At 59.1% G+C, this 121,896-nt stretch overlaps 2 protein-coding genes across 5 annotated transcripts; both read left to right on the forward strand.

Moving 5' to 3' along the window:
- Positions 1 to 7,948: 7,948 nt before the first annotated feature.
- Positions 7,949 to 28,608, forward strand: GPR20 (G protein-coupled receptor 20). Of its 4 annotated transcripts, XR_009689503.1 has the most exons (3): positions 15,541 to 15,732; positions 16,523 to 19,057; positions 28,380 to 28,608. XR_009689503.1 is itself a non-coding variant. In XM_061123107.1 (2 exons), the coding sequence occupies exon 2, from the start codon at positions 16,547 to 16,549 to the stop codon at positions 17,630 to 17,632; it is 1,086 nt and encodes a 361-aa protein (XP_060979090.1). In that variant the 5' UTR covers positions 7,949 to 8,028; positions 16,523 to 16,546; the 3' UTR covers positions 17,633 to 20,637. The 4 variants fall into 4 exon arrangements, 3 of the variants coding, with proteins under 3 accessions (XP_060979090.1, XP_060979089.1, XP_060979088.1); XM_061123107.1 differs by lacking the exons at positions 15,541 to 15,732; positions 28,380 to 28,608 and adding an exon at positions 7,949 to 8,028 and having other exon boundaries at positions 16,523 to 20,637; XM_061123106.1 differs by lacking the exons at positions 15,541 to 15,732; positions 28,380 to 28,608 and adding an exon at positions 7,953 to 8,033 and having other exon boundaries at positions 16,523 to 20,637.
- A 28,271-nt stretch (positions 28,609 to 56,879) lies between these two features.
- SLC45A4 (solute carrier family 45 member 4) lies at positions 56,880 to 120,092 on the forward strand. The gene is given in 11 exon segments (XM_061123108.1): positions 56,880 to 56,930; positions 66,339 to 66,485; positions 92,493 to 93,134; positions 112,587 to 112,775; positions 113,986 to 114,165; positions 114,656 to 115,683; positions 116,242 to 116,341; positions 117,368 to 117,579; positions 118,399 to 118,755; positions 119,227 to 119,259; positions 119,261 to 120,092. Coding segments are annotated over 9 exon segments (2,466 nt in total). The 5' UTR covers positions 56,880 to 56,930; positions 66,339 to 66,485; positions 92,493 to 92,890; the 3' UTR covers positions 119,384 to 120,092.
- The last annotated feature ends 1,804 nt before the right edge of the window (positions 120,093 to 121,896 follow it).

Here is a 121,896-nt window from a genome sequence, read left to right on the forward strand (position 1 = left end):
CTGCAGCTCACGGCGTTGGGGGACAGTGGAATTGCATCAACTCCTAGCTCCCTTCTCACCCGGGGTGGCGGTGAGAGCGTCAGTTCTGCCACCCCAGGGCCCTGACACTGCTAGTCTCTGAGACCCTGCCTTCCCAGTGGCCTTCCTGTCCCCAGTCGTCAGAGAAGAGCCCAGGGGCGTGAGTGACTGTGAATCAGGCTGCTTCCCACCCAGCCCTGCCCTGTGGTGACTGGCACTCCCCCTTGCTTGTTTCAGCCATAGGGTGGGCAGGGGGCTTTTAGCTGCTGCAGATGCATTCCTAACTGCTTCACTTTGATTATGGCTCCTTGTGAGAAAGCCCGCCTAGGCCCGGAAGCCGGTCTGGGCTCCGTCCATGCCAGAGATGCTGCCACTGCTGTGGCCACCACCTTGATGGTCATCTTAATGCCATCAGTGGCCACCATCACCACCATCACCGTCAGTGTCATTATCACCGTCATGTCCACTTGCGTCCGAGGCTGTTGACCAAGCTCCCTGCCAGAGCGCGCACTCTCACACGCCCCCAGCAGAGAAGGGCCTGACGCACAGGATCTGCGATGAGTGCCCAGGATGGACACTGACCTCGTGTCCCGAGAGCAGGTCAGGGAGGAGCCAGAGCCCAGAGGCCCCTCGTCGGAAGGAAACCAGGGCGCAGGCCCAGGCATTCAGTTCAACCCTCCTTCCCTCCCCTGACTTGCCCAAGGTCACCCAGGAGGAGATGGGAACCAGATGCTCAGCCATCAGAAAACACCCTTGACCATGGGCAGGCGTCCTGACAGCCTGAAACCAGGCCTTGGCCCCCATCCTGACTCTCTCACTCTTTCCTCAAGCTTCAGCCCACGCCAACCCCTCCTGCCCATCTAAACACCTTCGAGGTCTGGCCTCTGTCCTCCTGACATGCCTTGTAAGCAGGAAGTAGCCAGCAGGTCCTCCCAGGCAGATGCTAGATAACCCTGGCTCCATGGGAAGGAAGGGGAGGGTTTGGGAGGGGCCTCCCTTAGGACCCAGCACCCTCCCCCCATTCCCCATCAGAAAGTGAAACCTCCCTGGGCCGGGCACAGGGAGGCAGGGCACAGAGGTCCCAGGGACAGCTGTGGTGTGTGCTCAGGTGGTGGGTGGCATGTAAGCGGGCTGGGTGCCCTGACCACTGACCCCCGCCAGTGAACGAGCCCTTGTCCCACCCTGAGTCCTGACCCCGGTCACACACGCATGTTGACGCTCTTCGCAGACCGAGACCTCACCTGTCACACAATGAGCCCCAGCCCTGGTCATCACTGAGCCCTGACCCTGGTCCCACCCGAGCCCTGACCCACACAGCCCCGTGAGCTGGCAGCAAGGGGCTCCCAGCTCCTCACCGCAGGCGAGCAGGCTGAGGCTCAGGCCACGGAGCCCCAGCCCTGCCTCCCGCAGCTGGTCAGCCGTGGAGCCTGGATACGAGCCCAGGTCCTGGACTCCGAGTCTGGTACTGTTGTCTCCCACCCACCAGAGCTCCCGAGGGCCTGGCCAGGGCCCTGGGGGCCACACGAGAGACAGGGCAGCCTCTCCTGGGCAAGTGCCCTGAGGCCAGGGGCAGAGAGGGTCTGTGCCCAGCGTTGACAGATGCTAGGGCTGGCGGGGTTGGAGGGCTGAGCTCCCCGGGAGGCCTCTGAGAAGACAGCTCAGGACACAGCGATCTGGGCGGGGGTGGGGCAGGTGCCTTCTTAGTGGGAGATGACTCACTGCATCCCCTCAGCAAGGCCAGGGGTCCTGGTGGGCGGGGAGCAGACACCCCACCCCCAGGGCAGACCCCCACCTGCCCCAGGTCAATTCTCTGCAAAATGCAGGCAGGGGGCTGTCAGATCCACGGCTGCTCGTGTGAACATTTTGGGCCACGTGCTTCTGGCTTCAACTTTAGAAAGACAGTGAACACATACACAGTCTATGACATGACCCCGCCGTGGGGTCTGGGGCTGTCCATGCAAAGCATGCTGAGATCCTCGAGCAGCAGGGTCAGGTTCACTCTGAGCAGGACCTTCGCAGACCCCAGTTCTGTCCAGCCGGTCATGGCTGAGGGGCTCTGAGTTAGACTCACCCGCAAGCTCGCAGTGTCCGAGCAGGTCGGTCTCCAGGCCCTCGAGCGGGGGCTGTGAGGATTGTCCCACCAGCACCTCTGTCCAGCCGCCCGGTGGCCGCTGTCCACCCACACCCTGGTGCCCCACCCCCTGGGCCCTCCCCACTCACCAGCCCAGAGAACTGGCACCAACTTTCCGGAAAGCCACTGTCCTAGCCAAAAGAAACAGCGTCCCTCCTCCCGTTCCCACCCACTGCCTGCTCCTCTGGGCGGTGGGCAGTGGGGGAGGGGCCCCCATGGTCAAGGACCCCGCCATCCTCCCAACACCCTCAGCCGGGTTTTGTCCCTGCTGCCCAGGTGGGCAGACCAGCGTCAGGGAGGAGGCAGGCTGGGACGTGTCCAGGACACCCTCAAGAGGCAGGGGCCAACCCCGGCTCCCACCACCCACCGTACTCCATCAGTGGCAAGGAGGGGCTCAGTGTGGGGAAATGTGGGGTCACCCCCCGCCCCGAGTGCCTGGTTCAAATCCTGGCTCCACCTGCCATTAGCCAGGCGGTCTCAGGCCCCTGCCTTCTCAGAGTCTGTTTCCTTGCCTATAAGAGGGAGGGGCAGTACTGACCGTACATCCCACCCCACCCCAACCCCTTCACTGACCAGAGACGGCCGCCCGGCCCCTGGAGGAGAGGTCAGGGGCAGGGGTGGGGGGGTGGCCAGCAAGAACGAGAGGAAGCTGCAGCAGGAGGGGAGGGGTCGGCCACCAGGAGGAGCACCCTGTTTATAACAGGGATGCAAATCAACCTGGAAGGCCCCCTGAGGAAGCTGGGAAAGGCAAGAAAGGGGGCCAAGCGCGTTGTGATGGAGTCAAGCCATCCTGCCTGCCCATTTTTCAAATGAGTGGGCATTTGCATTTATTGATTTACTGTATACCTTCACATATACTGAGCATCAGAGAGAAAGAAACAAGTAAAATTCTGGCCTCATCTGGGGGAGCTAAACATCCAGATAGAGACCAAGTGGATGCGGGAATCCAGACAAATGACTCAGGCCCCAAGTGCTCTCAGAACCCTGGGGCTGAGGGAAGACAGTCAATGCAGGCTTCACGGAAGAGATGGCCTCAACGCCAGGGAGGATCTGGACCTAGAGAGACGCTGAGAGAACAGTGGGGGCAAAGAGCTTGCCACCCCCCTCCCACAAGATAGTGAGGGGAGGTCCCAGGGTGGCCACTCTCTCAGGGCAGGGGCTGGAGCCCGGGAGGGCCTGGCCTGGAACTTTCAACCCCAGGCTCTTAGATGGGACCACATCTCTGCAGTTCGGAATCAGAATCCTAGGATCAGTGCTGTTTGGGGTCTGGGGTCTCTGCCCCCTCCCCCGCGGCCGTCTGTGCTCCTGCCTGCCCGGCACTGATACTATGCAGCTGCTCCGGAACGTGCCCGCCCAGGCTCTCTTCTGGCCCCTCACAGGGACAGGGAGCTCACTGCCCTCCGTGGGGGACAGTGGACGGGGCTTCTGCAGGGGCCCTCCCCTCGCGGCCCTGCTCCCACTCCAGGGCGGGCGAGCAGAGCGCCTGCAACCAGGGCCAACCTCTAAGTCCTGCGGTGCAGAGACAGACACAGCATGCCGGTCCCACGAGGCCGCCCAGAGGCCGGGAAGGGCCGAAATAGAAAGCAGGTCCCAAGGCCCTGTGGGGGATGTGGCCGACTCTTGACCCAAGGGGGCCGGTCCAGCGCTGCCGCGGGAGCCAGTGCTCAGCCCAGCCCGGGGCGGCCTTGGTGGACAGGGCTGAGGACAGGGCCCTGGGCCTGGGAGAGGCCTGGAGCCCGCCCTCCCCGGCCTGGTCCCGGGATGTAGGGAACTCTCCAGCATGCCCAGAGGATGGTTCTGGAAGCTTCCTCAGAGGACACAGACCCGCTCAGCCGCGCAATTTCAGACCTGGACGGCTGTCTGGGCTCAAGCCCCAGCTCCACCCCTTCCAGCTGCCTGACCTTGGCCATGGACTCCTCTCCATCAGACAAGGATGGTGACAAGGGTGCCTCGAGGAGGGGTTGGGGAACACGAGCGTGCTCCACCATGATGCACGTCGGAAGTTCTAGCCGCTGCTACGGTTGGGCACCATCACCGTTGCTTGAGTGACTGACCCTTAGACCTGTCTTCAAGCCTCAGGTCATGATCCAGCAGTGGGTCAATGCAGTGACCACTGACATGTGTTGTATCACAATGCATGGGACTTAATGGGGGACGGGCAGGGCCCCCCAACATGTCCCCAGGCCGCCACGGACCGGGGCTCACACCTGCGCCTGCAGCAGCCCCACCAGAGCCCCTCCCAGGTGGGGCCAAGTGTCCCGAGGGGGCCGTGGGGGAGGGAGCATGGCTCCAGCCCCAGAGAGACCTCCTCCCACCCTCTCCCCCATCCCCAGTAGCCTCTGCATCGAACAGACCCGTAGCACCTGCCTCTTCCTCCAGCCCAGGCGTCAGCATCCTCTGGGGGTGGGAGCTCCCTGGTCCCCACCCTGCCTCCCTGGGGCCACTGAGTGAACCTGGGGGAGACCAGGGAAGGCTGCCTCTCCCTGCAGGGGTGGGGGGAGGAAATGAGCCGATCCTCCAGGTGCGGGCTGGGAAGGGACACGCAGGGGGCTCCCACGTACAGTGGCACCCCAGCATCATCCCTTGTCCCCCTGCACTCCCCCAGCATGCCCCCAGGGTCCTCTTTCATCCCATCCCTGCCCTCGTGTCTCAGGACTGGCCCAAGAGCTAGGGCTGCAGCGAGTCCAGGCCTGTTGGCGGGGCCAACACCTGCCATGATCCATTCTCTGCGTGCCTTTAAAGAGGTCTCTGTCACTCTCTGGGCCTCAGTTTCTGCACCTGTAAAAGTCGAAAGTGGCCCAAGATGAGCTCCGAGGGGCTCTGGATAACAGCGGGGACTGGAAGAGTAGCTCAGAGAGTCAAGGGGGGCCGGGGGCAGTGGTCCCCACGCCTCAGAGCGCTTTCCCACCCTCACCGTGCCCCAGGCCCTGCTCAGTGCCCTGGACGTGTCCCAGCTCCCTCGTCCAGCCCCAACAGCCCTGCTCCACATAGGACATGGGCTGGGGGAAAGGGGTGCATCTCAGCCACCCCCTCCTCACCCCTGTCACCCCCCTGAGAGCCCGCCCCATTTTCTCCAGCTCCCCACAGGCAGCTGTGGGCCTGGGGCGTCCCCACCCGCGTCCCACATGTGGTGGCAGGACTGGGTGCTTCCTGAGAGGAGAGGGGCCTGGCCTGGGGCCTTTCACAGGCCTTACTGTCCCCAACTAGTTGGGGGACACCAAAGGTCAGAGCCCGAAGTGAGGGGTCCAACCGGGCTTGAAGCCAGGGCTGCCCAAGGGTCCCCAACCCAGACACACACACACACATGCACGCAGCACCCCCAACGCCCCACATGGCCTCCCCTGTGGGTGCTGGGTCCTCCCAGGGAGTCCGGAGCACAGCAGGGAGTGTGTGGCCCTTGACCTCTTAGGAAGGGCCACCCGCCCAGCCCCAGCCGCCCCCCATCTTCTCGGGATCACCCCTGCCCAGCTGGCCTGCCCCCCTCCCCACAGGCGCCCTGGCCCCACCCCCCAGGTCCTCCCATGGGTCTTCCCGCGGGTCCTCCAGAGGCCCGGGCTGAGAGCAGGGATGCGGTCTGGCGCGGCAGGCCCCGGGTGGTGACAGCAGCAGCCTGGCTGTTGCCCTGTGTCCCCCGCCTAACCCTCCGTCCCTGGGCTGCTCAACTGCTTCTGTGACCTCGTCCCTCAGAGCAGCGGGTCCCCGGGGGTCGTGAACCCTAAGACACCATTGCAGAAGCTTACAATCCAGCTGCGAGGGTGAGGGGGCTTCTCCAGGCTTGGGGAGCGTCTCTTCACTAGACTGGGCTTCAAGGGGCAACCACACCTGAAACTGTTCCCGTCCCATCCACCAGAAGATGTCTCGACCCCTGACCCAGCCAACACTTGACCACTGACCCCAGACACAGACAGCCTGGCCTGAGTCAGGAGGTGACAAGGGTAAGATCATCCCTGTGTACTCGTGTCCACTGAAGGCCTCAGGGGGGTCTCCCCAAGCTTCAAGGGCTCCGGCACCCCCACCCCAGAACCCCAGGGTCCTGCAGAGGAGAGCCCCCCGAGGTAAAGGGTGAGCCCCGGCCGCGCACAGTGTCCGCTGAGCTCAGAGACCCTCCCCAAGGTTTCCTGGGGAAGCAGCCTTCCCGGGCCCGGGGGAGCCCCGCGGCCCTTAGCGCGGGCGCAAGCCCTGGCCAGCCCGGCCGGTGACTCAGCGGCAGTCAGCTGTCTCCAGCTCATAAAATCTGCCCCTTGGATGGCTCAGCCCCCCACACCCCCCACAGCCTGGCTGGCTCTGGGGTGCCCCCCCACTTGCTCCCACACAGAAACCACACTGAGTCCACACTGCCCCAGCCAGACCCAGGCTGCCCCTGCCTTGCCAACCAGGAACCAGCGCCAGCCCCTGGGCAAGGGACCAGGATGGGCCGGGGGCTCCTGCCTCCCTCTGGGCCACAGTTTCCCCTTCTGAGACAGACATGACTGCGTTCCAAGGAGACCAGTCTGCTGGCTCAGCCCTGCTTTAGTGGGGAACCTGGTTGAGGGTGGCAGGGAAATTGCTCCAAGGACCACCCTCCCCCAGAATCTTCCATAGCTCCCCGCTGCCCTCGGAGTCAAGTGCCCATTCTGATCCCCAGAGGGGCAGCCGTGACCCAGTGTGGAAGTCCCCTGCTCACCCCCAGCTTCAGGGCTCACCCCGCCCTCCACTCGCAGCCCAAGGGCCTCCCCTGCCTCTGCCCACCCAGGCCGCCCGCCTCCCATCACCCCTGCCTCGGCCGGCGCGGCGCTGCCCTCCTGACCACAGCAGGCCCCCTTCCCGCTGGAGCAGCATGTCCCCCCCAGATGCAGAGCGCGGGGACCAGGGCCAGTCCCAGGCCTGAGCCCAGCGCCCTGCCCACAGCCAGCCCAGTGGATGCTTAGCCAAGGGGTCTGGGTGGATAGGGGACAGAAGACCAGAGGAGGCGCTCAGCCCATCACAGACTTGGCCCTGAGCCCTTCCTGACCTTGACCCTGAAAGCCTGACCCCAGCCTGGCCCCCAGCCTCCTCCCTGCCCAGGGCATCTGTCCAGGGGGTGGGGGTGGCCCCTCCCAGAGCAGGCCGCCCCGCCCTCCCAGCCCTCCGCACACGCGGGTCTTTCCCACACCCCGACCCTGCGTCCCTGCAGCACCCACAGAGGTCGTGCCAAGGCACACACGGCCCCAGGCTGGTGCCAGCCACACGGACACACCCAGGCATGCCTGTGCCCCCGCAAAGCCACGTCCGCCCCCGGAACACACGCGCGTGGACACACACAGACCCGGACAGCGAGTGCTGGAGCCCTGGGTCACGGTCACAGGCGCCGCGGGGTCAGAAGGGCAGACAGCACTGGGGAGGGTGAGGAAGTAGACGGCGCAGGGCAGCCGGGATGGCCGGAGGCACGGCTCTGCCTCTGTGCCCCCAGACAGAAAGGCCCATCTGTGTGAGCCCCCGCCACAGCACACGCGGTACCCAGCTGTGCTCCCCAGGACCCAGGCGGGCTCCCCAGACCAGACGCCGGGGCGCAGAGAGCCAGGGTGCCGCTGCCCTGGCTGCCCTTCCCGGGTGCTGCAGCCGCCATGCTGCCCTCTGCCTTGGTTTCCCCCCCTGTCTGGTCCCGCCACTGCACTCTCCTGGCCCGAGGCTCCCTCCCCCAAGGCCCTTGGACCAGGCTCCTCAGGGGGCTGGCGGGGGCGGGGAAGCGTGCCGTCTGGCCTCACCCCGCCCCACCCCGCCCCCACCGCCGCCTTGCCCAAAAGGAGCCCCGAGCAGGCCTGACGTCAGGCCCCAGGAAGGCACGGTCGGTCTGCACAGCCCGGGAGTTAGTGGCCCGCGGAGCTGCGGCGAGAGGCCAGCTCCTCTCCCAGCCAGAGACGGTGCGGTGAGTCCCCCTCGGGGCAGGCGGGGCCTCCCCTCCCTGAAATGAGGTGGTCAGTGCAGGGTCTTCTCACCCCAGGCAGGCAGGCAGATGGGCAGGCAGGAGGGGGGCAGCGGCGGAGAAAGAATGGGAAGGAGAGAGCTCAGAGCTGGCAAGGGGCTTTGAGGTCCTGCCCCGCAGGGAGCCATTGTATAGACGGGAAAACTGAGGGCGAAGGTAAAGTTGCTGCAGCTGACCAGGCTGGGTGAGTGTTGGGGAGGGGGAATTCCCCAGAGCTTGAGGGGCGGCCCTGCTGCCCTAAGCCCCTCCGAGCTGCGGGGTTCAACGCCCTCCTCTGTACTTCCTTCCTTCCTTCCTTCCTTGCTTCAGCACTCTCGTTGTCATCTACCAGGTGCCTTGATTTCCCCATCTGGGCGGCCCCAGGAGCAGGGCCAAGGAAGGGGTCAGGGGACCCCAGAGGCACTGGACGAGCCCTGGGACCGTGGCTGCCATGGTCCCCGTGCTGGGGCAGGGCTGGGGTTGAGGGATCTGTGGGGACAGGCTCCACACAGGGCACGTCCCCCGCCACCCCGCAGCGCAGGCCCTTGGAGGGCCGGAGAAACTGAGGCCCGGGGCGCGCCCAGCCACCAGCGCGGACCTTGCAGCTGGCATTGCCCCCGCTTGGCTCGCCAGCGGTGCCTGCCCTGAGAAGGCAGCAGGAACAGGGTCCCCAGGGGGGAGGGCCGGTTGGGAACTGGCCGGTGGCCAGGGCGCTGGGCAGGGCGGACGAGGAGCAGCTGTGCGTCCCGGGGCGGCACTGGGAACGGAAGGGACTGGGCTGGTGGCAGCGTGCATGGCCCTCGGACGGGCGGCTGGGGCTGCCCAGCAGCCCTCATATTCTTCCGCCAACATATGTTCACTCTCAGCCAGAGGGTCACCAGGACACCCCGTCCCCTTACAGCTGCATGGCCGTGGACAAGTGGCCACCCCTCTCTGAGCCTCGGGAACATCAGAGGCTGCCGTTTCCAAGGCCTGGCATGTGGGGGAGGAACCCGACGTGTCTTGAGCACCTGCTGGGAGCCTGTCCGCGGGTGACCTGATGCGATGAGGTCATGCCCATTTTACAGATGAGGACACTAAGGCTTGAAGAGCCCAGCAGGGCTCTCAAATCATCCATTGCTTCCTTTAGCCACAGCCCAGGCCCTGACCCTCATGGCGCTGCCAGTCCAGTAGGGGAAAAGCAAGAAACAAATAAATGTGAAGCTGTCGGGTGACAAGAGGGCTGCAAGGGAAAGAAAGCAGGTGGAAGGTGAAGGTGTGCGGGTGGCTGGGTGGTCTGGGAGGGCCTTCTGGAGGAGGCGGCGCTGGGGCCTGAAGCACACCCGGGGAGGCTGAGCCTGCTCTGCCTGCCGGCTCTCAGCCCCCCCTCTGTGGTGCTCCGTGCACAGGAGCCTGCTCCCACCTCAGGGCCTTTGCACCTGCTGTTCTCATCCCACCACCCTGAACGCTGTCTCCCAGATTCTCCTGAGGCCCCTCCTGCTCCTGACCAGCCAAAGTGGTCTCCCCAGCCACTGTCTAGCCACCTCCCCCCACCCCGCCCCTGGCTGTAAGCGCCACAAGCTGGAACCAGATCTGCCTGAGGCCCTCCAGGCCCCTGGCACCAGGTTCAAGGCCAGGTCTGATGCCTCTGAGACGTGTTTCTCACAGTTCCCCTGACCTTGCCACTGAGCTGTGTGGCCTGGGGCAAGCTGGCAGAGCCCTGGACCTCTGAGCCCCCTGCACAGTGGGCCCTGGGGAACCTCCAGTGGCATGCGGCAGGCAGAGGGCAGGGCTCAAATCCCAGCTGCTCCACGCCCAGCTGGGTGGCCCCAGATGGGCCACTTAAACTCTCTGTGCCTCAGTTCCCGAACAGGCAAAATGAGGCCAGCAACACCAACGTGGGGCATCTTGGCAGGAGTCGTGAGGCCCTGGAAAGGGTCATCTCAGAGACAGCCCGTGAACCGTGGGGTTACGGCTCTGCCCCAGTAGAGGGGTGTCCAGGAGCCCAGGAGGGCGGCTGTGGGTGCCAGGAGCCTTCAGCAGTGATGCAGACACAGGTGGCATGCCAGGCAGAGGCCAGGCGGGTGCAGCCACGGATCCTGTCCCACCGCGCCAGGGAGGCTGGGCTGGGGGAGACAGGCGGGTGCTACACCTGTTTCAGCATCAGGATGAAGTGAGGGGTGAACCAGGGTGGCAGGGAGGGCTGAATGACACGCAGCAGGACCCACACGTGTGGCGATGCCTGGGGCCGCCCCTCCCTGAGAAACTTGCGTTTCCATTAGAGCCAAGACCTCGGCCAAGGGCTCTCGGACGGTGCGGCATGGGGCTGAGTCAGGCATGCTGGAGCCAGGCGCCCAGCACCCAGCCCACACCCAGGTGACCCTGTCCCTGAGCTGGGCGGAGGGAGCCCTGACCGGGATGGGGACCTTGATTCCAGCTGGTGCCCCGTGGGGCCTTCTAGATGACCCAGAGCTAGTCTGGCCCCCTTGGGGCCTCGGTAAGGGCCCAGCCGTCCCTGGATGGAAGAAGCAGAGGCTCAGACTAGCCAAAAACAGCAGGCCATGTTCTCAAGCAGATGCCATGAAACCAAGAAGAATCAGCAAAATAAACAGGCAGGTGGTTTCTTCAGTAAGGGCTATTTTGGCCTTGGGAGGTTGTGAGGGTCACCCCGTTGGGGGCACAGGCATGTCCAGGTACTCCGTGTACCCAGAATCCAATTGCACACGGACCCCAGGTGCAGAGACGCCCACCCCACTCTCATCCCACTCCTGCTGGGCCGGGAGCCGGTGGACCTGGCTTTGATTTCCCGCTCCATCAGTTTCACGCTGTGTGTCTTAGGGCGTGACACTCACCTCTCTGGGCCCCCACGTCCTTGTCTATAAAACCCAGGACTGCCATGTGGGTGCAGAGTGTCTGATGGTGACTGGCCCACAGTGGATGTTCCGGGGACCTTGGTGGGGAAAGTGGGCCTGTTCTGCACACTGGCCCTCCTGGCTGCAGGTGTGGGAGCTACAGGAAGGACACGGGATCCTGGATCACACGCCCAGGCATCTACCTATTTCCCAGGGCCGAGGTCAGGGCCCCTGGCTGCCCTGGTCCCGTATGCGGCAGGACGGGAGGCAGCCAGTCTGTGGGCTTGGCATCCGCTAGGCAGCTGGGCAGCTAGAGGACACACAGGCACAGCAGCATGGTTCCAAGAAAGACCGAGACGAGGTCAGGATGGACCCCGCCCTGGGATGCTGGCGAGAGGTCAGAGTGGCCCGGGCCACCCCACAGTTTCTGGGCAGTTACTGGCGCCCTGAGCCTCTGGGTCTCAGCCTGTGTTTCTGGATACACAGCAAAGACGCAAAAGCCGTGAGACACGGCAGCGGGCACGACCCCCCGTCAGTGCCCTGGGTGTGGGGCCTTGGGATGACGGTCAGGCTGGATAGAAAGAGAGCCCCAGGAGAGGACAGGGTCAGGTAACTTAGGAAAAGATGCTTATTCCCTGGGAATTCCCTGGGAGCGCCACAAAGGCTCTGAGGATCTGTGCACTGAGCACCCGGGCATCTCCCCAGAATGGGCAGGCAGGCCCAGGGGCACCGCCGTCCGGGTGGGAGACCGGGGGCCTCCAGCAGGACCGCTGTTGTAATCACGCACCTTCCCTGCAGGGGCCCTGCAGGTGTGTGTCCATCCAGCACCCCCAGCTGTCCTCACGATGTCACTTGTTGGCTTGCTCACTTGTCCACTTAGAACACCAATCCCAGACTCACAGGTGAAGGCGCTGAGGCTCTGAGACTTTAACCAAATACCACTGACAAGCGCCAAGGGCCGGGGGCGGCGGCGGGGAGAGGACGGGGACCCACGGACCCAACGGTCAGGGGGCGGGGTGGGCTTCCTGGAAGAGGTGTTAACCCTGCTCAGCTGGGAAGCCTGATGAGTAGTGAAGGTGGAGCTGAGGGCAGAAGCCAGTTCAGGCGCTGGGACTCCAAAGGGGTTTGGCCAGGCTGGGAGGGCCCCGAACGCCTGGGTGAGAAAGGGGCCTCATCCTGCTGGCCCTGCGGACTCCCGCAGGGGTTCACTCAGCCGGAGAGAAAGATGGGTGCAGGTCTGTGCCCAGCCGTCCTGGGCGCTGGAGGAGCCGGCCCACCTGAACTGCTTGCAGTCAGGACAGTGGGGCAGTCCTGGGCCGGAGGGAACCAGGGGAAGAGCCCCCGGGAGAGCTGGCGAGGAGGAGAGAGGCTTCCTGAGGAGCTGGGGCTGGAGGAGGCCCTGGAAGTCAGGAAAACTGCAGGGGTGGGAGACGGGGCGGCGTGGGAAAGGCACGGAGGTTGGGGGGTGCCTGAGGCGTCCTCCTTTGGTTGAAGTGCAGGGAGACGGGGGACAGGGTTACCCCAGCTTTACTCGGAACCTCAGGCGTTTCCCAGGGAAGACCCCTGCCCCCGCAGCCGCATCTCTGAAGGCTAGTTGTGGCCAGATGCCTGGGGGTAAGGGCGTCTCAGGGGGGAGCAGACCTTCACCCCCTCCCCGCCCGTGCATGCCCAGAGGGTCTCCCAGGGTTGGGGGGAGCAGAGCACCCCACCTGCCCCCTGCCCCACCTCTCCACACCTACACCGAGAGCTCGGTCTCAGCAAAGGCCCACAACAGCCCCGAGGGCAGCGTAATGCAGCCGTTTCTGTCCCCACGTCACAAGAGAAGAGACTGAGGCTCAGAGAGAACCCCTGCAGGGCCAGACCCTCACCCAAGGCCCCGTGGGGCCATGAGGGGTGTGGGGGCCCGTGAGGGAGGCCCGCAAGGTCACCTCTGGCCAGAAGCCTGCCTCCCGCCGAGCTGTATCTCAGCACCCAGGCTCTTGGCAGTGTTCAGCCTCGGTCTCCTCTGCGTGAATGGAGGAGGCCAGGAGCCAGTGGGTGAGGAGCTACCACCACCAGCACCCACTCTGTCCAGGAACAGATGCCACGCACCCACTTGGAAGCTGCAGAAAGAAAGTGCTGCAGCTACATCACTGTGGGCAGGGAGGCGGAGGCTCAGAGAGGTTAATCAGTACTGGGGCGACCGGTGGTGAGTGGGGACCGGCCCCCAGCCCATAGCTCCTCCGCTGGTTACTCTTCTTGTTGTTCAGCTGCTCAGCCGTGCCCGACTCTTTGCGACCTCGTGAACTATAGCACGCCAGGCTTCCCTTTCCTTCACTGTCTCCTGGAGTTTGCTCAAACTCCATTTTTGTCCATTGAGTCAGTGATGCCATGCAACCGCCTCATCCTCTGTCACCCCCTTCCCCTCCTGCCCTCCTGCTGGGTATCGTTACTGTTCATATATTCCCTGCAGTGCCCACCCTCCCGCCCATCCCCAGCTGTCTGTCACCAGCTGTGACATCGCATGCCAGGTGTGGACAGAGGGGTGAGGGGCCGCGGTGGAGAGAGTGAGAAGACCCGAGCCTGGAGGGCTGGCAGGCGCGTGGGGTGGGGTGTGGCAGCGCTGATGTTGAGCCTGTGGGGGTGCAGGGGGCGCTCGGCTCAGGCCTCAGGGGGTCCGCCGGAAGGACTCGCACTTGACCAAAGTGGATTCAGAGGGTGGGGAACCCATCCTGTGGAGCCTCAAGGAGGACGGGGAGCTGAGAGAGTGGAGACTAGGGACCCAGAGACGGAGTGTCCTCCCTGAGACCGTGTGGGGCGGGGGCTGCTTAGCCCAGACACTCCCAGCCCAGTCCCTTCCCAGCCCCAGACCGGGGAGGGCCCCAGGTTGTGGGTTCATGGGGCCGCAGCCGGGCCACCACCACAGGGTCCAGGGTCTCACCATTCGAGTTCCTCAGCTTGCAAAGCAGAAGCCATGGTGAGTAGGTGCCCCAGAGAGTGGTCACTGTGTGTTCTTACCGTGAGAGGTGCGTGCCAGAGGTGGGTGAGTGGGCCGGCACAGTGGGGGTCTGATCACACAGAGACAGCCAGACTCAGCAGCGGGCAAAGAGGAGGAGCTGAGGGTGTAGGAAGCCAGGGCCGAGGGCCCAGGCTACGGCCGTGACCCAGGCTCCACGGGACAGATGCGCAGGTTCCTGGCATTCCGGGATGGAGCTCAGTGTGTGAGCAGGGTCTGCGCCCGGCGTGGGGCCCAAATGCTGCTCAGACTCTCGCACCTACGCATCAGTGTGTGCATGACGGACGCCCTCCGTCCTCACCTGCCCGCCTCTGCAGCCCTGGGCCCGCCGCCCCGGCCCACAGCCTTCAGCGAGCTGCTGGCCCATGTGTGAGGCTGTCCCTGGGGACTGTCCCGGGAGGGCAGGCTCCCGGGGGCCGGCGTCATCCTGCGACTGTCTCCCAGAGGAAACGTCCTGTGATGTTTATCTGCCTCAGACCATGACACGGATGCAGACTCCGAACAGACACATCGGAGAACTGAAAGCACGTGGAAGGGAAGTCAAAAACCGGTCTGCCGCGTGTCCGGGCCAGCTCCGCACTCCCCGGGTCTTGGCAGGGCTTCAGGTTTTTCACAGGAGAGGAGGGACACATTGGAGGCACCGCTCTTCTTCCTGAGGTCCTGGCACCCCTGGGCCTGGGGATGAGGCCCACAGCCCCACGGCCCAGACTCATGACCTCCCCTCACTGCCCACTCGTGCCTATAGAGTCTCTCCCTGCCCTGGACGTCCTTCTCACTCCCCAACTCCCCGAGCTGCCTGCCAATGGGCCAACACATCCAAGGGCCCTGTGTGTCGGGGGCTGGGGACCCCAGGCAGAGGACAGACCTCCCAGAGCACCCTGTGAGTAGAAGCCTGGGCCCACTCGTGCCGGAGGGGACGCGAAGGGCCGGCCACGGTCCTGGGCAGCATCAGACTCTTCCCAGCCGCCTCCAAGGGTCAGCAGATGCCCAGGGCCAGGGTCCCAGACACAGAGGCTTAGCTGGTGCCACCTTCTCTGAGTGGAGGATGAAGGTGGCCTGCCCCGCTAGGGCCTCCCTCCAGGCTGGGACCTGAGCCTTGGCTAGCAAGCGCTTCCGTGCCCTGCCCACCCACTCCGGTCTGGGCTTTCGATCCCCGGTCCCCCAGCAGGCCAGACTTCTGCTGGGTGGAAGCTGCCAGAAGGAGCCTGTGCCCAAGGAGGGGCAGTAGCCAGCCAGGGGAGTGGATAGCGGGCAGCCTGTTCATGCAGACATCTCACTTCCCTTGGTCACCAGGATTGGGGATGTCTTCCCTTCCCCTACAGCTGGGGAGGCACACTCTACCGGGGACCTCCCCCGTGCCCCCCTCTCCTCCCTGTTTCTCCCCAAAGCCTTCTCCTTTCTCCTGAAAAAGCCAGAAATGTCCTTATTTGGAGGATCAGCCCAGTCCAGGGTGGGGGTGAGAGCCTGTTAACCCTTCATTTATAAACAAAGGGATAAATCTCAGCAAGTTAAACAGCTCAGCAGGAACATAAACAGAGTGGGCGGCTGCAGCCCCCCACCCACCCCCAAGCCCTAGTCTAGGCCAGCAGGCCGGGATTGCAGCGTTTATTTAACTCACGCCCTGCTGCTGCTGCTGGGACCTGGCTCCAGGCTCCAGCCGCAGCGAGCCACCCCATGTGAGCCTCCGAGACAGCAAAGGTGGCCGTCTCTCCGGGCTGGGAAGAAACCGGGGCGGCCAGGGGCTGACTCTCAGCAACCCCAGTCCCAGGCCCTTGGGCAAAAGACCCACATGAGGACCCTCACCCAGGGCACTGATCTGGTGCCAGCCGTGGAGGAGGTGAGAACGGTTGGGTGGCCTGGAGGACAGCGGCCGGGGTGCACGGGTGTGGGGACTGGGGGCTGGGCAGGCCGTGGGCACAGCTCTCGCCGAGCAGAACTTGGCTTTATTTGGTACCTACTAGTGTGATGCTCTGCTTCCATGGTGGCTCAGACGGTGAAGAATCCGCCTGCAATTCGGGAGACCTGGCTCCAATCCTGGGCTGGGAAGATCCACTGGAGAAGGGAACGGCAACCCACTCCACTATTCTTGCCTGGAGAATCCCATGGACGGAGGAGCCTGGTGGGCTGCAGCCCATTGGATCCCAAAGAGCCGGACACAACTGACCGACTTTCACTCACTCACTCAGTGATGCACTGAGCACTGCTCAGTTAATCTTCCCAGCAGCTCTGCAGTCCCAGTGATACAGATTGGGACTCATCGTGAGGCACAGAGAGGTTAAGTGACTTAGTTAAAGTTGCGCAGCAAGTGAGGGAGGAACTGGTCTGGAGACAAGGCTCGCACAGCACACACTTGGCCTCATCTTGCCTGTCGCCACACTACTCTCCTCTGTCTTGTCTCAGTCCTGGTGACATTCTTGCAAGGCTTTTCACCTCCTGCAACAGTGAGGAGCAGGTTCCGAGCATTAGCACGCGGCTAAAGCTCCACGCTGGCAAGTGCCAGGGCCGGGCCAGGCAGAGGTATGACGATGGAACTGTCAGGGTGCTGGGTGGGCAGCCAAGCCAGGTGGGGTCCAGCCTCCGGGCAGGGCTCCAATAACCCCAGGGTAACCCGTTCTGCTTCCTTCCAGGCCAGGGGAGCGCTGGCCACTGTCATGGCCTCCGTGTCTCCCCCGGGGCCCTCGGCCGGGGCGGCCCCCAATGCCACGGCGGCGGCGGCGGCGGCGTGGACCAACGTCAGCCTGCCGGAGATGCCCCTGTTCCACCGGTTTGCCCAGCTGGACGAGCAGCTGCACGCCGCCTTCCCGGGCCTGTGGTTGGCGCTGATGGCGGTGCACGGCGTCATCTTCCTGGCAGGGCTGGTGCTCAACGGGCTGGCGCTCTATGTCTTCGGCTGCCGCACGCGGGCCAAGACGCCATCGGTCGTCTACACCATCAACCTGGTGGTGACCGACCTGCTGGTGGGCCTGTCCCTGCCGGCACGCTTCGCCGTCTTCTACGGCGCCCCCGGCTGCCTGCGCTGCGCCCTGCCACACGTCTTCGGCTACTTCCTCAACATGCACTGCTCCATCCTCTTCCTCACCTGCATCTGCGTGGACCGCTACCTGGCCATCGTGCGGCCCGACGGCTCCCGCCGCTGGCGCCAGCCGGCCTGCGCCAGGGCCGTGTGCGCCTTCGTGTGGCTGGCCGCCGGCGCCGTGACCCTGTCCGTGCTGGGCGTGACGACCGCTGGCGGCCCCTGCTGCCGCATCTTCGCGCTGACCATCCTGGAGTTCCTGCTGCCGCTGCTGGTCATCAGCGTGTTCACGGGCCGCATCGTGTGCGCGCTGTCGCGGCCTGGCCTGCTGCGCCAGGGCCGCCAGCGCCGCGTGCGGGCCATGCAGCTGCTGCTCACCGTGTTGGTCATCTTCCTCGTCTGCTTCACGCCCTTCCACGCCCGCCAGGTGGCCGTGGCTCTGTGGCCCGACGTGCCACGCCGCGCCAGCCTCGTGGTCTACCACGTGGCCGTGACCCTCAGCAGCCTCAACAGCTGCATGGACCCCATCGTCTACTGCTTCGTCACCAGCAGCTTTCAGACCACCGTCCGCGGCCTCTTTGGCCGGCAAGGAGCAGAGTGCGAGCCCAACGGCTGCGACGTGGTCAGCGTGCACAAGAGCTCCAAGGGCTCAGCCCACCATCACATCCTCGGGGCCAGACCGCGAGCCGTCACGCAGGCCCTGGCTAACGGGCCTGAGGCTTAGTCGGCAGGACTCTGCAAGGCAGCCAAAGGTTGGGGCCGGGCTGGGCAGGCCAGGCCGGGGACAGCGCAGATATCCGCTCTACTCGAGTGGCAGATTGGGTTCCCCTTGGTCGATTGGTGATGGTTGCCCAGTGCCCTGCCTGGAGATGAAGTCAAAGGCCACTGTGCTGTGATTGACTGACAATGTCTGCCAGGGGCTCTAGATAGGATGTGGTGGACTGAATGTTGGTTATTTGCCACCCCTGGGGTATATTGTGTCCACTGAAGACCCAGAGGGGTAGCCAGGAGCTACTTCCCACTTGGATCATTCTACCCCCAGAAAGGGTTCCTGCGAAACAGGGACAGAGACTTTTAAGGTACTAGGAATTTCAAAGAGGGTTTAAAAAGTGAACTGAAGAGGTCCCCTCCCCACCTCTCCCCCCTCATCTCCCTGCCCCCAAGAGACAGAAGAGCTAGAACAGAAGGGAAGAGGCCACAAGTGTTATGTGAGCAGATGAGAGGGGTTCACACCTGCAGGGCCCACACTTGAGGCACCTGTGACTCACCCAGAAAGACAGGCTGACCCCGTGGGGCACTCCGCTGTGACAACTGTGCTGTCTGGGCTGACACTTGCACCCCACAAAGGAGACGCTGTTTTCTACCCGCTCCGAGCGAGGAGCTGAGTGGCACACGCAGGAGCCCTGGCTGGGCAATAGGCAAGTCAGAATCAAAACCCAGCCCCACCTCCTCCAATGCCCCCGCGCCTGCCCCATGGACACAGCTCACATCTTCCCAAAGCGCCCCCAACTCCTGGAACCGTCTCGGAAGACCCTGCCTGCTGGCCCAGGAGGGCAGTAGACTCCCGGCCCCATCCTGTGGATGCGAAAGCAAGGGCAAAGACAGACTTGAACCCAGGCCTGCTGGCCTAAGGCCACGTCTGGCCACGCACAGAGCCCTTGTTCTCCCTCTCGCCTGGCTCACCGTGCCTCCCTGCCTTTCCTGCACGTATGTGTGCTGAGTCGCCTCAGTCATGTCCAATTGTTTGGAACTCCATGGACTGTAGCCCGCCAGGCCCAGGCTCTTCTGTCCAAGGGATTCTCCAGGCAAGAATACTGGCGTGGCCATGCCCTCCTCCAGGGGATCTTCCTGACCCGGGGATCGAACCAGCATCTCTTAAGACTCCTGCGTTGCCAGGAGGGTTCTTTGCCACTAATGCCACCTTTCCTGAGAAGGGAGCATTTCTCTGACTTGGTCCACTGGCCGCCTCCTCTGAGCTGGACTCCAGGATCACCTCCATGTACTTTCTGTTGAATGTTCAAGCTCCCAGGAGCCCTTTCTAAAGACTGCTGTTTCGGGGAGGACGCCTGTTTTGAGAGAGGAGCTCTGGGCTTCCCAGGCACCTCTAGTCACCAGGCTCCACCCTCACACATGGCCACTACTGAAACAGGTGAGATGGAACTTGGCCTCAGATTTGCCCCCTTGTCTGCAACGTCCCATGGGATAAGTGGTTCCAGGCAGAGTCCCTCATCCCCCAAGATCAGGGCCCTGGTGCGAGGCCTGGATGGGAGGCAGGAGGACCATTTATATCCCCATATATCAGATGGGGAAACTGAGGCTCGTGGAGGGAAAGGACCTTTCCAGGGTTACAGAGCGAGTACTCAGGCCAGACTGTGCAGCCAGTACGATCAGCTGGAGTCCCACGGGGTCAGCGCCTGTGGCCCCAAGGCCTCATGGGAAGGCCAGGGTGGGGGTGCTGGAGCCTGGGGGAGTCCAGGGCTTGCTCAGTAGGGTGGTAGGGGTGCTGGGCGCAGGTGCTCGAGAAGCAAAGGGCCGTGGTTGTCAGCATTAGCACCAACATCCTTGGTCCTTCCTGGGTGCCAGGCACAGTGTGGAGCCTCCCCCCACCTCCCAGCTCAGAGCAGGCCCATGACTCCCCAGGGACCCAGAGCTGCCCGGGGCACAGGAGGGGCCTGGCTCTCGGGAAAGGAGCACACAGGAGTGGGCTGTCTGTTCCACGAAGCCCGTGGTGACAGCGATGCTGACCCCGGGGGGTGGCGCTAATGGTGGGCTCGGGCAGGGAGGCTCTGACAGCTTTGTCTCTCCCAGGCCTGCGAGCCTGAGCTGGGCAGTCACACAGCAGAGGAGGGAAGGTCAGTGCCCGGTGTTTGCCACAGCCCAGCAGCACCTGTGGCCTTTCCTCCAGGGTCAGCAGCCCTGATTCGATGCCAGGTTCTCACTTTAATTCATACTAGAGAGTAAATGGCTGACACTAGCTGACTTGTGCTTGGGGGTGGAGGAGTTGCAATTCCTCTGGGACACCCCTCACCTCTAGGAGGAGGGGGGCTCTCGGCAAACACTGATTGGGCACCTGCTGGGTCCCAGGTCTGTCCCGCCCCGCTTCACACCCACTGTCTCGCTAATCCCCGCCACGTATGGAGGTAAGAGTCCAGGGCAGAACTGGGATCCAGATCGGGGGTGGCCAAGCCCCCTCTCCTTGTCCCACATGTGAAATCCCACCGTCCGGCCTGGGCTCCTCGGGGACTGAAAGACCGTGGGGACGCAGGAGGCCAGGGCCCCGGGTGAGCCTTCCACCGCCCTGCGAGTAGTCTGATGGCCTCGTGCAGAACCCTGGCTCACTGGGCCTCAGTTTCCCCCACTGTCCACTTCTCCCCCTCCCCTCCTTGGCCTTGCAGCTGGCGGGCAGGGGGCTGGAGGTGAGAGGTTCACCGCACATGACTTCATCTGAGCCCCCACCACTTCCTCAGACACTTGCTCCCTCCTCCTGACGGCCAGCTCTCTCCCGCTCCAGCGTCCTCGACAGGGACACAAGCCCCGGGCGCCTCCAGAGGCCAGACTTGTTCCCACGGGGGCCGGGGTGTGAAGCCTCCGCACCGTCTACATGGCCTCCCTTCCCAGATTTCTGAGAAGCCCAAGTGACGTGAGGTGGCCTGTGTATTTATATCTGATGTAAACAGTCTCCTCGACAAGGCTTCCTCATCCTGAATTAAAACTGTTTATTCAAATCCATGCCCTTGACTCAGCGCTCTGGCTGGCAGGCAGGGGTCGCCGAGAGGCACTGAGGCAGGTGGGGGCCCCCGCGTCCCCCCAGCATTGCTCACTATCCTGTGGCTGGGTGGGGGGGGTCGTGGCTTTGCCATCGCTGCTGGGGCAGGTGCCAGGGCCTCTCTGAAGGGTGGGGGCCGGGGGGGGATACAGGTGGCACAGTGTGGGCATTCTGTGGGGCAGTAGCTGGGTGCCACCCTGGCACACACAGACCAGCAGGGTGAGTGTCCTCACTCTACCTCGGTCCCCGCTCTGCCTGCCCAGGGAGAGAGCACGGACCCGGGCAGGGTAGCCAGACTGTCCGCAGCATCCGACCAGATCCCTGGAGGTGAAGGGAGGGCGCGGGAGGGGAGGGGTCGGCGGGTCAACAATGAGAGAGGGACTGTGGTACCGCTCCCAGAGCAGGTTTACAGAGCAAGCGCCTCCGAACCTCCCCCGAAGCCTGGGTGTTCAACCCCATCTCCCAGAGAGGAAAACTGAGGCTCCGGGCATCCAGGAGGGGGCTCAAACATGAGCTCCAGGCCCCCAGTCCCTGCCTCACGCACAGCCAGGAAGCAAGGGTGAGGAGGGCGCTGCCTGGGTGGGGGTCATCACTCTCGCTGTCTGGCACCCTCGGAGGCCGGAGGCGTCTAGAGGTAAATATTAGGGCCTGTTTAGATTAAGCTCCATTAATAGCAGGAAATGTCCCTGGGCGCCCGCCCCGGCTTCCTGGAGGCCTCTGATGCTTGAGCAGAGGCGGGGGCCTGCACAAATGGGTGTCCCACCGATGTCCTGGCTTACACCCTGTCCTCGCCGCCCCCGCCCCCACCCCCCTCAGTCCCTCAGGAGGCTCAGTGTCAACCCAGCCCCGCTGCCCTCCCCTCCTCAAGCCCCGGGCAGGGGAGCACAGGCGGCCATGGGTGTGAGGCGGACCCCTGAATGAACTGAAGACACCCATGGGGCTGATCACCCCCCAATATCCTCCCACCCACTGGGGCAGGCCGCATGCCCAGGGGTCTGCGTTCCCAGTTCTCAGAGGAGAAAGCTGAGGCTGGGTGATGGAGTGGGGGCAATCCACGGCTCCCCAATGCCACCTTAAAAACAGAGCTAGAACTCCCCACCCGGACCTGTGTGACCCCAGGGCCAGGCCCCCCCTCACCTCCTGAACCCCGAGAGGAGCCAGGAAAGCTGTGGGCCAGGGAGGCGGGCCCAGTCCGCGGAGTGTCAGCAAACAGGAGGCTGCCCCCGGTGCTGGGGGGAGGGGGCTCCCTGTGCTCAGGGGCTGGGCAAGTCTGAGGAAATGCACCCCCTTCCCTGCCACCAGCCTCGGGCCCTGCTGTCTCCCTGGCTTGCCCATCACCCCCGCCCCCGCCGACTCCACGGGCAGGAGGACACAGGGCTCACCCACAGCCTCCCTGGGGCACCTGTTCTCTCCCGGGTCTCAGTCTCCGCAGGCCCATCGCCCTGCCGGTCTGCCCAGGACCAACCCCGACTGTCCTCCTTGTGAGTCCCTTCCCCAGGCCCCCAGGACCAGCACCCACCCCTCTTCAGGACAGACCACAGGGCCCAGCTGTGCCCTCCAGAGTGGTCGCCTGCCCACCGGCACCCTTAGCCCCTCGCTGAGCCCTCGGGAACTGAACTCCACCACCCCCGTTTCGTCCTGGTTCCCCAGATGATGCCAACGCTCTGCACTTCACAGGGCCTGAGGGAGCCTGCAACCTGGGGGCACAGCTGGGTGGTGGGAGCTCAGAGCACCCTACCACACCACATGGGACCAGCCAAGTAGATGCAACCCAGAGGGCTTCATGGAGGAAGAGATGCCCAAGGCTCTTTCCTCCTGGTCCTCACCTGGCTGGCCTGGCTCCCAGCTCTCCGAGGTGGGCCTCTGCTGAGGTTGGGGTATTGGGAAACTTCTCAAGCATCAGGTGCCTGACAGGTTGGCAGGGCCAGGGCCTTTCAGCCCCATGCCACAGATGAAGAAACTGAGGCTCAGTGGGTGTGTGGACAGAAGCCCATGCACCAGAACCGCACTCACTCATCCCAGCCCAGTTCACCCGCGGGTCTCTGGGACTCCTCCAAGCCTCGGCTCTGCCCCCTGTAATAGGAGCCTGCTCCCCAGACCACAGGTGCCCCCTGAACTGAGACTGGAGACAGCTCTCACAGGGCCTGAGACAAAGCCTAGGAGTCCCTCCACATACCCTTGCTCCCTCTGGGCCCCAGTTTCCTCGTCTGTCATCTGGAGCTCAGAACGAACGGCGCCCAGGGTGTTAGACCCTCAGCTCCCAGGTCAGCGAGGACTGAAGTGGGAGATACTCTGTGTCTCTGAACCAGCCTGAGGCCCTGCTCCCCCTGCCCTGCAGCCCCTCAGCTTCTTGGGACCCAGTCTTGGGCAGAGAGGTGACCTCATAAGGCCTGGGATCCCCAGTCACCCCCAGGGGCACCCCATGGCAGAGTGGGGGCTCCTGATGGGGGTCCAGATGGAAGTAGGGGTGAAGCATGACCGCAGTGCACTGAACCTTCACATCTAGCGGCTCTGGGGGTGAAAGGCACCCATGTACCCCAGGGCCAGGGGACCAGTGGCCTGGGGACCCACTTCATGGAGGAGTTCTGGGGCCTGCGAGGGTCTTCCTGTCCCACCCACCCCCATGGGCACCGCTCCCAGTTGCCTGCCAGGGATTGAGGGTCAGGCTCTAGTGCACGGGGTGAGGTCCAGGGCTCTGAACCCTACTCCACCCTTTCTCTCCAGAGCAAAGCTGTGGGGGGCAGCTTCTGGGACCTTAAGGCTGAAGGCTGATGGAGTGGGTGCCACAGCCCAGCCCCGGGGCAGGGGTAACATGGCATCCCACTGCATCAGGCCCCTTGGCCATACCAGCTTCTCCAGCCATGGGCAAGACAACAGTATCCACGAGCCTCAGTTTCCTTCCCTCTGTCAAAGGGTGTGTGCATGTATGTGTAATATGTATGTGTGCATTATCATGTGCCTATGTGTGTCTGTATGTGTGTATCTGTGTGAATGCACGTTGTGTCCATCTGTTTTGTCTATGTGTACTTATGTATGTGTGTGTAATATGTGTGTGCTGTTGGGTGTCTGTGTGTGTGTACCTGTGTAAATGTATATGTGTGTTATGTCCATATGTTTTGCCTATGTATACATGTGTACTTGTGTATGTGTGTGCATTGTTGTGTGTCTGTGTGAATATGTACATGTGTGTGCATTGTTGTGTGTCTGTGTGCATGTATATGTGTATCTGTGTGAATGTATACATGTGTTCTGTCCATATTTTTGTCTATATATTCATATGGATGTGTGAACGTGCATTGTGTGTATGTAATATGTGTGTGTGTCTTCCCACAGTACTCACAGTCAATAATTAGTGATTAAACTGAGCTAGGTCTTCCCTTCTGGCTCAGCTGGTAAAGAATCCACCTGCAATGCAGGAGACCTGGGTTTGATTCCTGGGTTGGGAAGATATCCTGGAGAAGGGAAAGGCTACCCACTCCAGTATTCTGGCCTCAAGAATTCTATGGACAGTACAGTGCGTGGGGTTGCAAAGAGTCAGACCTATGACTGAGCGACTTTCACTTTCATGGGAAAAGAAATAATGAAGACCTTTTTGGGCTTCCCTGGTGACTCAGGCAGTAAAGAATCTGCCTGCAATGTGGAAGACCTGGGTTCGATCCCTGGGTTGGGAAGGTCCCCTGGAGGAAGGCATGGAAACCCACTCCAATTTTCTTGCCTGGAGAATCCCCCTGGACAGAGGAGGCTGGCGGGCTACAGTCTGTGGGGTCACAAAGAGTCGGACACGGCAGAGTGACTAAGCGCAGCCCAAACCGAGCTAATGAAGGACGTGGGGCTTCCCTGAGGAAGACCCCAGCACAGCCATTCATTTCTCTGCATTCTTTCGCAGCGCCCCCTACCTTCCTGTGCCAGGAGTGACCTGAGGGCCTGCCTCCCAACAGGACCCCTGCCCTCCCCATCCACGCGTGTGTGTGCACTCACACGCACAAACACACACACAGGCAAATGCACATGCACATCCTTGGCACACGGACTGGGACTCCTCCATCCTCTCTCATCCCTCTGGGTTAAGCCCTGTCTTTGACACTCTGGCCTCAGGCAGGCAGGACGCCTGGGTTCTCGGAGCTGCCAATGATCTCGGCGGAGTGCCTCCCAGGCTGGCCCCAGCCCCTCTGGCAGATTCCCTGGGAGGCCGGCTGGATGGAGGCGTCTGGGGGCTGAGGCCACCAGGTGGCGCTGCTGGCCCAGGAGAGGCACCCAAGGTGTCTGCTGCCTGCTGGGACCCAGGCTGGCTGGGACCTCCCTGTCACCTCCGCCATCTGATCCTTGGAGGGCAACCCTGGAAGGCTGCCTGGAGGAGCTGCAGCTCCCTTATCCTCCGGCGAGAAGGGTGGCACTGCCTCAAGAAGCCCCTGACCCCTTCAAGGCAGCCCCTCTTTCCAGCCGGAGGGGAGGCTGGGTAGGGCAGTCATGGACGGGGAGGAGCAGACAGTGAGCCAGCCCCTCTTGGCAGGCTTGGAACAAGGCCGAGACTCCATGACACACGGGAACGCTGGCATCTGTGGGCAGCTAGGGCTCCCCTGAGACCCTGCCTCCTTCTCCAGCATGCAATTCAGGGAAGCTGAGAGCCCCCCCAGGCCATACGCAGTCCCCAGGTTAAGAACCTCATTCACTGTCTCGTGAGCCCAGAAACGGTCAGACAGCTGCCCCGAGTCACACAGCCTGGCAGTTGAACAGGAGAGGAGAATCGTGACCAGGGCTGGGCTGTCCAGACAAGCGGCACTGGGCGTGTCTAATCACAGTGCTGCCACCAGCCCCAAAGCCAGGCAGGGAGGAAGCAGGAATGGATAGACAGGTGGACTCCAGGGAGCATGCCCTGGGTATGAGTCTCTGCCTGCTCAGGCAGAGGGGACAGGCCCTGTACTGGACGCAGAGGGCAGTGACCCTAGGCCCTGGCCTGACAGCCGGGTTGTGCCGCTGCCCGTGCCCCCACCTGCGGGGCCCCGTCCACGCTGCGGCCCCTTGGGGCAGGCAGCCGCCCCCTCCTAGGCTCCCTGAGGAGGTCAGCCCGACCTCCAGGGGTGGCTCAGGGCCTAGGTTCCTGGAGACAGACGTCAGGTGGACTAGCCTCTCCCGACATGTCCCATCGGGCACCGGAGGAAGCTAGAGTCAGGGTCCCTGGGGCCAAGACCCTTGGCGAGCCTCACGGAACAAGGCCCAGCCTGTCCCTCCCTCATATTCCCTTTTATTCTCCTGCCTCCGGGACCTGTCACCCATTCCCAGAGCCCCTCAGGTTTCCCCGAATACCAGGCCTTTGCTGGGCCGGGGAGATGGAGACGACCCTGGAACCCTGAACCCTAACTCTTTATCCCAGAACCCCCACGTCTTCCCTGCATCCCTCCTCCTTCACTGCCATGGCTCCAGAACCTTCGTCCGCTCCCTCCTCCCTGCTTGTGGCCTCTGCCCACCCCATCCCCTCACGGGAGTAGCCTCAGGCCTCGGTGCTTGCCAAGGACCCCTCGAAGGGGATAAGAAGTGAGGGGCCAGGCAAGGGAGGCGAGAGAGGGAAGTTTGTGGGCCTGAAAGCGGGCTTCTGGCTGGAGCACCAAGCCCTGGGCCTCCCGGGAAAATCCTGCTTGCCTGGTGTCCCTGGTGGCTGCAGGCAACAAACGCAAGATCCCTGCAGTGCTATTAGGACGGCATGTCCCCCACGCCTGGGAGGGGCCCCCCAGAGACAAACTGGACCCTGCAGAGGGGATGCTGGGCATGAGGAATGGCATGCAGAGGCCCCGAGTGAGAGCCAGCCCACAGGATGCAAGGAGAGAGGGGAATGGACAGGTGGGGCGGTCAGGGGCCCTCTCAGCCCTGAGCCAGACACATAGTGAGCTCTCCAGAAAGATCCGTGCTTGGGGGGCCAGGATCAAATCCCAGATCCAACCCTCGGTTGCTGTGTGACCTTTGGGCAGGTGAGCTAGCCTCTCTGAGCCTCACCAGTAAAGTGGTCATACTCACTTGAACTTCTCAGGTTGTTGGGATGAAAATGCAGGGAAGGGGCAAGGGGTTCCACTGATCTCCACTCGCAGGCTGATGGGGACAGTCCACCGATGAGCCACCCAGCGGGCACTCACGGAGCACGCACTGGGCTGCCTGGCGCGGGGTGGAAGAAGCCACAGTTCAGGGAGCCCACTGCCTGCTCCAGGGCGGCGAGGTCCTGGCAGAGACCACAGCTGCCCTCCGGGGAGCTGGGGAGGCCCTGCAGAGAAAAGCACATTTCCCTGGGTTCTGAGGGACGCGTAGGCATTTGGCCCTCAGAGAAGCAGGTGAGGTCAGCAGAGGCTCAGAGGGGTCGGGCAGCCACACCGTCATGGGAAACATGGGGTCAGAGGCCAGCGGCCTGGAAGGAGGCCCTCAGGCAGGTCACCTTCCTCCCCAGCCTCAATTCCCGCATCTGTAAAATGAGGGGAGGAGCGCTGCCTTGAGATAATGGCCATGGAAAGGGGCAGGCAAATGCTGGTGTTCCCTATTTAATTTTCCATGTTCTTTTTTGAGGCCAGGGTTATTTCTGTGCACACTTGGCTATTTCCAGGCCAGAGCTCGCCCTTTCCCACAAATGATCCCCGCTTCCCAGGCTGCGGTAGGAGGGCTTCCAGGCAGGAGGACGAGGGAACTGCAAGGGGCAGAAACGGAATCCACCTTTCAACAGACCCCTCAATGGGCAGGATCCCAGCGTGCCCAGAACCCAGTCTGAGAGCCCCGGGCACTCAGTTCCAGATCCAAGCCCACGCTTTCCAGCTGCAGGGGATCCAAGGCCCACAGGATGTCGGGGGAGGGGACGACAGGAGTGACCAGCACCCCGGTCATCACCACCAACCCCACCCTCCCAGAAACCAGCCCACCATTGGCCGTCCCCCACCCAGAGGACAGGCCCGGGGCGCCGACACCTGGAGGGCAAGGGGGCAAGGAGGGAGTGTGGGGGCCCTCCCTGCCCTCCCGCCAGGCTCTCTGCCTGTGACCAAGGCGCCCGGGCACCCTGGGCAGCCTCCCCCAACCTCTGCAAACCCCCCATCCTCACCGCTTCTCCCCACCTCAGGAACCTGAGGGACCCTCCTGGGGCATCCACCACAGCAGTCCAGAGGCCCTGCCGACACGTGGTGTGGCATAGGATGGGGGGCAGGAAAGACCAGGGCCCCGAGGGAAGGAGGAGGCCGGGAAGGACCTGTGGGCATGAGAAGAGGGTGGGAGGCCAGGGAGGAGGCAAAGGTCAGCTGGAGATGGACAGTCTGCTGGAAGCGGGGACCGAGAGCCCTCATGCCAATTGGGGGGGGTGGTGGTCACCGCCCCAGGCCCTTGCAGGGACCCCAAGGCCCAGCCGGCTCAATTAGTGATGTCTGTCATGGGGCCGGGGGTGGGGACAGGTGTCTGCTCAGAATACTCTGGCTCCTGGACCCTCAGAGGCTTAGTGTTTGAGAGTCTTCAGGTCCAAGAGCTCTGAGTCTGTGGAACTGCAGGATTTGCCAATTCCGAAACCTAGGCAGGAAGGTTATCTGCAGGTCTCTCCTGTGCTCAAAAAGTCTGCTCAAAAGCCTTCCTGCCAACCCCACCCCGGCCCAGCCTGGCCCCGCCCTGGGGATTGGGCAGGCCTGGGGTGGTGAGTGCTGGGGGACAGAGGAGCTCAACCTGCAGCTTTAGCCCGAATGTCTGTCAACAGGTGAGCAGTTAAACAGCCATTTGGTGGAATATTATTCAACCATGAAAAGGAATGAGGCTCTGACGCACACCACTGCACGGATGAACCTGGAAAACATGCTACGTGAAAGCCGCCAGATGCACACAGCAATCACACTGTGTGATTCCATTTATAGGAAATGTCCAGAACAGGCAAATCCACAGAGACAGAAAGAAGATTAGCGGTTGCCAGGGCCTGGGGGCTGGGAACAGGGAGGGACTGCTTAATGGATCCAGGGCTTCCTTGTGGGGTGATGGGGCATTCTGGACCCAGAGGGAGGGGTGGTTGCTCAACATTGTAAATGTACCAGACACCACTGAATTGTACACTTCGACATGGTGATTTTATGTTGTGTGAATTTCACTTCAATTTGAAAAAAAAAAAAAAACACTATTAAAAACTCCTTATCTGAGAAGCAGGGAGAGCAACACCCTATAAGACCGTTGACAGGATTAACCAAAAGTACCATCTGTACCTTGTGTGACCCGCCCAGCACTGCCTGCAGCCAAGCCCAGTGCTCAGAGCAGGCAGCTGGGGTGAGTCAGCACAGGGGAAGTGTAACCTCCCTGCTGCCTCCAGTCTCCAGGGAGACCCCAAAGGACCCCAGAGAGTGGCCAGGGTCCTCACCTGCTTGTGCATCACCCACCATCCCTGCCATTCCCGTCGGGACCCCAACACCACACAGGAAGGGGGCTGGGTATCCCCAGAAGAGTCTGCACGTGACCTGGGGGCCACCCAGGCCCACCTGTCTCCACGGGCCTGCAGGCGAGGGCCAGCTAAGTGCTCCCAGTGCAGGTCCCAGGATTGGCCGACCACCCCGGCCCGATGAAGGTAGCTGGGCAGGCCCCAGGCCTCAGCCAGCCTCTGGCCCTAGAAAAGCCAGTCTGTCTCCTAGAGCTGCCGCACCAAATGATGACACATTTAGTGGCTTAAAACAACTCCATCTATTCTCTCCGGGTTCTGGAGGCCAGGAGTCCCGAGATCAGCGGGGCTGGTTGCCTCTGGAGGCTCCAGGGGGGCAATCCCTTGGCCTTCCAGCCCCTCCTGTCCCTTCTAGCCAGCAGAGCTCCCAGGCCCATGCAGCCTCTCCCCCAACCCTGTCCTTGCCCCGGGCCCCGGGGCCTATTGTTTCCAGGCAGACGTCTCCAGTTGCTCCCCCAGCAGACTGATGCTCCCTGAGGGCGGGTCCACAGGGAAGTGCTCCACCATCCCAGTGCTGGTTTAGGGTGCTCCCACCCCGGTGTCTTCAGCCCAGCCTTGGCAAAGCCTTTGTCTTCCCAGGCCTCGGCCGTGCCAGCCACTCAAGTAAATTAATGTTCCCGTCACCGCTGACTCAGAGATGAGAACACAGAAGACCCTGCCAATGGCTGCCCACCCCCAGCCCGCCCCAGAGCAGCCCTTCCCCTGGTGGGGACAGTGCCATGAGCCCAAGGAGCAGCCAGCCGCCCACAGTGAGGCTGCCTTGCTGTCCTTCCTAATAGAGTTTGGGGGCTTGGCGATCTTGCTCCAGCTCTTTGAGGAGGGCGGGGACCCCCACCTCATCTCACAAAAGAGGAAACCCAGGCTGGCACCCACCCTAGGGAGGGAAGCTTCAGCTCAGACTCCAGGCCTGGGAGGACCTGGAGGACTCGCCATGGCTCCTCATATTAGAACAGCCCAGGGGAACTCAGGGACCCCATGTTCCAGGAGCCTGTCCCCCGAGCCAAGGGGACCTCGGAAACCCTGTGGTCCAGGAGCCAGACCACACAGAGAACTCAAGAGAGCAGCAGACGGAGAATCCTTAGCCCTGGATGGCCCCTGGGTGCCTTGGCCCCTGGGCGGGCCTGGGTCTGCAGCCCTTCTTGATCTAGGCGGTGGTGAGCCAGCCAAGGCGGAGAGCAGACTGCTGAACAGTCTTCCCTGTTCCGGCAGCAGGGAAGGCGGGACAGGGAAAGCAGAGGGCAGGGAGGTGTGGTCGAGGTCAGACATCACTGACAAATAGAGCAGTGGATAAACCGGGAGAGGAGCGGCCTGAAGACAGCAGCGATGCTATCGGGGTTGCTGAAATGTTAATTACAGACCTCTCCACTGCTCCCAGATCAGAGGGTGCCCTTTATCTGCCAGTCGTCTCACCTCTGCTCTTCCCAGGCAAGCCTTGCCAGGAGAGGGTACAGGGTGGGGACTGCTTCCTAGTTCACAGAGAGCAAACAGGCACTAGTATACATGTGGGCTCTCCCCGTAGCTTAGATGGTCAGGAATCTGCCTGCAATGCACGAGACCTGGGTTCGATCCCTGGGTTGTGAAGATCTCCAGGGATGGCACCCCACTCCAGTATTCTTGCCTGGAGAATCCCCCTGGACAGAGGAGCCTGGCAGGCTACAGTCCATGGGGTCACAAAGAGTCAGACAGGACTGAGCTACTAACACTTTCACTGTTCCTCCTGTTTGACAGAGGAAGACTCTGATAGAGAGACTCTGACAGGTGAAGTAACTTGTCTGGGGCACACAGCTCTTTCGTTGCAGAGTTTGAATCCAGGACTGTGGGGACCCCCCCCCCCCCCTGCCAAGAGCAGACTCCCATCCCCTCCATCTCTGCTGCCTGGTTAATCAGCTCCATCAGCCTGGTCTCAGGGGTCTGCTGCTCCCCCCAGGGTTAGGGCGGAGCTTCTAGAGGAAGATCAGAGTGCTCCATCAGCAGAGGCAGGGTCCCATCCTGCGTCTGCCTCCCCAGCAGGATGACCTTGGGCACGCTGCCTAACCTCTCTGAGCTGTTTCCTAGTCTGTAAATGGGCTGTTAAGAGGATTTATTTCCTGAATAAATAAGAGATAATACAAAACAAAAAAAGGAACAAAGCCTGCCTCACAGGACACCCTTAATAAGTGTCAGCTGCTGGCAGCGTCTCATGAGTGTTTGTTTAAGGCTGGAAAATCCAGGAACATTACAGGATCAAATGTGACCCCAATGGGGGGTGTTTCAGGGCTGTGACAGCAGTCGAGGGAAGGGAAAGCTTGCAAAGGTCCGAAGTTCACGTCAAGGCCCCTCACCGGCTGCTCGGTCACCAGAGTGCTGGCTGAGGGGATTATGGGGCCCTCGGGATGGATCTTATCGGATCAAGTGCTGCCCTCCACTCAACGGAATTTAGAATAGTTCTCCTTTCTGCTCGGCCCAGCCTGTCTCCCAGCACAGCGTGACACCCTGCCATTCCCGCAGAACCCTGGCTCTGAGCACCGCCACAGCCCAGCGGCCCCCTCTCCCATCCAGCCCTGATGCTGTGAACAGAAACAGGGGCCAACTCCCCAGCGGCCCCCTCTCCCATCCAGCCCTGATGCTGTGAACAGAAACAGGGGCCAACTCCCCAACGGCCCCCTCTCCCATCCAGCCCTGATGCTGTGAACAGAAACAGGGGCCAACTCCCCAACAGCCCCCTCTCCCATCCAGCCCTGATGCTGTGAACAGAAACAGGGGCCAACTCCCCAGCGGCCCCCTCTCCCACCCAGCCCTGATGCTGTGAACAGAAACAGGGGCCAACTCCCCAGCGGCCCCCTCTCCCATCCAGCCCTGATGCTGTGAACAGAAACAGGGGCCAACTCCCCAACAGCCCCCTCTCCCATCCAGCCCTGATGCTGTGAACAGAAACAGGGGCCAACTCCCCAGCGGCCCCCTCTCCCACCCAGCCCTGATGCTGTGAACAGAAACAGGGGCCAACTCCCCAGCGGCCCCCTCTCCCATCCAGCCCTGATGCTGTGAACAGAAACAGGGGCCAACTCCCCAGCGGCCCCCTCTCCCATCCAGCCCTGATGCTGTGAACAGAAACAGGGGCCAACTCCCCAGCGGCCCCCTCTCCCATCCAGCCCTGATGCTGTGAACAGAAACAGGGGCCAACTCCCCAGCGGCCCCCTCTCCCACCCAGCCCTGATGCTGTGAACAGAAACAGGGGCCAACTCCCCAGCGGCCCCCTCTCCCATCCAGCCCTGATGCTGTGAACAGAAACAGGGGCCAACTCCCCAGCGGCCCCCTCTCCCACCCAGCCCTGATGCTGTGAACAGAAACAGGGGCCAACTCCCCAGCGGCCCCCTCTCCCATCCAGCCCTGATGCTGTGAACAGAAACAGGGGCCAACTCCCCAACAGCCCCCTCTCCCATCCAGCCCTGATGCTGTGAACAGAAACAGGGGCCAACTCCCCAGCGGCCCCCTCTCCCATCCAGCCCTGATGCTGTGAACAGAAACAGGGGCCAACTCCCCAGCGGCCCCCTCTCCCACCCAGCCCTGATGCTGTGAACAGAAACAGGGGCCAACTCCCCAACAGCCCCCTCTCCCACCCAGCCCTGATGCTGTGAACAGAAACAGGGGCCAACTCCCCAGCGGCCCCCTCTCCCATCCAGCCCTGATGCTGTGAACAGAAACAGGGGCCAACTCCCCAGCGGCCCCCTCTCCCATCCAGCCCTGATGCTGTGAACAGAAACAGGGGCCAACTCCCCAACAGCCCCCTCTCCCATCCAGCCCTGATGCTGTGAACAGAAACAGGGGCCAACTCCCCAGCGGCCCCCTCTCCCACCCAGCCCTGATGCTGTGAACAGAAACAGGGGCCAACTCCCCAGCGGCCCCCTCTCCCATCCAGCCCTGATGCTGTGAACAGAAACAGGGGCCAACTCCCCAACAGCCCCCTCTCCCATCCAGCCCTGATGCTGTGAACAGAAACAGGGGCCAACTCCCCAGCGGCCCCCTCTCCCACCCAGCCCTGATGCTGTGAACAGAAACAGGGGCCAACTCCCCAGCGGCCCCCTCTCCCATCCAGCCCTGATGCTGTGAACAGAAACAGGGGCCAACTCCCCAACAGCCCCCTCTCCCATCCAGCCCTGATGCTGTGAACAGAAACAGGGGCCAACTCCCCAGCGGCCCCCTCTCCCACCCAGCCCTGATGCTGTGAACAGAAACAGGGGCCAACTCCCCAGCGGCCCCCTCTCCCATCCAGCCCTGATGCTGTGAACAGAAACAGGGGCCAACTCCCCAACAGCCCCCTCTCCCACCCAGCCCTGATGCTGTGAACAGAAACAGGGGCCAACTCCCCAGCGGCCCCCTCTCCCATCCAGCCCTGATGCTGTGAACAGAAACAGGGGCCAACTCCCCAACAGCCCCCTCTCCCACCCAGCCCTGATGCTGTGAACAGAAACAGGGGCCAACTCCCCAGCGGCCCCCTCTCCCATCCAGCCCTGATGCTGTGAACAGAAACAGGGGCCAACTCCCCAGCGGCCCCCTCTCCCATCCAGCCCTGATGCTGTGAACAGAAACAGGGGCCAACTCCCCAGCGGCCCCCTCTCCCACCCAGCCCTGATGCTGTGAACAGAAACAGGGGCCAACTCCCCAGCGGCCCCCTCTCCCATCCAGCCGATGCTGTGAACAGAAACAGGGGCCGACTCACAGCCTTCACTTGACCCTCATCCTGAACCGGTCCCCTGGCTTACCCTTCAGACGCAGCATGCCTACGCAGGGCCTTGGCCACAGGGACCCAGTGAAGCTTAGCAGGATCCTCTGGGGCCCTGCATGGGCTTCCCCGGTGGCTCAGACAGTAAAGAATCTGCCTGCGTTGTAGGAAACCCGGGTTCGATCCCTGGGTGGGGAAGATCCCCTGGAGCCCACTCCAGCATGCTTGCCTGAAGAATTCAGGCAAGAGGACAGAGGAGCCTGGCGGGCTACAGTTCACGGAGCCACAGAGAGTCAAACACGACTGAGTGACTAACACACAGTCAGGGCCCTGCAGGACACAAAAGCCTTTCTGTGTCCCCCCGTTTCTTGTTTGTTGGATTTAGGCTTCATTCAGCCTCCTAGGAACCTTCCCTGAGTTCCAAGGAACAGATTCAAAGTTGTCAATCAGGAAAGGGAGAGAGTCCCTTGGACTGCAAGATCAAACCAGTCCATCCTAAAGGAAATCAGTCCTGAATATTCACTGGAAGGACTGATGCTGAAGCTGAAACTCCAATACTTTGGCCACCTGATACGAAGAACTGACTTATTGGAAAAGACCCTGATGCTGGAAAAGACTGAAGGCAGGAGAAAGGGGGAGAACAGAGGATGAGATGGCATCACCGACTCAATGGACATGAGTTTGAGCAAGCTCTGGGAGTTGGTGATGGACAGGGAAGCCTGGCCCAACTCTCACATCTGTACACGACTACTGGAAAAACCATAGCTTTGACTATAGAGAACTTGCTAGCAAACTGATGTCTCTGCTTTTTATTATGCTGTCTAGGTTTATCATAACTTATCTTCCACGGAGCAAGTGTCTTTTAATTTCATGGCTACCATTCACAGTGATTTTGTAGTCCAACAAAATAAAGTCTGTCATTGCTTCCACTTTTTCTCCTTCTATTTGCCATGAACTGATGTCCATCCTAAAGGAAATCAGTCCTGAATATTCATTGGAAGGACCGATGCTAAAGTTGAAACTTCAATACTTTGGCCACCTGATTCGAAAAACTGACTCATTTGAAAAGACCCTGATGCTGTGAAAGATTGAAGGCGGAAGGAGAAGGGGACAACAGAGGATGAGGTGGTTGGATGACATCATCAACTCAAGGGACATGAGTTTGAGTAAGCTCTGGGAATTGGTGATGGACAGGGAAGTCTGGCGTGCTGCAGTCCATGGAGTTGCAAAGAGTCGGACACACCTGAGTGACTGAACTGAACTGAACTGATGGGACTGGATGCCATGATCTGCTTTTTCACTCTCCTCTTTCAACCTCCATGAAGAGGCTACTGAGTTCCTCTTCACTTTCTGCCATTAGAGGGCTTGCATATCCGAGGTTGTTGATATTTCTCCCAGCAATCTTGATCTCCTTGCTTAGCCCTGCAATAAACCTTTCTCTGCTGTAAACTCCAGTGTCTGGGTCTGTTAATGAAGCTAAATCCGGTGCCCAGCTTCACAGGCACAGGAGGACAAGCCTGTGGGGCCCTCTCCCCTCCCCTAAACTTCTAGCTCTCCTACCCACATCCACAGCCCAGCTGCAGCTAAGCCCCATCCCAGGTCAAACGTTGTTCTCCACTGAATGGTGAATCCATTCTCCTCCACTATCTTTTCCCAAAGGATCAGCCTGGCAAAACATCTCAGGATAGGGGAATGGAAGTGGAACAGCCTGAGACACTTGAAACTGGAAGCAAAAATCCCTGGGGGAGGGCGGGGCGGGGTGGGGGGAGGGTAAGCAGGCAGGGCCGGGACCCACCAGGATGCAGCTTCGAGTCCCCGACGTGAAGCATCAACTTTAGAACTCTAGGGGAAGACGAAATCGTGGAGAGTAACCCCATCTCCCCTTCCAGCTCACCTGCCGCCCAGGTCCAGACCTAGATTTCGGCTCCTCCCCACCCCCCACCCCCGCCACCGACGCACCCCAACTAATTCTCAGTGAGCAGATAAGAGAGAAAGGCATTAGGAAAGCCCAACGCCACCTTTATTTCTGAGTCCGCGCATACTGGAGAGGGTCCTCGGGCGTACGGCCACAGTGGGCTCCCTCTCGATCCTCCCCAGGACGCGACAAAAACGCCTAACCCCCGAAGGTCCACTGACCTCGGCGGCCTCGAGAACAGTTCAGAAACCGCGCCGCCTGCGGGCAAGGGTCGCTTGGCTGGGCATGCGCAGAGGGCGAGCCGCCCATAGACGGGGGTCCTGGGCTGGGCGTGCGCAGAGGGCGCGCCGCCCGTATTAGTGGGGCGGGGGTCCCGGGCTGGGCATGCGCAGAGGGCGCGCCACCTGAGGTCCGGGTTCAGGGGCTGGGCATGCGCAGAGGGCGCACCGCCTGCGGGAGGGGCTCCCGGACTGAGCTTGCGCACAAGAATCAGTCTGGGGGCGGCAAAGAGAGGCGGGAGGTGCTGGCGGCCAGGAGCAGCACCCGGGAGAGCGCCCTCTACGTGCAAGAACTTCCCGAGTGGAGGAGACGCACCCTTGGCCCCCCACCACCAGCCTTCTGGCCATCCTGGCAGAGGGTCTTGCCTCCTGCGGGCCACAGCTACCCACGTCTCCCCCTTTCTGCGCCTGCCTTCCTGTCCAAGCTCGGCCCCACACTTGCCCCTTCCGAGGACTCTCCCAGAAGCCAGGCTGATCTTTTCGATCAGATCACACCCACCCGGCTCAGTCCTTTCAAGACCGACATCCCCAGTCGGCTCCAGGGGGCTTGCCTGCTCGACCCTGACCTGGTCTCCAGCTCCTCTCCATGCCCAGTAGTGGAGCTTTGGCCACAGGACCTTTGCACTGGCTGCTCTGCCCCCCCCACCCTCCCTCCCACCCCGCATCCCACCCGCTTCTCCATGCTTCTTTTAGTTATCAATGATCCATCCTTCTGCTGTTTCCTTCCTACTGCCAGCCAAGTATCTCTCCAAAGGACTGAGTTACTGACTCAGTCGTGTCTGACTCTTTGTGACCCCATGCACTGTAGCCCGGCAGGCTCCTCTGTCCATGGGATTTCCCAGGAAAAAAAATACTGGAGTGGGTTTCCATTTCCTTCTCCAGGGGATCTTCCCGACCCAGGGATCAAACCCGGGTTCCCACACTGCAGGCGGGTTCTTTACCTCCTGAGCCACAAGAGAAGCCCAGAGGGCTGAAGACAGTCACAATTTTGCATTTACTCTCTGTAAGTCACTAGTGTCTGCCCCCAGACTGTCACCTTCAGGAATGCAGGGCTTTCTTTCATTCCCAGGTCAATACCCAGTGCCCATCATAGCACCTGGCACCCAGTAGGTGCTCAATAAATATTCGGGGGTGAGGAGGAAAGGGAAAGGAAGGAGGGGGGAACCCCGAGGGTGGGCATTGTGGGGTCCTTGGAGGACCCCGAGTGCTTCTTCTGAAGGAGGATGAACAACAAAGCGTGAGGGAGTGAACTGGCAGAGCAGGGTGGGGCTTCCAGGCTGGGAGCAGAGTTCAGCTCAGGTGAGAGGAGGACTCACGGCAGAAATGAGGAGCGGCCCGAAACTTCCATCATGTGGTCACAGGTAGCTCTCACACGTGAGCTCTCTGAATTCTCACCCTGGCCCACAAGAGAGGTGTCCCCATGCCCCCAGTTCACAGAGGAGCAAGTGGAGGCCAGGGAGGTGAAGGGCCTCATTCGGGCCCCACGTGAGGAGGTGCTGCTGACCCCATCTCTGCTGCTGCACGTCCTGGGGCAGGGGCCTGGGCTGATGGGCAGCTGGCCTCCTGGACTGCTTGCATGTTCCCTGAGAGCCCCAGCCGTCTTGTGGGGGTTAACCCTGATGCACCCCCAGACCCGGGTGCCGTGGGCGCTCCTCAGGAGCCCCGGGAGGGAGCTGGTGCGGGCCCTCCCTGGCTCTGAGGTCCTCGCCTCCTAACAGCTGCTGGGGGCTGCCCTGGCCCAGCGCCCAGCTGTGTGTGAAGTGCTTCCCGGGGGAGTCCTCAGGGAAGCCCCCGCCAGCCGCCCGCCTCAGAGTGCATCAAGAAAGAGGCCTTCCTTCCGGGCTCATCCGCCAGGGCCACCAGGGTCAGGCCTCGGGTCACCCTCCAGCCGCGACAGGAAGCCTCCCATTAGTCTGGAGTGGGGGTAGGCAGGGGCCAGCAGACTGACCCGGCCAGCTGGGGACACCAGCTGTCTGGGCTGAAACCAGCTTGTACTACTCTGTGACCTGCCTGCTGGGGCCCCCACCAGGGCCCAGACCTGGTGCCATCTGGGACTGGTCATTAAAGTACGTCCTCGCGTGCCCCACCTGGGCTGGCGACGGAGGGGGCGGTCCAGAGCCGGCCGCGACTCTCCACACAGTGGCCTCCGTTGGCCTCCCTGCCTCCACTCCGGCCCCTCCAGCCCCTCCTCCACACCTGTGCTGTCCAGGGCCGCGGCCACCAGCCTCAGGTGGCCGCTGAGTTCTGTGGCTCAGATGGTAAAGAACCTGCCTGCAACGCAGGAGGCCCAGGTTCAATCCCTGTATCAGGAAGATCCCCTAGAGAAGGAAATGGTTACCCACTCCAATATTCTTGCCTGGAGCATCCCAGGGACAGAGGCACCTTGTGGGCTACAGTCCATGGGGTCGCAAAGAGTCAGACACGACTGAGCGACTAACACTTCAGTCTGACATGAGATGTGCTGTAAGTATGAGAAAAATAATGTAAAACATCTCAATGATTTTTATTTATATTAGGTTAACTAAAATATATTACTTAAATAAATTGCATGATTACCTTTTCCTTTTTATAGCATGACTGTTAGAAAATTTAAAGTTGCTTATGTGTCTTATGCGATTCCTATTGGAGACCATTGTCCACACCACCAACAGAGGGAACGTTCCGAATCTAAATCAGTCTCTGACTGAAAAGGACTCAGAGAAAGTCCTTCATGCTCAGTGTGGACTTTTCCTGTGACTCAGTGTTGTTTCTGACTGCTAACCCCACCTTCCATCTGCCCCAACTGGGCCACAGCCGCACCCACCTCCGGGCCCAGCACGAGCCGTTCCCCTCTGGGTAATGCCCTTCTTGGATCTCTGCTCCCCTTTGTATGAGTGTCACCCCATCCTTGACACTTCCCTGACCAGCTCTCGTGTCCAGTCCACTCCAGCAGCCCCTGCCACAACCCCTGGACTGGGCTCAAAGAGGTGGGTACCCGGTGCCAAGGTCAGGCTGGATAACTCACCTCTGAGCCTCGGTTTGCTCATCTGTAAAATGGGAGCAAAGGAATGTGTTCCCCCACCCCCACCCCCACCCCCCTTCACAAGTCCAAGGCACAGCTCAGAGAGAGTGTGCTCGGACACTCGCTTGGGGCCAGCTGGCACACAGTAGGTGCTTGGGGACCTTTGGTCAGGGGTGTTAAAGTCAAGAAACCAATGAGGCAGTGGATAAGTAACATGAGCTCAGTTGTGTCTGACTCTTTGCGACTCCGCGGATTGTAATCCACCAGCCTCCTCTGTTCATGGTATTCTCCAGGCATGAATACTGGAGTGGGTTGCCATTTCCTCTTCCAAGGGATCTTCCCGACGCAGGGATCGAACCTCAGTCTCCTGCACTGCAGGTGGGTTCTTTACTATGGAGCCACCTGGGAAGCCCACAGTGAGGCAGCCACCCTCCCAGATGGAGCCAGGGATTTTCTCAAACTTCCCAAGTCCTGCACTGGGTGCCCCGGGCGGTGGAGCTGATCCCAGGGTGCCTCCCAGCTGCCCTTCCACCTGCCCTTCCAGTCAGGATCTCAAAGGTAAACCCGGAACCCCGCCTTACTCCAGTGGCTGAATACAGATCTTAAGTTGTTTTTTGTTTTGTCGAGAGTGATGGGCTTTTTAATGTTAATGCAGTCGCCCACACTTATTGGAAGCGCGCATCTGCCAGATGTTAACGTAGATGATCTTAACTACCTCCCCGAGTTGGTTTGCTGGGCTGCCTAACCCACGCCACAGGGTCCCAGGAGGGGCGGCTGAAAGGGCAACTTTTATTGTCTCAGGGCTCTGAAGGCGGAAGTCTGAGATCAAGGCAGGCTCCTCCTGATGCCTGAGGGAGGTTCAGTTCCAGGTCCCCCTCCTCGGCTTGTAGACGATGCATAAAGTGAAGTTGCTCAGTCATGTCCGACTCTGCAACTCCATGGACTGTAGCCTGCCAGGCTCTTCTGTCCATGGGTTTTCCAGGCAAGAATACTGGAGTGGGTTGCCATTTCCTTCTCCAGAGACAGTGCATAGCTGTCGGTGAATTTCCCCTGCTTAGAAGGATGCTGATCAGGTTGGATTAGCGTTGCCCTACCTGATTTTAACGTGACAGCCTCTGTAAAGGCCCTATCCCCAAACTAGGTCCCACTCTGAGGTCCTAGGGATTAGGATTTGGACATATGAATTCGGGGGCACATTTCAACCCATAATACCCTCGAAAGGGAAGACCCCTACCCCACAATCCAGAGGAGGTGGTTAGGAAGGGGGCCGGGACCTCTCGCGGCGGGCAGCAGTGTCACTTGCAGGAAGGGAGGCCCGGGAGAAGGTGGCTCCCAGCCTGTGGGTGAATCGAGTTCACCAGGGCAGTTGTCAGTCAAATTTCAAAATCCAGGCCCTTACAACAGCCTCCTCCCTGGGGCGGGTATCGATGTTTCTCCTCCAGGTCTAGGGCGGTCGTTCCCACAGACTGCGCGGGTCCCACCCTGCCCAGGGAGCAGTCTGGGCCTCCCGACCTCAGGGCTGGGGCGCTGCTCTCCTGCCCTCCGTGTGCCTGTCTGTAGAATGGGCTGTGATGAGGGTTGAGGAACAGGAAAGACTGCACTGAGGGCCCCAAGGAGCTTTGGGGGAGCAGGCGGCTGGAAACCCCACTGTGGACTGTGGTCTCAACTCTGCTGAGCTCAGGCGGTCTCTCTAATACTCAGAGAAACTTGGTGGGCTGCCAGACCAGCTCGTTAGTGGTGATCAGGCTCAGAGAGGAGCAGGCCTGGACCCTGGGCCTGGATGAGCCCAACCTGAGGGTCCTCACCCCTTGTCCCTCTTTGTCCGTCCCTTGCCCTGAGTCCCAACTGTGGAGTCACACCCCCAGGAAAGCCTCTTCAGGAGACCCCTCGCTGTGTGTCCTGAGCTGGCCCAAGCCTGGTGTTGCTCCTACTCATGCACTTTGGTGGTGGAGAGGAAAGCCTTGGTGAGCCAGGTGGACGGAGTGGAGAGTGTGGGCAGTGCCGGCCATCACGGCAGAAGGAATGGCATGTGTGATTGAGAGTGTGGCTGACCACTGACCACCGTTCAGGGCAGCCTCCTGGTGCAGAGCAGCCCCTGCACCCCATTCCACCCACACCCCGCCCCCCCCGCCCCTGGCTCCAGGCCTCCCAGGGGCCTGTCTGGTCTTGAGCAGGCCTCCAGGCCTGAATCCTTTTGCCCATGCTGTTCCTTCTGTTGGAATGCTTTTCCCTGTCTTGTCTGTTAATAGAGACCAGCCCCTCCTCACCACGTGGCTCAGCAGCGCTCTCACGGGGAGGCCTCCCTGAGCCCCGGTTATAGTTTCACGAGCAGCAGCAAGCTCTGGCCGTGCCCTTGCCCACCCTACAACCCTGCCCCATTGCACAGGTGAGGAAACCGAGGCACAGAGAGCCCAGTCAGGCGCAGGCGGTAGCCAAGAGCTCCCGTGAACTCAGCCAGGGGCCCATCACCTTCCTCTGTGAGTCTCACCCCCCACCGGTTCTTCATTCACAACGAGTTAATCCTGCCTGGCCACCCGCCCCCCACCCCCGGGAGGGTTGTCGGGCCAGGGGGCCCTGTGGGGGTGGGATCAGGCAGCAGAAGAGGGGAGACAGAGAGAGGCCGCGGGCAAGCGGGAAGAGGACCGGCCTGCAAGCCGGCGTGCGGAGGGAGGGGGGCGGGCACTCCCTGCGGGTGTGGCCTCCAGGAGGGCTCATTCACGTGGAGGTACATGTGCCCATGTTTGGAGTGTGCACGTGTGTGTGAGCATGTTCACCGTGGGGGTCTGCGTGGATCCCCGTCAGGTGCCGGGGGTCCCCCCACCCCCACCCCTGGGAGGTGTCAGAGAACCGAAGGCCCCCAGATACCTGCGCTAGTGCCCCATGCCATCACCCCCGGGCACCCCGAGGCACGGGGCGGGACGCCCGCTGTCTGGCTTCAGGCGGGCGGAGGAGGCTGGGGCACTGGGACGTCTGCATCTGAGAGCAGCCTGTGCCCTTTGACTCCAACCCCGGAACTGGGGCACCAAGCCTCTCGGGGGCCAGGCCCTGGGCCTGCACTCAGAGCCGCCAACCTCTCCCCAGGCTTCTGTGAGGCGGTTCACAGCCTCAAGTGGCAGATACGGAAACCGAGGCCCCAGCCGACAAGGTGACCTGTCTGGGTCCAGACGGGGCTGTCCGCGTCCTGGGCAGGGCTCTGATGACATGGCCACCTCCAGGTCTGTGCGGGCCCTGGGCCGCCCCCGGGCTCACCTGGACTCACCCACCAGGCTGGCGGACTTGAGGCTTTACCTGGCTCCTCAAACCTCACTCGTCCCCTCTGGAGGCTAAGGAGGGCATCCCAAGGACCCGTGCCCATCGTGGGCACAGCTGGCTCTAAAAGTCCCCGCTCTTAGAGGCAGCCAGTGGGGAAGGTGGCACCAGAGGGCTCCCCAGGCGTGGGACTCTGGCAGGGCCAAACCAACCCAGCAGGTTGGGCAGGAACTGGGTGGGCCTGGTCCCGTCCCCGTACCCCACCCATGCAGGATGAGTGTGACCTTATTCCTGGCCTGGAGGACAGGCCTGGGGCCGTGGACAGAGGGTCAGCTCTCTGCCGTCACCTGCCATGGGGCCAGGCCACCATGCTGCTCTCAAACTCTCTTCCGTGTCCTTCGGTGGAGCTCAGACGTGGCCCCCAAGTTGTGGGGTGATGCTCACCCCAGCAGGCAACGAACGGGCTTAGCATGGAGGAAACGGTCAGCAAAGGCCGGCTGTGCTTACTTCAGGCTCAGTGATGCTACGTCCTTGAGAGCGACAGGCCCGCCAGCGTGAGGTGCCTGGTGGGTGCTGGGCAGGACCCGCCAGCCCCCTTGCCCAGTCACCTCTGAATTCAGACCCGCCCCTGGCCCTCTGACAGCCTGGCCATCACCCCCAGAGCCTTGCTTGCGCCAGCGGCGGCCCTTGGGTAGGGTGGGTATGCACAAGCTGTGGGAAGGGGCCCGAGAAGCTGGTGGCCTGGAACAGGGGTGGGGGCAGGGTGACTGGGAGGGGGTACACAGGGCAGGACCTGGCCCTGCTGTGCTCGGGAAAGCTCTGTGATGGTGGGGATGAAGCGGGCCAGACTAGGGGTCAGAGCCATGGTCTGGGCAGGCCGCAGGCTGGGCCAGCATCCCCTCCCAGTCCTGCACACCCCCACACAGATGATACAAGAGAGGGGGGACGTCCCCAGGCCTGGATCTGCACACTCGGGGCGGGTGTGAGGGAGGCCTCAAGGCTGCAAGGACCCGGCCAGTGGACCGAGCACCCAGAGACGACGCCCAGCCCCACAGGCATCCCAGGCCTCCGCTAGGTGTCCCTTGCTGACGGTGGCCCTCCCAGGGTTGTGTGCAGCCCTGGCCACTCTGCCCCCCGGCCTCCACCCACCCGCCTTCCCTCACCCTTCCGCCCCTTCCCGCCCCTTCCCACCAGCCCTCCTGGTTGGCCTCACACACCTTCATTCTTTCCCATTGTCTGCTGCCTCTGGCCCACCCACTGTGGGCGAACTTCGGGGTGGGGAGGACCCACCAGAGCAACGACTCTGTCACCTGGCGGGACCCAGCTGGCGCCACCTCTGAGCCAGCGAGGCTGCCCATCCCAACAGGGCTCTCTGAACCTTGCCCTCTGAGCCCCGGGCCCTCTTTATCCACAGCTGGGCCCCCGGCTCTGACACCAGCCAAGCACTCTCTTCGGCAACCAGGTTCCTTTGCTCTGAGCCGAGCAGCCCCCAAGCCTTTGCTCAAGCAGTGGCCTCTGCCTGGAATGCCCTCCTGCCCACACGCTTGAAAGAACCAGCCTTCAGAGCTTTCTCCAGGAAGCTCGGAGTCCTGAGAGAAACACATCACTAGTCCTCTCTGGGCCCTGGAGTACCTGGTTCAATGGAGAGCTGGCTAAGCCACCAGGGACTGGACCAGGGCGGGGACTGCAGCAAGCGACCCTGGAGTCGAAAGCAGTAGAGCCGTGCCTGGCACAGAGCAGAGGCATCTTCCTCTCTTTTATAATGGTCCTTTTTTTTTTTTAAATTGGAGTATAGTTGATTTACTACGAATGTTGTGTTAGTTTCGAGTGTTCAGTGAACCAGTTTTACATATACAGATATCCATTCTCTTTTAGATTCGAATAAAGGTCTCTTGGGCTTCCCTTATAGCTCAGTTGGGAAAGAATCTGCCTGCAATGCAGGAGACCGGGGTTCGATTCCTGGATTGGGAAGATCCCCTGGAGAGGGAAATGGCAACCCACTCCAGTATTCTTGCCTGGAGAATCGCATGGACAAAGGAGCCTGGTGGGCCCCAGTCCAGGGGGTCGGACACGATAAATGAAAGACAGAAGAAGCTGAATGGAGCTGAGAAGACCCAGCAACCCTGAGTCCACCCCAGAGTTGCAGCAGCCGTGTCAGCCTCAAGGCACCAGCCCCACGCTGAGTCCCATGCTGAGCCCCACGCTGAGCCCCACAGCGGTCACTGATCCCGCTCAGAGACTCATCCTGAAGCTAGTACCTGGCTGAGCCCTGATCCACACTGAACTCTGATCTTCATAACACTCGAAGCCTTGATCCCACTCACAGGCTGAACGCTGACCTTGCCCGTGAACTGAGTCCTGACCCTGCTCACTCACTGAGCCCTAATCCTTGTTCCCACTCTGAGAACTTTGGTCAGACATCGAATCCTAACCCTGCTTATACATTCAGTCCTGATCTCTTACCCTGGCTCTAGTTTTACCCACTGAACCCTGCCGTGTTTACCCCTGACCACTCCTGTCCCTGTTTCCTGAGTCAGATCCCCTGTGCTTCTGCCCTGTCCCCTCCTGGAGAAAGGGGTCTCCGCTCGGTTCCTCCCCAGCCCCCAGCTCTGAGCCCAGATCACAGGGGGGCCTGGGGTGGTCACCAGATCTGCAGATTCAGGAAGGGCCAAAGAGCCCCTGACCCCGACCCCACCGGGTCAAGTGGCGTGACTCAGCCACCCGCTCTGCTCCCTGCCCCCCAGCAGGCTGCTGGGGGTGGGGGTGACCCCAGGACCTCGGCCCTGACACTCAGAGCTCCCTGGAGCTGGGGGAGCTCAGGAGACGCCATGGAGAATGGGCCCCCTGGCACGGCCACGTGGGCAAGTGGGCTCAGTGCTCTCGGCAGCCTGTGAGCTTGGGTCTGGACCCCAGACTTCCCCGGCAACTTCCCTCAGGCCCTCTGACCACATGGTCAGACAATACCACCCTGCCGGGAGCAGCCACCAAACCGGTCTACCGCCCTTGTCCCCAAATTCCTGCCTCCACCCCACACTCAGCGACCCAGTCCCATTTCCAGGCCCTCGTCGCCTTTGCCCTTTACCATCTTCTTTAAAGAAGTAAGAAGCCAGGGAGTTCCCTGGTGGTCTGGGGGTTAGCATTCTGGGCCAGGGGCCCGGGTTCAATCAGGGAGCTGACCTGGGTTCAGACAGGGAACTGAGACTTGCAGGCGCACAGCACAGTCAAAAATAAAATAAACGACAAGAAACAATCATTTGCAAAGCACCACAGTGGCAGGCTACAGTCCATGGGGTCGCAAGGGTTGGATACAACTCATCCACTAAACCACCACCCCAGCACCAGCGCCACGCGCTGTGCCCCTGGGCCAGAGCAGGGCTCAGCGCTGAGCAGACCTCAGTAGGGCTCCCTGGCTGCTCCGCACCAGAGCCTGGGCAGGAAGAGAGGTCCGAGCGCCCCACCGACCAGGAGACAAAACTGAGGCTTGAGGAGGCTCATTGACAGACTCTCACCGCGGGCAGCGACTTCACTCCGCATCTCCTGGCCGGGCCACCTGTCAGTCCTGTGGCTCTGAAGTGCGTCCAGGCACTGCTCCCCTCACTGCCATGGGCAGCTCTCCCCTGCACTCACTCAGGAGCCCCCTTTAGTCCCCTTGCCCTGCCTCTGACCTTTTAAACTGTTAAGTCTGTGTGCCCCCTCTGTTCAGACCCTCCTGACTCCCACACCCACTCTGGGGACCTTCATGATCACCCAAAAAGACAGCAGCACACCCTCTCTGGCCACCTTCCTCACCTTTCTTTTTCTCCATAGAATTTATAACCATGGGCTATCTCCCCACCAGAATATAAGTCCCCTGAGAGTGAGGACTTAGTCTGTTTGCATCACACGGGCTCAGTGAGACTCCAGGATTGTGTGGACAATCTGTTCTGTTTGCTGAATGAGTGACCTGGTTCACCAGTGTGAACTGGTGAACATGAGGATGTGTGAATGGACTCAGGAGCCTTAAAACCGGGAGGGGGCCCCACTTAGCAAGTTTCTAGAGGGTGTGCTGGTTTCCACCTGCCCTGGGAGGGGATGAGCTCCTCTGTGGCCCCGGCCTCCACTGCCCGGACGCCGGGCCCCTGTGAGCAGGGCCAGGACCTGCCTAGCGCCCACACGTTCTCTCATCGGCCATGCTGTCATGAAGTGGCCACGTGTGCGTTCGTGCCAGCCTGAGGCAGGGAGCCAGGGAGGAGCGAACCAGGGGGCGCCCATCCTGAAAAGCTGAGGGCCCCAGGACCAGTGGCCGGGGCAAGGGGAGGGCCAGGCAGGCCGGCCAGGCAGAACCACAGTGAGGAGCGGTGAGAGGCGCCCCTGCACTTAGCAGGGGTGGAGGGGCTACCAAGCCCCCAGCGTGAGACCAGGCTGCTCTCAGGATGGACAGCCTCAGGGCCGTCCCCTCCCCAGCTTCAGGCCCTTTGCAAGGGGTCTCATGTGACCTCTCCCGGCCCGGCACTTCCTCCCTCCTGCTTCCACAGCTCCTTACTGTGTGTTGCCTCTTCACTGCTCGTCTCCTGATTGGGGTGCAGATCCCAGGAGGAAGGCTTCGTGTTGGCCTGTGTTTCTCGTCTCTGCTTCCACAGCCTCTACAACAGCTCCTGGCACAGACCAAGTGCGAGTCCACATTTATTGCACGAATGAATGACAGTCAGGTGGGCCGGCCCTTGGCACCCAGGGAGGTCGCATTAGAGCCAGTCATTGGTGCCACTACACCCCCATGTGAACTCAGGCCCTTCCCTTGCCTCTTAGGTCTCCATTTGCCAAATGGGGACAAAAAATCTGACCCCATAGGATTTATGTGAGCTCCAGATGAGACCGTGGACAGGCAAAGTGCCTTATAAGAGGACACAGTCACAGCCCAGCTTTTTTTTCCTTTTTCTTTTGGCCTCACAGCTTGTGGGGTCTTAGCTCCCTGACCAGGGACTGAACCCGGGCTTTCGGCAGTGAAAGCACCAGATCTTAACCACTGGACCACCAAGAATTTCCCAGCCCAGCTTTGTTTTTGCTGCCTGCTGAGGGAGGTAAGGATGACTCTGCACTGGGGTGGTCTTAGAGGGCTTCCTGGAGGAGGCAAGCATGGAAAAGCAGACCCAAGGAGAAAGGCGGGCACTGCTGATAGAAGGAACAAAGGCAGGAGACAAGAGCAGACCCAGAGGACAGAGGGGGCTGCTGACCGTGCGGCGGCGGGGGTGGGAGTTCCGCCTGAGGACCATGACCTGGCTGAAGCACCTCAGAGGTCGGCCCCGCCCTTGTTGACATCAGCAGGTGCAGCCCGCGCCAGAGGCCCTGGGTGGGGGCAGTCCCACGCATCACCTGCCTTCACCCTTCACTCCGGCAAGTCCTGCCAGACACCCCACCCTCCACCTGCCGTGGGCGGCTGGTTCCCATCTCCTCTCCAGGTGACCTGGTCATCTGGTTCACGGCTGAGCTGAAGGGACTCTGACTGTCCCTCACCGTCCTGACTAGTGGACTCGAGAAGCCGAGCGGGGCTGCAGCCCCTCCCTACCCTGGCAGCCTGGGGGCTCTCTGCTCCATGACAAGGACTCAGAGCCAGGCAGTGGGAGTTCAAATCCCAGCCTGGCCACTTGCCCCCCCCCGGTGACAGCAGGCCTGCCACCTTACCTCTCTGTGCCTCTGTTCCCTCTTCTTTCAGAAGGGGCACTAACATGGAGCACAGCCTGCTGTGGGTGTGAGGCGACCCTGACCAGGCTGAGCCCCAGCTGGTGTTCAGTCCAGCATGGTCACCACCGCTCATCACCTCTAGGCTCTAAGCATTAGCGCTGAACCCGTGCACCCAGTTCACAGATGGAGAAGCAGAGACTGGTTCATAGCTAGCACTGACTGACTACACAATTTTGGGGCCCCTGGGTAAAATAAAAAATAAAATCCCTTTGTTCACAAGTTGTGGCAGAGTGTTAAACCAAGGACGGGGCCCTTCTGAGCGTAGGGCTCAGGTGAAGCTGGCAAGGAAGGGGTAAAGTTGGGACTGGAACCCAGACGGGCTGGCACCCACCTGTCCCCATGTGAGTCCCCACGTGAGGACCCCACTCCTGGGTCCCTGTCCACCAGGGCGCAGGCTGCCTTATACCTGGGGCTCCGGTGGACACTACAGGCCCCCCAGGGAATCTGACAGGAGGGATCCCTTAATAAGGGCACGGGTCATTCCCTAGGCCCCAGTGGGGAAGGGAATTGAGAGGCTGGCATTCCAGCCATGGTGTGTGTGTGTCTGTGTGCGCTCACCCAGGACACAGAGGCAAGAGAACAGGCTGGAAGGAGCCTAAACTTCCAGTGAGATGTACCTGGGATGCTGGGTGTCCATATGACCTGGGTAGCTCTCTCACTGAGTGGACACGTGACCACGGGTCACCCACTGACCAGATAGCATGTACTCCTGGCAATGGTCTGACCAGGCGATCATATGACTCCAGGTAGCCATGTGACCCCAAGAAGCTACATGATCCCAGATGGCCATAGGAACCCCAAGCAGCCTTACGGCCATGGGAGGCTGCATGATGCTGGGCAGCCTTTGGTTCCATGTAGCTGTATGATTTCAGGTAGTCACATGACCCCAAGAAGCCCTGTGACCTCGAGAAGCTATATGACCTTGGAGAGCTATATGACCCACTTGGCTGTACAGTCCTGGGAAGCTGGATGACTTCGAGAGGCTGTGTGACCGTGGGTGTCTGTAGGACCTCGGTGGCTGTGTGACCCTGGGCAGCCATACGGCCCTCAGTGGCCATGTGACCCTAGGAAGCCTACGACTCTGGGCAGCCTTGTGATCCCACGCACTTCTATGACCTCAGGGAGCCTGCTGCTCTCTAGTCAACTCCAGCACCTGGAGGTCCCACATGGACTCGTCCCCCTTGGGGCTGGGCTAGGCACTGTTTTCTCAGGTCCTGGGGTCCGTCATGGGCATACGGGCGGCTCTGCCCCTCTGAAGATCTGGTACCTATCGGGCATGGGCCCACTGACTCGCATCCCTGTAAGTCCGCACCCCACGCCCTGGGGCTCCCAGCCCCTGCGTTTCACCTCTGGGCTCACAGAGATGGGGTTTCTCCCAGGGTCACGCAGGGAAGTGGCAGAGGGGGGACGCCTGCCCCTGTGCGCCCCGCTCTGGAGGCTGCCAGCCAGCACCCCAAGAACCCAGCCTGGCTCAGAGCAGGTGCTCAGAAATATGTGGTGATAAATGAGCACGCTAATTGAGATCCTGGGACTCTGTAAACGAGTTTGTTTTTAAAACTGTTTGTTGCTTAAAAAAACAAAGGCGAGAGGAGGCATCCAGTAAGTACGTCCAGCTGGCGCTCGTTTGTCTCAGGCGAGAACTCCTCGCCTCCTTCCCTAAAGAGAGCTGGCGAGGCAGGCAAGGGGCCGGGCGCACAGTAGGCCCTCAATTAATGAGCAGCCTCATTGTCTCAATCACAGTAAAATCTGAGCCATGCCAAGCCACGCAGTTCCGTGCACACCAGCTCCCTTCCTGGCCCAGCCCCTGGAAAGTGCTTCTCAGGTGGAGACGCTGCTCACTCGCACTAATGGACACTGGCTCATTCATTTCTCATAACAGCCCCGGCAGGCAGGAACTGCCACTTTTACCTCCTGGTAGCTAAGGATACCCAGGTCCGGGGGGGCTGAGGTGACCTGCCTGAGGTCAGATAGCTGGTCAGCAGCACGACCAGGGTTTCAGCTCAGGCTGACTGGCTGACTCCCAGGTGTGCTCCTGACTGTCGCCTTCTCCAGGTAAGGTATGAAAATGTTTCTGTTCATTTGGGTCCGACTCTTTGCGACCCCATGGACTGTAGCCACCAGGCTCCTCTGTCCATGGGATTTCCCAGGCAAGAATACTGCAGTGGGTTACTGTTTCCTTCTTCAGGGGATCGTCCTGACCCAGGGATCAAACTCTCATCTCTTGTGTCTCCTGCACTGGCAGATGGATTCTTCACCATTAACGCCACCTGGGAAGTCCCTCTCTAGGTAAGGTCCCCTCCATTTCACACACTCAGGCTCATTTACAATGAGGTCAAAATTCAATCCCAGGTCCTGTGACCCTCTGAGCCTGTCTCCCTATCACCCCTCCACTTCCCAAACCCTGACCTGCCCCCAAACCTTGCCCTGCCCTCTACCTCTCCCAGACCTGCGCTCCCCTCCTAGCACCAGGATCAGGGATGCTAAACATCACAGAGGGGAGTTCCCTGGCTGTCCAACGGTTAGAACTCCACGCTTCCACTGCCAAGGGTGCAGGTTCAATCCCTGGTTGGGAAACTAAGATCTTGCAAGTTTCATGGCATGGCTAAAAGAAAAGGGGTCACATGGGCCCCATGCCCTCTGCTGCGGGTGCCCGGAACCAAGTGGGGTCCCAAGATCAAGAGGAACACTCCTGCCCTGTATAGGCCTGTGACTGTGGGAAACACAGAGTGGTGGGTCCAGTCCTCAGCAAGTGCCCTGTCAAGGTTGGCTCATGTTGTTTCAGGGGTCTGTGGACACCCCCTCCCCAGAGTCTCGGCATGGGCCCTAATTTAAAAATTCTTTTTCTCTGTCTTCTCTGTCACCCTCTCCATCCAAACATGTCTGCAGCCCTACTGTGTGCAGGCTCTGGGATGAATCAGTGAACCTTGCCTGGTACCCATCCCTTGGCCAGGGCTCACAGACCACCAGAGAGGCAGACAGTTGAGAATGATTGGTGAAGGGGCAGAGTGCCTCAGAGCTCATGGGAAGGAGGCACTCATTCCTCCAAGGCAGGACATGTAGGAAGGCTTCCCGGAGGAGGTGGTTCCAAGCAAACCTCCAAATGGTCATGGTTAAAGTTTTCCAGTTCTTAGGCCCTGGGGTTCCACGGATGAGAGGGGCATAGCCCTGTTCCAAGAGTCGCTGGGTGAGCAGGGGAGAAGGCAAGGTTGCACAGGCAGCACTGGAGACGCTGTCAGGTCCTGGGCTCCCCGCAGGTGTCCTTGCAGGTCAACGTGCTTACAAATGAGGACACAGGGCTGGCTCCATCACTTGTGTAAGAACACACGGAGTGGCAGCCGAGCAGGTAAGCAGGCCTGGGGCTCTTCTGAGCACAGGGCCTTTGCAACCCTCCAGTGGCACACCTGTGATAGGTAGGTGCCCACGCACATCCTGATCTAGAGCCAGGCCAGCGGAGTCCAGGCCAAGAGGGCTGCCCACGTGTCCTGCTCTGTCCTCACAGGACTGAGGTCCACTCATTCAAGAGGGGGGCGCAGAAATCGGGTGGGTGGGATCCCCGTCGGCCCCGTTCCCAGGTCACCCTGGGGAGCTGGATGCTGTGGCCATGGGCTGTAGACACACCTCCCAGCCCGTCTTGGGCAGCTTGGGTGGCTACTGCAAGATGACACACTGGCGGGCTTCCGCAGCAGACACCTGTCTCCCCCAGGTCTGGATGCTGGGGTCTGAGACGAGGGGCCAGCATGGCGGGTTCTGGGGACCCTGCCCCTGGCTGTGCCCTCACACCACCTTCCTTGCTGCATGCACGCGGCGAGGACAGGGGCCAGCTCTTCCGTGTCTTCTCACAAGGGCACTAGTCCCACAAGGAGGGCTCTACCCCGTGACCGTACGAGTTCTTTTCAACGTTTATTTATCTGGGGGCTTCCCTCATGGCTCAGTAGTAAAGAATCCACCTGCCAATGCAGGAGACACGGGTTCAATTCCCGATCCGGGAAGATTCCATGTGCCAGAGCAGCTACACCCATGCGCCACAACTATTGAAACTGCCATCTAGAGCCTGGGGAGCCACAATTCCTGAGTCCACACGCTGCAACCACTGAAGCTCATGTGCCCTAGAGCCTGCGCTCTGCAACAAGAGAAGCCCCTGCAATGAGAAGCCCGAGAACCGCAACTAGAGAGTAGCCCTGCTCGCCACAACTGGAGGAAAGCACTCACAGCAACAAAGACCCAACATGGCCAAAAACAAAATACTTATTTCTAAAAAAATGTATTTGGCTGCGCTGGGGCTTTGTTGCAGAGTACGGGATCTTTAGTTGCAGCATGTGGGCTCTAGTTCTCTGCCCAGGGATGGAACCCCCTGCCCTGGGAGTGGGGAGTCCCAGCCACTGGACCACCAAGGAAGTCTTACTCCCCGTGACCCATCTTCAAATATCATCCCGCTGAGGGTAGGGCTTCAAGATGAATTTTGAAGGGACACAAACACGCAGTCCACAACACCTTACTTGATGGTGGCTCCCGGATGAGGCCCGGCTGGTTAGGCTAGAACGGAGTGCAGAGTGGCCCTGCCCCTGGCCCTCACGCACATGTGTGCACAGGTACACATGTACGCAGGCATACTCACACATGCAGAGTGTTGGGCCCGTGCACACTGGGGGCCATGCTTTTCCTTAACTTTGCTCTCTGTCTAATCTCTCTGTGGAGTTCCGGATTGCAGAGGCGAGTGCGTTTATTTACTCTTGTGGAGACAGTCATGGAGACTCTAGGTCAGGGCCCGTGCTGCGCTCCGTGGCTGCAGCACTGGTAAGGTGCTATCATCGCTATCAGTCCATTGCGGGCCGTGCTTAGGGGCTTGGTCGCGTCCGACTCTGTGTGGCCCTAAGGACCGTAGCCCATCAGGCTCCTCTGTCCATGGGGTTTTCCAGGCAAGAATACTGGAGTGGCTTGCCATGCTCTCCTCCAGGGGATCTTCCTGGCCCAGGGATCGAACCTGTGTCTCTTAGGTCTCCTGCATTGGCAGGTGGGTTCTTTACCACTAGCGCCACCTGGGACTATCTCACAAATTTTGTACCCATCCTGCAGTGGATGGTCATCTGTGTTTTCCATTCCATCATGGGATCCTTAAGGATAGAGAGTACATCTTGCTGCCAGCTCTGGTCCTAGCACCTGGCATGTTACATGGCACATGGCGGGCACTCAGTAATTACTTGCTGAATGAATGAAAATAAAGAAGATTCAGTAAATACCAGCATTTAGGGAATAATTAAACAAACTTATTAAATCCTTAGGCTGTTCTTCTTACTGTATCGAGTTTCTGTTTTTTTGGCCATGGCACACGGCATGTGGGATCTTAGTTCCCTGACTGGTGAGCATAACTATGCCCCTTGCAGTGGAATTGTGGAGTCTTAACCATAGGATCTCCAGGGAAGTTCAAGTCTTTTTAAAGAAGCATTATTTGGAATTCCCTGGTGGCCTGGTGGTTAAGAATTCTTTTGTCAATGCAAGAGACAGGGGTTTGATCGCTGGTCTGGAAAGATCCCACATGCCGTGGGGCAACTAAGCCCATGCTCCCCGACTACTGGGCCTGAGCTTGGGAGCCCATGTTCCACAGCAAGAGAAACCACCACAATGAGAAGCCCTTGAAAGGCAACTGGAAATTAGCCCCTACTCATCACAGCTTGAGAAAAGCCTGCACAGTGATGATGACCTATTCTGTGTTAATCGCTCAGTTGTGTACGATTCTTCGCGACCCCATGGACTGTAGCCCACCAGGCTCCTTGGTCCATAGAATTCTCCAGGCAAGAATACTGGAGTGGGTTGCCATTTCCTTCTCCAAAGACCTACTGTAGCCAAAATTAAATAAATAAATAGCATTATTGAATCCTCAAGATGACTTGTGAGTTGGGTATTGTCAGAAGTCTCATTTACAGATGAGGACTGACAGGTGAAATAAGGTGCCTGTGCAGCTGGCACACAGGACATGCAGCTGGAGCTGCTTCTGCCTCCATCCTCTGACCATAGGAGCCAAAACCCAACAGGGAAGGATAGACAGACAGTGATGAGCACCCTCAATGTGGCAGGGGCAACTTTGGGTTCTTACTACAAACACGCCAGATATTCTTATAAACTCTTCATTGAAGCATCACATGCACACTGAAGAGTTCACACATGATGAATGCGCAGCTGGAGAAAATTCTATAAACTGAATACATCCATGTAACCAGCACCCAGATCAGGAAACAGAACCTCATCAGCTCCCCAGATATTCCCTCTGTGTCCCAGCTCTGGCACTGCCCCCTCCAAGATTAACCACTATCCTGACTTTTACCACCATTTTTACATTTCTACTGATTTATCCACATAGAATTCTATAAGCTTTAGGGTCTGTGTTTTTATTTCCTTCTCAAAGTCATATGTAAGTGTGGCTCAGCAGTAAAGAATCTGCCTGCCAATATAGGAGATTCGGGTTTGATCCCTGGGTTAGGAAGATCCCCTGGAGTAGGAAATGGCAACACACTCCCTTAAAATAAAAAAAAAAAGAAAAAAATATCATGTGTGAGAGTCACCCATATTGTTGTCTATGGTTACAGATTATTCATTGTCATTGCATTGTATGAATATGTTGCAATTCATACATCCATTCTATGATTGATAGGCATTTGGGTAATTTCCACTTTCTGTTTATTACAAACAGTGCTCCTATGCACAAAAACAGGATCACAGAAAGTATGCATCAAGGAGGTCACAGGTTTGACATAGAATCCAGTACTTCTAAACAGATTCCCAAGGTGGCTGCACCAATTTGCATCCCTATCAAGTAGGGTTATGAGAGTTCCAGTTGCTCCACTTCCCCACCAACACTTAATATTGTCAGATTTCTCCATATTTACTGCTCTGTAGGCTGTGTTGTACACTTTATTTCTCAGTCCTTTCAGCAACCCCATGAGAAGGATTTTGTGATCTCTACATTACAGATGAGGACACCCAGGCTCTGAGAGGTGAAGTAATTTCTCCAGTGCCACTTAAACCCTGGCACTGGCGCAGGGCTGTCTGACCTCAGCTCATTATATCATCCGTTTCTCTGTTTATCAAGCTGCCTCCTCCGACCTTGTCCCCAGGGGTTCCCAGAAATCCCATCCTAGGGACTATAGCCACTCTGCTTCTTGGGTGATAGCGGACCGGTGCCCCTGGCGTGGGTCGGGTTTCGAGTAGGAGGCCCCCTGGTCCGGGTCCTCCAGCTCTCCAGGGCTGGAAAGGCTGGAAAGGGCAGGGGGTGGGGAGCTGGGGGCACACTTAGCGTGGGAGGTGGGACTGGTATGGGGCAAAGGAGAAGGCCCAGGGCGAGGGAGGGAAAACCGAAGGGAGGGTTTTGCTGTCGCACCTGGCGGAGGAGCCCACCTCACCCGTCAGGCCGGGGGATGGAGGGAGAGTGGGATGGGAGGAGGCTGTCTGCGGAGGGACCAGGCTGGTGGCGGGACGCGAGGCTCTTAGGACCCTCTTACAGGAGGTGTTAGCGGAGAGGCAGGACCAGGGTGAACCCGGGAGGGGAGAGGGTGGCAGGTTCTCTCTCCCGCGGCTACCGAGGGGCACCTCCGCGGCCAGAGTCTGGGGTCACGGCTCCCGGTTAGGGTCTGCGCTCAAGTCTGGAGAAGCTGGGCTGGGGGCGAACTGCAGACCCTCGCCGGAGGCCAGAGGCGGGATGCGGCCGGGGCGGGGCCGGTCCGGGGGCGGGGCCGGTCCGGGGCGGGGCCTCGGTCCGGGGCGGGACGGGGGCGGTGGGTGGGGCACGCGGAGACCAATAGGCGCACGTGGCTCGGGCCCCGCCCCGCCCCCCGCGGCGGCTGCTGCATAGTCATGAGCTCGGGCCGGCGCTGCGTCAGCGGAAGCGGCGCTCGGCGGCTGTTTCCGACCTGATAAAGCGGCGTTGTCTCCGCGCGCTGGCCGCATCCTCGCAAGCGCTCCGTTCGCGCCGGCGTCTCTCGCTGACTGACCGCCCGGCCGGCCAGCTGAGGAGCAGCCGCCGCCGGGCCCTGCCGCCGCCGCCGCCCCCGGAGCGCCGCGCCCCCGCCGTCCCCGCCCGGCCCGGCCCGGCCGCCCCGCCGCGCCGCCGCCCCGCGGCCCCGGCCGGAGGAGACAGGTGAGCGGTCGGCCCGCTGCCCTGACCCCGCCGCACCTGGGCGCCCGGCACCTGCCGCTGCCCACCCCCACTAGGCCCCCGCGCGGCCCCGGCCTCGAGCTCCGGGGCCGGCTCCCGGCCCGCTCCGGCATCCCTTCCCCGGAGAGGAGGCCCCCCACGCCACGGCCGAGAGCCTGCTCCCGCCCGCACGGACGCTCCGGGCTTGGGCCCCTTCCCTTCTCCGCCCGGGGTGCACCTGCCCGGCCCCGTCTCCGTCCCCCGCCCCCAGCCTCCTGGAGCATCTCGGGCCCCTCCCCGCGGGGTGCGCCTTCCCCTGGACCCTGCCCCGGCCGCAGTCCTCGGCATCCCCCACCCCCGTCTTCTCGGGTTACTCTACCCGCAGGCAGCCTGGCGCCTCGGCCCTCTCGGTCCCGACCCTGCCCCGCGCACTCGGCCTGACACCGCCAACTTCTGAGAGTTCAGCCTCTGTCCCCTCTGCCTGAAACGCTCCTGTCCCCGCACACGCCTGCCCTCAGCGGCCTCACAGGGCGGCCACACTCGGGGCTGCCCCTGTGTTTTGTCTCTCTTACCTGCACCGTCCTCTGGTCTGCCCCTTTGAAGACACCTCCAGTTCCGCAACTAAGCTGTGCCTGGGGAAGAGGGGTCAATGCCTCGGTGCACCCGGGTCCAGCAGCGCCTGCCCTGCAGAAGTCCCTGCACGTTTGTCTGCATCTCTGTACCGCTCTCCCTTTCCCTTGCCGGCTGGCCTCCCAGAGCTCTTGAACTTAACCCGTTCCTCCCCAGGGTGTGTTGCTCTTGACTGGGCTGCGGGGGAACACCTTCCAGAGGGCTTTTTCAGAGGAGGTATGTCAAAAAGGGAGGGGTGGTGGTTTGAAGAAAGCACAGCCTTCTGGTTAATCATTCATAGTGATTCTGGGGGGTGAGGATACACACTTGATCTTCTAGGGAGTGTGAGATTTTTTTTTTCCTTTGGGAATGGGGCCATTGAGCCATCCAACCCCATCGGTTACCTCAGCTGACTCCAGCCAAAAGGAGCCTGGTAGCTCCTGGTTTTGGGGGCATCTCCTAGCCTGAGGCCTGGGAAGGGAGGAGGGTTTAGGAGATGAGTGATTGAAGCCATCGTTGTGGGGTCAAATGATTGTCATAATTGAAGCCTGCTTCTTCTGGGAAAAGCCAAGTCAATCTTCCCAGCGTTCTGTGAGTGTGCTCTGCACTTCAGTGGTCCCCACTTCTCCCATCAGCAATGGACAGGTAGGGTAAGGGGGAGTCTTTCAGCTCTTCTATTTTGCGCCTGTAGTAGGAGAAAAAGGAAGACGATAAAAAGCTGGAGGATTGGTGTATTACCCTGATGTGGTGTATTAAATGACAGGGCATCCAAAAGAGTGACCCTAGCCATTTAAAAATGAGTACTTTCCTCAGTTTTCTGGTGGATCTGAATTATGTACTCAAAGAAACAGTAAGAGTTTATTGAGTGCTCAAGAGGTTTTGCAGAATCCACTTGAAGGTGAGGAGGGGCAGCGGCTGTGGCCTGGAGCTGTGTAGGCCCCAGGTGGGAAGATCCTTGCGGCTGCAGAATGCTGGGACTTCTGGGGTGGCGGGGAGGGAGGAGTCAGTTGTCTTAAAAATCTGGAATTTCAGTCCCGATTGTTCAGGCTAATTGATAAATCATGAGCAGCAGCTGTAAAGGAAAGTAGGGGCTAGTTTGAGACACGTTTGAAATGCATTTGAGGCCCTGAGTGGAGGGTGCGTGTGGCCTGGATGGTCCCCCCACCCCCACCCCGTTCCGCCCCACCCCCACCCCCCGCGCCGGGAGGCTGCCCCAGGGCTCCGGGCCTGTGAGAGTGGGCCTGCTTCCCTGGCTGAGATGCGTGCTGCAGCCTCGGCCCGCGTTGCAGCGGGAAAGCAGAACAGAGATTGGACTGGGCGATCTCCAAGGTGCCTGGCAGTTTTTTTAACATCCTGGGGCTCTTCCCTGCCCTCAGCTCTGCTTGCTGGAGGTCGGGCAGGGGCGGGAGGAGCCTGGCACCGGGACCCTGGCCTCTCGGAGCCGGGAGAGTCCGCCCTGCAGGTCTGCGGGGGAGGAGGGGCTGCGGCAACGGCCGCTTGCTCCCCCATCCCCAGTGGAGGAGAGCACACACAGGCATTTTCGCCGGCGTTCAGGCTGCTTGGTGTTGGACTGGTTTGATCCATGTTGTCAGAGGGACGGTCGGGAGGAGAGTGGACGGCCTCGCTGGGGTCGGGCTTTGCTGGCGTGTCCTGAACGCGGTGCCCGTAGGTTCCTGCCCCTAGCCTGCACCCTCTTGGCCTCTCCTGCTCGTCCTGTGGGGCCCAGCAGCCCAGCCCTGTGTAGCCGGCAGGAGTGGTTCGTGACTAACAGCCTGTCGGCCTGGCACGGAGTGAGGGTGACTGGTGAGCACGGTAGGTGGCAGACAACCCCAAATTACAGTGCCCTCCCTGGGAACACCCCTGGCAGAGCCCTGTCTGTAATTTGTGGAGCCAGAACACGCTGGAAGCCGAGTCCCCGCTGAGGACGGGCCAGGGTGCTGCTCCTCGCTCGCTTCCTCTGGTTTCCCAGATTTTCTTTTTTTTAAATCACAACATAATTCCGCTGATGAAGAGACACTCAGTGAAACCCCATTAGGAGGGTTGTCTTCATCTCCAAGCCAGGAAACCTGAGAGATTTTAGCTCTGTGGAGTGGGAATCTGACCAGAGGGGGAAAGCCTCCCAGAGGAAGAGCGACTGTAGAGAAAGGAGGTGGGAGGGGACCCCCGGGCAGGGGCACCCAGGCCGAGGCCAGCCCCACCGCCCCTCCCCCACCCCTGCCCGCACAAGGTCCCCTTGTGTAGATTAGCTTATTTATCCCACCAAAATCAATGAACAAGGATCTTTTTAACGTGGAAGTTCCAAAATGTGCTTCGAGTGGCTTTTTTTTTTTTAAGAGTATTAAATGCTAACCCTTTGTGAAGTAAGGCACTTCCAGCTAACTAGGAGATTGTGGACATTTGAACGTGTGTGCAAAGGAAGCTTCCCTGCCTGCATTCAGACCAGCCTACACGGCCGTCATTTTCAACCCACTGCCACTTAGGTGGTGGTGACCCTGGAAACGTTCACTGGGGGCCTCGTAGTGTTTGTGAAGCTGCTGCTTCGGCAAGTGACTTTCAGAGGAGGCATTTTAAGAAGATTAAGAGCCGCAGGCTTGCCGGGCGGCAGCATGATTCCTGCTGTTTTAGGGCACCGACAGTGTCCCCCTCACACCCGGGTCGGCAGCAGCACCGGGACACGGCCCGGACACTCAACACGGATGTGACGCCCAGAAGCGCGGGCGGTGGTTTGCCTGGGTCCTCTGTTGAGCTCGCTCATCTTGGGGTAAGCACGCTGCTGCTGCTAGAGATGATGGGAACGGAAACAGGTCCTCAGGGTTGGAGGGAAGGGCTCTGAGTTCTCATCTGCTAGTTCGGAACCTCAAGTGAAGACAGGTCACCAGAGCCCATAGCTGGGCCTGCAGGGAGCCCCCAAACGAGGGTGTGTGCTGTGCCAGGCATTTTGCCCCCAGGTGCAGGGTTGAGGTGCTGGCTCTCCTAAAGTGGGATCCCCCCACAGCTAGAGGGTTTGCAGAGCCTTTTCAAGTTACTGAGCAAGGCTGCCTTGGCCTCACTCCCCCACTCTGCTGGCCCTGAGCCCAGGTGAGGAAGGCTTTGTTCCACCTGGGCCGTTGTTGTTTGCATCCTCCCAAACCTGTTGCAGGATTTCGCTGGCAGTGAGGGAAGCCGCATTCCTGAACCAGTGCCCGAGAGGCTCTTTATTGTGCTGCCTTCAAAAAGTACCTTCCAGCCTGGGATTCTGTGTCAGCTGGTTTGCAGTTTTTGGAGTTTCCTGGAGGGTCTCTCCTGGGGTTTCACCCTTGAATCCTGGAGCTCATTGAATTGGTTGGTGACCAAATTCTTCCCATTGGAAAGAAAGGAAGGTCTTAAGTGCAAAATCCATAGCAGACCCTTAGATAAAGAGGGATTGGAAGAGAGTGGATTCTGGTCCAGATGTCGTGGTTGATGAGATTTTACATACAGATCTTCCTGCACAGTTTTAGACAAACAACATTTTAATCACCATTTTAGGAAAATGCATTTATCCGAAAGCGGAGATGAATTTTGGTTTGGAAAGAGGAGTGTTTTTCCATCAGTTATTTTTGGGAGAGGGGTTTGGGGGATGAACTTGGGATGTGGACGTGGGGGGTGGCGAGGGGGGCACCAGCTGAGGGGCTGGAAGGCAGCCCTCTCATCACTGTGATCACTTGTTAAGTTAGGGCTGCTTCAGAGTGACCATCCCTTAAAGCAGAGGTCTTCAGACTTTCTTGCCCCTGTTCTGTGAAATAACAAAAACTATGGGCACATTTTTAAGTTGCCATCTTGAGTTTTTTATTTAAAATAACTAAACACTCTCATGATCTGATAGCTCACCCTCACCCTGTGTGAAAAGGAGCAAGCTGTTGTTAACAGTTTTAACACATGTGTCTTCTTTTCTTCCTCCTCTTGTATGTCTGCCCCATCTTTCCTTGTGGAATTTTAATGTCACGCACTTTTATACTTGAAAGCCTTTTATTGATCATTCTTCACACTTCTCTGTCACCAGAGTATACCTAAACTGCAGTTTAAAACATTTCTGTGATCATGAAGCTGTGTTAATCCAGAGGAAATTTTTGAAAAGTATTTATTTATTTATGGCTGCATCTGCACACAGGCTCGGTGCTCTTTCTTTATGGTTGTGTTGAACATGCCCAGCAGTTGTGGCACATGGGCCCAGTATGCCTCACGGCATGTGGGATCTTAGTTCCCTGACTTGGGATTGAACTCACACCCCCCCCACACCAGGAGGTGGATCCACAACCACCAGGCAGGTCCCCCAGGAGAGATTTTTATCACTGTAAATATCAGTACAAAATTGATCACAGAAGCAGAAATGTATTGTTGGTCTTGATAATTACTTGATAACTACACATAGGCAGAATGTGTCTTAAAGAGCTGGCTGGGTCCCTTTAAATCACCTCTATTAAAGGAATTATCCCCCTGTCCCTGATGCCAGCACCCCCACTCCCAACAGGGACTGAGGAAGGGAGAGTGTGAAGGTGACCTTGTTGAGGGGGAGGGGGCTTAAACTTGACCACTGTCACAGACAGGATAACGCCGAGGATCTGTGAACTCAGAGTCTCCCACGCCCGAGAACCCCAAAGGAGCTTGGCGTTTGCACGTTTGCTCACGGCTGTAGAGTGCTGTTCTGTGGCCGGCCTGGGGGATGGAGCGGCAGGCTGCTGTTAGATGGTGCCTTCTGTGCCCCTCTGCGTGTGCTGGGATATTTGACTGCATGTTTCCTAGATGGACTGTGTTAAAGGGCACAAGACGGTGCAGCTCATAAACGAGTGTGTTTTGGTTAGTGGCAATGCATTTTTATTCGGTTGGGTTAAAATGCAAGCCTATGGACTAGTGCTGTGAGTTAAAGAGGTTTTTGTTCCCCCTGCGGGAATCCATCAGCCTACTCTGCAAGTCTCCCTTCTCGGGCCCAGTGAGAGTGTCAGCAGGGAGGAGAGTGTGCCGCTGCTGGTCGCCAGGGCAAGGGCCCCGGGGCTGGGGGTGCAGAGGGGCCCAGCAGGTTGGGGTTTGGGAAGCAGGGCCTCTCCCTAGGAAGCGGGTGGTGCTGGCGTCAGTTTCCAGACCTTCCTCAGAGCCGCTAGAAGTCCGGGCTGGCCTTCTCCTAGGTAAGCCGGAGATGCCCTCGAAACGTGAACATGTACTGTGTTTAGCCTTTAAAACCCAGCTGATATTAGATATGACAGCAAGTTTAGTAATTCAGCAGATTGCTCTGCCTTCCCTCCCTGACCAGAACAGGCTTTGGCTGGAGGCTGTGGAATGTTGTGTTGTGGGCAGTCTGTGACATAGGGGAGTTTCCAAGTGACCAGGGGGCCCCGCTGCTGGTGCTTATGCTGGGCATGAAGGCTGGCTGCTCTCCCAGCTCTGCGGACCCTGCTCATGTGGGTCAGCCTGCCGTCCTCCCGTCTCGTGTCCTCAGGTCCAGCCATTAGCAATCCGCTTAGGAATGCTTCACCTTGAACGTGGGCAACATGTGTCCTCGGACTGTGAGGCAGAGCCTTGGTTTCTAAAGATAAGGGAAGGTAGGCGCGAGGCCACAGCCCCATCCAGGGGTCCTGGAGTGTGTCCCAGTGGTGAGGCGGTGGGCCAGGCCGTGCCGCCTCCCCCGCCCCGTGGGGACCCCTGTGCCCAGATCCACGTTCACATCTTCTTGGCCTTTTGGACCCGGTACTAAAGGATTAGGGCCCCTGCCACAGGGGATTAGAGAGAGGCCTGGGCTACTCATGGGAAACCAGGGTGTCCAGGTGACCCCACACCGAGGGGTTCGGCATGCCCGTCCTGCTCGGGGAGCTGGGGTGCTGGTGTCACCGTTGGGGTCCTCATGTCACTTACAGTAAAAGCCGGCGGCTGGAAGCCTTGCCTTCACAGCCTGCACGCCACCCTCTGCCGGAGGGAGCCGGGCCTTCCAGGGCATCCGGCGCTGCCCCCCCCCCGCCCCCCTTCCGAGCAGCCGTCGCAGTCAGCTGTGACTCGGTGCAGGGCAGGGTTGTGGGGTTGAGGCCGGCATGTTCTTGGATTTGCCGGCATGGGGCTCAGCAAGCCTTGTGGGACAGGGCAGCTGAGAGAAGGCTCAGTGCTGTTTAAAACACGTCGAGCTGGCTCATCCTCAAATTATTCAGACGTTGAAAGTGTTCTTAATTCAGAAGAGGGTTAATCGGGAGGGGCCCTGTGCCGCCTTCTGCAGCAGAGGCATGATACTGCCCGGTCCTGGTCCAGCCCCGGCCGGGTGGCCTTGACCCAGAAGCCGCCCACCACTCGGAGCTCCAGCCCCTGTGTTAGGACCTGGGGAGCATGATGTGGGCACTTTGCAGGCCCTGAGGGCTGGGTCCTCCTGGGAGGAGCACTCAGCTCCTCCTCTAACCATGCGGCCAGGGCTGTGCTATGTGTAACAGAGAGGAGAAGGGGGCACACACAGAGAGGTCAAGCAACTTATCCCAAGCCACACAGTAAGTGGCCAAGCCCGCGAGCTCACCTTAGACCTCACCGATGAGGGTGCGGGGCCTGAGGTCTTGGGTCTCCTGCATGGCCATGAGCCCTGGGGGTGCGGGGTGCAGGGTGCCTCCACCCATATGAATATACGTGTTTCTGGAAGTCTGGGGAACATGACTTTGGCTCTCCTGTGCTGTGACAGTGTGTGGAAAACATCAGTACATTTTCACAGGGTGAAATGCTTGTCGCTCACCAAATGCAGGTGAGAGTGGGGACCGTTCTCCCAATGGGTGAACAGTGGTGGTGACACCGATGCTGTGAACAGAAGAGGAGGCAGGAGCGGCGTGGGGGCGGGTGGGCAGGCTGCCGCCGGCCAGGTCTCAGAGACAGCTGACTCTCAGTCCTCGGTTAGTCCCCGGCCGTAGGTGCCGCCTCTGCAGAGAGGCTGTGTGCAGATAAGAGCCCGTGGAAGGCGGCAGTTTGTGGTTGTAAAGGTCAGATAGGCCTTTGGTTCCGCCTTGAGCAGCAGGGAGCGCCTGGAGCCTGGAGCGCAGGCTGTGCTTTCTGGCTGGTTTCCACACGGTTTGGGGAGAGTTTACCAGTTTTAACATGGATTTCCTCGTGGCCCCTTAGAACCTGTCCATCTGGGGATTATTCCTGCCCGCCCAGCTCAGCCTGGGCTTGGAGCCCTCTAGCAGATGTGGCCTGGGGTCTCAGGCCTGCCCCGTGGCAGGCCGGCTCCATGAGAGAGGGCTGGAGCACTGCTCCTACCACCCTGCCAACCCCGCTTGCTATTGGCAGAAGTCCTCTGTGCTCTTGACTTAAATGACCTGGGCAGGGGCAGCTGTAAGACCACCAGGTGGATTGTCTGGGGGGGAACCCGGATCCTCAGCGAGGCCATCACGTGAGCTAAGCCTAGGGGGCTGTCCTTAGTAGTCCTGATGCACGGGGGTCACTGGGTGGCACCCATGTGCCCAGGGATCGCCCATCCTCTCTGAGTGTTTGTGGGTGCTCACAGCCCCTGGGAGGGCCCCGGGCGTCTTTATCAGGCGCCTGTGTGTGGGGACCGTGGGCAGGTTCTGTGCGAGGTGCCGCCTAGATTCCGAGGTAACTTCTGAATTTGCCAACCACTCTGCACAGGAGGGTGGTGTCCCCACTTTATGGATGAGGAAACAGGCCCAGAGAGCTTAAGGAGTCCATGTGGAGTTCTGTCTCCTAGCTGAGTGCCTCTGCTGGAAAGCGTACTAGGGACCGTGGGAAATGCAAAAGCAGTTCTCGTCTGTGCAGAGGTGAAAGCTGAAGAAGGGTACACAGACGAGGGCCGCAGTGCTGGCCAAGCGCTCCAGGTCGTTGTCACCTTCACCTGAGCCTGTTCAGGGAGGACTTCTTGGAAGTGGAGGCCCTCACAGCTGGCTTAGGAAGAAAAGGAGCCGACTGTCCAGGCGGGAGGACGCCGCCGTGGCTGTGCATGGTGGAGGTGGGGTGGGCCTCCAGCTGAGCCCATCTTAATCAGGGACGACCGCCCAGGTTGCCACAGAGACGTGCTGGGGGAGGAGGCTCCGCCAAGCCTGGACGGCGCGGCCAGGAGGGGCCAGGGGACAGGGCGTGATGTGCTGCTGGCCAGCGTGGCGTCCTTGGACTTCTCCGGTCCTCTCAGCCACGGAGAGACGTGCTGTGCCGTGCCCACCGCGGCTGGGCCCGTGGAGAGGAGCTGCTTTCAGCCGGTGTGCAGCGAGGCATCTGGACTGGGCATGGAGTGCCCGAGCCCCCTGCCCACCCAGCCGCTCTCCTGGCCTGGCTTCCCAGCTGCCCTCCTCAGGGTCCCTGCGTGCTCCCACTGTGGTGGGCATCCCTTCCCCTCCCCCGCCCAGGCAGCTCGGGAGACCGGGCTCAAGTTGAGGCTGCTCGGTGGGTCCTGCCCTGTCCCCCGCGTCCTCCCCTGTGTCCCCGAGGGAAGGTGCTGCTCTCGACCTATCTCTGCCCTGGATCCCGTCACGCGGCTGCAGGTCGGTGACTGGGCGGGGCTCCATCAGGCCCGGCCCTGGCTCAGAGCCCGGCCGCTTACACTCACAGCTTCTGATAACATTTCAACTTAAAACAGCCTTTGAGTGGCTAGCCTCATTTTTCACACGAGAAGTCCTTCTATTTAGGGACCGGCCATGGCTCCCCTAACTGAAAACCCCAAGCTCCCAGTTCAGCACAGCCTGGTGAGGGAGGGTCATGGGTGTGACCAGCTCGTTCCCCGACTGGCTGACATGAGGGGGCACGGTGGTGTCCCGGGTTACCCTTATCATCCTGAGGCTCCGGGAGGGCTGGAGCTGTGTGCTCATGGGCTTAGGGAGTTAACGTCCTCCGTTTGGTGGGGGGTTTTCACATCTGAGAACAGCTCAACACCTCAGGAGATGTGATCAGGTACTGTTCCCCCGGCTCTTCAGAGAGGAACTGGAGCAGAGGCTGTGGGGGCTGCTGTCCGGGAAGGCCCCTGAGTCCGGCTGGGCCAGCCCCACTGGATGGAGTGTGGGTCGTCACCGCAAGCCATGGCTGTCTGCATGACGGACGTTCTCACCGGGTGCACTAGTGCTGATGCGTGCCTTCACTGGAGAAGCCCCCCTGGGGCTCCATGGGTCCTGACTGGGGCCAGCAGGGCCCCTGTGTCCTGCCCACCTGTCAGGCAGAGCCTGCCCCCCATCCCCCAGCTGCCCCCGGAGACGGGTCCTTCACAACTGGCTCCCAAGGGAGCTGCCCGCATGCTGGGCCCAGGCTGGCAAGGGCTGTGATGGTGGGCAAAGGCAGGCAGGTAATGGTAGCTTTGTAGTGGGTGTTTGGGACCTTTGTCCAGTGACCCCCGAGCGGGCTGCTCACCTGTGTTTCTCAAGGGCAGATGCAGGCTGTGCCTTTTGGCCTGGTGGAATGCCTTACCGCGGTAGGGTGCAGGGGGAGGCCCAGGGTGCTGGCGCATGGGCCCAGGGTCCTCCTGGTCAGAGTTTGACCTGGCTGAGTCTTATTTTTACCAGTCTGGTCTTAAGCCCAAAACCAGGATTTTTTCAACCTTTTTTTCAAACCATTCTTTTTCTTTCTTTTTTTTTGTTTTGCACATTTCCACCCCAGGAAGATCTTGTCTGGATTCACATTCTTTTTTTTTTTTATTGCAAGTCTTTGACGCATGCAATATTCCTTTCCCAGCATAACTGCCCTCTCCTGACACCCCTGGAAGTTAAGCCCCGAGGGAACACACGAGGCCGGCTGCCGTGACACCTTTGCAGTTCCATCTCATACTCTGTAGAGTGAGCACCGTGTGTTTTTTCCGTCTTGTAGATGCGATACCAGTAGGTGAGTTGCTCTCTTACGTTAAACAGGGTTTGCACGTTCGGTTTACGTGGAGTTGCCGTTAGGCTCCGTTTTCCTCACGCCTGGGAGCCCAGAGCCCGGTTCTGATGTCTCAGGGACACTCCGGGTCCTGAGGGCATGCGGACGACCCGGATTTGCCTACACTTCCTGCTTACCGTCTTGCTTCCGAGAGTCAGTTTCAAGGCTGATGGGTTTTGTCTTGATGTGATGATCAGTTGACCAAGCATTTCAGAGTCCCTCCTTCATACTCGTGTGGGAGTCGCAGGGCTTGCCAGCTTCGATGCCCTGGGTGATGGCAGGTGGGTGGTCTGGCTGCATCCGGCTCATCCTGCTGGTGGTGGGGAGCAGGTAGCACCCACAGGCAGAGCCAGGGGAGTTAGGTCCATATGGGGGGCAGGCGGGGCTCAGGGACACAGCAGTGGGAGTGACAGCCCACCCAGGGCCTGGCCGCCACTGAGAGCCTTCCACTCATGGGCCCGGGGCACCGGGAGGAGCAGTGAGGAGGCCACGTGAGGCGAAGAGTCTGTTGGAGATGGGGTGGCCTTCCACGGAGGGGCCTGGTCAAGTGTGGGCGCCTGCCTATGGGACCAGCTTCCTGCCGCCTGCTGTCTGAGTGGGAGCTGACAGCCGTGGGTTTACGGTGGCTTGGGTTCTGGGCCGCGTCCTGAGCAGCCCAGGTCGAGTGGGGTTGGGGCTTCAGGCCCCTCGTGCACAGGCCACATCCTCCTTCCCCAGGGCTGCAGGCGGGCTCCGTTCCTTATCTGCAGGGCAGCCTTGGAACAACTTGAGGGCAATTTGAGCCCCATGATACGTGTGTGCCGGGGCTGATGCATGTTCTCTGGGGTGATGTGTGTGTGCCGGGGCTGATGTGTGTGCTCTGGGGAGATGTGTGTGTGCCGGGGCTGATGTGTGTGCTCTGGGCTGGTGTGTGTGTGCCGGGGCTGATGTGTGTGCTCTGGGCTGATGCGTGTGCTCTGGACTGGTGTGTGTGTGCCGGGGCTGATGCGTGTGCTCTGGGCTGATGCGTTTGTGCCAGGGCTGATGCGTTTGTGCCAGGGCTGATGCGTGTGCTCTGAGCTGGTGTGTGTGTGCCGGGGCTGATGCGTGTGCTCTGGGCTGGTGTGTGTGTGCCGGGGCTGATGCATGTGCTCTGGGCTGATGAGTTTGTGCCGGGGCTGATGCGTGTGCTCTGGGCTGGTGTGTGTGTGCCGGGGCTGATGTGTGTGCTCTGGGCTGGTGTGTGTGTGCCGGGGCTGATGCGTGTGCTCTGGGCTGGTGTGTGTGTGCGCCGGGGCTGATGCGTGTGCTCTGGGCTGATGTGTGTGCGCCGGGGCTGATGCGTGTGTGCCGGGGCTGATGCGTGTGCTCTGGGCTGGTGTGTGTGCGCGCTGGGGCTGATGCGTGTGCTCTGGGCTGATGCGTGTGTGCCGGGGCTGATGCGTGTGCTCTGGCTGATGTGTGTGCTCTGGGGTGATGCATGTGTGCCAGGGCTGATGCGTGTGCTCTGGGCTGATGCGTGTGTGCCGGGGCTGATGCGTGTGCTCTGGGGAGATGTGTGTGTGCCGGGGCTGATGTGTGTGCTCTGGGCTGATGCGTGTGCTCTGGACTGGTGTGTGTGCTCTGGGCTGATGCGTGTGCTCTGGACTGGTGTGTGTGTGCCGGGGCTGATGCGTGTGCTCTGGGCTGGTGTGTGTGTGCGCCGGGGCTGATGCGTGTGCTCTGGGCTGATGTGTGTGCTCTGGGGTGATGCATGTGTGCCAGGGCTGATGCGTGTGCTCTGGGCTGATGCGTGTGTGCCGGGGCTGATGCGTGTGCTCTGGGGAGATGTGTGTGTGCCGGGGCTGATGTGTGTGCTCTGGGCTGATGCGTGTGCTCTGGACTGGTGTGTGTGCTCTGGGCTGATGCGTGTGTGCCGGGGCTGATGCGTGTGCTCTGGCTGATGTGTGTGCTCTGGGGTGATGCATGTGTGCCAGGGCTGATGCGTGTGCTCTGGGCTGATGCGTGTGTGCCGGGGCTGATGCGTGTGCTCTGGGGAGATGTGTGTGTGCCGGGGCTGATGTGTGTGCTCTGGGCTGATGCGTGTGCTCTGGACTGGTGTGTGTGCTCTGGGCTGATGCGTGTGCTCTGGACTGGTGTGTGTGTGCCGGGGCTGATGCGTGTGCTCTGGGCTGGTGTGTGTGTGCGCCGGGGCTGATGCGTGTGCTCTGGGCTGATGTGTGTGCGCCGGGGCTGATGCGTGTGCTCTGGGCTGATGTGTGTGCGCCGGGGCTGATGCGTGTGTGCCGGGGCTGATGCGTGTGCTCTCGGCTGGTGTGTGTGCGCGCTGGGGCTGATGCGTGTGCTCTGGGCTGATGCGTGTGTGCCGGGGCTGATGCGTGTGCTCTGGGCTGGTGTGTGTGTGCCGGGGCTGATGCATGTGCTCTGGGCTGATGAGTTTGTGCCGGGGCTGATGCGTGTGCTCTGGGCTGGTGTGTGTGTGCCGGGGCTGATGCGTGTGCTCTGGGCTGGTGTGTGTGTGCCGGGGCTGATGCGTGTGCTCTGGGCTGGTGTGTGTGCGCGCTGGGGCTGATGCGTGTGCTCTGGGCTGATGCGTGTGTGCCGGGGCTGATGCGTGTGCTCTGGCTGATGTGTGTGCTCTGGGGTGATGCATGTGTGCCAGGGCTGATGCGTGTGCTCTGGGCTGATGCGTGTGTGCCGGGGCTGATGCGTGTGCTCTGGGGAGATGTGTGTGTGCCGGGGCTGATGTGTGTGCTCTGGGCTGATGCGTGTGCTCTGGACTGGTGTGTGTGCTCTGGGCTGATGCGTGTGCTCTGGACTGGTGTGTGTGTGCCGGGGCTGATGCGTGTGCTCTGGGCTGGTGTGTGTGTGCGCCGGGGCTGATGCGTGTGCTCTGGGCTGATGTGTGTGCGCCGGGGCTGATGCGTGTGTGCCGGGGCTGATGCGTGTGCTCTGGGCTGGTGTGTGTGCGCGCTGGGGCTGATGCGTGTGCTCTGGGCTGATGCGTGTGCTCTGGGCTGATGCGTGTGTGCCGGGGCTGATGCGTGTGCGCTGGCGGTGCGGTGAGAGGCTGGATGAGGGAAGAAAACCTGGCCTGGGTCGGCTCTGAACTGGGGGTGCAGCGCCTGGCAGACGGCCTGGAGCCGGGTGTGGAAGGAAGAGCCAGACTGTGTCTGAGGGAGACGGCAATGCCCAGACTCCTCGTTTGAAGTCGGCGTACAGATCAGATTAGAGTGTTATCTGGAGTACGGCTTGTGTTTGGTTATGAAACGTGAGACCCGTGTTTTGCTGACCTGTTTTTTTCTCACTCATCCCTCCCCAGCTCTGTCTGTCCTGGGTTACTTTTCTAAATGAATGAGCTAATACAACATACAGAAGGTTCAAAACAAGCTCATTATCACCCTGGCGAGCCAAGTAAATAACATTTACTCAGGACTCCTCTATAGACGTCAGGGCTCACCAGGCTGACTTTATTGCATTTGACAGAATGACGGTTGTTTTACTCACAGTGGTTTGTACTTTTGTCTGTTCGTTTAGGATCAGCTCCAGAAAGTGTGGTTTGATCTTTCTGCTGTCACCATGTTTGTTTCATAAAACCCCCAGCTCCGCAACAATCAGGGCTGCCCTTGTTGGTTTCTGTTTCATCTGCCTTTTTTGTTTGTTTGCGCCTAAATTGCTCAACTACATTCTAAAGGAAATTACAAAAGGAGGGACTGACCTTAAAAAGCTATGAGAAGATGATGTAACGGCCACATCACGGCAACAATGCCCCTCACCGGCTGAGTGACCGTGTGTGCGCCCTGCTCCCTGTCCCCCAGCCAGGGTGGCTCTCTACCCAGTCGGGCCATGGATCCTCTGAGACTGCTGAAAGGTATGAACTTCCTTCTCACAAAAATGTGGAGACACCGTCTTAGGTGTGCGTTACGGGGTACTTAGGGCTCTCCTGGCACCCCTAGGGTGTGGGCCAAAAGTCCCTGTCTGGAGACAGGTCACGGACCCGCCAGGTGGGCTCCCTGCTCCGTCTCCTGGAGCATCTAGCTCTGGCCTTGGCTGGAGACCAGCCCCTAGGTGATGGCTGGCGGTGTTTTCTAGCTGCCATGATGGGGAAGAGCAGCGACTGCCCAGCAGACTCAGGCGTCCATCCCGGGCCCTGGAGAGCCTGGAAGCTGTGGGCACAGCCCCTGCCGGGGATGCTGTCATGCCTGTGACGTTAGGATGCTCCAGTTCACTTTGTGGGGAATGTAGGGTAGTTAAAATTAGCAGCGAGAGCCTCCGAGAGTCAAGGTTGTCCAAGAGCGTTGAGCAGTGTCACATTGAGGTCAGGCTCGGGGTGGCGGGTGGAATTCCCAGCCAAGCCGCAGTGGAAGCATCAGGCCTTCAGCTGCAGCTCGCAGGGGCCCTGGTGTCAGCTCTGAGAGGGTCTTAAGAGGGGCACCGGGTTAGATTTCTGACTGTACCGCCCCTGATGTGGTTACCCCAGAGCCAGATGTGTCACGGCCTGGGGAGTGGGCCCCCTGCACCTGCAGGCTCCCCATGCATGGATCCCGAGGGCAGCTGCATTGTGCGGTTTCATAGTATAAAGGACTCGAGGCCCTCTGGGGAGTCCCAGGCAGAACAGTACACTCTGTCTTTTGTGTGTGTGTATTAAACAATGTGTGTAACATTGTTTTTCTAACTGCATAGTATAACATACTATAGCACACATAATCACACGTATGTAATGTGTATGACGGTCTACTACTATCGTAACATGTATTTTATTTCAAGTTCCTTGAGGGGGTGTCCCGGGTTCTAGTTGCCCCACCAGCTCCTTTTCATTGATGACATGAGGGACACGGTGTTTCTTAGGACCGTAACATAGGGTCTGAAGCTACAGTGCCAGGCATCCGCTGGGCCCGCTTGGCTGGCTCCTGATTCAGAGGAGTCGGGGGTGGCCTCCTCCTCTGAGTCTGTTTGCTTCACAGAACAGGAGGGCCTGGGGTGTTCTCCAGCCTTCCCCATGGGCTTCCTCCAGACCCCCTCTACAGAGGGACCCCGCTGGTCTCTGGCAGGCGGCCACTTAGTTCCTCTCGAGACAGGCCATGTGATCCTTTCCAGCCCATCTCCTCTCAGCTGGGAAAACCTGGAGTCCCCCATGCTTATAGCACCACCTCTTCATACTCTTCAGATGAAGAGCACACAGCCGTCCCTGATAATTCTCAGCAATCTGTTACCCCGTCTGCAGCCCTAAAGATTAGAATCCCGTCCTCACAGGAAGCCGCAAGTCAAATCACGTCTTTGTGACTTTATGCCCCACTCTCATGCTTGTCTGCCCTGTGTGAAAGGTGAAATAGAGGTTGTTTTGAACTAAAGACTTTTGATCTGGCCAGGTTTCCATTTCCGCCTGGAAAGGAACCAGCCTGGCCCCTGCTTGGCCCTCACCTCCCACCCACCCACCCCGTGAGCCACAGGTCTCCGCGACCGCTTGACCCCTGAGTTTGGGGGAGGGTTCCCACGAAAAAGCAAGACCAGAACAGGGCTCTGGCCTCTCCCCTCCAGTTCCCGCTGGTTTTCCCAGCCCAGCAGCGACACTGTTGACAGGCTCACGACAGCGCTAGGACGCAGCATCGCCGGCTGGGCTGCTCTCTGTCCCCCTGAGGGCCAAGCAGTCACCATCCTGCAGCTTCTGGGCAAGCAACCTAGTGCCTCAGTTTTCCCATCTGCAAACTGGGGCTAAGAACGTCGTTCACCGCATTGGACTGTTGCAAGGATAGAGCGAGCTCGCGCACACAAAGCTCTGTGGACAGTAGTTGGCACCTAGGAGGTCCGCTCAGAGTTTCAGCTGCCATGACGCACCCACATGAAGCATGAGGATGCAACACCAGGGAGAGGCTTGGCGGCTCCCGGGAGGGACGGATGCGCTCCAGTGGGAGATGGGACCTCCCGGGCCCATGCACGCCCGGGTTGGGGGCGGGAGCGCGTGCCCTTGTGCGGCTGGGCAGGAAGCTGGCGGGGGCCGGCAGCTGGGCTGGCCCGGCACGTTGGGCCGTGCGTCCTGGCCAGGGCCATGGAGTCGGGCGACATGTGAGCAGAAGTGTGTGCACGTGGATGTGTCGCTGTCCACTGTGTCCCCTGCACTGGGCCACAAGCATGGGGTCAGGTCTGTGAGCACAGGAGAGGGTGGGGCAGCGTGGGACCGAGGGCCTCACCCCACCTGGGGCCCTGTGGGCAGCAGCCAGCTGGTGCCCAGAGGCACCCAGGCTGCTGCCAGCCTGACTCCCAGGCCCAGCGTGCGCCTGCCACAGCCGTCGGGGAGGGTGGTGTGGTAAGCCGCACAGTGAGCCTTTTATGGTCTGAAGTTTTTTCTCTCTTCTTTTTTTTTGGAGGGCCACAAGCGCCCGGCATGTGGGTTCCCTGACCAGGCGTTGAACCCATGCCCCCCACAGTGGAAGTGCTGGGGAAGTTCCCCAAAGTGTTTTCTCGACAGACTTAACCAGATGCCCCAAAGAATAACTTCTTTAACCAAATACATAATTTTCCTATTTGTAGTTAACTGCCTTTAATTGGCTGTTGCCCCAGCCTGGCCATCCTGCCACTCCCAAGGATGCTCCGTGCTCCCTGGGAGACACGGGGAGTGCAGGCGCACCACGAAGGGTGCTCCAGGGGGCAGGCCCTGGGGGGCTCAGTGGGCTTCGGAGGAGGGCGGGTGGTCCCGGGGGCGGTGCGCAGCCTGCTCTCCTGGCCCTGCGGGATGCCGGCTCCCTTGTGCAAACACCGCCGTACCTCCAGGTGACCTCACCTGTCAGCCGTCAGGGCAGCTGAGTCATGACGCTGTAAATTATATCCGCCAGGGCAGGTTTGTAGCTGCGGTTATGTCTTCTCCCTGTTAAAATTAGTGTCGAGGAGAGAGTGAGGTGGTGTGCGGAGTTTCTCGCCCGTCACTTACAGGCTTCCCACGGGCCCTGCAGGCCTTTGTCCTTCAATGGTGGTGCCCTCGGTGTGCGGTTCTGAGCGGGATCAGAGCTGGTGGCCGTGGGGGAGGAGGGACAGTGCCCGCAGCCTGGAGAGAGGCAGCGGCTGGTCAGGTCGGGCAGCGGCCCTGGTTCCCCGTCTGCCCTGTGCCTCTGGGCTGTTTTCAGTGTCCAGGGACGGACGCTGACCCCACGAGGGCACCTCAGCCCCGGCGGCTGGCCAGGATGGTGCTTTCGCAGGGCCGGCCGCACCCAGGTGTGAGCGGTCTGTGAAGGGCAGTTGCTTCTGTTTGCTGGGGGCAGGTGTGCACGGGGGGAAGACAGCGGTGTCGCAGGAGGGCTGCTGCTAGGGGACAGCAGGGTCTCCTGGGCCTGCTCCCGCGGGGACAGCGGACAGGAACTGGGTCCGCTGCAGATTCGTGCCGTCACTGCCTTGCGCCCGATGGGGAAACGCTCGCTTGGGAATGGTGACTGACTCTGCTTATGTTTGCCTTATTCTGGAAAGGCTTTAAGCTGGTTTAGGAGTCTGTAAAGGTGCAGTAAGGTATCTTTGCAGCCTGCATGCTTATGTGTCCTGCTGTGGTCTGTTTCCAGTGAGCGCCTGTGGAGGCTGCCCCCTCCCCAGCCTAGGAGCTCCCCGGGGGCGCAGAGGGGCATTTGCCGCTAGCCTCTGTGGGTCCTCCTTGTCTGTGCCCAAGCCCCGTCTTTCTGGCCCAGAGTTGAAAGCCAGAGGGACCATGAGCTCAGACTCCCACCTCCCTGGGCTGGGAGGAGGCGCAGCCCAGGGGCTCCCAAAGGGCCGGAGCCGAGCTGGGCTCCCTTGTGCCTTTGAGGCAGTGTTCCTTCAGGAGAAGCCCAGAAAGACGGCCCCCTAGGTCTCCCCACCCGCCTTCCCCCATGTGACAACCCCCCCACCCGACCCGCCGCCTCTTCAGGCTGACATGCGGCCTCAGGTGTGTCCTGATACGCTGTGGACACCCAGCTTGTGGACTGACGTCAGGGGCTGAAAAGCCCCCTCACTGGTTCTAGAAGCGTTGCTCAAACTCAAGATGGAGCGTCTTCAGAGACTGTTTGGGGAAGACTGAAATCTCACGCTTGCACACATCCTGGGCTCTACCGCGTGGGCCTCAGGAAGTGTGTACAAGCCCGTGCGTTCAGGACTCTTTGCTTCCTCAGCGTCTGTGCCCGCCCCTGCCCACCCCCTCCCCTTCGCCTGTCGGCCTTTGTTGGGGTGTGCGCGTCCTGGGGCGCACCGTCTGAGCGTGGGCGCAGAGGGTGCCGAGGGGACGCAGACTGGCAGGGTGGAACGGGGGCTGGCGGCTCGGTGGGGCTCACACCCTGGGAGCGAGTCCTCGGAAGCCGGTCCTTGTGCATGACAATGGGACATGGGTCTGGGCCGCACCACGGGCCTGTCGCCCTGGACGGGCAGTCGGTGATGCTGTACTGAGGGGTGGACGGACATGGGAATGGCCTGCGCTGCAGCCCTGGCAGGGCCGGCCGTGCGTGAGGCTGTGGCTCTGAGCTCAGAGTGACAGGTGGGTCCCTGACCTAGGAAGACCCATTGAGATGTTGGGTTTTGGGCACGGTCCCAGCGGCCGCTGTTGTGGAAGCCTTCAGGCCGAGGACCTGGGGTGGGGAAGGTGGGGACCCGTGGTCCCTTCTTCGCTGGACCTCCAGGGATGGTGAGCTCGCGCTTGGAGGGAGCCTCCTGGGGTGGGGGACGCCCGCCGTGGAGCCAGGCTGACGCTGAGCCCCAGTTACAGCCGCGTTTCTGGTTCTGCCTCTCGGGGCACCTGCTCCCTGCAGTCGTCCTGGCTGGGGGTCAGCACATGGACACACTGGGTGGCCGGAGCTGAAAGAGCGCTGACTCCTTCCCCTGTGAGGCCCCTGGGGACAGAGACGAGCCCTGGGCCTGGGCAGGGGCTGCGCCCAGGGGGACCCGCCAGAGGGAGCGAGGAGCTTCCTGCGTCTCGGCGTCTTCGCAGGACTTGGACGAGCAGAGGCCAACTTGGCGCTGGATTGCGCTTTTATCCCCCAGGAGAGAAACCAAATAAACAGAATAGAGTTACTTCGGGCCTCTGGCCAAACGAGACATATTTTGGATCTGGTGACCTTTTTCTTTGGGTCATTGTTCACTGGAGAAGGTTTTGACCATATTCCATTTCAGAATAGGAAGAACAGCTTATTTTTCAGAGTGGCAAATAAGGAAAAGAATGAAAGTATCTCGGAGTCTCTGTTTCCAGAGGCTCCCCCGGGAGGAACATTTTTATAGACACCACACATCCTCGCCAGCCCTGGCCAACTTTCCGTCCCAGCGTGCCAGGGTGTGCCGTGAGCCGGCCGGCGCCTGCCCATGTCCCTGCGGCCCGCCAGCCGCATCGGGGCCCCGCGCTGGGCGCCCAGCTCTCCTGGGATCTTCGAACCTTAGCATTTTCACGACTGCCCTGCAGAAAGTCAGTGTCGTCATTGAGTCCCAGGGTGAAGCAAGCACTTGTGGCCGTAGTCAAAGCCAGGGATGGCGGTGTGACATCAGCCCTCATCGAGGTCACAGGAGACGCCCCACCGCCGCCATCCTCAGCCTTGGTACCTGGCTCAGATGCAGGCCGCACGTGCGTGACCATACAGCAGGGGCGCTGCCTTGCGTGGACACGCGTGTGCTGGGCGCCGACCGCCAAGTGCCGTGGCCTTTCCTCCTGGCTGCCCTGACCTCACGCTGCTGCCGGGGCTGTAACTGAGTGCAAATCCCTGTCTGCGTGGCCGCCTCTCTCTGCCTTTGAGCCTCGGAGAGGCTGTCTGGGAGGATCCCTGAGGCTGTGCACCGAGGGGATGAAGCCCGCTTGGCCGGGGCTGCGAGATTGCCCTGAGTGCCTCGGCAGACTGGGAGCTGGTGTCGACCTGGCATTTCTGGGGAACTGGAGGCCTTCTTGGTGTCCTCGTTTGTCTCTCCTGCCGCCCGCCTCTCCCGTGTGTCCCGGGGCGCTGGTCCCAGGATGCTGCGTGGGAAGCCCGAGGGGGCCCACAACCTAGGGCTGGCAGGAGATGGGGTGCCCTAGACATCAGCCTGCTCGGAGGGGGCCACTGCTCGCTTCTCGAGGGGGTAAGCACTCAGTGCCCCCAGCTTTTCTCAGCACAGAGACTCATGGTGTCCTTGGGGGTCCTGGGCTTGGCTCCCCACCCCCACGAGGCTCTGCATACAGCTCAGGACATTGGAGGGTCGTTTGGTGGTGAGGTTTTGGGGTTTGGATGTAGCAAACTGTAAAATAACAGAGCTCGGGTGACTTATCGATGATGCCGGGTACTGGCTGCCTGGTGCTGGGTCCATGTGGAGCCAGCTCACACTGCTGGGGCCGCCCTGCCAGGCTGGGCGAGGCCATCTGGACTGGGGTAGAGGCTGCTCATCCCCACCTCATCCAGCTTGTGCCGCTTGCAGGGAACCCCGGGGCCTGAGGAGGTGCGGAGACTAGCGCTGGCCCCAGAGCTGTGGCCACGTGTTTGGGCTGCAGCCACAGACAGGCGAGCACGCCGGTCAGGCTCAGAGCCCTCCTACAGGGTGGTGCACGCCTGGGTGTCCCTGTGAGGGGCCGGGGGAAGGGACAGGGTGGGCACGGTGCAGGGGGGGAGCCCCTACCCTGTGGCAGCCACGGCTAAGACCTCCAGCCCTGTTGCCCGTGGCTCCTGGCACGCGGGCAGCATGGACACAGGCTCCCTCGTGGTCTTGGCCAGGTCCGTCCCCTCCAAGCACCTGGAAGTGGGGGTGTGAGGGTCAGAGGGAGTCCCTCGGCCAGCTGGCAAGTTGCCTGCCCCGCTCTCCTGTTTTCTGAGCCTGCCCCTCCTCGAGGGTCATCCCAGGGTCGTCCTAGCGGCAGGCAGGTACCTGAGCAGGTACTGTGCAGGGGAGGTTGTGGTCAGCCGCTCTGTGCCTGCCTTTATAGAGAGAGGCTGCGCTTGGTTCTGATAACCGAGTAGAATCCTTAAATTTATGTTTTTGTAATAACTTTATCACTTTTAGTGACAACCCTGGGTCAAAACCCTCATAAAGCCAACAGTGTCGTAATCATTAGAGTGCCCTCTTGTCTTTCTGGGCCGTCTACGCCCAGAGAAGAGCCTGCCCAGTAGCTCAGATTCTCAGGAAGCTGGTTCCCGGTGTTGGGTGGTTGGGGTCCTTAGGACTGAGTGCCTGCCCGGTGCCTCCACTGGCACACACGTGGCGGGGGGTTTCCAGAACTGTCCTCACGGCCTGGAGGCCTGTGTTGCTGCGGTGTGACCGCCTCTCCAGGTGGGGGCCATGGGCGGAGGCTGCGCACGTGCTTCAGGCGGCACCCACGTCTGCGCTCTGTTTCCCACCTTGAGGTCAGAAGCTCAGCTGCTTCCAGGGAGTTTGGGCCCACGGGATGCTGACCCCCTCTTCCATGCAGAGCCTGCCCTGCTCTATCTCAGAAGCATGGCGTCACAGGAGCCAAGATGTCGGGGTCCAGGTCTGGGGGACCCTGGCTGAGCCTCCTTCCCCACCGGGTTCGGGGAGCCCTTCTCTTGGAGCCGCCCGCTTGCTGGTGAGGCTCTCGTCTCCCCTCGCGGGCCCCTTGTCCCCTGGGCGGCAGCTGCTGCTGTGATTCTGCGTCCTGTCCCTGCTGAGCGGCACACTGACAGACTAGACGTGAAGCTGCCCCGGGTGAGGTCAGGGTGAGGAGCAGTCTGGAGCCGGTCATGGGCCTGGCCCTCAGGGTGCTGATCCACGGGGTCCCTGGGCGTTGCCCTCGTGGCCCACCCTCCCCCTGCTGCCTGCATCTGGTCACCAGGAGACTCACCTGTCTGTCAGGAAATTAAGTTTAAATCAGATTTGAGTAGTAACGCTCCTTGTTCGTGTTCATCTCAACCATCATCTTAAAATCTCTCCTTTTAATTGACTGTTTTCCAGTTGCTTCTGTCTGCTGGGTGGTTTGCGTGAGCGCCTGGCGCTGTGCCCCTGATCACCGGCGGCCCAGGATGGGCTGCAGGGGTCCCGGGGCCTGGGGACCCAGGGTGAAGCGACTTGCTCCCCTCCAGCTGCTGCTGTCCCTTCTTCTTTTCCTTTGTAAAACTGCTTCTTTGGCAGCTTTCACTTCTCATGTAGGCAAGTCCCAAGCTAATATTTATCCTGTGAAGTATCTTAAAAATGCTGGAGGGCAAGTTATTTGCAGAGAGCTTTATCAGTCTTTGAAAGAGAGTCATTGTTAGGTTGATAAACTGAGGCACTGCTTACAATAGCCAGATTGTGTTTGAACTTGCAACCTTTAATGCAACAGTTAGTTTTTGTTAACAGATGGAATCCTGTTGGCTGTTCTGGTAAAGAGGTCTTTATCCTTGTGTTTTTTGTTTGTCGCTGGCATGCACTGGGAGAAGGGAGACCTGGCGCCGAGAGCTGGTTTTGTAATACATTCAGGTGTTACTCGTTCTATGATTGGCAGGCTTTTCAGGAACGCGGACTTTGTACATGGAGACCTCAGTTTTTATGAATCGTCCCTTTAAAAGTGGAGCTGCTGCCTTTCAGAGGGAAGCTGGCCTCACCATGCAGTCTTCAAAGACTCAGCAGTGTGCAGGAAAGAAAAAATGATAGAAGTAACAAGAATGTGCAGAAAGTGGTATTGCTTATGGGTGGTCAGGAGGTTTCAGATCTAAAGGAAAGCACTTTGACGATGAACTAAGAACTTTCCTGAGGCTGTTACTTTTCAGTGGAAGGAGTGGCTTCCTGGGTCTTCTCTGGAGCCCGCTTCGCTACACAGCAGCCCCTCTCGACTCTGAGCGTCCAGGTAGGAGGTGGGGATGTCCTCTGGGGCTGGGAGGGTGTCTGGGGCCTTAGCACCAAGCACCCTCAAATTCATGCCCCTGCCTTCTGCCTGGAGGTCCAGGGTGGAGGTGAGTCCTGCGGCTTCTGTTCAGGGACAGAGGTGGGGACTCGTGTGGCTCTGATGAGAGGCAGGTCCAGAAGCGAGTTAAGCCTTAGTGACCAGGGGCTGGGAGCCCAGGGTGGGTACGGGGCCAGGCCAGTGGGGGCAGAGGGGCCTTAGGTGGGCTGTGCTGGGGCCGGAGGCTGGGACGTGGGGACGTGTGCCGGGACAGGTTCTCCTTGGAGGGGCCCGAGGGCGGGTGCCTGGGGGGCGGTGCCTCTGCCCTGGAGAGACCTCAGTCGGGACCAGGCACTTCCTCCTGGGTCAGCTGACACTCTTCGGCTGCTGACTCGCTGTTCCTCCCTGGCCTCAGCGTTTCCCTCTCTGTCCCTCCTTCTGACTCAGCCTGCGCTGCGCACGGCGCTGCCTGTGGCCTGAGCGGGGCCGAGAGCCCATCTTCCTGCTCTCCTCACTGCGGCCACACAGGTGCACACCCTGTCCACGCCCCAGTGTCTCTGGGGCTGCAGAATCCGTGTTTAAAAGGTTGATGGTTGACTGAATTGTTTGGGGGATGCACTGAGTTTCTGCAGGGGAAAAAAATTCCATTTCTGGCCATCGTGACTCTCCAGGTCATTTTCTAGGTATGCCTCCCACCGCTGTCATCTCCAGAACTTTTTCTTCTCCCCCAACAGAAACTCTGTACCCCTTACATTTATTTATTTGTTTTGGAAGAATTCCAACTTTTTCATTTTTGTCCTTTTATACAAAACCAAGAAGAAGAAATAGAACTGCAGAAGTAGTTAATTGGTAGAACACACGTACACAGAAATCTGGATAGGAAAACAAGCTTATTTACAATGAGAAAACACATTTTTTTTTTTACTCTAAGAAAAGAGCCACGTCTTTGGCTGCGCTGGGAGCTCACTGCTGGGCGAGGCCCCCTCTCGCTGCCCAGGCTGCTCGCCTCGGTGGCGTCTCTCGCTGCGGCTCGTGGGTTCTAGAGTGTGGGCTCAGTCGCTTAGCTGCCCCTCGGCTTGTGGGATCTTTGGACCAGGGATCAAACCTGCGTCCCCTACACTGGCAGGCGCGCTTCCCTGGTGGCTTACACGATAAAGAATCTGCCTGCAATGCAGGAGACTCGGGTTTGATCCCTGGGTCAGGAAGGTCCCCTGGAGAAGGGCATGGCAACCTACTCCAGTATTCTTGCCTGGAAAATTCCCATGGACAGAGGAGCCTGGAAAGCTACAGTCTGTGAGGTCACAAGGGAGTTGGACACGACTGAGCGACTGACACTTTCAACACTTTTCTTAACCACTGGACCACCAGGGAAGTCCCCTTATATTTTTAATGCATCTGGAAACCCATCATCACTGGTAAGTTTCTGTGGTCAGTGCTGTGTGTTCATAAATTTACACTTTGGAACCCCACCTAGCCCTTCCTCCAGTGTTTACGTGGCTGGCAGATGCCTGGGGACCGTGGGCCTCCTTTCCGGCTCAGACTCTGTTTCCCGGTGCTGTGTTTGTGTCTGGAGGCAGCATCCTTTTGCTGGCTCACAGGCTGTAATCCAGTTCTGGGTTGTTGGGTGGAGGGGGCAGCACTTAGTCCCGGGTGATGTCAGCACCCATGGGTTAATGAGTGGGAGAGAAAGGTGCTTGTTGGTGTTTGCAGCTGAGAAACTTGAACTCGGGCTTTGGCCTGGGGAGTCCGGTGCCATCTGGGCCTCAGGAGGGGCACGGTGCTAGACAAGCAGGAGAGCTGCTCAACCCCAGGTGGATCTGTTTCAGACCTTGCAGGGCTTTTCTGTCTTGTTGCTCGTGGCCTGGAGAGAAGAGTGTTGATCCCTGACTCCTTGATGGGCATTATGCCTGGGAGTGGAGGCTGGCCATGTGTACCCCTGAGTGCAGTGCATTGTGGGAGAATCCGTGATGAACAAAGCAGGCGGTGATGCAGCTTGGGATGGGCGCCTGGTGTCAGTCCAGTGGGGAGAAGGCTAAATAAATAAAGTGGCAGAGCGAAATCTGAGCTCCAGGAGGGGTGACAGGTGCTGTCGGCGAAAAGCCCTGTGATTGTGCTTGGAAACTGGAGTAGCCGCTGAGTGAAGGGCCTCACCAGCGACACAGGACAGAGGGGTAGCGTCCATGTACCAGACTGTTTGCGAGGGTCCTGCTGCTTTCCTGGTGGGTGAACAGTCTTCAGTTACTTGATTGCTGATGACAGATTGGGAAGAGCTTCTGAGCTGGTCCTTGGTGATCAGCTCTGAGTCTTTTAGTGGACCTGCCAGGAGCTGAGTCCACAGTTGGCTTTGCAGACCTGCCTCCCCACCCTTTATCCCCATCCAACTCTCTTGGTCTACCTGGCCTTGCAAGCCTGTGTCAGCACTTTCTGGACCATCTGAGATTCAGCTTCATTGTAGAACAGTCCTGAATGTCATTCCACATATCAAGCTCTTACGTGAAGTTTGGATAGGGAAACTAAATTAGGAAATAACTTTGGGTCATATAGAAGCAATAATAATATATATATATATAATGGTGAATCACTTAGAATACCCCTTCTCTGCATTCAGCATTGTTGTTTAGTCCCTCAGTCATGTCTGACTCTCTTGCGACCTCATGGACTGTAGCCCACCAGGCTCCTCTGGTCCATGAGATTTTCCAAGCAAGAATACTGGAGTGGGTTGCCATTTCCTCCTCCAGGGGATTTTTCCAACCCAGGATTGAACCTGCGTCTCCTGCATGAAGGGGACAACAGAGGATGAGATGGTTGGATGGCATCGCTGACTCAATGGGCATGAGTTTAAGCAAGCTCTGGGAGTTGGTGATGGACAGGGAAGCCTGGTGTGCTACAGTCCTTGGGGTCGCAAAGAGTCGGACACGACTGAGCGACTGAACTGAACTCATGCATTGGCAAGGCAGGTTCTTTATGGCTGAGCCACCAGAAAGCTCCTTTCTGCATGCATACCTTAAAAAAAAATTTATGGGACCATTATGTATAGTTGATTTATAATGTGCCTTTTGTGCCTATTATTAGGCACATTTCCACGTCAACAGGTAATCCCACAACGTGGAGTTTGTGTCAGAATCGATCTGCCTTTACATGAGCAGGTTTCTCAGTGGTGTTGATCCACAGACTGTACAGGCTTTGCTTTCCAAAGAGCAGAATTGCAGGATCAAAGGGTATTTACATTCTGAGGCTTTCAATATCTACTGAGAGGACTGCAGCTGTGAGAAATCATTTCTGATGGAGTCAGGATGGCCGGGATTAATCCCACAGGTGATCGTGCCACTTGCTGTGAGCGCGTCAGCCCTGGTGACCCCAGGAAAGCGCTGGCCCTGAGTCGCAGACTTCTCCAGACAGCAGGAGGATTCAGGTACCAAAGCGGGCTTCTTCATCACAGATCCTCGGGGGCCCTCAGGTTAAGGGGTTGCTCAAGACAGAGGGCAGCTTCCTGAGCTGATAGTCTGGTTGATGCCCTCTGGGAGGCTCCCTCCCCTCCACCTCAGGTGATGTCCCATCCTGAGCTCAGAGGGGAGTGGGCCCTCCCCTGTGCCCGCCTGCACTGGGGCTCCCCAGCGTCCTAGGACCACGCCCTCCTCCTGGTAAAACAGAACCATAGGTGACTGAGACAGTGGGAAGGCTTAGGAAGGGTGGAAAGACTTTACAAGGTCTGCAGTGTGCCTTTAGACCATGGTCTTGGTCGCTCAGCAGCGCCTGGCAGTCCTGTAAATGGTGCAGACATGACTCATCCCCGGTGTGGTGCGCTGACCTTCAGCTGAGTTCAGGTGTGTGTGTGTTGGGGGTGGGGGGGGGGCGGTGACTGCAGAATGCTGCAGGATGTTCTTGCTGGTTGTCTTGATGGTCTTAGTAAGAATGAATGTAACCCCAGACTAAAGCTGTGTGTGTTCCCTTCATTCACCAAAATGCTAACCTTTTAAGAGAACTAATTTTGATTTGAACATTTCTCAAATATATTTCATACTTCTTTACTTTAAAAACATTTGGCCATTTTGTGTTCACTTGACACATGGACCGTAATTCAAATAATTCCGTGTTGTTCGACAGTTCAGTGGTTTCCAGCACTTCCTCATGGAGCGCTGCATCCTCTTTGCCTGTGAGGGGACTCTGGACACTGCTTTGATTTGATACAAGTACCATCAGAAGGTTTCATTACAGCTCTGCTGCCTTTAGTGGTAGCCCTTAATTATACCCTTGTCCTTGAGGTCTGTTTCTGTATTTTTTTCTTTTCTTGGCTGTTCCTTGAGGTTTATGGGATCTTAGTTCCCCCACCACGGACTGAACCCAGCCTCACAGCAGTGAAAGTGTGGAGTTCTAACCGTTGGACCACCAGGGAATTCCTTGTTCTTGATTGTATGTATGTAAAGTGAGGAGTCTTTGTTTTCATTTTTTAAAACAATGTTTGGTTGTTAGCGCGTCCCCTTCTGCAGCCCGTCTCTAACACACTGTAGGCGGCAGAGTCTGTGTTTGTTGGTACCTGGCCCGGTACCTTAGATGAAGTGCTGAGTTTTGGGGAAATACCAGTCTCCTCTGGAACTGTTGGCAGTGGCTGCCCACTCGGCCCTAGGTTGATCCTAAAGCTTGGTTTTCCTGGGCCAGTTGGGGTTCCAGGTGCAGTGTGGTTTAAAAGCTTGCTGCTGTTTCCATAGCAGCCAAAGCTTTATCCTGACCCCAGTGGCCTAAACTGGCAAATTGATGCTAGAAACATTTACAAGAAGAGGAAGGCAAAAAACCTCTCGGAGATTTTTAATTGGAAAACAAAAACCCTCCTACTCACCTGATGTGCAAATGAAGGAGAACAGGGTGAAAGTCAGAGGTGAGAAGTCAGGTGAACAGGTCTTTGTTTTTAGTAGAAGGTGAAAGTCATGGAAATCTTTTCTCTGGGGACAGAGCAGTTTGTCCTTGTTTCAGGGTCATTTCCTCCGACAGGAGTGTTCTGAGTTTTCCTTCAAGTGTGGGTTGCAGTTTCCTTCAGCAGTGGGTGAAGACAGCTCCTGTTTGAGCATGTTCTTGGGCTCCATCCTAATGCCCTGCCCCCCCAGCTTTAGGAAGTTGGAGAGCATGTGGGGTTATTTGGGGGTAGTGGACTGCACTGGGTCTTTGTTGCTGTGCTCAGGTGCTCTCTAGTTGCGGCGAGCAGGGGCCACTCCTCATTGCGGTGCACAAGTTTCTCTTGTTGCGGAGCACAAGCTCTAGGCACACAGACTTTGGTAGTTGCATCACATGGGCTCAGTAGTTCATGCTTTCGGGCTTACTTGCCCCGTGGCACGTGAAATCTTCCCAGACCAGGGATTGAAGCCGTGTCCCCTACATCGGCAGGCGGGTTCTCACCCACTGTCCCACCAGGGAAGTCCAGATGGTATGTGCTTTGATATGATTCAGTATTAAACATTTTTGCTGTCATATGAGCTGTCACTGGAGTTTGCCACGTTTGCGTCCATGTGCCCTTCTGCTTATTTGACCTGATGCTGTGCTTTTAGGGGGTCCAGAGCGACAGCTTCCCCAGGGTATGAGGGCAGGGGCAGCATGGAGCCCCGTTTGGCGGCGTGCGTGCTCTGTGTGGGGCTTGCAGGGAGCTCCCACACACCCTCATCAGAGCAGACTGCCCCCCCCCCCCCAGGTCATCCAGTGGAGGGGAGCTGAGCCTTCCGTGCTCCCTCTCATCCTGCTGTACACGCTCTCTTCCCAAGAGATGACTTTTAGAAAGTAGTTCTTAAGTAGAGTGTGTTTTGAGAGTAAGTTGCAGTATGCCAGTTTGCAGGAATTTAAAAAACCATCTCTAGGAGGGCGCGCTTCCTCCTGTCCTGAGGACGCACAAGAGGGGCTACATCCCCGCGTCCCTGCCGGGAGGGCTGTGAGCCAGCCTCCCAGGGGAGTGGGCAGCCTGGCCTAGGCTGGGTGCCCTTGATGGGGAGGTCCCGGGCACTGTCTGGGGAGGGACCAGGGTTCCTGCCGGGCCAGGGAGTCACAGAAGAGCTGTCCGGGAGAAGTGCGCTGGAGTGCCTGGGCCGCAGCTCCTGCCGGTTGCTGGGATACTAATCCATTGAGAAACACTTTAATTAGACTGGCTTGTTACAGTGTAGCAATATTTTCATCCCCTCGCTCCCTGGGGCCCCTTTCCAGATTTCCTTTGATTCAGTCTCTGCATACCCAGAGTATTTGACACACGCAGTCACATGCCTCCTTACTCCCCCGCCCCTCTGACTGCACCAAGTTCCCAGCAAGCCGATCAGAAGGCGCGTCCAGCGTGTGGTGTTCGGTGTCTGAAGTGCCCTCAGCCAGGTCTCGTGACACGGAACACACACAGGCGAGGTTACGCAGTCACGGACCAGTCATTTCTACCTAGAGGGGCCTCGGGTTTTTGGGCCAGGTACCTGCGGTCAGAGGCTCCCAGCTGGGGCGAGCAGGCCTGCAGACCCTTGGGCCTGTCCCCAGAGCTGTGGCTCAGTGACGCAGGGGAGCCCTGCAGTCTGCATTTTCAAACGTGCTCCCATGGCCTTCCTGACTCACACGGATCCAGTGTGCCGGTCCATTCGGCTCCTGTAACAGGACACCACGTGGGGAAGTCCAAGACTCTCTGCTTTCCTGCCTTAGGGGGACAGAAACCGCTGGTCCTGGTACTGTTTCCGTAGCTGTGCCTTTTCCAGCATGTCCTGTAGTTGGAATCTGGCAGTATGTAGCCATCTCAGATTGGCCTCTTTCATGGAATTAATGTGCATTTAAGGTTCCTCCATGGCTTTTCATGGTGTGATGGCTCATTTCTTTTTAGTGCTGGTTAATATTTCATTGATGTACCACAGATTGTTGATTCACCTGCTGAAGGACATCTGGGTTGTTTCCAAGTTTCCACCATTGTGAATAAAGCTGCTATATAGCATCCATGTGCAGGTTTTTTTATGGATAAGTTTTCAGCTCCTTTGGGCAAATACCAGGGAACACAATTGCTGGATTGCATGCTAAGAGTATGTTTAGTTTTGTAAGAAGCCACCAAACTGTCCTCCAAAGTGGCCATACCAGTCTGCGTTCCCACCAGCAGTGAATGAGGGTTCCTGTTGCTCCACATTGTTGTCTACATTTGGTGCTGTCGGTGCTCTGGGCCTGGACCGTTCTAACAGGCGTGGAGGGGTGTCTCACTGCTGTTTGAATTTGCGTTTCCCTGACGACAGGCGCTGGGTGTGGAGCATCTTCCCTGCGCTCGTCTGCCACCTCTGTCTTCTCCGGTGAGCTGTCTGTCCGGGTCTTTGGCCCACCTTTATAACTGAGTTGTTCATTTCTTCACCGTCGGATTTGTTTTGGATAGCATCCTTTATCACTGTGTCTTTTACAAGTATTTTCTCCCAGTCTGGGGCCTGCCTCCTTCTTCTCTTGATACGGCGTTGATTTTATGTTGGAAATCAATGGCATTTCTGAAATGCTTTGAAGGACGTAACTTTATAAACAAATTTTTACCAGAATGTTTTCCCCATTCGTATCAGGGGTACTTTGACTTTGCTTGATTCCATTTCACACCTTTTTTACTCTTGGTCCAGCAGCTGGTCTTCTCTGGTATGCAGCTGTCTGCCCGGTTCTGCCGGCTTCGGTGTTGTCCTCAGTTGGTCACCTTTGCTCTGCTCGTCTGGAGGGGGAGGCCACAGTGGGCTGATTGGGGGTGGGGGGTGTGGCTGTGCTTTGGTTGGGTGGGTTATCTGAGGCTAATAGCTGACGATGCCTTATGAAAATGTTAGCTTTTTCATTTCTGGGGCGTTTTTCGAGGGTAGACTTAGATGCCTGACTTAGATGGTGAATGTACAAATCAAACAGCCGTTGCCACAAACCAGACACCACAAAGCACGGGCTGCTCGTCCCGGTGCCTGGAACGTGGTGCACACGCGTGTGCGTGGGGCCAAGACGGGAGCCAAGGCGCCTGAAACCCCCCTCCTGCCATTCTCCAGCATGTGTGGGTCCCTGACCTTCAAGGTCATATTCCCGTCGAATACTGTGACTTGCATAGACTCTTAATTGCCTGTCAAAAAATTATGCTTCAGTTAAATTTTTGATGACATGAAGTTTACAGCCAGCTTTTCTACACGGCACATTGTAGGAAGTCACATGCTTTGGCACCAGGCACCCTGAAATTAGAAGCAGGACAATACAGGAAGTTGTTGATTGGAACAACTGTACTTTCACTTGCCTCGGTGCATCTGCGAATCACAGCCAGGTCGTCGTCAGGGAGGCTCCAGAAGGAGGCCTGACTTCAGAGTCGCTCCGGGCTCGGAAGAGCCTAGTGGAACAGGTCACAGTGGAAACCTCTCCACTCTTGCCAGCAAGTCAGCAGGGGGCTTTCGGGAGGCAGCAGCCTAGTCGTCATGATTCCTTCCGTGTGTTGTCACACTTTAGCTTGGGCCTTTTACATCAGGTGCTTCAGAAGAAAGCATTCTCACGGTTTTAGATGTTGTAATTAACAGTTCTAGCCTTTCTCGAAAACAGCTTCCGTAAAGAAAGCAATTTGCTTGCTGTGTGAGTACTTCGCAGCGCCTCACTACCAGAGTGTATCTGGCTTGGGGGTGTCCGATTGTCCCCTAAATGGAGTGACACCCTCCTTGCTCACGCCTTCCTTTTCTTCTCAAAGCCGCTCTCCTTCTGTCTTCTTGCAGAGCAGAGCCCCGAGGAGAAGGGGCCCTCGCAGTGGGCGGGGGTTGTCAGAGCCCAGGAAGGGGGCAGTGTGTGCCGCCTGGGTCCCTGCTCCGTGTCCTGTGCAGGTGCTATGCATAAATCGGACTGAGGGGACCCCAAGTCCAAGCCTCCATTGAGCTGGGGACTGGTGCATCTTGGTGCTGCTTAGACTTGCTGTCAGCCTGGTTATAGCTTCCTCCCCCCAGCCATTCTCACTCAGACAATTAGAGAACCAGGATATCAAGTTAAAATACAAAACCATGAGCCTTCACTGGATGGGAAAGGACCCACGTGGACTTCCCAGGGTGTTTGAAATATCAGAACTGATTGAGTGGTACCTTTTCACTGTGTGTGAGTTATACCCAAGGACGCGAGCGAGCCCTGGTACCCTTCACGTGCACAGTCAGTCACTGGGAAGGTATAAGCAAGGGAAAATCACATCCGCAGTGGCCACAGAAAAGATGAAATCACTAGGAAGAAACTTCACAAGAAATGTGCAAAACCGGAGGAGGAACATGTTGAAATTCTCCTGAAAGGCACTGGGTTTGGACTCGGGTATATAGAGAGACAGCCCTCAGGGTGGCGGTTCTCCTTCAGCTAATTTATAAAATCAGTGAAATCTCAGTAAAAATACTGACATTTCCCTCCAAGAGCTAGTCAAACTTGTAAAGGTCATTTGCTCATAGAGTTCTTGCAAATAAACATGCCAGAGTGGATCGAGATTCTGGGGGGAGAAACCGTGAGAGGGAAGGTGTGTCCTCAGCTCAGGGCCTGCTGGGGGCTCTGTGCCTACAGAGCCTTTGCTGGGCTGGGCAGATGGTCTCGCTGGATGGAAGGGACACAGACCCAGTGCAGACAGAGTCAGTGTTGGGGAGAGGAAGGCGGGATCTCCCGAGTGCTGGGGGTGGGCTCATAAATCATGCAGAAGCAACTGGACGGCCACTGGGAAGGTGGGACACGGCGAAAAGGAGGGGGCAGTTCTTCTGCCTTGAAGCCTGGGTCCTTTCTGCTGCCCCTCCGAAGGAGCATCAGGGCCAGAACTGGAGGGTGGGTGAGCCCCCCGACAGGCCACAGCGCCAGCCCAGCCCAGCCAGGCCCCCTTCTGAGCAGACTGAGCACACGACCATGGTTGAAGTCTGGAAGTGCCCAGTCCCTGGGCTGCCAGGTTGGCCAGCAGATGCCCCACGTGAGGCAGGCTCTGCTGACCAGTTAGGTGGCCGTGCCCGCCCCTGACCATGAGGGAGACGGCAGGTGGCTGGATCCTCTGCCTGGAAGAGTCCCGGGAGGGCAAGCGGCCACCACCATCACCACCACCACCACTAGGGGCTCAGCCCCCACAACTTTCTTTCCAGAGGCCGTGGCTGGGCCGTTCTTAGACATTTGGTGAGGACCCCAGGTGTGAGGAGGGACTCTGGTGTAGAGACTCGCTCTGCACTGCAGAGGGGGCGCGCCGGCACTGGCCTGGTGGTCTGGCGCCAGGCCCTTCGCTCCCCCACGCACGGCCTCGGCCTCCTGGGCTTCCTGGCCATCTCTAGCTGATTGTGCAGGCCCTTGGGCAGGTGCGGCCCTGGGCCTGGGGTTGGAGCCCACAGCCTGAACGTGACCGAGGCCAGGAGGCCGGCGGGGCTTCCTTCACTGCCCCTGGGCGGCTCTCACCTTCTGTTGACAATAAGTGCCAGGTAACGCCACCTCCTCTGGCCTGGGGGACTGACTGGGAGGGGACAGCTCGCACCCCTTCCCACTTACAAACCTGACCCTAGACCCCTCCTCGGGGAACCACTGTCCTGAGCTCCCCCGTGTCTCCTCTTCTGCTTTGGGCAGAGGCTGGCTTAAGAAAACAAAGGGGAAGGAAGTGTGGTTGAGTTTGTAAGTTCTGGGCTGGTTGACTGATTCACAATGTGATGAGGGTTTCAGCGTTTTTAAGAGCACTTTTCCTCTTGTTTAACAATAACCCTAGGAAACAGTCGCTCTGTGGGGCACCCTGGGGCTGCAGGATGTTGAACCCATCTCTGGACTCTTCCCCCGAAGCATGATACCAACCCCTGCCTCCAGTCATGAGAACCAGAAACATCTCCAGGCATCGCCCAGTGCCCCCAGGGCTGAGACTCACAGCTTTAAGATAATCCTAGTGCACTTAACTGCAGAGCCTTGTTGCCTCAGTGTTCGCTGTCGCTGAAATGACTCTTCACTCTCCGACACGCAGTTGTTGTTCATGTCCAACTCTTTGCGACCCCATAGACTGCAGCATGCCAGGCCTCCCTGTCCTTCACTGTCTGCCAGAGAGCTTACTCAAATTCATGCCCATTGAGTCGGTGATGCCATCTAACCATGTCATCCTCTGTCATCTCCTTCTCTTGCCCTCAGGATCAAAATCTTTTTCCAGTGAGTTGGTTCTTCACATCAGGTGGCCAAATGTTGGAGAGTCAGGATCATTCCTTCCAGTGAATAGTCAGGATTGATTTCCTTTAGGATTGACTGGTAAGGGACTCTCAAGAGTCTTCTCCAGCACCACAGTTCGAAAGCATCAATTCTTCAGTGCTCAGCCTTCCTTATGGTCCAATTTTTAACATCCGTACATGACTACTGGGAAAACCATAGCTGACTAGATGGACCTTTGTCTGTAAAGTGATGTCTCTGCTTTTTAACACGCTGTCTAGGATTGTCATAACTTTTTTCCAAGGTGCAAGTGTCTTTTAATTTCATGGCTGCAGCACTGTTCACAGTGATTTTGGAGCCCAAGAAGATAAACTATTCCACTGTTTCCACTTTTTCCCCATTTATTTGTCATGAAGTGATGGGTCCAGATGCCATGATTTTCATGTTTTGAATGTTGAGTTTTAAGCCAGCTTTTTTACTCTCATCTTTCACTCTCATCAACAGGCTCTTTAGTTCCTCTTCGCTTTTTGCCATTAGAGTGGTATCATCTGCATATCTGAGGTTGTTGATACTTCCCCTGGCAATCTTAATTCCAGTTTGTGTGTTAACCAGCCCGGCATTTCTCATGATAGTGGCTCAAATGGTAAACAATCTGCCTGCCATGTAGGAGACCTGGGTTTGATCCTTGGGTTGGGAAGATTCCCTGGAGAAGGGAATGGCTGCCCACTCCAGTATTCTTGCCTGGAGAATTCCATAGACAGAGGAGCCTGGCAGGCTGTAGTCCATGGGGTTACACGGAGTCAGACACAACTGAACGACTTTCACTTTCAACTCACAGAGTTTGCTTTATTTCACCTGACTTTCAGGATATATACACAGTGGTACCAGGGTGAGGGGACAGAACTGATGGGTTTGAAGATTATAATTAAGTCCTTAGGGTCTCAGAGAAAACTGGTTACTGTCCTTCTTGGCAAGAGTTTGGCTGATCAGGGATGGAATGAGAGAGTGCTGCTAAGGGTTCAGGCTGGGTTCTTTAATACTGTTCTGTTTACATTGTGTACATGAGAAAGTGTCATGATAACATGTTTTTAAAAAAAGATTGTAGGAAGGTGACAGTTTGGAAACACTGGTCTTAATCGAGATGATTGATTGTATGGTAGAGGACATTTGTAAGTTTGATAGCAGTCGCAGGTGAAGGCTGCAGTTGTGAACTTGTAGTGAAGTTGAAGGCATAAGAAGCAGATACATAGGTTGGATCCCTTGGACCCGTGCTTGCCCGAGAAGTTTTGGTGGAAGGAAAGAGAGCATGAGAAAGCCTCAGTTTGGTGGAAGAGTGAGGCAGGGGCTCTGAACCCCCAGGGTCAGCAGCTCAGCTTTGCCAGCAGCCGGGCCAGGGACCCCCTATCACCTCCAAGGCTCCCTGAGAAGGGGGCTCAGTGAAGACCACCCCTCAACTTCTGGTCATTTCTGGGGTGGAAAGTAGGAACTAGATGTCAGGTTAAGTGAATATTAAGAAGAAATATTTTTATTTAAAACAATTGAAATTTTTTGGTAAGATATCCACCCACCGACCTATCTTAATATAGTCACTTGTTGTGTGATGTCAGGTCCCATCAGCTTGAACGGAGGCCCCTGTCCAGACAGCAGGGATGTAAGTGCATCCTTGTCTGGCCTTCCATGGGGGAGAGGCGAGGGGGATGCTTCTAGGCAGGTTCTCGGCAGTCAGCACCTGCTCCTGGCGTGTGCGTCCAGGTGGAGACTGGGTCACCGGTACCAGGGTGGGAACGCAGGACCAGGGCCCGGATTTTGCACCCCCTGGAGTGCGCCTCGACGTGGTGGTCAGCGTCTGGCCCTTGGGCCCCAGCGCCCGTGGTTGGTCCCTGGCCTGGCCAAGGAGCAGAAACGGGGAGCTCCTTCCGTGCCCTTTTCTCTCGTACCGTCTCCCAATGTTGTCCCAGCTATATCCTCCCCCAGGATCGATTCCGTACTGGAAAACGTTTCTCCGGGGACTGGTTTTGTTTTCTCCGCAGGTGACTTTGTCCTCTGCTCAGAGAACCAAGGGCCGCGGGTGGGCGCAGATGGCGGGTGGGGGCGGGTGGCCCTGGCCCATGTGACCGGCTCTTGCTCCCTTGCAGATTGCCCAGTCACTCGATGGGGCACGCCGGCGGCCTACCTCCGTGTGTCACCTGCCCACCTCTCAGCAGCAAGGAACAGAGCTTCAGCACCTCTTCAGTAATGATGATGAAACTGGTATTAACTGAATGGCATTTATGGATTTTTAACTCTAATTCACAGTAAGCCAGAAAGCCATATGTTCAATCCAACCAAAAATCGTTCAGTTTTGCTGCATGTCTCACCCGATTGTGAGAAGTTTCAAGATACCTGTTTGTACAAAGAGGAATATAAGTGTTACTTGCCGGAGGAGCACAGCTGAAGCAGAAAGCGAAGACGTCTTAATTTATCCTTAAAGATATATGATAGAATTATTTATTTAGATAGAGTAAAGAGATATATATATATATTTTTGGTGGTGATGAAAATGGCTCCGCAGAATGCCGACGCAGAATCTATGCAAGTTCAGGAGCTCCCAGTGCCCCTGCTGGACCTGCAGAAGCCAGGGAGGACGGAGGCGGAGACACGGGACGAGACCGTCAGCGAGGGCTCCATCGACCGCATCCCCACGCGCCTGTGGGTGATGCACGGGGCCGTGATGTTCGGCAGGGAGTTCTGTTACGCCATGGAGACGGCGCTGGTCACACCAGTCCTGTTACAGATCGGTAAGTGCCTACACATGGGTGCACATGGGCTGACCACGTCCCCGGTCTCCCCTCGTGGCAGCCTCCTCTGATGGGCTTTCCTCCTGTGTCAGCGGGGCAGGGCGGGTGGGGGTGGTCCTCCAGACATTCACGTGGGGTCAGAGGCCCTGGCCAGGTGGTACTGGGTGTCTGGGCGCATGTGACCTTCTGAAGCTCTGACCTGGCACATGCTTGCCTTCCATGAGGTGCCACTTGCCGAGCCCTGGACCCACCCCCACCCCCAGTGTGGCCACCAACCGTGTCATCCTGGCCGAGCCCGTGAGCACCCCGCCCTCCAAGTGCTTTTTCGTAGAGTGAGATGAATCGCAGGTCAGGTACAGGGCAGGCACCTGCTCAGAACAAGGCCTCGCTGTAAAAAACTCTGAAGAATGCTGTTTTCTTTATTTTCATCTTGTTATTGGCTTAAATAGAAGTTTAGTGTGGAAGTTAGGTGCCTGAATGATGGGTATTTCCAGAAATACTGAGATTCTCAGAGATACACTCTGAAAATACTGTCATCCCTTCCACATTACTGCAGGGAATGTCTCAGGCCCTAAAAAAACATGGTCAGAATATTTAATTTTTCTCATTGTCTAAGAAAGTCTTAAAATCGCTAAGCTCCCAACTTTGCAAGAGATCCAGGTAAGGAGCCAAACTATTCAGAAGCATGCTTCATTCTAGAATTGCACATGTGCGCTGTAAAATATTTTAAAACTCTTATTTATTTTGGCTATCCCGGGAATGTGTCTGTCTCTGAACACGATGGCGTGATTCTTGTTTGGAGCGCACGCTCAGGCCTGCCTGGCGCAGGTCGTGGGTGAAGCGGCGTCCCCTTCAGGGCTGTGGGCAGGGGCTGGTGTGGGTCCCAGCTCAGCAGTGCCACGCCGGCCCGCACCGTGTCGTCAGCCACATTGCCGAAGGGGCAGGCTGGTCACTCTCTGCATTCGCGTCCCTGTGCTTCCGCCTGCTTTCCCTGTGACACCCCAGGTGTCTGTCTGTCATCTTTCACAACGTGAGGCTGGAGGGACGGCCCACGCCTGGACGAGTCGAGACCCTCTCCCTGGGAGCTGTGAACCGCGTGGGCCGTGCTCTGCCCTCCGTCTGCATGCTGGCCATCCCTGCATTCACTCTGCTCTGCCTCCTCCGTGCCCCCAGGTGCCAGGCCACTGGGGGCAGACAGAGCACCATGTCTGGCAGTCCCCACGTGGCTCGTTCTGGTGCTGGGAGCCGGCATGTGGCCAGCCCAGCAAGACCTGCCTTGCTGGGAGGAGAGCTGAGGTGAGACGCCGACCCCTGGAGGGCCTGGGAAGACCTCTCGGGTGGGGGGCAGTGGTGCGGGGAGAGGCTTGGAGACCACCTTTGTGGCCAGACCCCAGGCGGGCCGTGTGCAGCGGCACAGAACCTGACCAGGCATTTATTTCACACCTCTGATGTGCAGGGGTGTGGGTTCATGGTTGAGGTCATTACGAAAGCATTGTGGCCAGACTCAGGTGGTCAGAGCCAGGTCCCATATTTAACTTCTATGATCTCTTACGGTTATGGCTCTGATTACTGAGAAGTAGGTTGGTAGCAGGAGTGGAGGTTTGGGAGCATTTCCTTGATGACAGGTCACGTGTATGATGGCCCAGCACCCTGGTGCTTACACAGCTCCTTGGCACTTTCACACTTTACAGGTTCTGCATCTATTTCCACACAGCTTACATTTCACTGCGTGGTTCTGCATGTATACATACTACACGAGACTTGCATCCATTTTAGATAATCCAGGGTAATGTATATTCTAATTTTTCTATATAATGCCTAGGTTATGCATTAATTATAGCTTCTGAAAGCTGCAAGTGTGTCTGTTCCATGTGACCATGCACCAGTGTTGATGAGAAGCAGGACCACTGTCATCATATTTACTGTGACAGGACGACCCAAAGGGAATGAAGGTGACCCTTGTCACTGACCCTAGACAGTGCACAGGAGGGCAGGACTCTGGCAGAAGCTGTTTCCGTGGCCTAAAGGAGCAGAGCTTAATAAGAGTTGTTCTGAGATGGGCTTAGATAGGCGCCAGACAATAAGGCCTGATCCTTTTCTCAAGGTTGTACTTGAATTTCACTCTTGGGACAATGCTCAGTTCAGTTCAGTTGTGTCCGACTCTTTGCGACCCCATGGACTGCAGCACGCCAGGCTTCCCTGTCCATCACCAACTCCCGGAGCTTGCTCACACTTATGTCCATGAAGTCAGTGATGCTATCCAACCATCTCATCCTCTGTCATCCCCTTCTCCTCCTGCCTTTAATCTTTCCCAGCATCAGGTTCTTTTCCAGTGAGTCAGCTCTTCGCGTCAGGTGACCAAAGTATTGAGTTTCAGCTTCAACATCAGTCCTTCCAATGAAAACTCAGGACTGATTTCCTTTAGGATGGACTGGTTGGATCTCCTTGCAGTCCAAGGGACTCTCAAGAGTCTTCTCCAACACCACAGTTCAGAAGCATCAATTCTTCAGTGCTCAGCTTTTTTTATAGTCCAACTATCACATCTATACATGACTACTGGAAAAACCATAGATGGACCTAGAGGCAATGTAGTGGTCAGAATTTTCTAATTTAAGTCAGGGCTTCTTAAAGTGGTCTGTCACACCCAGAAATACAATGTTTATTATTGGATTTTGTATATTAATAATGATTAAAGCTGAAACAGGGATTTCCCTGGTGATCCAATGGCTAAGACTCCAAGCTCCCAATGCAGGGGGCTGGGGTTCGATCCCTGGTCAGGGAACTAGATCCCTTAACTAGGAGTTCAGATGCTGCAACTAAAGATCTGGCATGCCACAATGAAAACTGAAGATCCTACGTGCTGCAACTAAGACCCAGCGTTGCCAAATCCATCCATCCATATGTGTGTGTGTGTGTGTGTGTGTGTGTGTGTGCGCGCGCGCATGTGTGCACATATATGTATATGTGTCCGTGCACGTGTATGTATATGTATACGCATGTATATGTGCATGTGCATATATGTATGCATGCATGCGTGTGTGTGTGTGTGTGTAGCTGAAGCCATTGTCTCGGTGTGGACAGTGTGACCCACCTGACAGGTGTCTGCAGGTGTAAGCACCACCACAGTGCTTCCGCCGCCCCAGCAGCCTCCTGGTGGCCCTTCGCGTCAGTGCCCCTGCGTGGTGGGGGCCTGCCTCTGCTGTGATGATGCCCTGTCTGAAGTTTGTATGAGCAGAATCACGCAGCGGGTGGCCTGGTCTCTGCCATGCTTCGGCAGCCCATCCTGCTGCACTAGGTGGTCCACTGGTTGCCCCCCGCCCCTCCCCCTGTTCATTCACCAGCTCATGGACGTCTGGATCGCTTCTATCTGGGGGCTGTTCTAAATAAAACTGCTCTGAGCCTCACCTACGAGTCTTTGTGTGGACTTGTGTTTCATTTCCCATGAGTAGAGACCTAGGAGTGCAGCATTTACTTTACAAGAAGAGACCATTCCAACCATTCCCCACGTCCTTGAGAACACTTGCATTTCTCTGATGAATAGCAACGTTAAGCGACTATTCTTGTGCCTCTTGTGGACTTGTGTTTCATTTCCCGTGAGTAGAGACCAAGGAGTGCAGGTTTACTTTACAAGAAGAGACCATTCCGACCATTCCCCACGTCCTTGAGAACACTTGCATTTCTCTGACAAATACTGATATTAAGCGACTATTCTTGTGCCTATTGGGCAATCGTGTATCTTAGGTGGAGTGCATGCTCAGATTTTTTTGCTGATATTTCAATCAGGTGGTTTGTCTCATTAATAAGTTGCAAGGGTTCTTTATTAAAAAGCCCTTTATCAGATATGTCTGCCCTTGGGCATCCAGTTCTGTCCAGGGGTGATCAACTTGCTCATCACTTGTGTGGCGAGTCCATCACTGGGCTGGGCTCTTGTGGCCAGCCTGTGCATGTCCTCCCCACCTGGGAGGCTTCGAGGAGGCACTGAAGTGTGGTCTTCCCATCATTGTTCTGCATGATCTCCCCCGTCCCCCCGCCCCTACCCCCCAGGCCCAGGGCAGTTTCAGATGCTCACCTAGTGCCCTGGGCTCAGGGGAGGCTCAGTGAGTATTTGTGGGAGGAAAGAATGAGTGACACAGCTTAGATGCCCAACCTGTCCATGTGCCTTTGTGAAAGCCCAGACTCCTGGTTTCCTGCCTTCTAGAGTTGGTCCCTGATGGCCTGATCCCACCCAGGTTCTTGGGGCCTCCAGACCCATTGATGCATGCGACACAGAAGGCCCATGGGATTCCCCAGGGAGCCACTCAGTGCCCACCCCAACAGAGCCACATGCATTGCCTCTCATTCACGTCACACGTGTTTGCCCTGTGAATGACTGGGCCTGTCTCCGGTGGAGATGCGGGCACAGGTAAATGCTGTGGACGCAGCGCTGGTCACCCTGCCACCGGCAGGTCTTTTTTCTGGTGACAACGTGAGGAAGCAGAGGCTGGGAGGGCTGGTGCACCTGCCTTGGGGGAGCCCACCAGGGGCACGTGGGCTGTGTTTAAAGCTTGAAGCATGTGGCCCGAGTTCAGCTTCAGCATCCCGGCCTTTCTGGTTTGGTCCGATGGCCATCCGTGAACAGAGCTCGTTGCTCGTCTGCTGGGGGCTGTGTTCCGCTGAGATCCCTAGCCCTCTGCCTGGCCCCTCACCTGACATCGCAGGTCTGCTGCGTTGAGGACCTGGGGAACCACAGCTGGAAGACGGAGTGCCCTCCCCACCTCGGCTGTGGCCTGAGCTTACACATGGGCCCAGGAGGTCGACTCTAACCTCAATACTGACCCCATCTGTCAGTCCTCAAGGTACCTTGTGGCCCCACTGCCCCAAGGGCAGGTGCAGGCTGAGGGCCACCCAGGCTGCAGGAACCTGGGACGAGGTGGTGGTTTCTAAGCCAGGCACGTGCTCCTCAAGCTCCACGCCTGCCCAGCACGGCCGCCGGCCTGCAGGAGGAGCTGATTCCAGAGATACCTGCAATTATGGAGAGAGTTATTCCAGCCAAATAGAAAATACAGATTCTAGAAAAGCCACTGCCCTTCGGCATGCCACAAAATTACCATGTCAGTCCTCGATGGGTGGCCGCGGGTTGGGACGCCCGCCACTGGGGCGTGCCGTGAGGGTGTGGGGGACATGCCCAGAAGCAGGTCTGACAGGTGGAGGGAGCCTGCTGGCAGGGAGGTGAGCTCCAGCCCCCTCTGAGGGGGCCCGCACCCAAGCTGTCAGGATCTTGGTGGTCAGAACTCAGACCCCATGGTGCTTCCTTCACTCCCGTCCACCTCCCCGAGGAAGGACTCGGGTTCTCAGTGGAAAGATAACCACTCCTGCTATGATCTGGAAGGCAGCTGGGCCTATTGCATTCCTGGGTGTGGGGAACTAAAGAATTGTAGTTCCAGTACTTACTTTGGTTTGTTTCTTAAATTCGGTTTGTCACATGAGCTGGATTGTTGATAGTCCTAGTTGTCATTCTCAGCTGTGCGTTTTTGTTTTTCTTTCACACGAACTCGAGTCTTGGGGCTTTGGTGTTTGGTGACAAGTTGTCTCCTGTGATCCTCAGCTAGTTGCACGTGTGTTGACCAGTAGCCTTGGCAGGGCTTGTCTGGTTCCAGCTCTGGGGTGATGGAGCCTTTATGTTTTCATATCTTTCTATGAAGGGGGTTAGGGGACAGGGTCTCTGCCCACCCCCTCCTCACTCCTCTCTCTGATCCTGGACCTGCTGACACTGGTGGCTGCTTGGCCACCTGCCCTGTGGGGGGTGTAATAGGAAGTCAAATCACCACACTCTTTTCGTAAAGAGGTGAATAATTTTGGAAAGTGCCGTTTAAATCGCAGCACTGTGAGCCATCTATGTGTGTTTGCTGGCCCTGGTGTCCAAGGTGCCCCCGCCATCGAGGACACCGCAGCGCTCGTCCACGGGGGCCCCGACGCAGGAAGGCCTTGCCTGGCCGGGCCGGGACCTGCGGCGAGGGCTTCTGACTCCATGTGAGCACCTCTTTCTGCTGGTCTGTCTCTAGACCAGCAGCAGAGCCGTCCCTTGATGCTGCAAGGGCAGCACCAAGTCAGCAGGCCTTGGGGACAGTGGCAGGGGGCAGGTGGGTGTGGCCGGGACAGCCGCCCCTCCTGGTCCCACTGAGTGGGCCGCAGAGGGGGCAGAAGGGCGGTGCGGGCGGGTGGCGCCCACCCCTTCGGGAAGGTGTGGAGGCAGCAGCCCTGAGACCACAGCTCCGCGAGCTGGAAGAACGTGCCGCAGGCCTGGGGCAGCCACGGGTTCTCCGTCCGCCTCTGCAGGGAAGGGGCCTTTAAAAACTGGTCCTCTGCTTTGTTGGACCCAAAGCACTTTTCACCAGGTTCGGGATTCAGAGGTCAGGGAAGCGAGACTTCCGTCCGTCTCCTGTCCTCAGCACCTGGTTCTGCCCCTGGAGGAGCAGGTTCCACGAGCCTCCTCCTGGACTTCTCCCGCATGTGTGACCTGAGACACGCCGTCCCCACCAGCAGCAGAGTGCGTCCCAGACAGACGAGAGCCCAGGTCCAGGTCGGAGCAGAAAGCCCGTCGGTCTCTCCAGGCTCCTGCTGCATCCTCCCGGTGGGCCTGCCCACCTTGGCTCCGACCTTGGGGCTGGCCCAGGTGCCTTCAGCATCTCCATCACCCCTCCCTCACCTGACTGAGAGGCTGCATCTCTTATACCTTAGATCCCCACACCGTTAGTCAAACATCTCAGCTTTTGGAGGGGACCTTTAAAGATACGAACATTCTTAGGCTTCAGGCTCAAAGTGAAGTCTCTCAGTTGTGTCTGACTCTTTGTGACCCCATGGACTGTAGCCTACCAGGGTCCTCCATCCATGGAATTTTCCAGGCAAGAGTATTGGAGTGGGTTGCCATTTCCTTCTCCAGGGGATCTTTCCTACCAGGGATCGAACCGAGGTCTCCCGTATTACAGGCACACGCTTTACCATCTGAGCCACCTGGGAAGCCAAGGAGGGAGGAGTAGCAGCTAAAAATTGTTGCTTTGTTAGTGCCAAATGGGGCTCTGGTGAGTAAGACCCACACGCATGCAGGCAAACAGGGTAAGAATGTGACATGCAGGGGGCAGGGGGCCCACGGGCCCCGCTAGGAGTAGCACATCCGTGCCTGCTTCCTGCAGGGCCGGTGGTCTGGGGGCTGAGGAGAGGCTGCCCAGGAACTTCTGCAGACCAACTCCTGGTGCGAGCCTGGCACTGCAGGTAGGTGCCCGTGTTTGCACGCCATGTGTGTGTGTATATGTGTGCATGCATGTATATGTGTGCACACGTGGACAATGTGTGCATGTATTGTGTGTGCGCTTGTATATGGTGCACATGTGTGTAATGTGTGCATGTGATGTGTGTGCATGCAGGTGTTAGTGTGTGTGTGCACTCACGTGCTTCTGATGAGCCTGGCCTCAGAGTCAGGGTCAAGTGGGAACCAGGGGTCACCTGTCAGAGGAGAATAGCCTGTCCAGAGCCAGAGCGGACCCCCATGAAGCTCCGGAGCCCTTCTGGACTGACGCGGTCTGGTCCCAGGCAGCTTTTCCCTTGGGAAGGAGACATCTCCCCCCCCACCCCCACTGTTTTCTTCTTGGTTCCGGAAATACCCTTGAAGGAAAAGGAAAGTCCTAGAAGGGTGTTCTGTGGCCTCTCAGCTGACAGATGCCGGTTTCTCTCCTGATGGAAGTTGTGGGGGGCGGTGCACTGTGCTGTCCCGGAGTGACCAAGTGCTTCGTACATTTATTTATGGGGAAGCTTAGGTTTAATCTTGTCTGTCTCATTCAGGAGGGGCGAAACTTTGTTCATTTCGTATATGTCTGTCTTTTTTTTTTTTAAAAAAAGCACTCTTCCCACTTTCAGTCCTAACTTAATGTGAATCAGAATTCCTAGGATGTGATGTGTCAGAACTGGAGCCTCACCTTTTCTTTCTGTGGGAAAAACCTACCCTTTAGCAGCCGGCTTTAAAGAAAGCATGTGAGCCTGAAGTGCCGCAAGTGCTAGTCACTTTCCTCTGCTCCCTGGATTTGCGGAGCAAAGCGGACATTGAGGCCAGCGCTGGCGGAGCTGAGTGGGGCCGTGACCCGGCGGCCACGCTGAGTCACCCGCCCCCGTCTGCACCCCCACACCCATAATCCAGCCCCCCCGCCCGCTCCCCAGGAACTCACTGCCTGTCTCTAAAGCTGTGTGCCTTCTGGTGCCACAGACTCAGGCGAGCGCTTGCCACCCATCGGGCAGCGCCCGGGAACACACACGTCTTTGGTGAGAATTGAGCGCTGTGGTCCCGTGCTGTATCCAAAGTGAGGACTGTGCCCGCGTGTGCACCGGCACGCTGCATGGGCTTGAGAGGGGACGCACCTCGGAGCACCGCACATGCCCTGCACCCTTCTCGAGCGAGCGTGGGTGTTGCCCACGGGCCATGAGGCACCTTTAGCGTGAGGCCTCCAACGTGGCCCTCCCAGCAGCTGCTTTCCACGCCTAGTGCTTCCCCAGCTCAGACGCGCTTCTGGGAATTCCCTTTGTCTACAGTGACCCCCGGGCCTTCTGCAGGGGCACTCCTGGTTCTGTCCAAGAGCTGGCACCCCACTGCCCTCGGTCTCTGTGCCACCCAGTTCCTGAGGTGCCCCTGTCCTGTTCTTGCAGGTCACCTGGCACTCTGCACAAAACTGCGTCACTTAAGGGCTATTTCAGAGAATCAGGCCACCGCATCCCCGAAAGAGGGACGGCTGAAGGAGGCCGGGAAGAGGGCCAAGTGGGGGAGGCTGGAGTGGTGGTTCTGGGCCCCCGCCGGGGGGGCACACCCCACCCAGCCCATGTCACTACCTTGCCTCCCAAGACGATGCCCACAGGCCCTCCAGCCCCTGGCGGGAGGCTTTCACACTGGCGGCCAGCACAGGAGACGGCATGAGGACCTTGGCCGTCCCCATGGGCAGAGGGCCCTATGCCTGTCTGCAGCCCGCCGCCCTTCAGTGCGCGGGCGCCCCCCACCCCCCATGCGGGACTTTGGTCCTGGGCCGAGGGCAGCCCAGAGCACATGAGCTTAGATTCTGCCTTGGTGCTTCCGTTGTTCTTCAGCAGCGACAACCCCAGCAGGCTTGGCCATCCTCCTCCGGGTGGGGGAGCGGGTCTTTGTGTTGCTTCTGATCTGACAGTTGTTTTCGCATCTGTGGAAGCTGATGCTGTGCAGGCCTAGAGAATGTTATCGGAGCTGCTCTCAAGATGGGTTTCCCCGGCACCCGCCCGCCCTGTCTGGGCTTATACTTGGTCTGCAGGCCCAGAGGGCAGGGTCCCCCGGTGTTCGGGGAGGGGTCCCCAGGCTGCCCCGGGTTGGGACGCAGACCCAGGCAGAGAGCCCTGGGCTCCAGGCCCTCGCCCACCTCCACCCCAGAGCACCATCAGGGGAGGGGCGGGTGTGCCCGCCGGGCTTGGGGCGCCAAGGAGGACGGTAAACGGATGAGATGGGCCTTCACCGGCATCTGTGTGATTGAAACAGTCCAGACACAGGAGGACGAGCGCTGTGTGATTGCACCTCCACTCAGGACCCAGGAGGAGGACGTGGGGGCTGAGCACGGGGCCTGGGGGGCTTTAACAGGATGAAGTTTCAGTTTCACAGGTGAAGGTCTTGTGGGGACAGCAGGGGACATGTCCCTGAAGTCACTGAACCAGAAACCTCAGAGCGGTTAGACAGGCAACTTTTACACGGTGGATATTTTACCCCCGCTTTTTAAATGTGGGAAAAAATTGGACTGGCCATTCTCTCTGACTGAAAACTGGATTTCCTGCTGACGAGAGACTGAGGAAGCCTGAAGGGTGACACATGGCCCAGTCTGGGAGGTGGCAGAGGGCCCACACTCACCCTCGGAGGGGAGTTCCAGACACACACGTGTGTCCATGCCTGGGGGCCCTGACGTGACAGCCACCTGGGCCGAGGGACCCTTGCGGTCCCCTCAAAGCCCAAGCAGCATGCTGGAAGGACAGGCAGGAGTCCGTCAGAATCTCCTGGAGTTCGATGAAATAATTGAAGAACTGTCATGCAGGACTGTTTTGTTTGGATTGGGAAGTCTGGATTTCCTTGTGTTTCAGATCATTGTATTTTAGAGACAATGCAATGTCAGCCGCAGTCGTTTTTCCCAAGGAATTCCACGCCTGTTTTTCTTTCATCAAACGCTTATTGAGCACCTACCCGCCAGGTGCCGGGCGTAGTGCCAGATGCCTGGGCGGGGTGAGCAGCCAAGGCTCCTGCTTCGCTGGGGCCGGGGGCTGAGCACGTGGGGGTCCCTGTCGGGTGACAGGCTCCGCGCTCCAGGGACTGAAGGGTCGCAGGTTAGGGGAGGCCTGGAGGGAGGTCACCGGTTCTGCACACCAGCTCTGATGCTGTGCCGCGTTGTGCTCACGGGGCCTGGGGTCAAGGTTGTGATTTATGGTTTGGAGAAGGAAGGGCAGTCAGAATACATTGAAGGCGAGCGTGGGGGCGCTGGAAACGGGACTGGAGGCGAGAGCCGGGCACAGACAGGAGGGGGCGGGGCGGCGGCCCTGGGCCTCCTGGTCGCCAGGTGCCCAGGGGTCAGTGAGTGAAGGTGAGTCGCTGCCACATTCCAGCCTGCGGCGTGGCAGGGAGAGGCACAGAGGGAAGTGTGGCCTGCTAGGGGAGCCGTGACTCAGTCTGAATGGCACAAGCTTGGTGCCAAGTCCTGTGCGGGAAGCTCTGGCTCCTTGTTGGCCAGATCACAGCAGGCCTTAGATGCCACTCCAAGGAGGTGATTTCCAGAGAAATCTGAGTGATTCTGTCCTTTGCCAGTATTGCACATGTGAGCCTTAGTAAAGCATGAATGGACCAATTATGTTGCGTTAGGTAAGTAATCTTAGAGACAATTTAAAATGTATGGGAGGACGTGCAGATACCTGTAGGTTACCTGCAGATGTCTGCATCAGGGACTTGAGCACCTGTGAAAATGCTCAGGGAGGGTCCTGGGGCCAGCCTTCTGTGGACACTGAGGGGTGAGCATGCACTTGGCTGAAAGGACAGAAGATGCTGTCACTTATTCCTGCAGAAAGGGGTCATGTCACTTTGTAACGAAAGCCAGAAAGAAGTCAAATAAACTTTAGCAGGGCATTACAAGTACGTGTTGGACTGATAAGGAACCAGGTAGTACAGAGCTGGGGTTCAGGGTGATCTGTCCTCTGGGTGGTCCCTTCTTGGGGGAGCCCAGCCCACAGGCCTCCTGCTGCTCGTCAAGGCAGAGCTCTCCAGGGAATCACTCTAAATGTTTAGTGTTTCTCTTAAACCTGCAACAAGATTATAATCACAGAGAGGAGTTTTTTAAATGGTAAATTTTGGAACAAACACTCTCTTGCTATTAAAAGCAGTCAGTGTAGAGCAAGACATGTCCCAGATGGTGGTAATTTTGTCATTAAAAAGTCAACTATTTAAATCCCATGCAAAATGCATACATGTATAAATGACGGGAATGGTGTGAGGATAGGGTTTGTCTTCGGGTGCAGTGTAGGTCGTTTTCCCCCGTTTAAATGGAGAGAGCACGTGAGTGTATCTTAAAGCTTGTAAGCTTCAGGGAAGCATCACAGAAAGAAACTTGAAGGAACTGCCAGTCCTTGTGAGGACTTGGGAATGGTTGTGTTAGAAGTACTTTATCTGCAAACCTGGAAAAGCGCTTCACACCCAGTAGGTGTAGCTCACGCTGCAAAACTGGGCGAAAACTGAAAGCCTGAGCCTCGCTCCGAGGCCGTTGAGGGCTGGACGCCTGCCTGCTGGGCTGTTGACCACGACTGGAAGACCCCTGCCCTGGGCTGTAGAGATGGAGGCAGCTGGCACAGGCTCGGCTCAGGGTGGCAGGGGAGGCGGCACCGATTCTAACAAGTGTCGGGCTTTATCAGTTTCAACCAAGTTAAGTGTCCTCAAATTCCCTCTAGATGTTCACACGTGTCCCTTTCCCTGTCGTTTATTACTGGCACGGTGAGCGGGTGTCGCTGCCTGCTCTAATCGATGCCGGGGCATCTCCGTGTGGGCCCCAAGCTCTGCCTTGGCCGAGACCCCGACCCTGAGCACCTCCCTTCCCACCGCCTCTGGGGCTCTGCTGCCCAGAGCGCTCCACCGCAGGTCCGGCTGGAGCCCTGGGTCCCCATGTCCTCCCCGCAGTCTCTCAGACTGTGAGTGCATCCTCCTTTCCTTCACCTTCGTCGTGCTAGAGTGTGACTGAAAAGTGGGAGTTAACCAGAGCCAGACGGGAAACGCAGCCCGTGTAGACGCAGCTGCCGCCTGGCTGGGGAGCGCTTCCCCAGGCGTCCGCCCCTGTAATCGGACACTCATGGTGGATGCACGGGGCCTCACGTGCAGCTCATGCATTTTAATCGTTTCACTGAAATGAAGAGCAGGGTAGACGTCTCACGCTGTGGATTTCTCCACGTGGGGCGGGTGGCCAGTGGTGCGGCCAGCGTGGGTCAGGCCCAGCCTCGCCTCTGGGTCTGGTGAGCAGAGTGCTGGGGCGCAGGTCACTGGCATCGCTGGAGTGAGCCCCCACCTGCAGGGGCCCCGTAGCCCCTGTCCTCAGGGAGAGCCGGCCAGCACGAAGGGAGCACACTCCCTTTAACCCCAAGCTCCAAGGTCAGCGTGCAGGGCGGCCACTGCAGGCCAGGAGGAAGGCTCAGCATGGAGCCTGGTGTGGGGGCCGGTCCGGGCCGCCGCCTTCCCCTGTCACGGCTCTGGGCCCTGCCATGCTGCAGGCAGAGTATGGTGAGACCGTGCCGGAGGCAAGCAGTCTAGGACCAGGGTCGGACAGAGCGGTACGCTGCCTGACCACCAGGGCGGGCGGCGTGGAGAGAGGCGAGGCTGGGCACAGAAGCTCGGTGTCAAACAGGCCATGAGCGGGCTGCCCCAGGGACCTGGCCATCTCCTCTCAGCCCTGGACGGGACTGCTCTGCGCCACTGGAGTTGGGGCTCAGGGAAGTAGGTGACTTGCCCAGGGCTCCATGGCCAGAAAGTGTAGAATCAGGATTTGAGCCTCTCCTTTTCTTCCGGCTGGGCCAGACCGGAGGCTGCCGTGAACTAGGAGAGAGCTAGGTATTCCCTGCTCTTAGAAACAAGATGTGCGGATCCCACAGTAACCATGCCAGCAGCCGCTAGTCCAGCGACCTGATCCTCCCCCAGCCTGGAGATGGCATTACTGTGCAGATTCTCACAGGGGAGGTGGCCCCCGACGGCCCAGCCAGCTGTGCTGCCTGCCGCTGTGAGAAAGCGAGCCCTGGTCAGCAGGTTTCAAAAGTGCTCGAGATCTCTCTTGGTCAAGGTGGTACAACCTTTCATAAGAATTCCGTTTTTAAAGCTTCCGGACAGCCTGCTAGTTTTCCTGTTGTGTTTTCAGGAGGCAGGCTGCGAAGGCCCTGCTGTTTGCAGCCCGGGGTATGCCTGAGCTGGCTCCCCAACTTCCAGGACTCCTCGGGGCCCTTGGCTGAGCGCATCCACTATTTAAAAGTTAATTACATGCTTACAGTCGAATTGTGTTGACAGGAAGGTAGCGCACACACGTGCCTTCCTGCCTACTCGTCTGTACGCCACTGTCCTCAGCCCCTGGGCGATCCCGACGCGTTGTGTGTGAGCTCCTGGTTCACTGACATCACGTAGGTGTCGTGAGCTTTGCCGAGGCAGTGGAAGTCCGCTGTCGCCCCCAGAAGTCCCTGCACCCCTCACAGCTCCACTTGTTGTTAAAACCAAAGCTGTGAATCACAGCTGCCTGGGGTCCCTCCCCAGTTAAGACCATGGACTCTTGGGGCTGGGAGAGATCTTGTCTGCCAGCACATCCAGGCCTTGTACAGGCACCAACCTGAGTCGGGGCCGAGTGGCCACCACGAGGCTTGGGACAGACTTGATGCCCCCCCCGTAACCTGGGCACTGTGGCCTGGTGCAGTATCCGTGTCAGAGCTGGGATGGGTGGGCGGTGGAGAGCAGCCGTGCCCCTGTCTGTGGGGGACTGTGCTCCTGGGAGCTGCCGGGAGGAGAGGCCCCCACAGCTGGGCCCCAGGGGCCCCAGAGGGGTGCCCACTGGTTTTCCAGAGGTCAGTGTCCAGTCCTGTCTGGCCAGGAGCACCCTGCTGGGCTGTGGAGGCCTCTCCTGGGCCAGCAGAGGACCAGGGCCCCCGCCGGGTGTTGGGCAGCCCCCATGTGGGGCTGCCAGTCTGTTCCTGGGGAACTAGGCCCAGCCTCAGGGCCAACACGGGCTGGAGGATGTTTATTTTTACCAGAGGACTGTTCAGAACCTTCCGTTACTTAAGTAATCGTGCCTCCAATAAGTTTGAATCATGCTGTTCCCAGGCGGTCGCCTCCCTCTAGAACAACTCCTTCTTTACCACGGTCCCCCCGCAGGGAGCACGTCCCCCCGCAGGGAGCACGTCCACCCCAACTGGACAGAAGCGGCCACACCACACGGCTCTCCCCCGGCACTGATGGGACTGGCCCGGCGTGGCCCGGGCTCTGGGCTCTGCACCTTCAGGCACCTGTCCCAGCCCTTCCACGCTGTGATCAGGGACGTCTCGTTCAGCTCTGGGCTCTCGGGGCCCAGCCTGTCACACCTGGAGACCCCAGGGCTTGCTGTCCCAAGGGAGAGGCCCCAGAAGAGGCACCTGAGCTAGTTTTCCTCCTTCGTCCTCCTCTTTCTCCCTGCCCCCCCGGGACTCTAGGAGGCTCCTTGCAGCTCTGTGGTCCTCCCTCCAGCTGGAGGAGGTGTTGCCTGCTGCCCAGCGCAGACCCTCCTGGCTCGGGGGTCCGGGGCGCGGGCCGCTTTCCCCAGGACCCTGCCTCTAGCCTGTGCCCGGGGTCTCGTGTGTGTGTGTGGAGGCAGAACCACTGCTCTTTCACACCTGTGCCCCTCACTGGGGCCACTTGGTGATGGCTCCCCACGGGGCTGGTTAGACCCTTCCAAGGTCACCCCAGGCTGCTGAGCAGTTCCCACGGAGAGCTGGTTCTCACGGCTTTGGTGTTATCGTGAAGTTTTTGTCTGACAATACAAGCGTATCTTGATGAGGAAGGCTTTGTCTATTGAGAGAAAGAATGAAGTTCCTATTCCCATTTCAGATCTTTTGTTAAACAATTTATAGGCCGCTTTCCCAGTACCTTGGCCCCCTCCCCCCAGAAGGACCAGTTTATCAAAAAAGTGACTGTGTTGAATGGGAGGCCGCGCGTGACCAAGCGTGGCCGCAGTCGCCCGTGACCTCACTCAGCCCTCGGCGAGCCGCGACGCCCCCGGCGTTTCCTGTGAACCGGCAGCCTTCCTGGTCCCACCATTGTTGTTCAGTTTTGCCTGGAAGAAAACAAAAATTATTTACTACGCACCGGTGCTGTGTGTGTTTAGAGCCTTGCTGGGAAATGCCACGTCCGGGCCGTCCCAGCGGCAGCCGTGCTGGGGACAGACGGGGGCCGGCCCGGGGCTGTGTTCTCAGGCTCGTCGCTGCCCCGGGGACGTGATGGGAAGCGTTCATCTTTGTCGCTCCCATGTTTAAACGAAGACATGTCCCTGCTGTGGTCAGCACTGGGTGCCCCCGGCCCTCCCCAGTGCCTGACCGCTCAGCTGATGGGGGCTCACACCCCCGCTGTGACTTTCAGGAGAACTGGGGACAAAGCACAGAGACGGACCCCACCGACGGTCCAGGCAGCCCCCGGGCTCTGCAGCCTGACCAGCTCCTGGCCCAGCCGCCTCCGCGCGGAGGCCTCCCTGGCGTTGGTCGGGGGGTCCTGTGCAGGCTGAGGAGGAGATGGGGGTGCGGGGGGAGGGCCCTGGAGTGTTGAGCCAGGGGAGCTGGTGCGTGTGCCAGCGCGCTCTGCCCTCATGGGGCTTCGGCCAAGCCTGCTGAATGCGGGCCGGCTAGACTGGCAGGCAGGCAGCCTGGTGACCTCCGAGGGCAGTTTTGGGGGAGCTGAAGGGGGTTCCAGGCTGCCGTGGGTGGATGGGGACGGGAGGGGGGGAGGGGGGCGGCAGTGACAGCCTCGCCAGAGGAGACGCAGGCCAGCCGCCATGGCAGCTGCGGGATGGGCCCAAGGTGGTGCTGGCGGAGCCAAGCGGTGGCGGGGCTGGGGGCGCTGACTCTGGGTGGTCTCCCCCGGTCCCTTGGGTCGTGAGCCGGCAGGCCCTGCTCAGGCCCTGGGAACCTGACAGGCAGGCAGTCTGTGCACACCCACGGCCACTCCTGCGGGGCCAGGGCTGTGGGCGGCCGATGCCGCGTGGCGGTGGTTTCCCTGGGCGAGCAGGACGCAGATTTGGGGTGAATTGCTGAGCAGCACCCAGCTTGACAACTTCCCGAGATTTGCTGTCAGTTGCGTGACCCCTTTCAGAAAGGGTTGACAGAGCTCCCCAGGTTATGTCTCTGAAGCCCCACAGCCCCGTGCTGCCCCACAGGCCCGCGTCTGAGGGGACGGACGCGCCCATAGCGAGAGCACGGCCCCCACGAGCCCTGCTCCCAGAGACCGCCTCGCACAGACTTCACATTGAGCACAGCTCGCCGCAGAGGCGTTGACCCAGAGTCCTGCACGTGGCAGAAATACCCCTGAGGGACAAAAGGAGGAGAACTGCGGTCAACTGTCATCAGCAGACCTCTAGGAAATGCTGAAGAAGCTGAAGGCAGTTCTTCAGTCCAAAGGGAAGTGATACCCCGTGACCCCAGGATCCCGAGGAGGAAGGAAAGAAGGGTATGGGGATGGTAAGAAGAAAGACAGTTTCATCTTGGTTCCTTTAGAATGAGCGACTGTTCAGAGCTCCCTGCACGGCCCAGGTTCATCGTGTCTGCAGAGGTAACGTGTGTGCCGCTTCAGCATAGACGGACCTGGGGTGGACGGGCACATACAGGCGCCGGGGTCTCACCAGAGGGGAGCGGTCTCCACTCAGGCTGAAGGTGACGTGCAACAGCCTCTAGAGCAGCCGTGCCAAATACAGCTGAAACGCCAGTGTGCGGATCCCCATGGAACGTGGAGGAGGACTCGCGTCACCAAGAGAAGACAGGAGCGAGAGGGACAGAGCCGGCCGGAGGCGCAGCCGGAAGCAGGCAGTGGAGCGGTGGGCCCAGCGTCGCCCCACGACAGCTGCTGTCAGCAGCAGGGGCCGAGCACACCCGCAGGAGGAGACTCGGGAGAGTGGACGGAGCAGAAATACTGTGATCCATGGGGGTTGAGGGTGAAAAGGAGGGGACGGGAAGCCTGAGTCGGCTGGGGCAGCGCTGACCCTGATACAGGGGATTTCAGGTGCGCGCGGAGCTTCACCCGAGGGGCAGAGGACCGCCCGGGCTGGGAGGGGCGGCTCCAGAGTGAGGGGCCCGTGTCCTGGGGTCAGAGCCGCGAGACGCCCTCTTCCTGCACTGACACACACCCGGAAGGCAGACTCGACACCGGGACTGCCCTTCGTCTAGAGCAGAGGTGGGCAGGCGGTTCCTGTCGGGGCCGCAGGGCGTGTTCCCCTCAGGGTTCTGCCGGGAACCGGGCAGGGAGGTGAGAGTCGGCAGGTGTGGAGTCCGGAACACTTCCCGGTGCCTGAAGCAGGAAAGCCAGGCCCCTAGGGGAGATGGCGGGCGTGTGCACACGTGCCTGTGTGAGTGTGTGTGCGTGTGCGTGCGTGCTGCAGCGCTGCACGCAGCCCCATCACCAGGCTAGTCAGTGTTCAGTAGTAAGGTTGTGACATTGAAAAAGCCCAGCAAGAGACACTGTGTCCCCCGGGGTAAAGGATGCTCTCCTTTGTCTCTGAAGCCGACCACAGGCTCCTGGGAGTGGTTCAGGGAGGGAGTCGTTCCTGAGAAGCCCTCTCTCCACACCGAGTTCTTGAGGGTGGGCAGCGCTGGACCCTGACACTGAGCGTCAAGGAGCCAGGCCCGCCATGGAGACCCCAGCGCGTCAGTGGAGCACTCTCAGCAGGCTCCCCATCTCCTGAACCAGCAGCTCACCCTACCGACTTAGAAGCAGGAGCGAAGTTCACCCTACCTAAGGTTCTGGAAAGGTCGAGGCCAACATCTTGAACTCTGGGCTGAACGCATCAATATTTTAATGGGCACACTAGCAACGGTTTTGAAAGGTGCTTCCCTCCTCCTTTGAAAATGATTTCCTCCTCCTACACAGTTTATTTTTCTTGGTAGTTCAGCACAATATTCCGTTCCTCAGCGCCCTTGGCGGTGTAAAACATTTGCTGACCGAGTCGCTGGCGTGCCAGAGCACCTTGTATTTTTTTTAAGTCAGCTCTTCACTGAAGCTGACACACAGAAGTGCGTCCCCTAGCGGGGTGAGCTGTCCCCAGGGACCCCTGTCCAGGTCAAGGTCAAAACACCCCAGCCTGAAGCCCCCGTCCGTCCCCCACCAAAGGGCAACCACCACCTGGCCCCGCCAGCGGAGGCTGCTTCCCCGCTGTGGCTGTGGCATGAATGGAACCCGCAGAGTGTGCGGGATGCAGCCGGGTGCATCCTGGGCGTGAGCGGGCCAGACCCGTCTCTGTCCCAGGGATGGCGGGCCTCAGGGTTGTATCACCCGGCGACAGAGTGGAGGGCGGGGCCAGGGAGGGTCCGTGCTTACACGTGGGAACCAGGCAGCCCTGGGTTTAAATGCTGGGGCTCCTGCTTTCGTGCTCTGTCCACACGGGGCAGATCACCTGACCTTGGAGCTTCAGACTGCCCGTCTGTGAAACGGGCATGGTCATCCCTACGTCTGGGCAGGTGGGAAGGTTAGGCACTAGAACCGACCCCCTGGCTCCAGCTGGACATGCACGGAGGTGTCCCCTCTCATCGCCCTCAATAGCCACTTGGAAGCCCACTGCTGGGGCTGTTTAGCGCATCAGTGGTGCAGGGTCCGTCTGCAGGGCCCTGGTGATAGATTTTGGCCAGTGAGGCCCAGGGTCCCAGGATCATGGGTCCTCTAGTCTCTAAAGCTGCAGCCCCCTGCTGTATGCCGTGTTCTGGGCTGATGGGGGCCTGGTCCCTGAGGGTGGCATTGAGCAGAGACCCCAGGCCCAGTCAGCGCCAGTGGAGCGAGAGGGCCTCACCCTCACGCCACTGCCCCCACAGGGGCCTGTTGCATGGGGCTGACACCGCGTCCTCCACGCGTGCACGGCGGCCCGGGCCCGCTGGGTCTGGGTGCTGCTCCAAGGCCCTGCTCTGCCGCCCCCTCCCCCGCCCAGGGCCTGCTGTGTGGGGCTGACACTGCGTCCTCCACGCGTGCACGGCGGCCTGGGCCCGCTGGGTCTGGGTGCTGCTCCAAGGCCCTGTGCACCCTAGGGGCCCAGGTCTGGCCTCGGGCCATTTGATGCTTCCCAGGTGGGCTTTGGTTGGTTTCAGACTCCTGGCCTTGCAGAGGGGTGCCTGCCTGAGGGGTCTCCAGCTGGTGGGTGTGTGTGCGTGGCGCGTGCTGCCAGCCGCCCGCCTGCCCAAGGGTGATGGTGGTGTGTGTTGCAGGCCTCCCGGAGCAGTACTACAGCCTCACCTGGTTCCTGAGCCCCATCCTCGGCCTCATCTTCACTCCCCTCATCGGCTCCGCGAGTGACCGCTGCACCCTGAGCTGGGGCCGCCGGCGGCCTTTCATCCTGGCACTCTGCGTGGGCGTGCTCTTCGGAGTGGCGCTGTTCCTCAACGGCTCTGCCATCGGTGAGTGTCCTGCCCTGGGTGCGGGGGCATGGAGCCAGGCTGCACCGGGCATGCAGGTGTGAGGAGCCCAGACCACTGGTCCTAGCCGGGGCCGCTGGCAGGCGTCCTTGGTCCCCAGGCGGTGGCCGGGCCGTGGGCCCCACGTGGGAACACCATGGGAACCTGTTCTCAGGGAGCGCTTCCTGTTGTGACCCATTTGTTTTTAATGCATATCTGACACCACGTCCTGTTTCCAGCATTATTTCAGAAATTATCTTTTTTTTTTTCTCCTTTTCTCAGACTTGGTATTGAAAATGTCCAGACCTAGTTTGCTGCTTGTTTTTTTGGTTCACATATTCGGGGGTTTGTTTTGCTTCTTTCTGTTGTTGTTTTGTTTTCAGTTAAAGCAGCTATTTGTGGGAAAATACCTTTTGTCTTGAGAGCACCCGTCAGAAATGTGAAAAAGCAAAAGTCTTGTTTTCTGGTGACAGCTTTCTAAGACAAAAGTTTGACCTGTGTCCTGACGCAGGTGAACTTGCCCGTGTCCACGTCGGTCCTCGGACGGTCACGGACGCTGGGAGGCTCAGGAAGGGAGACGGCTGAAGAGTTCCGTGTGCCGCAGAGCCTCGCTCAGCTCCTCCAGGGCCCATGCGGGCTGGCAGGGCAGCACAGTCCCAGACTTGGAGGGGGTGCAAGAGGGGCCTCCTGAGCTGTGCACCACCCCCCCCAAAGCTGGCTGTCAGGAGTCCACAGGGAGCTGCCCTCCAGGCACCTGCAGGCTCGGTTCAGAGGGAACGCTGGCCTCCACAGGGACCTGTCTGTGGGGGTAGCCCCAGCCCACTGTGGCCCACACGCAGTACTTGGCGCCCCCGGCCTGGAGCCATGTCTCTCCTGGCCAGAAGCCCCTGTCCTGGCCCTTGTGGGGCGGGGCTGTCTGGGAACCCCCACCTGCAGAGTTGGGGGGTGCCCCAGGCTCCCCAGCACCTCTGTGCCCAGAGTGCTCCTCGTCCAGTACAGCCAGCAGCAGCTCAGCCTTCAGGCGGCAGGCTGGTCTCCGGGTTCAGGGGCAGACTCACCCGAGGCAGGTGTGTGATTACGGCTTATAACCCGCTTCAGAGCGGCGGGAGAAACGAAGCCCGCCTCCTGTGTGGAGAGGCTGTGCCCAGGAGCACAGAGCCTCCCGAGACGGCCGCAGCGGGCACTGAGCTGCTGTTCCTCGGTGCCCCGGCAGGCCTGGCCCTCGGCGATGTCCCGACCCGGCAGCCCATCGGCATCGTGCTCACCGTGCTGGGGGTGGTGGTCCTGGATTTCAGCGCTGATGCCACAGAGGGGCCCATCCGTGCATACCTGCTGGACGTGGTGGACAGTGAGGAGCAGGACATGGCCCTCAACATCCACGCCTTCTCTGCTGGTGAGCGGGCCCTGCCCAGCTCTGAGCCCCACCCCCGGCCTTACCCGCTTGTCTGAGAGCCTCGGGTCTGGGGGGAGGCGGCTTCACATGGACCCCGGTGGGTGAGGCAGCGAGCAGGGACCCGGCAGGGCCAAGTGCCTGGTCTGAGGTGGGGGTGTGCTAGCATGCTGGCCTCCTCCTCCATTCGGGCAGCGTTCCCATCGGATGGGAACGTGGGCTCCTGAGCTTTGGGGATGGCGGCCAGTGGGGAGAGAGTCCCGGAGCGGCTGCCCGTTTCCCTCCTAACTCAGGAAGCAGGAAGCTGTCGGGTCAGGATTCCAAACCTGGGCTCGGCGGTCGCCTCGTCCCTGCTCCTCCCGCTTTCTCTCTCTGAGTGACCCTGGAGCCCCTCTCGGGGGGAGTTGTGAACCTGTGAACCTGTCTGGGCTCCCCGCCCCGCGGCCCATCCTCCTCCTCTGCTCACGCTTGCGCTGTCCCCTCCTGTCCCCAGGCCTTGGCGGGGCCGTCGGCTACGTGCTGGGCGGGCTGGACTGGACCCAGACCTTCCTGGGCTCCTGGTTCCGGACACAGAACCAGGTGCTATTCTTCTTCGCGGCCATCATCTTCACGGTGTCCGTGGCCCTGCATCTGTCCAGCATCGAGGAGGAGCAGTACAGCCCCCAGCAGGAGCGCAGCGGGGACTCGACCGGCACGCCGGCCCCCGGCCCCCGCGCCTGTGTGCTGGACGGCGGCGCCCTGTTCCCGGACGAGGTGCAGTCGGAGCACGAGCTGGCCCTGGACTTCCTGGACGAGGGCCTGGTGCGCAGCAAGAGCGACTCGGTGCTGCACATGCGTGAGGCCGCACTGGGCCTGGAGCCCAAGCTCTTCCTGCAGGACATCGAGCCCTCCATCTTCCATGACGCCTCCCGCCCCGGCACCCCCTGCAGCACCAGCCAGGAGTGCGCCCCCGCCCAGCCGCCCCGCCAGCCCCCGCCACTCCACACACCCGCTGGCGAGGATGAGACCCTGCTGGAGGACCCCCTGAGCGCGTCCAGGCTCCCGAACGGGGGCGGCGCGGGGCTGTGGGACGGCCCAGGGAGCTACAGCCGGGCGGCCCTGAAGGCCCCCGCCACGGTGGGCCCTGCCCGCCGGCGCCGGCACGTGTTCCGCCGGCAGGCCTCCAGCACCTTCTCCTACTACGGCAAGATCGGCTCCCACCACTACCGCCACCGGCGCGCCAACGCCGTGGTGCTCATCAAGCCTTCACGCAGCATGAGCGACCTGTATGACCTGCAGGCGCGGCCGCGGCAGCACCGCCGCCGCCACCAGAGCGGGGCCACCACGTCCAGCGGGGACTCGGAGAGCGAGGAGGGCGAGGGCGAGACCACCGTGCGGCTGCTCTGGCTGTCCATGCTGAAGATGCCCCCCGAGCTGGTGCGCCTCTGCCTCTGCCACCTGCTCACCTGGTTCTCCGTCATCGCCGAGGCCGTGTTCTACACCGACTTCATGGGCCAGGTCATCTTCGAGGGGGACCCCAAGGTGAGCACCCGGGACCCCCTGCCTCGTGGGAGGGAGCAGTGACAGCCGGCCCGGGTGCACCCCTGTTGAGAACGTGGTCAGGGGTCCCGGTGTGTGAGTGCGAGGGCATCCGGGCCTGGGTCCGTGCTGAGCACCCCCCCCCCCCCAACTTTGGAAGTGTGGGAACGCCAGGGAGCTGGAGGCAAGCAGGCCGGCTCCCACCACACACAGATGGCCCCAGAACCTGCAGGCTGAAGCAGTTTTCTGTTGTTCCCGGTGTCCAGGCCACGTGGGTGTGGCTTCTGGGCCCCAGGGCATCTGCGGGCTCACAGCTCTGCTCGTGTGGCCCAGAGAGGCACCAGGAGGTCCAAGGTGGTCACGGCTCAGGCCTCCCTGCCCCACACGGCCCACCAGGCTGAGGCCTCCCCGCCCCGCGCGGGCTGCCAGGCTGAGGCTGCTGCTCCCCCCGACGCTGCCGCAGTTGAGACATGTCAGTGATTTTGGCGAAAGCGACCCCTTCTCCTGGAGGCGCAGCACGCCAGCCCCACCCCCTGAGCCCTCGTCTTGTGTCTGGAACAGGCTTTGTCCAACTCGACGGAGTGGCAGGCCTACAGCGCGGGCGTGAAAATGGGCTGCTGGGGCCTGGTCATCTACGCGGCCACTGGTGCCACCTGCTCAGGTAAGCGGCCCCCGGCCAGGTGAGCCGAGCACCTGGACGCGCTCCGTGACCAGAAAGACTGACAGGCGTCCTGCTCCGTGGGCCACAGGCCCAGCCCCAGCGGGGCCGGCCCTCAGGGACAGCAGCCGTGTCACGTTCATCGCCGTCTTGAGGCGGAGCTGGCAGCGCTGCTGCTGGGATGGCAGTGCTGTGGCCCCTCAGCTGCTCTCCGTGCAGACGCCTGCTGGCTCCCGGGGAGGGCCTGCCAGGGCTCAGGGCGATGGCGGCGCTGCAGGAGCTGTACTCTGAGCCGGGAGGGCGGGCCTCCCAGGTCCTGCCTCCGTGCACGCAGTGTGTCAGGGGTCTGCCGGAGGTCGGGGTGGCTAGAGGAGATAAGTGGCCTTCCTTGGGATCCACTGTGTCCTTGAGGACAGAGGGTGGGAGTGACAGGCTTCAGGCTCAGCAGCGGCGTGCAGGCATGCCTTCCGGGAACAGGGCAGAGCCGCAGTTAGGGGCCTCTGGCTGATCCTGGCCCGGCCCCTGCCCAGTCTCTACCTGAGGATGACAGGATAATGGCCACTGGCAGCAGACAGCCAGCCTGACGGTCACAGTGCTGTCTGCTCTACTAAAGGATTCCTCGGGAGGGCTGGGTCAGAAAGCCTGACTCAGAGGGGCAGAGCCTCGCGAGGAAGACCAGCCACAACTCAGTCCCCGAGGCAGGGCAGGGCCCAAGGCCAGAGTGGGCCTGGACTGGCGGAAGGATCGGAAGGCCTGGCCCTGCAAGGCAGGGAGTCCCCCCGGGGCTGCAGGACAGAACTGGGCTACAGGTCTGGAACCACGAGGGGCGACCTCCTTTTGAGGTGTGGAGCCCCTGGCAGTGGACTGGGGCATGGTGAGCTGGGGGTCCATCCAGGGGCTGTGGGTGGCGGCTGGGGGGGTGAAAGACAGGGGCGTCCCATCCCTGTTCCTGAGCCAGGCTGAGTGCAGCAGGGGTAGGGGCGCGAGCAGGCCTGTGCCTTCCGATCACCGTGCGGCCCCTCTCTGCAGCCCTGCTACAGAAGTGCCTGGACAACTACGACCTGAGCATCAGGGCCATCTACGTGCTGGGCACGCTGGGCTTCTCCGTCGGCACAGCCGTGATGGCCGTGTTCGCCAACGTCTACGTGGCCATGAGCATGATCAGCACGATGGGCGTCGTCTCCATGAGCGTCTCCTACTGCCCCTACGCCCTGCTCGGGCAGTACCACGACCTGCGAGAGGTGCGGGGCGGGCGGCCCGCTGCGGCGGCTCGGGTTCCCGCGGGCACTCCCCACGTGAGCGTTCTCGCCCACGTCTTCCCTTGCTCTCGCGCCCTCGGCCTGTGGTCTGCCTGGGATGGAGTGTGTGTGTGTGGTCTAAGGTCAGTCAGCACTTTACAGCGCCCCAAGTAAGGATGGTCACGTGACCCAGTGCCCCCACCACCACCACCACACACACTGCCGAGCCATGGTCACCGCTGGGGGATCTTTCTTCCCTTCCATGGCTGTCTGTCCGCTCACAGTGGCTACACTGTCTTCAGTAGTTTTACACAAAGACCTGAATGAAACCTGGTAGTGTTAAGTTCTCCAACTTGGTTCTTCAACACTGTTACTTGGTTACTCTTGACCATTTCATTTTTACTTAAATGTTAGAATCAGCTTCTGGACTTTTTTTTTAATTGGAAACACATTGATTATATGCATCAATTTGGAGAGAGTTAAAACTTTGTAGTTTGAGCCTTTTTAATATTTCCTAAATATATATTATATTAATTGTCATAGCATATTTATAGATTCTTCCAGGCTTTCTGCACACACAGTCACATCCTCCATGGGTAATGAGTTTCATCTCTTCCTTTCTAATGCTTAGAGGTTTTATTTATTTTCCTTGCCTTCCTGCAGTGGCTGGAACCCCCAGTACCGTGTTCAGTATAAATAGGGGGTCGGGGGAGAGCCAGGCGAGCAGGTGTGCAGCCTCTGAGGGAAGGCAGGTCTGCCCAGACCCCGGGGACGCCAGCGCGGCTTGGCGCTGCCCTCACGCCGTGCCCGCCTCTCTTGCAGTACGTGCATCACAGCCCCGGGGCATCCAGGCGTGGCTTCGGCATCGACTGCGCCATCCTCTCCTGCCAGGTCTACATCTCCCAGATTCTGGTGGCCTCCGCCCTGGGCAGCGTGGTCGACGCGGTGGGGACCGTGCGTGTCATCCCCATGGTGGCCTCCGTGGGCTCTTTCCTGGGCTTCCTGACAGCCGCCTTCCTGGTCATCTATCCAGAGGTGTCTGAAGAGGCCAAGGAAGAGCAGAAGGGCCTGTCTTCCCAGCCGCTGGGTGAAGGCGCGAGCGGCAGTGCTGAGAAGCCCATGGTGCTGAAGCTGTCCCGGAAGGAGGGCCCGCAGGGGCTCGTCGAGACCGAGTCGATGGTCTGAGCTGCACTGCACACACATTCCAGGGCGGCGGGGAGGCGGGGGTGGCGCCCAGCAGCCTGGCTGCCGTGGCCTTGGCGGCCGCGTGCACCAAAACCCTTCACCGACCCTGGTGGAGGCTCAGTAGCTGTAGGGTAGGTTTGTGCCAATAGGCAAAAACACCTTATTAATTACTTTTTCCACAATTAAAAAGAATCATTTCTTTAATCAAAAAAAGATCTTTTAATTTCAACTGTCCCTTTTGTTCTGCAGGTATATTATTCTGCATGTTTTAAAATTATAAACAGATTTACCTTCTAGAGAAGCAATTTAGAAAAAAAAAGATTTTTGCATTTCTAAAGTTATAATTGAAAGCAAAAAAGTATCTGATGTATTTTGCTATATCTTATCTGAAGTCTTCGGATAATGGTCGTGTAGTCAGTGACTAAAACACTTTCTATCACATTTTTTCCCTGTGGATGCCTACAGGTATTTGGACGTTCTGTCAGATCGCGTCACATTTTGTTGGTGCTGCAGCTATTGGAGAGTACTTTTCTCTATGATTATTTTAGAAAAAAAAATTTTTGTCTTTATTTTCCAAAACTGTGGTTTTCTTGAAGAACACATCTCCTGCTTTCCTGTTTGACACGTTGTACCCGGGCGGCAGGCAGCAGTAGCGGGGACACCAAAGCTAGGAGGAGGCTGGGCCCCCGGGACGCTGGTGGGGAGACCCGCCTGGTCCGGCTGGACCGCCCGCCGGGGGCAGCCCTGGAGCTGGCAGCACCGTCCCCGTGCCCGCCCGCATCTGTGCCCACCCCACCCATCGTCTTGTCCGAAGCTCCGGGAGATGCTGTGACTCTTGCATTGCACTTTGTCTTTGAACCATCTGTCGGGGGACCACGGGGCAGAGCTCCAGGCGTGGAACTGCCACCCAAGCCCACCGCCAGGCCCACACGCTAGACACTCCACGCCCATCTGACCTCTGCACCTGCTCACCCCCGCCAGCTGCCGGAGTCAGGGCCGCCCCGCCGTGAAGAAAGCGGGTCTCGGACAGGGGCACGGTCAGCCCCACAGGTCAGCTCAGCGCGGCGTTTCTAGTTTCAGCGCAGAACCAAACTTGCACCCCAGGGAAGCACAGTCGTCACATGCTGCAGCTGTTTGGAAATGCTTTTCAAACCACAATCTCTTTCTAAGTAAGCAGTTTCTGCTTTTCTTCTTTGGGACGGTCAGTCTAAGTCCGCTGATCTCAGGAGAAAGAGGGAGGCCTCCCACACATCGCCCGGATAAAGTGAGAGGACTGTAACTCTTCGCTGCCTCAAGTCGATGTGTTTTTAAATAAAGTACTTTAAAACGCATGAGAGTCATGCTGCAATATGATCATTCTAAAGCAAATATATATATATATAGATAGATATATTTCAAGATGAAGCTACGCAGTTTTTAAATAAACTACTTGAATTTCCTGTGTGTTGAGAGGAGCAGCCGTGCTTCGTGTACTTGGCCGGCCTCTGGTCCCGTCCCATCTCCGCCGCTGGCGGCACTTTGCAGCTGCAGTTTGTCCCTGAGGAGCAGCGGTGCCTGTCTGTTGTGGATGCAGCCACAAGCCACGTGTCTGCCCCCAGAAGCCCAGGGTCACGGAGAGCCGACTGGGAAACGGGAGCGTTTTCGACGTGCATGACGGCTGGAGAAGGGCCTTGGGGATCCTGTGCCCAGAGGGGCAAGTCCTTCCCACTCCCAAGCGCGCCTCCCCTCGCCCCTCCGGCAGGTACCCGGCAGGTCCCTTTCATGCCGTTCGATGGCCTTCGTGGCTTTAGGATGGAAAGTCCTCCTGCTGTGACACTATAGATCACAGCCTCTGTTTAGCTGCTCTGCTCCTCGAGGGGGTCTCCTGACAGCTAGAAAACGGGGGGGCAGTGAGCTGAGAATGTAGGGGTGTGGGGGAAAGCCCGAGTCAAGCTCTGAGATGAACCAGCCGGAAGGGCCACACCTCCCAGGCCCACGCTGTCCACAGCCCGGCCGGGGCTTGATGTGTAGGAGCAAGCAGGGCTTGTGGCAGGACCACCACCCTGGGGAGGCCAGCCTTAAACCTGATCTAAAACAGCAAAGACACAGAAGGACAAGAACAACCCTGGAACGTGCTCGGGGCGGAGGCCCGCTGGGGAAAGGCCTCTGTCGGCGGCTGGCGCAGAAGTGGGTACGTGTGCAGCCGTCTCGAGTCCTGCAGGCCGCCAAGCCTTCTGCCTGTGTGTGCCCGGAGTGTGTCTTACCGTGTGGGCCTGGGAGGGCAGGTGCCTCACGGCCCAGGTCAGGAGAGAGTGGTCATGGAGCCAGCCTCCAGCCCCCGACTGGGGGTGAGCTTTGCGTGGGGGTATTGTGGAGTGAGTGCTTTTGCCTCAGCCCCATCCCCGCAGCGAGGTTATTCCCAGGTTGCACTGACCTGAGGCTCTGGCGTCACCTTGTGTCTTGAGAAAAGCAGAGCGGGCTGTCCGCGCAGTGGTGGCCGGCAGTGGCTGGGGGCTGTGGTTGGTTCCTAATGCTGTACCTCAGATAGCAGTGGGGGCCACCAGCGGACCGCTCCAAGGAGCGTGACTGTGGCCCCCTCACTTGAAAGGTCCTCTGGTGCTCCAGCCAAGGTGACCAGTGGTTTGTGCCACCCACGGGGTAGGCTGGCCGGGTAGCCGATGCCGGAGTCGAGCCTGGAGTTGGCCTCGTGGGCCCTGGGCGTCGTGGGTACGGGTCAGGGCTGGGTGCTGTGAGCAGAGGGCTTGGTAGGGATTTGGCTGGTTGCCAGGTCATATCGATGGACTACCCAGATAGGGTGGCGTGGATCTGATCTGTGTCTTTGGTTCCCTAAAACGTCAGTGAGGACAGGGAGCACCCTGTCCCCATTCTGCTGACAGTCAACATTGGCGATGTTTCTGGGGGGGGGGGGTGGAGGGCTGGCAGTAGGGTGCCACTCCCCACTGCCCCTTGTGGGGGGCAGGCAATGGCTGGGCCAAGAAGGTCATTGGCTCCAAATAGTCCTCAGGTGTGTTTCTTAAAGGCGTAAGAGTGTGTGGAGAAGTAGCTCTCTGCCCCCCAGAACCCCAAAGTCAAGCCTCTGAAGGGACTGCCTGTGTGGTGTCTGAAGAACACTCCAGAAGGTCCCAGCCGTTCCCT

The sequence above is a fragment of the Dama dama genome, chromosome 21 (genome assembly GCF_033118175.1).
Source record: "Dama dama isolate Ldn47 chromosome 21, ASM3311817v1, whole genome shotgun sequence".
NCBI classification, from domain to species: domain Eukaryota; kingdom Metazoa; phylum Chordata; class Mammalia; order Artiodactyla; family Cervidae; genus Dama; species Dama dama.

Bases quoted from the DNA above. Each gene is read 5' to 3' on its own strand.
- GPR20 (XM_061123105.1), top strand. From the start codon at position 15,685: ATGAGGACCCTCACCCAGGGCACTGATCTGGTGCCAGCCGTGGAGGAG. The intron at 15,733-16,522 runs GTGAGAACGGTT...GCTTCCTTCCAG, and splicing joins TGGTGCCAGCCGTGGAGGAG to GCCAGGGGAGCGCTGGCCAC.